This window comes from Lepisma saccharinum, chromosome 2, assembly GCF_977018435.1.
Source record: "Lepisma saccharinum chromosome 2, izLepSacc3.1, whole genome shotgun sequence".
Lineage (NCBI taxonomy): Eukaryota > Metazoa > Arthropoda > Insecta > Zygentoma > Lepismatidae > Lepisma > Lepisma saccharinum.
The window spans coordinates 185,442,247-185,586,425 of NC_139230.1; the positions used below are offsets into that span (position 1 = coordinate 185,442,247).

Here is a 144,179-nt window from a genome sequence, read left to right on the forward strand (position 1 = left end):
CAGAGACAATTTATATAATTTTTGCTGTTGGTTTGTTAAGGGACGGATGAATAGATTACGTAATGTATTTAAATAATATGTTAATACCTAGGTACATATATATACTGTGTGTATATATAATATACACGCGCGCGCGCGAACACACACACACACACACACACACACACACACACACACACACACACACATATATATATATATATATATATATATATATATATATATATATATATATATATATATCACATCAATGCAAGAAACTAAAACAGTGAGATAAAATGAGTTTTTTCTTCCCCGATCTGACATAATTTTCAAGGATTTTGCCCCCCCCCCCTTATCAGAGGGTCTGCGCACGCCTATGATGTTGGTACCTTCTTCTAATAATAAAAACAAATTAAAATAACGGTAATATTAAATTAATAATATTAAAATATTAATTAATATTGTTATCACATATATGGGAAAAGACGGCATAAGAATAAGAACATAACAGCACGTATTCATTATCTAGCTCATGAATAGTTAAGATCGCTTCAATTTGTATAAAAACAACAGCCCTGGCAAGGTGATTGTGAAACAGATAAGGAATTGAATATTTATTGAATAACGAAAAAGGATATTAGATCCATTTGACGAAAAGTAAAGCTCTTAATTTAATATTTAAGCATATTACTTAGGTAGTGGTGTGCATAAATCTTCTTTGATACAGTCATCCAAAGTTGTATGACCCCAATGTAATCCTTCCCTTACAATAAGTTTCACGGAAATACACCTCTCTCGATTATACGACAGATGCTAAACAAAACAAGCATATTTACATTATTTAATTTTAGTACTTCGTAAGTCTCTCGTGGAAGATTCGGACTCCCTGGACCAGGGACGGCGACAGGGGTGGGCACGGGTGGGCAAGCGCCCACCCAAAAATTCCTGTGCCCACCCGATTGCCCACCCAATCAAATTCAATAAGTGCATGTACTTGGAGATAGCTATATGAATGATTCGATAAATAAGTGTGGTCTGGTGTTCATAACATGTATGAAATGTTCATATATTATCATCCCATAAAAGCCAATTTTGTCATTAGAAAGTGAAAGTAATTACTAGAGCTACTGAAATAAAAACTGTGATTAAAAGCAGTTAGTATGCTTAGGAGGCTCAAAATTATGCAGGGTATGATCAAGATTAGATCAGAATTTAGGTTGAACTTGAGGACTGCAGCTCCGGGCCTCCACATACGTATATAAATCCTGGCCTGGGTATGGTTAAAATAATCTTCAAATAAACAAATAAAAACATCATCTTAGCGTTACTTCCTCCGGCAACACAATACATTATTTCGACTTTTTAATTATTATTATTATAATAATTTAATCAAGAAGACTTAGATGGGCAGGCCATGTGACACGAATGGCAGAGGAAAGAATAGTTTACAGGATTCTTGTTGGGAAACCTGATGGTAAGAGACCTGTAGGAAGGCCAAGACGAGAATGGAAGGATATCGTTGAGATGGACCTAAAAGAAATCGGCAAGGATGGGAAAGATTGGATTGATCTTGCCCCGGATAGGGACAGATGGGAGGCTTGTGTTGCTGCAGCCATAAATCTTCGGGTTTAAGTATGCTAGAGAGTATAATATAATTTTAATTAGCTCTGCATTGAAATTCCAGAAGTGTCCCCTTTTTTATTTCATAACAATTTTTATATACCTGTTACCTTGAAATATCAATATGGTATGCGAAATATCAACTTTATATTCATTCTACTAATAAGAAGCAATCACAATAAATCACTACAATACTGAAGTGAATAAATTTTAGTAAACCAGTTATGTATGGAAAAAGCTACAGAATTATACAATTGCTAATAAGTACAGAAGACGATTTTGTTAGTTTGTTATTATGCCCACTTTTATGCTCAAATAGGCTAATCGGGACTAAACCTACAGTTTAACGTGTAGTCCGAACCCGTGTGCATTGTGCTCCCACCAGAGCAGGGGGGAGTAGAACACGGGACCTCTTCATTATAATGCGACAGCGTTATGGCATTGGGGAAAAATATACAGAAAGAACTCGCACCAAACGTGGCATTTTATCACAACAGAAGATGCGTCCATTTTAAGAGGGTGATTGCCTGAGACAAATATTTGAGACTTTTGGAAAACAACGTCATTGTTCACGGAATTAGCTGCCTTGATCCACTAATGAAACTCTGTGCAATTGAAACTACCACCTCAACTTTCTGAGAGGTATGAACTAATGAAACTCCATTTTTGGAAGAGTGAGTTGTGGTTGATTTGTTTTATGTAGTCTTTTCTGTTAATTTTGATAATGACGACGATAAGGTTCGATGGTGATTAGATGAAAATAACGAAGGGGCGAAAACAAACACATGCTGACACTCAAAATACAAACCCTCATAAATTATTACTTTGACAGTGGTTCCAAGCGGCAGGGACTCGTTGCCCTGAATGAATAAAGTTTCCAGGGTATGCTGCACAGGGTAGAGGTTGACATTCTAGTGTGTTCGAAATGGTCACACCATACAACCAAAGTCATCTATGAAACATATATGAATTATTATTGGCACGGTGATCAACTTCGATGAATTCTTTGTGTCCTAAATCATTTTGTTACTTCAAAAAATATGTTCATGTAAGCATACGTGTATTGCTTCTCCCGCATAAGTAACATGACAGTTCCGAAAACAAATAGCAACTTAGCTAATAATCTCTTCAATTCTGAACAGATTTTTCAATCTTACTTGTTTATTACTTATGAGTGATATTTTGTCAATATAGCCTTTCATTAGCCTAGGAATACTTCCATGGACAATGAACAAAGAATTTGTCTTCCGTGTGTGCTTTAAATCATTCCTAATAAGACGATCCAAACATTCAGTGGCGGCGATTAGGAGGAGCGGGAAGTTGGGGATGCAGTTCCCCGCCACATTTTGCCACTTTTTGCCCCCGCACTATGGCCTCTTTATGCTAAGCCTTTTCTACCAAGAAAAAGTATATTGTCCTTGCCCCTCAAATGCTGGCACCCAATCGCCACTACTGCAAACATTCAGATAGATTTGTCAGTTGTACAAACCTTGTAAGCTAAGAAAAGTGACCCCCAAGGAGTAAGAAAACTCTTTCAGTTAAAAACGTATACGATGAAAATGCTTGCTCAGGATCATGCATTTAAATTACGATAAGCTTCACGATTGTCTAGCATCGCACTTTCTATCATTGACGCCGAATACATAAAATCAAGTATGTGCCTTGTATTTGCAACACAAGCTTAAACCTAATTCACATTTATTTCACTCTATTAACATGAAAGAATGTGATTAGAATGTATGGCTGGGATATAGATGCGCATGAAATAATTGTGTCCATCAGAGACAAAGCGAAAGGAAATGGAACAAGATGCGACAATAGATTAGAAAAGATAAAGAGGAAAAAGAGAAATGGAAAGGGAAAAGAAGTAGGAGGAAAATCGGGAGTGTAAGAGAGAGGGGGATACATACGTCTTACATACACATATACACTAGAGCATTCCCTGACATTCGCTACGAGACTAAGCGGCAAGCGGCCCGGCGTCAGCGCTTGACTTTCCCTGTGAACGGGTCTGCGACAGTCGCACGCTACAGTTCTGTTATTTTCGCTCTCCCTGCCATCGCTCTCTTTCCCTTTTTGTTGACGTTGCAGACTGACGCCAGTATAATCCTCCCTCGGAAGTTGTGTTGTGTCGTGTCCGTGTGTTGAAGATTGTGGCTTAATATGGCACCACAAAAGTTTACATTACAACAGAGGATTTATCTTGTCGAGTGTTACTTCGGAAAGAGGAATTGTGGAGAAGTGCGACGACGTTTTGCAACGAAATTTCCTGGTGTTCCCGTTCCACATAGGACCACTATATCAAACCTCGTAAAAAAAGTTTAGAATAACAGGGTCAGTTCTGAATAAAAGTGGAAAGAAAAATGAGGAAATCTAAAAATAAAGTATACAAAGACAATCCGCACACCATCCGAGTTAAAAGAGAGTATTGTACATGAAATCGGGAGAATTACAGTAGACGAACTTTCACGTGTAAATGCCAATTTCCTTCGGAGATGCCAGGAATGTGTTGCAGCAGAGGGACATTATTTTCAACAGCTTCTGTAGTCAAGGTTAGTACACAATATGAAGACTGTAATTTTAATAGACGACTCGAGCGACTGTCGCGGACCCCGTTCACCGGGAAAGACAAACGCTGATGCAGGGCCGCTTGCCGCCGAGTCTCGCAGCGAATGCTCTGTATATATGGTCTTACATTTATATTGCCCACCCTAATTTATCAATAAGGAGTTTCTGCCCACCCGGTCGAAAATTTCTGCCGCCGCCCCTGCCCTGGACACCCCAACCCGCCTCCCCTAAATAGTCCTTGGCTCTATTACATGTAAGTTGTATTGCGATGTTCGTCAATGTGTGTTTTTCTTCTTTCAGACACTCTGAAAAAGTCTTGTCTTGTCACAGAAACCCTCTCGGCGTTATAAACGTGGGGCTGAAAAGAAAGGTATGGTCAGACTCTGACCTGCATGAGTGGGGGGAGAGTAGCGGACAGGGAACCTTGTGGTCTGCTTCTTTCGACAGAGCAACCCTCCCTCCAGAAAAGTCTCAATAGGTCTCCCATGCAATGGATTTGCGTTCGAAGGGGGAAATGGAATCAATATTGGTAAGACTGGGAAGATTAAATGACATCTGTCCGGTGCTTTTTTCGAGTGACGCTGATACGGGGGGGGGGGGGGTGGACACTCATTACGGCGGACCACCCACCCTTTCAGCGCACAGCACACTTCCCTCACAAACAACGGTCCCACCCTATGTGTCATAAAATCACTGTCGTAACTAAAACGTTGAAGACCCAGCCGTTTGTCATGTTTTTGCCCCAGCCCCCAATGTTTGATGTATTTCATTCTTTGCAAAATTCTCAATAACTAAAAAATAAAGCCTTTGTAAGGGGTGCAGGAGAAGAATGATCGCCCCCTGAAGCCTTCAATTCGGCCTTGCAGCAAGCTACTAAGATTGATAGTTGTAGTTCGCCTAATTTTTTTCATCATCGCCCTAGTGGCACTGGGGTACATGTCAGCTGCTCTATTTCGCTGGCTATGGCATTTCCAGAGTGACCGCAATGAAAAAGTGAGTGAGGAAGTAGAGGTGGCGGGAATATTTTCTAACTACTCTGTGAAGGGGCGGTCACCTCACGACTCCTTTGATCTACCCTAGTAATATTATACTAATCCTTCGCCTAAAGTTCATTTCATGCTTATCTCTCGTCACTCCCCTTTATTCATCATTCTTACCTTTGTTCACCCCCTATCTCTCATCGCTTCCTATCTTTCGTCGTCCCCATCCATCCTCATTCTTATCTTTGTTCGCCCCTTATCATTCGTCCTGTTCTTTCTTTCGTCATTCTTAGGGTTACCAGACGTCTGGTTTTTCCCGGACATGTTCTACATTTTAGCCTTATGTCCGGTGTCTGGGAGGAATTTGAAAAACATTATAAATGTCCTACATTTTGAGCATCACATAATATTAATTAGGAAAATACGTAACAGAAAAAATCATGCAAGTTACACGTATATGGACTGTGCTTCCAAACTCAATAGTAAGATTTATTTTGATTCAGTCATTGCACAAAAAGAAAAAGCATTCATCCTGCTATTAAACATACAGGAAAAGGGAAGCAATTAATGAACAAAGTTTTGGGACCACTTTCTGATAACGTCACTGTTCAATGCCTGAGCAGAATTTCTTGCCTTAGGGTTTATACTGATGGAACAAGGTGTTGCCGATTCTTATTCAATATAATTTGATTGTAAAGCAGGGGTATAGAGAACAAAGTTATTCAGGGTGTCTGCCAGTCAAGAAAAAGTAAAGAAATCAACAAGAAGTCAATAAAAAGGCAATAAATTATTCTTGTGGTCAATAATTTTTGCTATCAAAATGACTGATTGGTTGATTTAGTTTATTTTACTTCACTTTTTTCTGTCCCTTTGGCTAACCGTGAAGATGAGGATGAATGGTGGTAAGATAAGATGGATGAAGGGACAGTCACAAACATATAGGGACAACCGACACAAGCCCCACATAAGATTATACTGGCTGCGAGTCCAGACGCCAAAGCCTCGCTTGTCTGCCAAACACAGTTCAGGATGTATTAATACGAGAAAGCAGATCTAATTCTCTTCTTAAATTCAGATTCAGTTTGTATCTTTAATGGCCCTTTGGTAGGGGTTTTCATTAAATAAATATTTATTTTCTTAATTACTAATTTCCAACTTTACCTAAGTAGGGGTCGAATAAATAAAAGTTAAGAAAAACGGAAAAAAGGTTTAGAAAAGTCCAGAATTCTGGATGTGTTATTTTGGTAGACACCCTGTTATTGAACAAAAAACTACCCAAGATGAAACTTCTGGAACCATTTTAAATTACGGTAATTGCTGAATATTTGTTTGCCATTGCAGGTCATAATTCAAATGTTGAGAGAGTAATTTCATTACCATCAGCACAACAGACTCATGAGAGAAATTATTTGATAACCCTAGTCATTCTTATCTTTGTTCGCCCCCACCCATCCTCATTCTTTTTCACCTCCTATCTCTCGTCGCCCCTTCCTTAATCATTCTTATCTTTGTTCGCCCCCCCCCCCGTCTCTCGTCACTCCCATGTTTCATCATTCTTCTTTGTTCACCCCCAGGCGCGTACATTCTAGGCTACCTAGGCTATCGCCGAAGCCCAGATTAAATACAGAAAATAATCGACTATCAAATGTGACTGATGCTTCACTCTCAAACAACGACCGTGGGAAAAAATGATAGTATAAAACCCGCGACTCCTGTGCACCGTACTCCCGCGAGGACAGGAGGGGGAGAGTGGACCATGCTTCCTTACGGCCCGAGCTCAATGGAAGAAAACGCTGCGCGGGAGTTTTTCGTCCAAGATTTGTTTTCCTTGTGCTCGCTCTATACATGGGGATGGACTCCTTTGCTGTAAAACTACCACCAGACTTCAGCGGTTATATTCTTCCCCGAAAAGCGCCTGGGGGTGGTCGGCGACGTATTTGTAGTGGCTTCTTAGACAGGGAACTCTTCGTTTTACAACGGCGGTAAAACCTTACAGCGATGCCAATGTGCTAACCAGCATGGGATTTTCCCAGGTAAGGGAAATTTTGAAACTAAACTACTATTATAGGAACGGGAAAAGAGTGGCTGGCATGTGATAGGGAATTTGTCCTCTAGGCCAAAACAACACTGTCCCATCGAACACATGCAGAACTCACAGGCCGCTGACCTTCACCCAACCACACTTTATGATGTTTTCAACCCCTCTGCTGCTTGGTTTATTACTGGCTGGGGTAGACTGACTGGCCGGAGATGACAAAGGGCATTTTGCGAGTGGAAATCACATTGAAGGAACTTTAAGAAAATTAAGTTTCTTACTGTGTGGATTTTCTTAAGTGTATTGAGTGAGTGAATTACGTATATATGTTTTGAATGATCTGTGCTGCGTCGTGTAGTGAATGAAAATTAATGACATAATTAACGAACTATTGCCGAAACAATTTACTCTGCTTTTGCATGAGGATAAACTTCAAATCGTGAAGATATGCAGGCCTCTGGCATCGCAAAGAAGAGAAGAATGGATTTGATTTGTTATTTTGCGTTGCTATTCTGCCACTTTAGCTAATCACGACGATGAGAATGAGTGACAATACGATGAAATTCATGAAGGGTCATTCACAAAGAATATCCATGTCCATGCCTGGATTGAGGCCGGGACCCCTGGCATCCTAGTGTGCTGTGGTAATAACCATTTTACCACAGAGGTTGCCAAGAGAAGAATGGAGTTCCTGTCCAAATTAAATATTCAAGGTATGAAGTTTATTATACGCGTATATTTTATTCTCGCACGTAGGCCTACATAAATATTTCACAATATGGGCCTCTATATTTTATAAATAACCATGAAATATTTGAAATGTTTTCTTTATTGTTTTTATATTAATGAAACAGTGATATTTTTATAATTATTAGTAAATTGTAATGTATGTATTTTAATCGCAATGTCACATCACCTTAAAATCCAAGAAATTGTATGAAAAAGAGCCTCCCATTTGAACATTATGATAAAAAGAGATAGCCCAGGTTTTAAACCCAGCATACGCCACTGTTCACCCCCCTTCCTTTGTCATTCTTCTCTGATTGGCCCCTTATCATTCATCGCCCCTATCATTTGTTATTCTTATCTTTGTTCACCCCCTTACTATTCATCCCCTCGTATCTTCCATCATTATCTTTGTTCACCCCCTGTCTCTTGTAGCTCCTTATCATTGATGCCTTTCTGTCTTTCTTCATTATAATCTTTGTTCACCCCCTTTTCATTTGTCACGTCCTATCTTTCATCATTCTTATCTTTCTTCGTCCCTTGTCTCTCATTGCCTCCTTATATTCATCGCCCCTATTTTACTCACTCGCTACATTCATCATTAAGCTTCCTGCTCCCCCATATCAGTAGTTCTTCCTAAAATGCCACAATATTTGCTTTATTGCATTGCATTTCAACAATGTATATTATTGAAGAAATGAGGCCCTTGGGGGTCTGATGCCCCTAGGGTAGTGGGGCATCCTCTCCATCCCCCTTTTGTATGTTTCTTAATTGATACTATGTGTGTTATAATTCATTCCAACTATGTAAATTATCAATATATGAAAAAAATAAAATAGGTCCTCGGTGGAAGTTGCCCACAATGCCCCTCGAGGGCCTCAGAGGGGGCGGTTGCCCGCCTTTAATCTGCCCTTGCATTCCGTGGAACCTTGATTTAACATTTTCCTACATTATACATTCACTCTTCGGAACAAAATGTCATACAATTTTCAAAGATTTTTGCATTTACCTGCATTTAAAATTTTTCACCCTGAAAAACATAAAATCGAGGTTCCACAGTGTATCTATACAATACAAACACTTCAATGAAACAACTCAATCAGAATGTACAGTCGGGAGAAAATTTCCATTTTTATGATATGGCAAAATATACATAATAATTCCCTAATAACAGCAATTTACTCCGACTGTACAAGTGTTAATTCACATAAATTAAGCAGGATTTCTACTAATACAACTAAAACTGCAAGTACTCGCTAATTGGATTTATTAATATGGTCCAAATGACACTGCATGTGTGTGTGTATATTGTAATTTTAAAACAAATTTGTACTGTTATATTAGAGGGCGGGTTCACATGCACTGAAAATGGCAAAATATACATGAAAAGAGGCCAAAATATAAACATATAGATACAATCATTTTGTGATTTAAAAAAAAAGTACTATGCATAATAAACAATTAACTCAATCACTGGAACATACTTAACTGGATACAATTGCTATGGATCATGAGACGTAGCCACTGGAAAATGGCAACATTTTATTCAAAAGGTATTCTCAGGTGGCACATAGGGAAATTCTCAATAATAAGTAGGTATATAATGAATAACCTGAAATTTTAACCATGATATGGCATCCAATTTGGCTGTGCAAAAAGAAATTGTAAATTTTTATATTAACACCTTTAAAAATTGAACAGTTCAGAATTTCAGTGGTAATGGGCAGGATGTAGAAGTGCAACGTGAGGCTTTGGAGTTACGACTCTAGCTTAATGAAAAAAATATATATTTATGTATGGTTAACTGTTTAGATATGGAGTTCGAGTAAGTCCACTTTTATGCACAGATAGGCTAATCGGGAATGGATCTACAGTTTAAAGTGGGATCTGAACCACTATGTGCATCCACCAGGTATCGAACCTGGGACCCTTTGATTACAAGGCAACAAAGCTATCACTATTCGATCGGGGAGGCTGTTTGGATATGGACATAAAAAGAAAACAAAACATGTATAAAATACTCAGGAACAACCTGACAACCAAAACACTTTGCATTATGGAGATTCTTTCATGTGGCAAATAATGAGTTGAAATCAGGAAACTCAAAAGTCTACTTGATTTAAATGCTTTTACCAACATATACACATAAAATCACAATATACAAAATATGCAGAAGTCCGCCCTCCAGTTATACATAAGCTTTGTCTTTTTCTTTATTTCATAAAGTGGTCACTGTAAACACAAATGTTCCATCTTCTTTAAACTAAACAGTCATGACTTGTGAGATCTTACAATTTGAATATGCCATGTTATATATCATGTATGTAATATTTATATGCAATTTACATCTACTATATTACATGTAACTACTAGAGTTTACTATAACATGAAAACTGGCAAGAGGAAAACTGACATGGTAACAATGACTTTTGGCAAATCAAATATGGAAGGAACAGGGGCATTCGCTTTTGTAGATTGAGGGCCATCTTTTAACACTGGTGAAGATTTGAACGTTTCCCTTGCCAAGCCTAGGTCTATGGGGTAAGTTTGGTCATGATTATCTTGAGAACCAGCAGACAGAAAATTTCCAAATTTTACCTGAGCACTAAGAAAGGGTGTTTCTAGATATTTTGTTTTACTGCATCAATGTCCTGAAAATTAATTCATTAATTTTACTCTTAAAATATCACATTTGTTTTACTTTTCTTGACTGTGCATCCCTGCAGAGAGTACAGTGAGCCCTCCATGGAACCTCATTCAGGACTAATGAGCCGGGAGTAGAGGGGGAGCACCAGCAGCTCGAAATAAAATTGAGGTGAGGTGGATTTTTGACACCCACTTTCCTCCAATAAAAACATGACTATCTTACATATGTATGGTTTCACTTATGAAAATAATTGCTTTATTTTTTAAATACTTCAAGTGCTACCGTTGTTCCACACCGTAGCCATACGGTGTGCAAGCTCTGGGCCCCAGCTACAGGATGCATGCAGGTTCCAGTCTCCTTGGCGAAGCATAACAACTTCTCCTGAGATTTCGGCCTGTGTATGGGACCAGTGCCCACCCACCTTTGTGAGGAAATTGGGGAACTATGTATGAGTAGCGTGACCCTGTCATAGAAAACCTACAACAACAACAGGGGGGTTTCGTTGTGCTGACCACACGTCACCCAGTCTGGTTGGATGATCTTCCACCTCTGATGGAAGTGAGGCCAGCAGTCAGTACGTATGCACTGGCCTTCACAAGCTATTACACCATGTGTTGTTATTAAGTGTTACCGCTAAAGTAAACATTTATTGGTAATACGTAGGTGCTACATGATTTTGCAATGTACTTATTATGTAACTTCAATTAATTCCTCTACACAAATCCAAGTCTTTTAAAAATAAATAGCCACTAATCAGAAATAAGGTTTAGGCGCTACTCATGGTGGACCCCACTCAAGGGTGGCACCCCAAGGAGATGTGCTTTCAACCTGCATGCAATTGGTTGGGTGTAAGTGGTAGGGGAAAACACTGTGAAGATCGAAATCGGTGTTTTTGCAATTTTAGATGGAAAATTACCAGAGGAAACTTTCCAGCACAATAAACAGAATCATCACACATACATTAGCTTAGTGTGGACTGACATTAATTGACATACTACAATGGCAAAAGTGTGCTGCAAAGCAGTGCAGTGCTCAATGAGGGGTTGAAGGTGGCATTTTCCCTAGAATTTCAGACAGAGATCAATAGCATAACATCAATTTAAAAACAGATTTCAACAATGAACAAGATATTGTTCTGTTCCATGAAGGCAAGACAGTAAAACATCCGAGGCCAGACAGATATTTTTAAATATAATTAGAACATGTATACTTGTAGTACAGATTCTACCTGAAAGTTAAAATGGAGGAAGTTGTTAGCATTAACTTGCTATATTGTTGTACAATTTACGAGTCAAAGAGGTCTAAATGTTTCTCCAAATTAACAAAAAGCACCCACCAAACAGGAAGATTTTGAAAGCTTGTTTAAAAGTACATTTTCTTGCACCAAATACTATCTACAATAATACATATGCATGCAGACACGCACAATAGAAATAAAGAAGAAATATGCAAATATTTGTTTTAATTCTTCATACATACACCCCATAAATATCTATGCACATGTGTGTGTGTGTTGTTGATAGTAGTGTGGAAGGAGTCCCATCAATGATCTAGAAAAGTGTAACATGCATATATGAGATATTGGTGTATTATATAGAGCATGTTCCTTCCCCATAATAATTCAAGGGTAACAATGATTGTGCTACAAATTCTGAGGGGAGCAGAAACTACCTTGCTACTTCTTCCCCACCCATCTGCAAAAGTTTGGCAGAATAGTCCACTTCCTGCTCAGATAGGTTCGGTACTGGTTCTACAGTTTAAAGTGGGATCCAAACAACTGTTCAATGTGTTGAACCAAAAAATCCTTGATTACAAGATGACAACATTAAGGAATTATGGAAGGCCCTTACTTTTGTGGATGAACCTCATCCTCATCTTCAAAATTAGCCAAAATTAACAAAAAACAGAAGTAAAAAATAAACCAACTCGATCAATCAATAAACTGTAGGTCAAATCCATTACACCTTTTGTGTATAAAGGACTTAAGAATATATTTCATCAGTTTCTTTCCAGCATTTCCAGTTCATAATTCCAAAGATACCCAGTTAAAAGTTAAAGAAGCATGCAACTTTCTGTTGATTTTCTAAACTTATTTTATTGTGGACAAGACTACTCACTGTGTTCCAAACTGGGGATGGCCAAACGGATCCGGAAATTGAAGATCCAGATCCGGATCCGATAGTTTCGTATCTCAATCCCATTATAATATTACCACACCTTAAAAGGTATTATGATCTTCGATTACAAATAAATTTTTCATTTGTTAGTCCTACAAGATTCTTTTTCAATTGTTGTTCCTAAAATAATTTGCTATTCATTGGCTAACACACTCGTGCACAAAAATAATCTTACTTGTTTAACATAAAATGTCCGAGGTGATTTTGTAAATTGCATTGAATTCATTCGAATGTATTGGAAATGGAAACACACATAAATGTGAGACATTCCATTCCAGGATGAAATCTTTAACACATTTAACAAGATAGAAATGTTATACAAAAACTATACAATTGTTCTACAGTTACAGTTTTAAAAATTAAAATAAAACATTATAATATATGCAGTGTTATATAATTACAAAGTGTAAGACTAACAAGGGAGGTTATCTAAGTGTCCCCCTTCGATTTCCATGAAACTTGACAGGTCTATAGAGGGGCCCAAAGGAAGAAATATGTGTTTTTTTTTTGTTTCGGCTTAAAACTGTTCTAGGGGGCACCCCCTTCCCTCAAATGTTAAGATGAGGACAAATTGAAGTGGGATCTGACCCCTGTCCCCCCCTCCGATTTCCATTAAACTTGACAGGTGTATAGAGGGGCCTAAAGAAAGAAATACGTGTTTTTTTGTTTCGGCTAAAAAAACTGTTCTAGGGGGGCAACCATCCCCTCAAATGTTAAGATGAGGACAAATTGAAGTGGGGATCTGAGTATATATATATATATATATGTGTGTGTGTGTGTGTGTGTGTGTGTGTGTGTGTGTGTATATATATTAGCAGGTAACAATATGTTATAAACACATTCTTACTTTCTAAAGCAGCGCTCATGTGGGATGGCCAAACGGATCCAGATCCGAAAAATTTTAGGATCCGGATCAGATCCAAAAAAATTTAGGATGATCTGGCCATCCCTATTCCAAACCTCTTTTTACAAGCTCATTAGGTGATCTTGAGCTCTTGCAGTGAGCTTGATGTCGGGCAACATGATTCACAAAAGTGAATATATAAATATATATTTCAAGAGTAAAATTAATGAATACATTTTCAGAACATTGATGCTGTAAATGAAAATATTTAAAGTGGTTCTCTAGACACATCCTTTCTCAGTGCTCAGGTAAAATTTGAAAATTTTCTGCCTGCTGGCTCTTGAGATAATTGTGAACAAAATTACCTCATAAGCTTACACAGGCCTGACAAGAAAAATGCTCAAATCTTCACTGGTGTTGGAGATGGCCTTAAAATATAAAATATTGTCTGCAGTACACCACAATCACCTTATCCATTAAAACTGGAAAATCACCATAAAGTTTTAGGCAATCTCAAGAGAAGGAAATCACAATTTATTTTTCAGGTGCATGCTAAATTTTCAATCTTTTAATCTTTTCCCATATTTGATTTGCTATTTTTGTTAATTTTACAAAAATATTACACAACATATTTTATTTATAAATGCTGTGTGCATATATATACACATAAGGGAATCTGCAACTTTGTAACATGTAAATATTATAGAAGTGGAAATGAGAATGCACAAATCTCTATGTGGCAAGTTGAAATGTGATTGCTACACCTTTGTTGTAGTAACTCTGCAAGTGAGGGAATACAAAATGTGAAATTAAACCTTTAAAACTTCGCTACCAGGTTTCTTGAAGTGTGGGTTCAAATCCCAACCTGGGCATTCTTTGTTAGTGCACCCTTCATTAATTTCATCATATCATCACTCACCCTCATCTTCATGTTAGCCAAAAAGTGGCAGAAAAGCAAAGTAAAATAAAACCCAATCAATAAATCAATTTTCTGAAGTGGATTGAAATTTTGTGGACTATTTTACTTTCACTTCAATAATATTTTCCTGTTGCAAAGGTACAGAACCATTCTGTATGCACACACATATGTGGCAACAAATAAGACTTCTGTATCTGTCATTATAATTGTCTATAATGGACTAAAATCAAAAGCCTATCTACTACTATAAACACGTTATGGAATTCAAACAAGAACATATAACAAATAAAACACAACAGTAGAGAAATTCCATGGAACGAATTTGGACAATAGTCAGTCTTCACGGGAGAAAAATAGGTACAATCTTGCAAAAAAGTTTGAACAAAATTATAAAACAGAAGCAGGAAAGATGTTACAGCATGATAGAATTAATGGATTACCAGAAATGACTTATTTGATATGCTATTCACCCATCATTGACTTTACCAGAGGGTATGTTAGATACATGTGTAAGTTATTGAAATATACAGCAGTTATTTGCAAAATCTGATGATATTGTTAACATGAATTATAACAACAACTACTATTTTAACTATGCATTATGCTACAAATTTCAATCAGCACTGATGACTCTTAAAACTTAAATTTGTATTCAAGCATAGGAACAGCAAGCAAGTTATGTAGCTTACATACTTACATACATAAAGGAATTTTCAACACATGTCATTAGCTAACTATGTTCAATATAAATTTGGTGGCAATATTATTATAACACTAGACTTGGAATGTCTAATTGCACTTTGTTGACATCACATTTTCCTCCCACAATTTGTTTTCCACATTTTTGTATATAAAGTAACCTGAAATTTATCTTCTGCAAAATTATTTCTAAAAGTACTCTTCTGAAATACTCTTTCTAAAATTATTATGCTAACACACATTTTTTTCTTTCAAATAAACTTTAAAAAGAACAAATTATATACATTACTTTTTTCAGAAGAGCAAATGTTTATACAAAAATATGTAACTATTTGTGTAACGCTTTCTGAACAATGAGAACTACCTAAAATTTACTAGCACATGGCAAACAAGTATGCTAAAAATCAACACTTAAAAGTAGGTAGCATTTGTACATATCACTGATAACAACATTATGACATTGCAGAATCACACTCTACAGTGGATTGTGATTCTCCATTATTTTCAGTCGGAGGAGTAGAACATGCCTCTGATCCAGTTACATTGTTTTCTTGAATTGTCAAAGGAGCCACTACGGTCTCAAGCTCACACAAGCTGTCTGGCACTGTATCTTGACTCGACACTGGGCACTCGTCATCACTACTCAGTTCAGTCTGTATATGAGAAAAAAAATTAGTAGCAGCCTTTTTAGCATCACGCAGCTGTTTGTTTTCCTCCTGCAGATGAAGAAGTTGTTCCTGCAATTTGGCAATATATACTTTTGGGTCACGAAGTGAGATCTGTGTTTCTAGTCTATATGCCTTCTTTTCAAGTTTAAGAATTTCTGATATGAGAGTTTCCCTCGACCAACTGAGAAGTTCTTCCTCTTTAGCACTACGATACATTTTTTCAAAGTCTTGCTCTGAGTATTTTGCCCAAGAGGAGTCATCCTCTGCTGATGCTGACAGGCCATCTGTGTCTTCACGAGATACAAAGGAATTAGAATACATACCACTGAGATTTTGGTAATTGTACCCTTGTTCAAAATCGAGAAACAACGATGAGTTCTCGTGATCATCTATTAAAAACTGAGTAGAGTTTTCAGGAGCATTGGGTACTTCAACTGGTCTTAACATAGGTGTGCTGGTACAAAGATTCAATGCATGCACACCAGGAAATGTGGGGCCAATTGACAAAGTACTGGTTTCAGTCTCAGTCTCCTCATATTCATCATCTGTGCCACCATCCAAACTGGTTTTGCTACCGTTGAAATAGGAAGATACCCTACCTTTTCTCTTTTTCCCCCTTCGATGCTTACGCTTCTTCTTTCCAATAGGGCTTATATCAACGCTGCTGGTGTCTTTTGGTGTTACGGTTTCATCTCCCGTATCGTCAAGCATGGTCTTGATCTCTTTAGAGGCTAATCTTCCAATCACCTAAAATAAATAGTACTGTAAAATATATTGCACAGAAAATCATTCTAATTCAACATGTTTCTACTTTTCATAACTATATTTTCCTCAGTTTTTAAAATTATTCTCAACATACATATTTAATTTACATTTATCTTGATTCTTATATATTTGAGTTAGGAAAGTCAAAAGTGGTCAGTATTTTTTTCAATTTTCTTATACTATGTTGCCTCACTGCCTCTTTAGGTTAATTATGGACATGATAAATGTCAGTCAGTCAGTCAATTAACAAACTTTCAATAATTCACTAGCTTTTAAGTTCAATCACCAAATTCCAGTTGTGGTTCTAATGATGCACAAAGGAAAATCTGGGAACAAAAGTTTCTAACATATGAGGTATAGTCGGAAAAAAATTTCCCATGTGCAGTGCTCGAAAAATCTTCTTCAGAGCTAGGCGCCAGCTCTGAAAATCAGGCCCCAGGAAACCACCTACAGTGGAAACTTGATAACTGGAACCTCAACATCTCGAATTCCTTGATAAGTTGAATTTTTTGTAATCCCCTTGAATTGTCCATAACACTCAATATTAATTTTACCTCAACAACTCTAATAAAACCTTGATGAGACAAATTTTTGTACAGTTTATGGGATGCCGTTCGAGCTCAATAACTTGAAGGTAGAGTATGAAAAACCTCTGAGTCTAAGTTAAATTCTAATCACTTCTATAACTCGAAGTTTTAGCTGCACGGACCTTAATAAGTCGAAGTGTAGGGTACGTACGTACAATGTCAGGTGATCAACAATCGTGTCGGGCATACGATATAGGCATACGTAGTGCCAATGTTCAGAAGGGTCAGTAAACTTTAGACCTCTATAACTCGAAGTCGGCGATTTTGGCCCTCAATAACAGGAACCTTGGTAAGTCGAAATCCTTGATACCTCGATTTTTTTCTTTTCCCCCCCTCAAGTATGAGTTATCAAGGTTCCACTGTACTAGCAATTGTGCATACTATAAAAGTTGAGCATCACCATATTCAAAACATCGCTAAATCATGTGAGAAAGCAGAAAATTAGGGGTTTGGGGGACAAAGAGTAAAGTACTGATTCTATGAAATGTTCACAACGTTGAAAGGAAAAACAATTTGCTAACTTATGCTGTACTGCAATTTGAACTTAGAATCTTCAAAATTTCGTACATGCAAACTTAAAACAATGACACTATTACAGCAGAAGATCACAGTCGCCAGGCTGAATCTTTTAGTCGCCATGGCGACTGGGATTTTTCGAGCCCTGCCCATGTGTCTATTTCAAGAAAGCGTGGAGATTTTGGGTTGGTAATATGTTGTGGTTATATGGACACCAACCTTCTTTTGTTGTCAGACGCATGACCTTTTCCTTGCAGAGGGTGCCAGCATACTGCTGTGTACAAGACAGGAAGAGTTGAGAAGTGTGTGCCTGGCCAGCATGGAGAACAGAGGCATGTTGCAATCATGGATAAAGGATGAAGTGCAAGCTGTTGCTTACTATGAATGGGCACATGAGACTCCCAGTATGGAAATTCATAACCTGCTGGTGGAAGTGTATGGACCTCACGTAATGTCAAAGCAAATGGTGCACCACAACAGCAGAAGTGGAAGCTGTCATACACAAATTCATCGTAAACAGGTGACACAATCTTATGAACAGGGTTTCTTCAAACTTGTGAAGCAGTACGACAAGTGCCTGAATGCCACTGGGGACTACGTGGAAGAATAGTGTAATGATGCCTCTTTCTGCTAATGTCATGTTCTTTCTTCAGGATAAAACTCTCTGCAGATGACAGACTAGGGAAACTTTTTTCCGACAATCCCTTGTATGAGGTCTGTTCAAAAAGAAAACAAACTTTTTAAAAATTAAACTGTTCGACATTTTAAGAAAGAGTTAGGATGTTTTCAAATCAATAGGTGTTTCTGGAAGTATTTTGAATGCTGATTACGGAAATAACATCCATTTTTTTCCATCACATCAGAATTTTTCACAATTTCCCAATCAAAATGCTCATATTCGCCATTACATAACATTTAATACATAATGCAACAAAATAAATTTATACAAGGGAAATTTTGGCTGTTTCCAAATCAATAAGGGATTCTGGAAGCATCTTGAATGCTGATCATGCAAATGGTATCCATTTTTCCCCATCACATCAGGATTTTTCACAATTTTACAATCAAAATTCTCAGTCAGCATTCCATTATACCTATTACAGAATGCAACAAAATAAATTTAGGTTTTTCACAAACCAATAGGTGATTCTGGAAGTATTTTGAATGCTGATCATGGATTTTCATTTGATTTAGTTTATTTTACTTTGCGTTTTGTGCCTCTTGGCTAATTTGCAAAGATGGAGATGAGTGATGAAATGATGAAATTGATGAATGGACATTCACAAACAACCAAGCCCGGCCGGGATTCGAACCCGGGACCCTAGGCGTCGCAGCGCGATGTGCTAACCACTCGGCCACAGGGTCGGGCTGCTGATCATGGAAATGACATCAATTTCTTCCCATCACATCAGGATTTCCATGTGATACCCCACGTGGTTCCCTTGCCATTTGAAAAATTTGATCTCAATCCAATATGGCAAAATTCAAGATAGAGGCCATGCAATGGAAGCACCCTCACCCAAGGGCCCCTTACCCCGATGTACCCAGGTGAAGTTGGATCTGCCATTACTGCATCCATTTCAGAGAGAAAAAAAGAGTACCCCGGAACTTTTGAATCACCCTGTATTGCTGTTTTCTGAAAAAAAAAAAAAAAAAAAACACTGGACATGATGGTAAAAATGGATACATTTTTGGAATCAACATGTTAAAATTATTCAGAGACAATAGTAATCTGCAAGACATTGAAACCAATGTCGACCAGTGTTATTGTATCCACTTGTTATACAACTGCAATAATTACCATGGAATTTCTCTACTCTCAACAACATATAAAATATTATCTAACATTCTTTTAGGAAGACTAACCCCATATGCTAATGAAATTATAGATGATTGTGGATTTAAATGTAACAGATCAAATCTTTCACATCAGACAGACCCTTCAGAAAAAGTGGGAATATAATCAAAATGTCCATCAGCTATTCATTGATTTTAAAAAAAGTATATGATTCAGTCAAAAGAGATCAATTATATAATATGTTAGTTGAGTTTGGAATACCTAAGAAGCTTGTTAATATGATAAAAGTATGCACCAGTGAAACAGAAAGTAAAATTCGTATGGATATTAATAAGTCTGACCAATTTACAATTCATGATGGGTTAAAACAAGGAGATGCATTATCTCCATTGCTCTTTAATTTTGCCTTAGAATATGCTGTTAGGAAGGTAAAAGAAACTAACGAAGGACTAAAATTAAACGGTGTGACTCAGCTGTTAGCATATGCAGATGATGTAGACTTACTGGGGGATGATGTAAATACAATTAAGTATAATGCTAAAATATGTTTCAAAGGAGCTAAAGAGATAGGTTTGGAAGTTAGCAAAGAGAAAACTAAATATATGCTTACAGGCTGAAACCAAGTGTTAGGTAATAATCAAAATCTAATTATTGATAACAACTTGTTTGAAACAGTTTTCAAATTCAAGTACTTAGGAGTAATACTAACAAATGAAAATTATATTAAAGAGGAAATAAAAAGCAGGCTTAATCAAGGAAATGCATGTTACTTTTCTTTTCATAAACTTTTGTCTTCTCGTTTAATATCTAAGAAACTAAAAGTTAAAATATACAAAACAGTAATTTTGCCTGTAATATTATATGGATGCGAAACGTGGTCCCTTACATTGAAAGAGGAACATAAATTGAGAGTATTTGAAAATAAGATCCTTAGGAAAATATTTGGGCCTAAAAGGGATGAGGAGACAGGTGAGTGGAGAAGGTTACATAATTTAGAAGTACATAAGTTGTATTCATGTCCAGATACTGTTTGACCAGCGATCCGAGAGCTCCAGTTGGCAAAGTGCCAAGAAAAAGGGGAAGTTGGCGATAGGAAGGCAGGCGCGAGAACGCCGCTCGCGGTTGCACGTTGAACAGTGTTACCAATCTGCGAGGATGCTTATCCACCAGAACATAAGTAACGAAAACCGAGGGACATGCACAACCATTTCTTTTGTCAATTTTAGATTCACTGTTGGTATTGAAGAGTTGAATCTCGATTAGTGTTATTGTGCTGTGCTATTTTGTATATATAATATAAAGACCTTGTGAGTAAAATTGTCGCAGTGAATGAATGGATGTCTAAACACTGCAGGCAAAAGTGACAACATCGCTTTACAGAAAAACAGGTGGTGGCCATGGACGTCCGCAGGATTTTTTCCAGGGAGGGGCAAGGTAGGTTTTTCCAGGGGGGGGGGCAAACAAGGCACATTTTCTCCAAAAATAGTGCTGTTCCCTAAAAACACACTGCTTAAATTTGAATTTATGGTGATCATGCAATAATTAACACATATTATTGTGGTTAAAATGAAATTATACGTGCGAAATACATAATTTTTGGATGACTCATTTTTCAGGGGGGGCGTCCCCCATTGCCCCCCCCCCCCTTCCGGACGTCCATATTGGTGGCTCGAAACCAGTTACGGGTCCAGTCGGCTTCCCCTGGGGTTGGGTCAAAGATGCCGAACTGGCGCTACGTTCAAGACTTCAGCTTTTGCAAAGACGCCTCTCCACGGCCAGAGCACTTCCAATATCTTGTGTCAATATTCTCCGGTTGGCAACATTGCTCTGTTTCCCCACGTGACACTCGCGCTGCTCGCGTTTCAGAGAAGCGGTTCCACAAACTCCCCCAATTTACGACTGGACTCTTCTACTTCGGGCATGCGCAGAAAACTCGAGAGCTCTCGGATCGCTGGTCAAACAGTATTATTAGAATGGTTAAATCAAGACGACTTAGTTGCGCAGGCCATGTGGCACGAATGAGAGAGGAAAGAAGACTTTACAGGATTCTTGTTGGGAAACCTGATGGTAAGAGACAGTAGGAAGACCAAGATGAAGATGGAGGGATAATGTTGAGATGGACATAAAGGAAATTGGTAGGGATGGAAAAGAGTATATAGATCTTGCTCAGGATAGGGACAGATGGAAGGCCTGTGTTGCTGCAGCCATGAACCTTCGGGTTCAAGAAGGCTAGAGAGTTAGTTCAAAATAGTTCCCTTCAGCCATCATACACCAATTCCAGCATTTCTTTCACTGTCGAAATGCATTCTGATACAAGTTTTGTGGGATAGCCTGCAGGTACTGTATTTTCTTTAATCTTTCCTATCATCTGGAAACTCTTTTATTTCAGGATGGGCTCCATCCTCAGAAAGAAAAAGAAGTCTGCAGGCTAAATCAAGAGATTTCTCCCTCCCTCCATCTCTCTCTCTCTCTGGATAGGGAACGGGGGGTACAACAGTTGTGTAATGTTTCCTCATGTCATTGTCATGGTGCAGCTTCTCTAACTCATGTTGGATGGCATCACTAGTTAAGCTGCTTCTAATAGCCCCATCTATAGAGCGTCTCAACCTTAAAAGTCAGTATGGGCTAAATGGAGTGTGGTGCTGCCAGATCAACTAACGAAGGTGCATCGAGTCGCTGTTAACCGCTAATGATTGCAACAAATTTACTTCCTTAATATTGTATAGGAAATCTTCAAAATCTATGTATTTGATGCATTTTGGGAAAAAACGATAATTATCTCAAGATTTGCATGTAAATGTTTATATTTCGAAGTAACTATTTACTATTTTACATTTGCATTATACCATGTGTAATACATGCAACTATTGTTACTTCTTTCATTGAATGTTTTACATAAACAGAATTAAATAAATGCAAAAACAAACATTAAGATAATTTTTTTGCAGAAAATAAAGTACTAACAAAGTGTGCTCACGTACCTTTAAGCGTAATTACTGTTCTTGTCTGGTAATGACGTTACATCCTACAAAAAATCTGTTTCTCTTGATGGACCCGGTTCCACCGTATTTTCTCGTTCTGCCATTATTCTCTTTCCCCATTCTTTTCGACTTTTTCTTTGCCGGTGTTCTGAGAGGACCTTTGGTTTCTTCCTTTCGTATTCTGTATATAAGACATTCAGAACACTCTGTAACATCAGCTGTTGTCTAACCCGCCTTGCTGATATTCATTGACTTTAAAAAGTAATTTAACATGCGCATAACTATTATGCGTTCTTTACCTCAAAGTTTACCAATACTGCATCTTTTTCCAGCTTCTCTATCCATTATTAAATGAAATATGTAAGTTACATGCAATCCACAATTGTCACACTGCACTTCCTACGAACTGGGGCGCCTGCAAATGATTTGTAATGTAACCTCGGTGGCGTGCAGTGAATTTGATACACGAGACAGCCCACGTAAACAAACTACCATTGCCCAATAAATAACGGTGGTGTGGGGTAACAATGCATTCTAAAAATAACTTCAAACAATGGTCAACACTTTTCTAGCTTGGTCTACACATGTATCGTGACAAACCGAAAAATTTCTCGCTAACCAACTTTTTCGTGTTACGGTCTGATGATTTATACAAAATATCCAATGTGTATATATAACTATCCTCGTAAGCAAAATAATTCACTCAGGTGAAGAATATCATATCTACAAACACCCTAGATCCCATAGAAAAAAAAACTGGCAAATTTGTTCACGTGGTTTGATATTTATGGCTTTTGAAGTATTTACTACAAAAAATTAAGCGTTTTGCAAAATTGTATAATTATGGAAATTTCAGATCACATGAATTTATAACAGGTTATATAATGCTGTCAGTAAATAGAGCATAAAAAACTTTAGAGGATAATGATTTCACTTTTTGAAATTTATGACTTTTACAATTTGTAAATTTTGTAACATCTGGCAATGCAGCGGTGGTAGAGAAGGACAGAGCTATTGGCGAAACTCATGTATTAGACAGAGAGGGAAGTACTTGATTTACTTCTATACTGACTTTTAAGGTTGATACGCTCTTTAGTTCCCTGCACTTTTTGACACTAGGTGCAGCGGAGGTGTATCCCAGTGTTAGGATGGTGCAAGGAAATTACGTTCCACCAAGTAGATGATAAGTGGCGTTCAAGTTCAGAAGATTAAACAAATGCCTGTCTGCCACTTTAACATTCATTTGAGTGGTTACCATGCATCATGGGACCATACACCACTCCAGAATGTAGTGCAAATGGTGCAGATGCCAATTACACTACTTGACACAAAAATAAAGGAAGTAGATGAGTCGGTGCTGCACCATGTAACCAACTAGACACGTGAGTGCAGATAGAGTCATAGAGTGCAGCGAAATTGACTGGGCTAGTTTCTTCCTACCTCCTTCAGACAGATAGTTGAAGGTTGGGGAGTTTTTGTGCCTTTACATGCACAACCTTGAACAGGAGAATAGTGTACTACATTGACATGCACCAAGAAATATGACATTTCAAGAAACAACCACGAATGGCCTGATTAACCCCCATGTGCAGAAATTGACAACTCTTGCAATGCAGCAAAAACTGAAGGTGGGTACTGAATTCATCTAAGAGGCGGATGCTGGATTACTCATCGCAGGACTTCAAAAGTGCACAGACCAAAGTTTTATCATTAAAGTTCAGTTTTGCTCAATGAAAGAGAATTTCATGGCAAAGTCCCTTTTAGAATGGTGATTGACTAGTTTTGTGACTTGTTTGGCAAATACTTCAATGGTTTATGTGACAGCTCTATTTTTTTCTGAAACCTAACTTGACAGATTTTCTCTCAGTGATCACCACCAAGAGTGCAAACATAAATGATTTCCTCTTTCCATGCTGAAAAAAGCTATCCTTGACAATCATTGGTAAAATTTAATAGCAAAAATTTCCCTAAAACATATCAAAGTAAATTTTCACCTGATCAGACAAACACCAACTTTGATTGTAAATGTAAAAAATAATTGTGCATAACTGTAATCATTGCATCACATCTACTGTTCAACAAATTAACATTTGTCAATCAAGATAAAATTCCTTCACTTTTCCCCAGTTTTCCAGGTCTGCTGAAGATTATGTAATTTTTAAGTTACATAATCAAGTAGAATATTTGGTAAATGTATGTTGGTAACTGTTTGTACATGTGTCAAAATAATGCTGCAATGGACTTGATCTTTAAAAAGACACTATTAATAGTAACTAACTCCTACATCAAAATATTGTTGGGTAAATACAAGCATTAGCTGAAAGAATACAGAATTGATTGGCATGACCTTATATGAAGATAGAGATTTCTATCCATTTCATTACTAACTTGTGTGGTCGGAGCCAGACTGTATAGGGGTTCTACTCAATTTTGATGTACTTTTTGTGATTCTCTCATTGCTACTGATGCCCGATCATGCTAGTCCAGTAAATTGCTACTTGAAAGACAATTCTGTAGTATGAGGCATCACGGTGATTTCAAAGTGGATATGCTTTCTCATATTGATGAAAAACCTAGGTTTCTGAATATCGCAACATTCTCAGATGGAGTAAAACATTTCACGTATTCGGCAAGTTGACCAACACAGTGTTTGCATATGTGGATCTGAGAATGTCAGAGACAGTCCGAAGCCACAACATTGCGGTACATACTTATGCATAACACAATCGAGGTACATAGTGGTTCGAATCCCACTTTAAACTGTAGGTCCAGTCTCAATTAGCCTATCTGTGCATACAGTGGACTTAAAACACAAACTCACTCAATCAATCAAAACTTATGCATAACATTTTTCTTTAACAAAAATACTGTGTGTTGTAAGTATCTGGATATGCTAGAAAAGTTTGTCTTTCTGCAAATTGAACACTTACAACCCAATATTATGTTCCAAGTAGACAGAGTTCTCCTTCATTGGAGTATTGAGCTTTGTAACATGTTAGATGTAAATTCCCCAGGTAGGTGGATCAGGTGAGGAGGTCCTACTCCCTGGCAATCTCCTCCTATTGATATTAAACCCCTGGATATTTTCTTCTGGGGGCATATCAAGGATGCAGTCTATTACACGAAGACACATATGAATGCCTTGTCTAACATATTTTCATGCTGCCATTGGCACAATTACCAATGAGAAACTGTGGAGTTCCAGCTTAATATCCTAATGGCAATCATGTGGAAGATTACTAATGCTTCGGAAGAAACTTTTTCAGTTATCCAAACACATGCTGGCATGTTCACTTTTGTTTTTTATCATTGTAAAACCTGAAGTTTGTGTGCATCTTTTTGTAATAACTTACTGAAAAAGAGAAGGGAAAACTGGCTCGACAGGGATCAAACTTGGAGTTTTGGAAATACATAATTGAAACTCCATCAATGAAATTAAAAAAAAATGTTGGACTTTTATTTTTCATATAAGTCTTACCATTTGCTTTTTAGAATATCTGAGGCAATGGGGAATATAATGGCCACGGTGGCTCAGTCGGTAACGCATCTGACTACCATGCTAAAGGTCCCGGGTTCGTTCCCCGGCCGGTTCAAATCCGGGAACTTTTCTAACGATGGAAGCGGCCCCGGCGCCCACCCAGTGTTGAATAACATGGGTACCTGGAGGAAACCCTGGGGGGTAAAGGCAGTCAGAGGCGTGATGCTGATCACATCACCCCCACTCACGACCGGATCAAGAAAGTGTGGGGCGTTACCCCGACACCCCCTATACGCCTTCATGGCGTGGTCCTAAGCACAGGGGAGCACTTTACCTTTTTTATGGGGAATACACGATCCTCTTATTTATTAGTTTTTATGAATGTTCAATATTAGTTTATGTTTAATGACAGTAATACTTTCTTAATGTAGTTTCCAAGGTAACATGTTATAGAGCTGGCCTACGTGTCTGTGGAAGGCAGCTAGTTTTAAAATCTTGTCCTTTCAAATCTGTAGAGAGTGGAAAATTTCAGTATACTGGTCTGTTTTTTCGAATCATCTACATAAAAGAACCTGATTGAGGAGAGGGGGTTGGCATTCCTTGTTGTTTTTTGTTTGGCGAGAGGCCTTCAAAGGTTCTCTTAGTGCCAGAGAGACTCTGGCTGTTTCACATACTGTAGTTCAAAAGTTATAGAATCACCACTGTCAAGGTGTATTGTTTTTTCTTCAATCCGGGATTAAAGGGACAGTGGCAGTGGGGAAAGGAAGCAAAGGAGTTTTAAGTAATTTCAAGAATAGTGCATAATTACATAGTTTGTAATATTTCTGGATAAAGTTCAGTATCTTTTTGTGTGACTTTTTTTATAAACAAAAAGAGAGGAAATTAGAGATTTAGTCATGTATTAAAGCTTGTCACTTGCATACATTTTGAACTAGCACTGCTGGTCTAGGCCAGCATATGAACCATTTCCTTGTATATTCCCGATACAGTATTTAATTGATTTAATTAAATAGGATAATGTCAATTTTTATGTTGGGGTTATTTTCTTGTAATTTTTTGTACATAATTAATCAGAATAAAAAGTTTATTTTATATATATTCTTAAACTGAACATCTGGGTTATCATTCTAGAAAGAACTGAGATTTTCCAATATCTATGGTGAAGAGTATATTTTCTGTGTGGTAGTTTTCAATTTCATTTGATTTGATCAAACGGTTTGTCGTTAGTTATTAAAGGGTAATGGAAGCAATTTGCCTCAGGAAGTAGCATAAACACACATCAGGTAGAGTCAAGGCAAGTTACTCCCTTTGGAAGGAAAATAAAACCATTACAATAAGTACAATCATTTTACTATTTTAATGGAATATAAATACTTCGAAGTCAATTCTGTAGGGTGTATTACAAAATAATATTTTCCTTTCAGATATTATGCTATGATCAGATGTGTGGCAGGATTTCATGTGATATGAAAAATGTTAAAAGTTTACAGGCTCGGTATGAATTTTTGGATGATATTGGGCATAACCTACATTACATTTCCTGGTATTTTCTTAATAGTATCCAGTTTAAGAGAACCAACTATAATTTCATTGGGCAGGGTGTATGTGGAGATTGGCCCTTGCCTTATGTGCCAAAACCCTTTGGGACTCACACTTTAAAGCAAAGTTAAAACTATTGTGTTATTTGGGGAGAATAATTCATAATACACCAACCTCATGAACAATACTTGTATTCTTCTTGCTTCACAATTTTTCTGACACTCTTGGGTAATTGCAATTATGAGGACGAGTGATATGATGCATATGTTTTATGAATGATGATGATGGCCATCCATATTGGACAAAAGTTTCACGGATTCTGGAAAGTGAAGATAATTGCAAAACTGGATTGGTCTTCAAGGAATCTTTAAGACAGTGGTTCCCAAAGTGTGAGCTGTGCTGGCTTACAGGAGCACCACAATATTTTCCAATATTTTCACTTAAATGACACTTGTTAATCTACACATGGTTTTAGAATTGGACCATTGCATCAATCTGTTCACTTCACGATTTAAAGGACTCCTAACACACTGTAAAAATCAGTATTTAAAAGTTTTTGAATTCTGGATTCTTCTAATCAAGTCCAGAGGTGTTCATTTTGAATCAACCTCCCCTCACTCTCCGAGATCACAGTTGCCCTCACCCTCCAAGATTGCAGTCAACCTCACCCTTCACTGCCCTCACCCTCCAAGATCGCAGTTGCCCTCACCCTCCAAGATTGCAGTCACCCTCACCCTCCGAGATCACAGTCACCCACACCCTCCACCACCCCCACCCTCCGAGATCGCAGTTGCTCTCACCCTCCACCACCCTCACAAGTCTTCTGGACGGTAAGTTCTGCCCTCACGAGGGTCGCCCTCTGGAGGGTGAACACCTCCACTCCTAAACCACCCAATCTAATATAAGTAATTAATTATAAGGTTATGCTTTCAATCAAATAATCACTAACATTCATGGACATCCGCAGGTTTTTTTTTTTTTGGTGGGGGATTGGGGTGTAAATGAGGCATATTCCCCCATAATTGTGCCGCCCCCTGAAAGAAACACTCAGTCGATATGAAGATATCAGGTCCCTGCGATATGCTTTTAATAATAAACACAAACGCCTGTGAAAAATAAAATTATATATGTGAAATATATATTTTTAGGTTGACCTTCATTTTCCAAGGAAGGGGGCACACCTTCCTCTGCCCCACCTTCTGCACATTATTTGAAATTTTATACTCTAAAAATTTGCTTCAATGATATTTTGAAGATAGATCCTTAGATTTTAAGTTAATTTGAAAAATATAAAATCCAGTAGCCATTTTTTAAAAAGATTCAGAAATAAGTTGTCATATTTTCAGAAGGAATGAAAAAGCCATCAATTTTATTTCTGGGTAAGTTAGATCATAAAAGTTCATTATAATAACACTTGTGTTGGTGTTCCACCTTTCCCTTTCAATGATAATGGAAATTTTAGTAATACAATATTTCAGTAAAAAAATATTAGAAAATACTATTTTATAAATTTATTATTGTACTAAAACATAAGTGTGAAATGTTGAAATATTTATTTCTGGAAACCTTATTGCTTGGTTAGCATTGTTGTGAAGTTTAAAAAAGATTTAAAAATTTATAAGAGGGATAGAATTACTTCTCCAAGACAGTGCAGCTCATACTTGGGCTGAGTTGAGTTGGTGTTTTAAGTATACTTTATGCACAGTAAGGCTAATTGGGACTGAACCTACAGTTTAAAGTGGGATCCGAACCACTGTGGCACGTGCCTCCACTGGGTATCAAACCCCGAACCCCTTGATTACAAGGCAACAATGCTACCACTGCGCCATCAGAGAGGCTCAGCTCATACTTGGAGGCTATGTGAATGGAAGAAAGGATGAATCACTGAAAGTTCGAGGGGCTATAAACATGAAACCAGGCACGTGAAAAAAAGTAGTTTCTCACCATCATGGAAAGATTAAATGTGTCTATTTTCATCAAAATTTGAGATCACAGGTACCATGGTCTGGTTGAATTGACCAATTTACTCAGAAGGGACACAGATTTCTAAGCACTAAAGCACATTTAAAACACTGATTTCAAAATATTAAACAAATTTGAAGAAAAAATAATAAAACGAAGGCATGTGTTTTTTCAACATTTAATAATTTTGTTTCAAAATCATGGCTAGAAGTTAGTTGGTACTTGTGTGTGGTTTTACGTTACATATGGATTCATATATATCTCTGAATATTATTACCCTTTTAAGGTCTTTAAATATATTTGATTGTTCTTTCTGTGTCAAAGTAAAGATCTTCTAGTCCAAGTAAAAATATCTGCTGGAAAATAAGAACCAGCAGTCTTCCACTCTTCCCTTTCCATGCATTCTTCATGGTTCAATAGGCAGGCAGACTGTCTACCAGCAGGGATTCTTGGAACTAGGCTTAAATTCCATTCGATGTCACGTCAAATACAGGGAGGTTATTTCAGTCGTTCACCGCCAGCGTGTCGGCCGTTCGGCGGACTCTTCATGCAACAGGTCCCGGCAAATTGCGTTCAGGAAGTCCGTAACAGAAACCGCTTGTTTTGTAATGTTTCCACTTTTCACAATTACAGTTACAATTACAATTGAAATAAGCACGTACCTTGTCGCAAGGATGCTGTGTGTGTGTGGAAAAGGTGTCCTCCCAAATACAAATATTTCTGGCACCTTATTTCTGACATCTAATCTTAGATTAGTCATCGCTACTTTATCCTCAGTTGTCGCGACAGCGCCGGCAGCTTATCGGGGGTTGGGTGAGTTGTCAGCCGCGAGAGGGCGCTTCATACTGCACGTGTCGGCAGTGATGCCAACATGTCCCTAAGCATAGGGACTTTTCACTAAATTTCGCCCGCGTAGGAACATAGGGACAGATTTTGCCAAATGAGGGAAAACGTAGGTACTTTTTTCAATCTTGGTAAATGACATTTTATGAATTAGTTTATCTGGATACTTTAGCGAAGAGGAGAAAAAAGAACTAACTAACAAATCTCCATCAGAATTTTGGAACATGTTATCGGTTACCAAAAACTTTCAAGGCAAGTTCCTTTTTGAAAACATTTCCACTCTCGCGAAAATAGTGCTAACATTGCCACATTCTAAAGCGGAAACGGAAAGAATATTTTCAATGTTAAGTGATACAAAAACAAAAAAGGGAAATAAAATGGACCAGAATTGTTAAAGACTGCAGGAAATACAGCATCACCAACCTACATCTATCTCTTCACAGCAGCAGCATGTATGACTTCAAATAACATAATCAACAGTAAACGACTCAACGTTATTCATTAGGGGTGTGCGGGATCCTTTACTTTAAAAAGTCGTTAATTCTCGACGTTTTCTGCCTTGTAAGTTTCTGGAACTTATCGAAAATTGTAAGTTTTTATTCTAGAAATGCAAAAACAATCACTTAAAGTGAAAATGACTTGTAAAATTCGAGATTTCCAGTGCTTCAGGAAATTTCGAACATTTCCCGTCCCGAAAATTTTCCGACTTGGTCGGGAAATTGCAAATTTTTCAGTCCCGAATGTCGGGATTTAAAAAAATTACCGTCCCGATCCCGTCCCGACCCAAAAAATTCTGTCCCGCACACCCCTATTATTCATTAAGGCAAGAATTTACAATACCGGACCCTTCTGTAATTTCTATGCTACGTCTTATACTCACGAAATAATTATTCGTGATGATTTATCTCAAGTTAACATGTTGGGGTGAGGGGGAAAAAATGTTAATTAACGTGTAGAAGTTGTAAAATAAGCATTTCAATTCTTGCAATGATTCTCCGTATACAAGTATGGTAGCCATATTTGTTGATATGAACAAATTACAATTAGTTACGCTGTCTACAGCGTTGCCACACTGTTGATTTCATACTTGGAGAGCATGGATTGTGTAAGAATAGCGGAAGAGAACAGTAAAAAAGTTGTTAATGTTATACAGATTGTTAGGTGGAGTGTGCAGGAGGGCTAATTAATAAACTTATTCATTTCAGTATATTGCCCAAAGAACGTGCTTACATGTGACAGCGACAATCACGATGTAGAAGAACTGATTTGATTACAGGTAAATTTGGCAACATTACATCAATCATAAAATTGCAGGATACTAAAATGGCGTCTTCGATGATGTTAAAGTGCTACGAAAAAAATATTTTTTATCGGTTCGTAATCACAATTACCGCAAAACCATTCAGGAATAGCCCCACTGAGCATTCTCGGTAAGGTTAGGTTAAGTTAGGTTAGGCAAGGCAAACATAGTTAAAATTTGGGCTCGAAAAACTGGTAGCCCAACAAACCATTGACTGATAGCCCCACGAACTATTCAGGTACAAAAAAGGTAAAGTGTTCCCCTGTGCATAGCACCACGCCATGAAGGCGTGTAGGGGGTGTGAGGGTAACGCCCCACACTTTCTTGATCCGGTCGTGAGTGGGGGTGATGTGATCAGCATCACGCCCCTGACCGCCTTTACCCCCCAGGGTTTCCCCCAGGTACCCATGTTATTCGACGCTGGGTAGGCGCCGGGGCCGCTTCCAGGTACGGTTAGGTTAAGTTAGGATAGGCAAATGTAAATTCGCTCCTTCATTAATTGTGGAAGCACCGAGCAGAAAGATTTGGTAAGTAAATGTGTATATTTTATCTTCTGTTTTGCATGCTCATGAGGTGATAATTTTTTTAGTCGCTTTACTTGGCGTAGGGACATTTGGTCAGTTGTAGGGACATTTTGACTACGTCTGTAGGGACATTGCCGAAAAATGGTTAGCAACACTGTCGGCTACCAGACGTCAGTGTACATTCATGTTCACTTCTGTTTGCGTTTATCAGTACACGTGTTGCTTATACTGTGTTATTGTAATGTGCTACTCATGGCCAGTGCTTTATTGTGTGTTAATTGTTATTCATTCATTAGTTATGTCGTTAAACAAATATAGTCTTGAACAGAGAGTTTTTATGTACGATAATTACGTGAAAACGAATTCTTGCAGAAAAGTGGTCAGGGAATTACGATAGACAGGATCTCTTGAACCTAAGAAACGTGTTGTATTGCTGTTAAAGGAGGTCATTTTCAACATCTCTTATAACACAGGAGGTTAGTGATCATCATTATTATTACTTTTAAATATCATTTTACGCTTTCGGTTTGCTTTATGCGCCGGGATGCTGTCTTCCCTTTCTGACAACTGACGATAAAGTAACGATGTCTAATCTAAGATTTTCTGTCAGAAATAAGGTGCCAGAAATATTTGTATTTGCGACAAGGTACGTGCTTATTTCAATTGTAATTGTAACTGTAATTGTGAAAAGTGGAAACATTACAAAACAAGCGGTTTCTGTTACGGACTTCCTGAACGCAATTTGCCGGGACCTGTTGCATGAAGAGTCCGCCGAACGGCCGACACGCTGGCGGTGAACGACTGAAATAACCTCCCTGTAGTATGCAATGTAAGCTACAATGGGAACAAAAAAAATATCGAAAAAAAGGGAAATATTATTTTGGGTGAAGGAAATTTATAATAATTACTCATGAAAACAAATATAAATTTAATTTAATCCTATCTCCTCACATTTCAATCAGTCCTGCCATTACCATCACCCTCAATATCCAACATTGAAGTCGCCCTCGCCCTCCGAGATCGCAGTTGCCCTCTACCACCCTAAACCCCCCTGAGATCGCAGTCACCCTCCACTGCCCTCACTCTCTCAGATCGCAATCGCTCTCACCCTGCACCAATCTCACAAGTTTTCTGGAGGGTGAGGTCAGCTCTCACGAGGGTCGCCCTCTGGTCAAGTCACTGCAGTACATAAGTCAGTTCGTTGTTTGTCATGAAAAGGCTAGTTTTTAATTATTTTCTTCAAAATTTGGCCCAAATATCTCTGGTAGGGAACCTTATAAAAAAAACTGATATTTATAGCACAAGAGGTACATACAAACAGGCATTCTATGGATAAAAAAATTTACAGCAGAGGAAATTTTGCAAAACATGCAAATTTATGTTATTAATTACAAATAAATATTTACTTTTAAGGAACTATCATGCAATTAAAATTATTGTATTTATTAATTACATCACATGAATGTCAGGTTTGATCTGGTGTTTTAAGTCCACTTTATGCACAGTAAGGCTAATCGGGACTGGACCTACAGTTTAAAGTGGGATTCGAACCACTATGTGCCTCCACCGGGTATCGAACCCGGGACCCCTTGATTACAAGGCAACGACGCTACCACTGCGCCATCGGGGAGGCCCATGAATGTCAGGGTAAGCTTGTTTGTAGCTATTGTGAATGAAAAGGCATATGTAAGGCAGAGGTTTGTCTGAACAGGTTGACATGCAGGCAGAATATCATTTGCAGTGCTAACCACAGCTGGACACGCATGATGGTGAATACGAAATCAGAGAGTACGGGCACTGGTAATCGTTATCAAATATTATGTCAATACCTAAGCAAGTAAATATCGCTAACAAATGTGTTATTTTCGAGCTGCATTCATACACATTTCAGCACATTCCATACAATTCAGTGAGCATATTGCGTTTGCCTGCTGGTAACGTAACACACCCAGGCCCATAGTCAGGTAGGGGCCAGGTTGGCTCCCCACCCCCCCTGGAACTGCTGTCAGCTCCCTTGGCATTAGGTAAAACTATTTAGTATAATTTGTTTGCAGTGAAGAGTGAAAATGTAGACAGCTCACAACTTGGACAACATGAACAGCAGCTATTACATTCACTCATATTGTTTATGAGATGAAGTCTAAGTAGCTGCAAGTTCGTATTAAAAGATTATCTAGATTTCATGTGGGAGCTTCTTTATCTGTACCTTCACTGCCCCTGTTCCGGCTTCCTTTTATACAGAGATCTGCGACTGTCATCATGCAAATTTCCTTCGCATCTGCATCAAAGATCAAAAGCTCCCAAGTTTTGGGAACGAAGAGGAGTTTTATTGCTTCGGCCGGGGATGGAATGTACTGTAGGCACTATGATTGAATATTGTGCATTTTTTTGTGATATAAATATCTGTATAATCTAAAGCAGTATGGAGTGTGTAAGGGATGATTTCAGTCAGTCAATTAACACTTCAAGAGATATTTTAAAAGATGCGGCAATATGTAATATTTGTGTGATATTTATAAATTTTATGTAACGTAATGACCCCTTCCCCCCACACACATAATTTACCTTCATTTAATACTGGTAAATTTTTTAAAAATGGAATTGGTTTACAAAGCCCCTGGAGATCAATTCTAGCTACGAGCCTGAACACACCACCAACTTATTCTTTTCCATGAAAGTTTCCTCAGTTTTGTTGTAAATTCAACAACTGAGGTTGTGAGATGTGTGTGTCTGCGTATCTCAAATGCAAGTATGTCTTGTTTAAACAAAGTGGTTCTCTTGAAACCAATTTTCTCTCAGTTCTGCAACAGGGTCCAATTTGGATGTAGTAGAACTTATGCAATAGAAATAGATATTAGAAACAGCCTGCTGAAAATGTGGATCCCACTAACAGACACAAGTAGTGGAAAGCTGCAACTGCTCCAGTAGCCCATTGATTGATCTGGATTGTTTCAAATGCATATTTTTGCGGGAATTATAAAAAAATGTCCCGCACAATGGCCATGCAGCCTAAGTCAGCAGGCTATGGGATGCGTGTTGGTTTGAATTTCCTCTGGGAAGTGTTAAAAGTTAAGGTTCTGGGAAAACATAAAGTTGGATATGTGACTTTTCACAAGATAGCTTTCTTACAAACATTTTCATTATCATTTATTCATTCATCATATCAGGCTTACTATGCCATTCATATGATGTAATTAATAAAAAGGACAGTGATTCCAAGTGCATGATAATTCACTAAAAGTAAATCTTTATTTGTAAATAATAATGCAAATTTGCCAGTTTTTGACTAAATTACCCCCATCGTAACTTTGTTATCACTGGAATGTCAATCTCAGAATTTTTATTACAGGTACCTTTCACATTGTATTTTTTATTCTGTAAATATTAAATTTTTAAAGGGTCTCCCACCAGAGATATTGGGGTCCAAATTTTGAAGGAAAAAAAAATTAAAAACAAGTATTCTCAATGAGCTATAACTGAAAGAGGAAACCAGTAAATGGCTAAAATATTTACTGCTGAAACTAGAGATGTATATGTTCCATCTGCAAAAAAAAAAATATGGCTCTGTTATTACATTACTTCCCTGCTAAAAAAATCCAAATTTTTCTTCAAAATCTAACATCAGTTTTGGCCCTTAATTTCAGCCATTTGCATTAAAGATAAGAAAAGATAGAGAACATAAAACGTACCTTGAAATATACTGAAAACAATGCTTTTTACTCCAGCTTTCTATCATTCTTCTTTGCCAAGTTATCATAATTATCACAACCATTAGTTATAAACAAAAAATGCTGGAAGTTATGAAACAAAAATGGCCATCATTTTTAAATGAAGTCAAGTTTTAGAAAAATAATGCCTGTTTTGAACTACACTTGGTGTCACAATAAGAAAACATGATTGTTTAAAAAATGGTCAAGCAACCATTTTGGGGGGGAGGGGTGGGTATTTGGTATGGACTTTCTCAAAATATAGTACATGTGCAGTCGCTGGCATTTAACATGGAACCTCTATATCCTAAAATACAAGCTTCTCTGCATGGCATTGTGTGTGTTGCCTAACTCAGCACAGTGATTGAGCATAACAGGTTTTGTAAAGGTAAAGGTAAAGTGATCCCCTGTGCATAGCACCACGCCATGAAGGCGTATAGGGGGTGTGGGGGTAACGCCCCACACTTTCTTGATCCGGTAGTGAGTGTGGGTGATGTGATCAGCATCACGCCCCTGACCGCCTTTACCCCCCAGGGTTTCCCCCAGGTACCCATGTTATTCGACGCTGGGTGGGCGCCGGGGCCGCTTCCACCGTTAGAAAAGTTCCCGGATTTACAACAGGTTTTGTGCATATGCAAAATAAATATTATTTAAGTATGATACTTTTGTATTTTGACCACTTTTGACATTTTCAAACCTTTGAGTAGACTACAATTTTGAGGTTGGTGTATGAAACCTACAGGAGCATTACGATAATACTTGCACCATAAGTTGATAATAAAAATATGGAAATATATTGTGTGATTTGAAATGGGTTTAGGTTGGGGTGGATGGGCAAAGAGGGACAAGTCATCTACTTAATGACAATGATAACTGCTGTAAATTTAGAATCAGTTACAATGGAACCTCGATTTTATGTTTTTGAGGGGACCAAGCTGATAAAACTTAAAATGGGGGAAAATTTTATAATATTTTGCTGTATTGGGACCATCAAGATTGAATGTATAATGCGGGAAAATGAAAACTCCAGGTTTCACTGTATATAAAATTATTTCTGCAGCTAGGAAACTTGATAAGACTGCAACGGTCATGCATGTGAGTGATATCAGATGAAAAACTGATTTTCCTATTTTGAACGTTCTATAACATGCTGTAAATTTTATTTTCAAAACTGTCTAGAATATATTTTCAGAGTGTAATTAAATAAACTCAGTCATTTTTGACAATTTCATCATCCACAATTTTCAAATAAAACATTTAAAATTATAATTTGTAATTTAGAAGGGAGGTGGTGGCAAAATCAGAAACATTGTAATTATGATAAATTTTTTGTGTTGCAATTTTTGCAGTTGCAAGACAACTGGAGAATTGTTCTTGCATTGCATTTGAAGAAAATCTGTCACCACACTTGAAAATGGTGGATGACAGACTGATTTAACAAGTCTAGCGTGAGCATTGAATTATTCTCATATGTGACTATGCAGCATTTTCGAAGATTAACGAACACAAGTCTTAGGGTCTTACTCGACTTTTAAGTTTTTAGTAAAAACTGTGTAATGTAGTGGATGGTTTAGGAAGACTGGGGGTAAGTCACCAAAGTTGTGACCATGATAACTGCAGCAAATTTGGGAGGTTTTAGGCTGAAAATTATGTAGCAACTACTCACAGCCAGTGAATGATTTGCTTTTGCATCAGAGTGAAATTGCTTAAAGCATTTGAAGATGGTGGATGAAAAATGTATTTTTTATATGCTGAAGTAGCTCCAAATTCTGATGACATTTTCAATCTCTGTCTAAACTACATTGATGGAGATTAAGAAAAGAGACGTAAAAGGTTTAGGGTATCACTGAACCTATATCTTGCCAATAAGAATTTTTGAAATATAATGCATGTTTGGACAGCGTTCGGCGTTCATCAATGTGTTGAACATGGGAACTGTTGTAAAATTAGATCCTTTGACCCGAGATTTTCACAGCAGCCAGATATTTTGCAGGATGGAAATCTGTCAAGACAATTAAATATGGATTGATTGATTTGGTGTTAAGTCAACTTTATGCACAGTAAGGCTAATCGGGACTGGACCTACAGTTTAAAGTGGGATCCGTACCACTATGTGCCTCCACCGGGAACCCTTGTTTACAAGGTGATGACACTACCACTGCGCTATCGGGGAGGCCAAATTAAATATGGAAGACTTATAATTTGGCATGGTTGGTACAGTGACGAAAGTCTTGAAACATCCAGAAAAATGATGGAAAAAAAACATCTGTGATAAACTGCACTAAAGAATATTTAAAAAGTCAGCTATCTTCTGATGAATAGTATTTTTGGATTTCTTAAAGGCCTATGGTAGCTTATAAGGAAAATAAATGAGACAAAAAATGCCTTTGTAGATGTAACATAATTCATTTCAACATAGGCAAACACTGCATACATAAATTAAATTGTTTCGTAAATTTAAATACACATGGGGAAATTAACTAACATTTACTAAAAATGTGCTGCATATTGGAAAGTCATTATACTTTATTTTATCACAAGTATACTTCTAAAAATGGCAGGTTTCCTGCTGAGGTGAAGAGCAAACTGATCACTATAGAAGATGCTCCAATTTGAGTATCGTTGCAGGCAAGGGGGATAACAAACGTGATTGATAAAATCAACAGTCAGCCTGAAAAAGAGAAGTTACATTATAACATATTTTGTGCCATCTCCTGTGGTCTAGTAAGCTCAAAGATCCTAGGTTCAAATACTGGGTAATAGATAGGTGGGCCCAAGTTCAGATTGTTTAATTCCCATTTGATTATGGTACACAGGCACTTCTTATGTGGTTCAATTTATCCTTGTCTGTTACCACATACTTCACAGCCTTAGTGATTACTTACTGCATGTTTTCTGGAGAATGATTTTTCTCTTATCTATCCTCCTGTATGATTCTTTGCAACCAGCCATTCATTTACTGTAATCTTGGGCATTACACTACTAAATGCTTTTGTTGTTAGTTTCAGTGGGTCAGGGTTTAGGACTCTTAGCATTAAGGGAGAGAGGGCCAATTTCCCCTAGGTCCTTCTCTCTGAGGCAGCTGGGAGCACTGTTGCCAAATTCACTCTTTTGGGGCCAGATCTGGCTCTTTCGTGCACTAGCCCCTGCCCAAATAGACCAACTTTTGTCATGAGTATACATTTTGAACGAGGTGTGATATTATATTGGCTGCATTGTCCCATCCCCTCTTACCTCCCCAACTAGGTACTTTTATATAGAGCCTTGACTGGGTGAATATGAGAATATTGTTATCCAGTAATCCCTTATTTTTGATTCATACAACCATCGGTGGATTATTGAGATGGGTGATGTCGTCAGATCTATAGGCTGAAAACTAAGAATAGATTGTCATCACTTTCAAGTTACCAGTAATAGCAATGCCCCCCACTCCCTGACAACTAAAATTACCACGAGAGGCACTTTATCCATCCTTCGTAAATCTAGTTCCTTGAAAGTTAACTTTAGCTCAATTTAAGGTGAAATTTAGCTCTTTTATGCGCATCAGGTTTGGTAACACTGCCAGGATGGCCGTAGGAGGCAAGGAGAAATGCATTACTCTTATGGGAGAATTAGTTTATTTGTCTTCTTGGGGATATCAAACTTCCGATGGCGGAAAAAAAACAACATATCAGGTAGAGGATCTATTGAAGATGATATTTGCACTAGGAAAAGTCGAAACTCCCATTTGTTTAGCAGTAACTTGAATTTGAAGTTGTCTCCATAAAGAATACGTGGGATTTTGTAAATACTTATTCATCATATTTTTCAAACATAGTATCTAGCTTAATAATCAACTTTAAAATCTGCTTCCACTTGCAACATGGGGAGAAATTCATACTCTCAAAGGAGCGATTTTACAATACAGGGAATTTCTCCATTTTGTTTGAAATTCGGCATACTCACTAATTTTGGCCCCCTAATCACGAATCTGCAGTCAAAATTTGGCGCTCACACGTGGAAATAGCAAAATAATCGAAATTAAGTTCTTATTTCCACACCCTCGATTTCCGAATTTCCCGCCGGTTCCGGGCTCCGCCCCTGGGGTAATCGACCTACCGCCCCCAACCGCTATCGCGGCCCCGCCTCCGCTCCGGCTTCCCGCCTATATCTATAGACTCCCTGTTAAGGGCATGTTAGAAAGTGGCCGGATTCACCTGCCCCAAATAAGCGCCAAATTTTTACGTGAGCGCCAAATTTTAAGTGCAGATTCGTGATTAGGAGACCCAAATTAGTAAGTAACCGAAAATTCAAACAAATTGGAGAAATTCCCTGTATTGTTAAATTATACCCAAAATTGTCACACCTCACCTTAATAAAACATCCCTAAATGCTTCCAAGACCTCTAGCACAAAACCTCCTTTGAACCTCGCATAAGCATTGCATGCAGTGGTGTTACACCACCGGACTGTGGGCAACTGCAAATGTGTGGTTTGGAGTGACGAATTGCGGTTTACCAAGTGGCAGTCTGATGGGAGGTTTTGGGTGTGGCGAATGCCAGAAGATCAATACCTGCCGATAAGATTAATGTTGATTAGGTGAAGTACATGATAGGAAACACACACACATACTTACTGGTAAAGGTTCCAATTGTTTAATGATATTTCTAAAGTTTTATAGGAAAATTAAGAAGTGCTTTAGAATACTGGAGATAATAGTGGGAGTAAGTTCGAAGACTAGAAAAACTAATTAGCACAGTTAAAAGCTTCACTAATCATTAATTATTGAATAAATTATGATATGAAATGTAGCTTGCATGAGCAGGCGTTCTTGGTCGATTTGGACACGAGTTTTTGTGGATTTCCTGAAAGGCTCAAAGGAATTTTGTGTTCTAGACCAGATATTACATGATCAGGTTTTTCAAGCACTTAGGGGCATTATTTAATAGTAAGAGCCCTAAACCTGACCCATCTAGCAACAAAATACCCCTTTGCACTCCATGTACAGTCATGGAAAAAAGGTCTTCCCCATTAACCTTAATATCAGTAGTATTATGGGGAAGAAGAATATCAGTAGTATTATGGGGAAGAAGTACTTATTTCCACGACTGTACATGAAGTAGGTGGCAGTAGGAGTCCATATACAAGATGACTGTAAACGAATGGGTGTTTGCAAAAAGAGAAACATATTGGAGAATATGGGGAGGAAAAAATCGTTCTCCATAAAACTTGCATTAAGTAATCACTAAGACTCTGGAGTATTTGTTAATAGGTATAATTGGAAATCGAACCACGCCTGTGCACCATGATCATTCGGAATTTTGCCCTTTATTTTTCTGTTAGGTTAGTTGTGTTGCGTTTAAAACTGTTATTTTTTTATTTATATGTGTGTGTGTGCATAAAACTATATTTCGCTAAAAAGAGCGGTGAAACTGGTATGATACGAGGAACTGGACAAAGGCTGGTCACACTTCAGGGTTCAATGAGGGCCTCCCTGATGGCACAGTGGTAGCATCGTCGCCTTGTAATCAGGGGGTCCTGGGTTCGCTACCTGGTGGAGGCACAAAGTGGTTTGGATCCCACTTTAAACTGTAGGTCCAGTCCCGATAAGCCTTACTGTGCATAAAGTAGACGTAAAATATCAAATCAATAAATCAGGGTTCAATGTTTTGGATCTTTATAGTTTCCGCATCTTTAAATAAATCACATGTCATATAAAAACAATGAATTCTGTCGATGAAATAAAATAAAAAGTCGAAATCTTAGAGGGTGTACGGACGATCATCAGCTCTTATTATTACTATAACGAAAACCAGAGTTGCCAAACTGAAAGGGGGGGGGGATACCTTTACTCATGTAGAACAATCAACTCAAACTTTTACGAAGGCTAAATAATTTTGGAATTTTCATTTATGTGTAGGTACATTAACATGAAAAATTCTGTCGAGTCTCTGAGGTAAACATATTTAAGTTCGTGTTTTATGAAACCGATTTTCACCTGCATTATTTCGTAAACACGAAAGGGATTTCTGATGGGACGCAAGTGGAACACTACATGACAACTTGTGCTATATATCAATATTATTGTTTACGATACATTATGTAATAAAAAAAACAATTCGTAACATCATATGCTTTTCTTGTCACATTAATCGTTCACTCGTTACGACAAAGTATTTAATATGGTATGCCAGTACTTTCAAGCGTCGCCGATCTACCTTTAGTGCATATATTCATCGTTAACTGCTGTAACCTACATTAACATATTTCGTGCGTCGATAGGAATAAACACAGTACAAACAAAAACTACTAATATTAAATGAATCAAATATGGAAACTGTCACTCTTACCTAAAATTACAACATTTCGTTACGACCAATTATTCCTGATTATGCTATGTGTCCACAGAGGATTCTGCTCACAGATTTTGCTCATATCTACCGATGGTGCTGTGATCTAGTTGAATGGCAAAGAAGTCATGCAGGTCATGTGACCAATGGAGGCGACCAAGATGGCTACTGTAAAGGAACCTCGATACAATGGTTCAGTCCCCACACTATCGCTTAATAGTCCAACAAAATCATTCGAAGCTGAAAACACGGATGCATTACATGATGAAGTGAGTGAATTATTCTGTATATCTAATAATTTATGATATATAAATTTATTACAACATCTTACTCGTGTAGATAGATGCATCTGTTTTGGTTTTGCTATTTCAGGTGGTAAACTGTTAATTGCGAGTGTAAGTAGTATATTTTGTATATCATCGTTTTATTGGTACGAACTTCTTTCATATTATGCAATTAGTATCGCTAGAGATTCAACAGAATGTTGTTTACATAGCACAACGTTAGCCAGATGGTACAAAGCGACGACGTCATTTCTCCACCATCAGCTGTTATCCAAGATCCAAAGCAAGTTTCTTATGTATCTGAAGATTCACTTTGATACATATTCGTAAACTCCTATGCAAGACTGCAGGCGATATTCGAAGATCTTTATCTAATAATGTGAACATTTTACATTTTGTCAAGGTACTATAGCATTCATATGAGCACACGAAAATTGTCATAAAACAAAGATCCCCCAATGTTGTTGCAAGACGTCTGTGAAGTCTGCAAGAACATGAGAGTGATACACAAGTCAAAAATCAGGTTGTTGCAAAGTGGACGCATTGTAGTGTTCATGTCGAGTCCATAGACGAGAGAGTGTTGATTATTTCTTATTCATCCAATCTCGCATCTCGATCATTCAGTGGCTGTACACTGATTTACCTGCAAACCATGGAAAGTCTAAAGAAAACTAGAGCAATGAATTTGAGTGCATTGTTTGACGCTACAAAGTGGGTGTGTAATTGAGAGTACATTGTATTATTGTTTCCAATGATAAACTCGTATGCAAGGAAATTTCTTAAAAAAGCAGGAAGATGTTTACTTGATTTCATTTTGTTGCAAAGTTTTTATTGGACTTCGTAAATATATTTACTATGGAAGCAGAAAATAAACGACATCGCAGTATTTGATGTGTATTAATAAATAATATGGGGTGAGATACTGGTTTTGGTTCCAATATCAAGTATAGAGTAAAGTTTGCCAGTACATTTTTCAAAATGTTGTTTATGTTCACCTCGACAAGAACATAGAAGATCCGTCAGTGCGGTGTGAAATGGGTGGATATACTGGGGGTTCATAGGAATAAGCATTTTTTATACAGTTAGATTGCTTGTATGAGGAACAGAGCTGACCAAAGTTACTTTTGTTTTATTGCGATTTCATCATGCTAAGAATGAAATTTTTATATGGTTCGATTTCAATTTACGTCTGTTAACACATACTGCTGAGTTTTAGCGATTACCTAAGATTTTGTTCAGTATATGCTTTCATGGTTAGGTTAGGCAGGTCAGGTTTTGTTGTCTTAGCATTAAATTAAAATCCCTAAATGCATTCTGCTAAGGTTCCGATTTACATCTACATTCATTTCCACGAGTCTACGATACTTACTGTCACTTGTCAATGGAGAATACCTTGTCCATGAGCAGCACGCATGCTTGCGTAAGGTAATTTCAACATATGTAACTTTCTTTTTTAATCCAAACAGTGCTCATTACTTTAAGCAAGGTTCAAATTTTGTGTGAAAATTATTTCCATAATTCGGAACGACTTGAGATGACTGGACCCCTCTCCGATTTTCTTCATATTTGGCATACTCACTAATTGAGGCCTCCTAATCACGAATCTGAAGTTAAAATTTGTCGGGAACGTCTAGAAATTGCAAAATCAGCTAAAATAAGGCATTAGTTTTCGGAATGGAAACAGTCTATTTTCGCGAAATTTTTTGTTTTACAAGCAAATCATATTCCTGATACTACCACGACACCAAAATTTTAACTATGTTTGCCTAACCTAACCACACGCCAATGGTTCGCAGGGCTAGCGTCAATGGTTTGCAATTATTTGCAAATTCTAGATCCTGATACTACCATGACACGAAATTTTGACTATGTTTGCCTAACCTAACCACGCGCCAATGGTTCGTGGGGCTAGCGCCAATTGTTCGTGAGACTAGCGTCAATGGTTCGCAATTTCTAGATGTTTCCGACAAATTTTCACTTCAGATTTGTGATTAGAAGGCCTCAATTAGTGACTATGTCAAATATGAAGAAAATCGGAGAGGGGTCCGGTCATCTCAAGTCATACCCCATAATTCTATGATAATTAGTATTTCTGCTAGGAGAATTTGAAAAAAAAATCATAAAATAATCAGAATTTTTAATGTTGTACTTGAGTTATAGTTTCTTCGGCATGTATACTGGAAATTGGGATTGCCATAATGGCCAGTCACATGTTTTAATGCACTTCTATGGACAATGCCATTCCCAGTGGTTAAATAATTAGAATAGCATACAACAAAGCCAGATTTTGGTGCATAGATACAGAGTATTTTTTTTACTCTACTGAGGTTAAGTAAAAAAATCAATACTACTGAGCATCCATCCTCTTCTCAAACTTGTGAATTATGGGTTATTTCTGTTTTAGTTTTTGTTAAAATTCACTATTTTAGGGAATTTTATCTGTGCCTGTCAATCAATTTTGCAAAATGCATGCATGAAATCTGGACAGTAGTGTTCATTTTTTTGTTAAAAATATTTCGTCATGTTTACGTGATATCAACTACACCTTCCAAAGTTACTTGCATGCATTTATTATAGTTTAGATTTTTGGTAACAGATTCATGGTTTTAATTTGGAGAATCTGTTGCATTGTTTTTTTTTTATTTATTTATTTACTCTTGTATGGTATTGCTGCTCAAGAAATATTTTCATTATTGTACAATATATTTTACACTTATTTTGTTTCTTGATGTTGTCTATTGCTGTACAAGCTTAATGACAATATATTATTATTATTATTATTATTATTACTCAGGGGGAGAGAGACAAATGAACAACATGTAGCAGATGCACTGAAGGTCTATAAAAGTGAAGGCAATAGACACAGATGCATAAGTGTAAATAACATGTGGTATTCATTGCTATATATATATATATAGGTAGTTCTACCTGTATTTAAACATGCACACTTCATAAACACCATAATTTATGATCATGAGCATAAGTTCTAATACTACAAGTACATTTTCAAATGTGGTATCAGGGGCCTCCCCGATGGTGCAGTGGTAGCGTTGTTGCCTTGTAATCAAGGGGTCTCGGGTTCGATACCCGATGGAGACACAAGTGGTTCGGATCCCACTTTAAACTGTAGGTCCAGTCCCGATTAGCCTTACTGTGCATAAAGTGGACTTAAAACCTCAACTTAACTCGAATGTCGTATCAACTATTTTTTACCTGGCAAAGCTACAATAGTACCAGTAATTGATTATAAGTAAGACCCTCCTCTAGATACTCAGTTTTATTAAAACTGCTCCACATCAAATGAATTTTCACATGCAGAAGAGGTATAATAAAAAATGTCTACACCTTTCTTGCAGAATGATTTTATTGTATGATATCAGTCACTTTTTGACTGTTGTCTAGGTAACAGAGGCCAGCATAGTCTGCCTTTTACCTACCCGCTGCCCGCTTGCACGCGAGGACAGGTATACCTGCTCGCCTGCCCACGGCAACGAGTCGACTTGCATCTTTACCCGGGTTCTTGGTCTTCAAGGCACACTGCGCTTACAAGGTAACTGGGCATTCAACAAGACCCAGGCGCCTGCAAAACCTGCTGGAAGGAAACAGCCCTCCGGCAGCGTGTCGCTCCAGGTGTTTCATCACCACGTGGACAGCTGCAGCCAGTGTTGCCTACTTACGTAGCTACCAAATCCTACGAAGTCCTAGGAGGAGCTTCTCCTCCAAGGATAATTTATATACTTAGCGATTTCAGTTCAGCGTAAGCAGTTTTTATCTTATTGCTAGGAAATTCACGCAATATTACAGCTTCATTTATCTAAATGAATGATCGAGCAAACAAAAATCTCCTCACTGAAAACAAATTGTTTTTCATTGCATGGTGCCTTAACCAGGCACGCAGTGGCGCAAACACAGGGGGGCAGGGGGCATTGCTCACAACCTTAGATGGAAATTTAGTCTAGCCGAGGGGCCAGGGTGTGGGTCCAACATTAAAGTACAAGAAAAAAACAGGCTAGCAGAATTTAAGAGTAGCAGGGCTAAAGGGTACTCAAGATGGAATTAATTTTCATATTTTTCTTGCATTTTCCTTCCAGACGGCCAAGCGCACCTGCAGAGGGGGAATGGAGGGGTAATTGCAACCCCTTGATTTCAAATTTTATGAAAGTAGATATATTATAAAATATTATACAGTCTCGTCAAGTTCAATGCCGTAGCAAGGGGGTAGCGGGAGTCGGCCCTGGGTGCCGAACGATCTAAGTGAGAAAAGTTTTGAAACAGAGAATGCCATGGCGGTCCGTGATATTATTTGCTATTAATGTTGGTTTGTTACGAGTTGGATGAATTGATTATGTAATGTATTTATATAATATATATGCTTTAATGAAATTTTGAATATGTACACAATTTAGTGTTAGCATATGTATTTCTTATTTTACGTCGCTCCATGTGAAAAGAAAATATTGTAGATGGAAATTTTACATGTTATATGTATGTACATTTGGAATGCATTTATCATGCACTTTCTTTCTTTCAAAAACAGTTTGTGTGCTTGTTTTCCATTATTAGCTAATGTGAAATTGACATGCTGAAAAAAATATTTCTAATCCTCTGTTTCAACACAAATGCGTGAGAACCGACTTCCACCCCCTTTTTGCATGATTTATGAGGATAATAATGCCTTTCATGCTACTTTTATTACTATTATTGTGATTGTTGTTGTTGGCACGTTTATCCAAGTACTTGCCCTCACCCCAAACGAGGGTAACGGCAATGCCCCTGGCTGGCTACGGCCCTGGTGTTCGCAGTAGAGCAGTGTGTTGTTCGACTCGCGACCTCAACGTCGAACGTGACATGTTTCAGTCCTGCCCTATATCACTATATATCTATACGTATATTGGTTGTTTACGACATGTACTTATGGATCCTGTGCCACGGAAAACCTATTTCAATCTGTGTGTGTAAGGGGGGGGGGGAGTAGCAACATTCGTAAATCTCATTTCATTGGCGATGTGGTTTACGAAGCTTTGAGTTCCCTTTTCTAAGTAGTGAAAATATATTGCAGTTGGCAACACTGCAGACAGGTGTGCGCCCGGTGCAGTTTCTAGTCGAAGCAACTACGTCATGCAGAGGGAGGGGCGTGCAGTTGATTGAATGAACGCACTGAGACCTACTAGGTATCTTACGACTGCGGGTACCCGGCGGGTTTTCAATACCTGCCAAGAACGATCTGGGCAGGTGGTGAGGCAAGGTGCTCAAGCGAGGGTGTTGCGCAGGTTGCATGGCATTTCAGGAGCGATGTCTCGCGAACTGGTCTGCTCCAGGTCTTGTGCAGGCCTCTACTAGGTAACTGGCTAATGCTGCCATTTGCATGGGTATGGTCACTTACATTTTACAGAATAAAATTGTTTTCTTTATGTATTCCATACCGTTGTGTTGTGTAAAACATATCCTTCCCTTATTAAACTCCTTATGTTAGGCAAGTTTATTATGGCTTAGTATTTCCTCACTTTCATCTTCCCCTTTATGTATATACATTCTTCTTCATAAATGCTTACCTCGGTAGGTTAGGCAGGTTAAGTTGCCTCAGTATTTCAACAGTTTTTTACTTTTTTATTATGTGTGTGTAAGGTCCTCCTCCGTAGTCGAGCAGGCTAAGGCGTTCACTCGTCTTGAGATCGTTCGCTGCGGGACGGCGTAGGTTTGAATCCGGCTCTGGTCGGAATTTATTCGGCCTACGTATAGGGCCGGTGGCAACCCACCATCGTGAGGAAATTGGTAAGCTCCGAGTGAGTGAGCGTAACCTGGTCAAGAAGACCTACAACAACGGCTGGGGGTTCGTCGGGCTGATCACCCGTCACCCCAATACTGGTCTGAGATCTCCACGCTATAACAGGTGATGGAGGAACAGTGTGGGAGGGAGACCAGCAGTCGGTAGGTAAGCCAAGGCCCTCCAAGGGCTGTAGCGCTGTGGGTTATTATGTGTGTGTAACATTTTGAAGCCAAAACCACTTTCCAGCATCTAAATGTATGAGAGCAACAAATTCTGCAACCTACTTTAAGTCTTGTGACTTGAAACCAACAAATTCACATTCTACAAACTTGAAACATTACTTCACACTCATGTCCAAACTTTCAAATGTTGATAAGTGACTGAGGTGCCATTAATATGCTGAACACACATCATTTGACTAAAGACTTCTTGGTACAGTCAAGGACACTGCTGGCTTGTAACGATTCCATTGAAAGTCAATGTATTCATTACAAGTCGGCAGTGTCCGTGACTGTACATGGTAATATGTTTTTCCACTTTGCGATACCACTTGTCTGTGTTTGGTATGTACATGGATAAACTGCTTTGAAAAATTATCTAAGATGATGGTAGATAATGAACTTGGATACTATTAGACTGGTAACATAGATCACAATGTAATTTATAAGAATTACATTTGTATGTTTTGAAATTAGAGAAGCACAAACGTTTGTGCAACAGTAATAGTTCAAATTAACTCTGATATCAGTAGTACATCAACTTTTTTGCATAAAATTACACAAGCTGTATGAGATGTTTGGTGTCGTACAAATGTTCCAAAATTTTTATAAGCATGTGATTACCAAGTGTGGAGAGTATTTTGAAAGGTGTTAAATTTTTTATGTTTCATGTGGAGTTTGATTTAAAGACTTGAATAAGTTACCAAAATGATTTCCTGATGTTTAATAAAATTTAGATCTCAGCTTATCTACAATCTTTTTCAAGTGTTATTGCTTCCCACTCTTACAAGACACTCTGTTTATACTGTGGTGCATGCACATTTGAAAAATTGATCTTGCCGTCCTCCGTGATGGAGTGATTAGCACAGTGTGCTACAATGCCAGGGGTCCTGGGTTTGAGTCCCAGCCTGGGCATCTGTGTTTGTGAGTGTCCCTTCATTAATTTCATTGTATAATCACTCATCCTCATCTTTCCGATTAACCAAAAGTGGCAGAAAAGCAAAGTAAAATCAGTTAATTAATTAATCTTTTCCATTCTTGTTTGAGAAGAATTGTTGCTAATGCAGTTATGGTCCTTAAAAGAAAAATTTGCAGTTCACTTGAAGCTTTCTAATGCAGATGCATGGACTCCTTCGTACTTTTGATACCCAGCAGTGGATTTTTTCATTTATTTGGCCAATCAATTTTATACTTTGGTAGCTTAATTGTGGTTATGGTTTTAAACAAATACTTGATGAAAATCAATCGAGAACAACCACAAAGAACACATTATTCTGGATTTGTATCCAAGGGTGCTAGCTGTGCAGCACAAATCAGTTTTTCTTTATATTATGAAACATTGGAATGTGGTATATCAACTTTTTTCAAAGCAGTATACTGACCAAAATATGTCACCTAACCAGAAACATTGCAGTGCAATAATAAAGGAATAATTTAAATTAATGCAGATTTTGTGTTAATTTTATTCCTTATTTTGTTGTCTGAGGCTTTGAAATGAATACGCTAATTTGTACACTTGGCTTTTTGCTGTTGTGAACCTGACAAGATCGGTGCACTATGTTGTGTCAGTACAACACAACAAAATACAACCTTCTACCCTCCAAATAATATGTGAGGACCAGAGATACACAGGTGGAGAGTTGTTATGCATTAATTATTGATTTCATAGGACCATAACTTAAATGGTTGGACAAAAGTATTCTCTACATAATAGATAACAATTGAGAATATATTTATTGAGATAATTTTATTTTCAAGAATCATTGAAATAAGTAGTAAAAAAGTAGGTTGCATACATTTTATAAAGTTTAGCTGCTGGAAATGTTTTGTATCAAACTAAGAAGCAAGATGATATATACAGACAGGCCTTTTGGCTCAAAAAATATTGTTGTGCATGCAAAAGTCAAGGAGAAAGTAGGAGAATTCTAAGGTTACATAACTCAACCTATGTGCAGGTGTTTTAGTAGTAGAATGATATTTTCACACACACAAGAACAAACAAGTATATGGAATATGTTAACATGTTAGCTTTTGCTGATAGTGTAAAAGGGTGTGTTCCCACTGGATGGTATGGAGTTTGGAAGTAATCTTCAGAATTAAATTTTATACTGGTTAATTAAGTAGGTTTCTACCTCTGGAATAGAGCTGCCAAACTTAGTACAAAATTTCAAGTACATATATACTGCATTGATAATTTTTCGTAACATTTCACTGTTTTAAACACATTGTGTGTGTTTTATTATAGCAGTGTCTTGAAATTATTTAGAAACCTTACATAATGACAAATTTACATCTAATATATACCTTTGGCTAAATCATTTTCTTTTGTTTCATCGTTGACTGGTTTCCAACCTTTGCCTGGATCAGGATACAAGTCATTCCATCTTCTATTCTTCCACTTGCATCTAGCCCTTCCTTTCAGCCTTTTTTCACTTCAATTGCAAGAAATCTTTCTGACCTTGTCTTCTTCATATGACCAAACCATCTCAACCATGCCTGATCTATTCTGCCATGCAGATTCACTATCCCCACTCTGCCGATTCTCCTCACTGTTCTAGTCTTCTCAACTATGTTCCTTAAGAATTTTATGTGTACTGCATGTGCCGTACATCCATCTATCTAAACAGAAATAAAAATGGATCTGTTTAAAATATAATTACTACTCAGTTTTGTCAAACATAGTATGCTATGTTTGGCAAAGCTCCGATTGTATAATTCTGATATCATTGTGATACACTTACATTTTCTACGTAAATCAAATTCTATTCATGTCCTTAAGCACACACCCATGTCACTAGATTTGGCAGGCCAGGTTTGGTGCTCTTAGCATTATAATTACTCTCCTACATACTTACGGTGTGATTATTTTCATATTTTTAGGTTTGAAGTAGGTGCAGATCATAGCATTTGACTTCCATCACACTTTCCTTGATCTACAAAGCTTTTATTGTCGGTAACAGTTTCATATATCGGAGACACATTAAAATCGGATATTTTGTGTTTCGCATGGTTCGTACTTACCAATTGTGTATTGTGAAACATAGTTCAAGGTGCCATTATGCTTTTTTACATGAAAACAAACGCAATTTTTCACATTGTGAGTGCTTTTTTTTTTATTCCTTTCTTCGCTTCCGGAACACACAATATGGCGGGCACATCTTGACTCACGTTGTGGGTATGCAGTGTTTCAAAAATACCTACTATCGTGTTTGTCACCGGTGGAAATTATACATTATGCACGGCCACCAATGGATAGCCCCACAAACCGTACACAGATAGCCCCACAAACCATTCACGGATAGCCCCACGAACCATTATGCACAGTAGCTGCCCAATAGCCCCACGAACCATTTCCGATAAGGTTAGGTTTGGTTATGTTAGGCAAGCATAGTGGCTTAAGTCATCAAACGTACGCAGCATCCGGTTGTCGTAAGGCAAGCAAATGAATGCAATGGCAATTTTGTGTCGGTGAGATATTTCTCTTGAAAAATACATCATTTCCCGGTCAAATATATTCCAGGATGAAAGAAAATACCTTGACGAACATTGTAAACCTTGGAGAAACTAATTCTCGTAAATAGTTTTTTGTGTAACATTGAAGAAATGTGTCTCCGATGCATGAAACTGTTACCGCCAATAGAATGGTTTAGGCATATGTGCACCATTGATTGCACAACCTATTTCCTTGACAATACGTCACAAATTTCATTTTGTGAATCTTTAAATCTCACAAATTAGTTTCTCCAAACTTCAAAATAACCTCGACAATCATTTCTGGCATCCTAAATTTATTCATTATCTTCTTGTACAACTTGCAAAATGCATTACACAATTTGAATCGTGACCTTGAATTTTTCATGAAACCAAAACAATGCTTATTGGATGAGGTACACTTAGACATTATTGACCTTTGAATTGCTTGCAATGAGTGCATAGTGTAATATCATACACACATACAGGGTGTCTGGTAGAATTACTACCAATAACAATTCAAAATATGGTAACAGTTCATTATATCAGACACACATTAAAATCGGATATTTTGTGTTTCACAAGGTTCGTACTTACCAATTGTGTATTGCGGAACATAGTTCAAGGTGCCATTATGCTTTTTACATGAAAACAAAGACAATTTTTCACATACAGAGTGATTTTTTTGATTCCTTTCATCGCTTCTGTAACACACAATATGGCGGGAACATTTTGACTCATGTTGTGGTTATGCAATGTTTCCAACCTTCTTCACCGAAAAATACCTACTATCGTGTTTGTCACATGTGAAAATTTTACATTATGCATGGGTAGCTGATGGATAGCCCCACGAACCAATTCACGGAATACCCCACGAACCATTATGCACGGTAAGTGACTGTTAGCCCCACAAACCATTTCCGATAAAGTTAGGTTAGGCAAGAATAGTGAAAAAAAGGGGTTGGAAACACTTGACGGGCTTACATCATCAAACGTACACAGCATGCGGTTCATGTAACGAAAGCAATGGTAATTGTGCGTCAGTGAGATATTTCTCTTGAAAAATACATGATTTCCCGGTCAAAGAAAATACCTCAACGAAAGTTGGAAAGCTTGGAGAAACTCGTTTTCGTAAGTAGTTTCTTCTGTAAAAATGAAGAAATGTGTCTCCGACATAACGAACTGTTACCGAAAATATCTCCTAAACCAATAATGCTAGAATGATGATTGTGTTTCTTTTTGTGACGGAGCTCTCCAAATTTTACCACTACTCATAAAGGAAAATCATTGCAATGTATGGTGAGCATGCAGTGCGTAACAAAAATATGAACTAAAATGGCAGCTTTCACAGTACAACAAAATGTTCAATGATGTTTTTGGTTTCCTGAATTTCAGTCTCCTGTTAGTGTGTGCCTGTCTTTCAAATTTGTAAGAGTATCCAACCTACACCACAAAAAATTCTCGAACACACAAAATGCTAGGTTTATGCTACCTTCAATAGAGAATAATCTATGCCTATTTATCTGTTATGCCACAGATGCTGCAAAATACCAGGCAAGAGACAAAGTACTGCCTTAATATTTGTCAGTCACCAAAGGTGCACATGTGGAGATCTGCTTAAACTTGATGAGTTTCTTTAACAGAAAATCAAAATCCCATTAGTCTACCATTATTAGTTTCAGGTATATATCAATTTTTTATTGGTAGTAATTTTACCGGACACACTGTATAAAAATAAGGGGTAACAGTTTAGTATATCGGAAGCACATTAAAATCGGATATTTTGTGTTTCGCATGATTCATGCTTAGCAATTGTGTATTGCTGAACATAGTTCAAGGTGCCATTATGCAGTTCAAGGTGCCATTATGCTTTTTACATGAAAACAAATACAATTTTTTACATACAGAGTGATTTCTTTGATTCCTTTCCTCACTTCTGTAACACACAATATGATGGCCACATCTTGACTCACGTTGTGGATATGCCGTGTTTCTAACCTTCTTCACCGAAAAATACCTACTATCGTGTTCGTCACCGGTGGAAATTGTACATTATGCACGGGTAGCTGATGGATAGCCCCACAAACCAGTAGGCATGGTAGCTGACTGATAGCCTCACGAACCATTCACAGATAGCCCCACGAACCATTTCCGATAAGGTTAGGTTTGGTTAGGTTAGGCAATCATAGTGAAAAAAAGGGGTTGGAAACACTGACAGGGGTTTATGTCATGGAATGTATGCTGCATCCGGTTTAGGTACGGGAGGCAAATGAAAAGAATGGCAATTGTGCGTCGGTGAGATATTTCTCTTGAAAAATACATGATTTCCCGGTCAAATATATTCTACGATGAAAGAAAATACCTCGACGAACATTGTAAACCTTAGCCAAACTCATTTCCGTAAGTAGTTTCTTCTGTAAAAATGAAGAAATGTGTTTCCAATATACTAAACTGTTACCAAATAAAGTTTTTGACTTTTGAAAGTACATGAATCAACATTTTCTGAACATTTGATTTCCGATTGCAGAATGATATTTAAAATGGTCAAAAGGAGGACAAAGAAATGCTGAAATTGATTGTGATAGTAACTTTGAAGTTTGGAGAAACTAATTTAAATTTTTGAAAAATTACGCTATGAAAAAGTAGGTTGTTCAAGCAACTCTGCTCACAAGTTACCACTGTCTGAGTTAGGCTATTTTATTTTTCATCAGAAAAACATTAGATATCATGCAGGGCAAGATAGTAAGTGTGGAAATATTAGCACAACTAAGATGGATAACCTACTCAAAATGTAAAAATAGTTCCTTAACCCGGGAGAGGTCGCGCGGGTCACCATGGCCCGCACCTAAGTTTTCTTTCTTTGCAATTCCATTAGGGTCCATAATAAGCGATTGGTGCTTGTAGTAGCTTCCTACCTTCTGTTGTCCTTTACCCCCCTGCAGACGATCTTTAGTTTGTGTTCAGGTGTCGGCAGGAAAGGGTGTGTGCGGGTCACAGTGACCCGCAGCGACCGTTAACGTTTGCGCAAATAGTCAATGCTCAGTTTGTTGCAGTAGCATGGCATTGTTGCATCGTGCATTGTTTGAATTTTGGTGTGATGGATCCAAAAGCTATAGATGGAATTCGTCGTATGCTGAATGAAGTGGTGTCAGAAGACGAAGAAGGCCAAGAGTTAGAGTGACGAGAGCGATATTGGAAGTGACGTTGACAGGGAAGAAGAAAACAGAGATAATGTCTTGTCTGGAAATTCCAAATCTCAGCAGAAAACTGAGAACTGACATCCTCGAACTTTTGAAAGACCATGTTCAACCATATCCTAGTGATGACCAGGAACAAGGAACTTCAAGTAAAAGAAAAATATGTGCAAAATGTCCGAGAACTGGCAATAAGACTTCCCAATGCTGCCCGCTTTGTCAACTTCCTATCTGCAGGAAACATGGAAAAATCACCTGTGATAACTGTTTGGAAAGAAACAAAGTATAAGGTGTTTCACATGAAAATGTACTGTACATCTTTACTTATTGTATTACTATTCAAAAAATTGCAATTCCTTGTCTTTTTTCTAAAGCTCTCTAGTGATTACTTGAGACAATCACAGAAATATTGCATTTATTCAATATGTAATTCCAAATAACATTAGAAAAAAAAATCAGGAAACATAAATTTATATATATATATATATATTTATATTTATTAATTTGTCAAATAGGTTAAAAAATAATATCCAAAGAACAAAGCAAAGAAAAATATTTACATGTTAAAAATAGCAAAGTTTATAATTACGGGTCACAGTGACCCACCGCGATTGCATTAAGTTGCGAAATGGGCACGACCTCTCCCGGGTTAAGCATGTAGGAGCATATGTATAATCAAACTTGATCCATGTTACTGCTCATGTAAGCAAAAATTAGTTGAAGTAATTTTTCACATGGAAATATAAATAAGAACGGAACATAGCAAGTTACTCTCTGCATGAAATGTTTCATACATGACAGTAGCTTTCACATTCCAGACAGTTAACAAATGACTGTTCAGCTGGAATCATGTATGGGACAGATCAATCACTCTGCATAGAAGAAGGTACAGTAAGAAATCAGTAGACATCTGAAGTGTGTGCTTGTACACACATGTGGAATTGAGTTCATGTAGAGAATACTTGTATTTAGTGATGATATTGGAAAAACTCAATGACATTTCAGTGACACTTCCAAATGCTTAATGATTTTTCATATATTTTTTTTTCAGGAGTATTAGGAAGTGATTTAGAATACTGGAATATTGTGGGAGTAAGTTCGAAGATTGGAGAAACTAATTAGCACAGTTTAAAATTTTACTAAGTATTATTTACTGGAGAAATTATGATTTGAAATGTAGCTTGCATGAACAGGTGTTCTCGGTTTCCAGTTGACTCGGATATGAATTTTTGCAAATTTTCATGCGAGTTTTGATGCTTGAGACCTGATATTACTTGATCAGCTGTTTAAATCATTTAGAGACATCATTTTAATGTTAAGAGCCCTAAACCTGAGCCACCTAACCTAACAACGAAAGAATTAAGAATATTTTTTTATTGCTAAGAGTCCTAAACCTGACCTGCCTAACCTAACAATGAAAAATTGACCGATGATTTACCTGTTCGCACCCCTCACATGTGAAATAGATTGCAGCAACAGCCTATATCCAAGATGACAGTAAACAAATTACTCTCTCAATGAAGCATATATGAGTATACAGATGAGAAAGTTGTTCTCCAGAAAACCACACAGTCAGTAATCGGTGATGCTAATCACTAATACTCTGAAGTATGTGTTAATAGACGTAATTAGAAATTGAACCATGTAAAAATTGCTGTGTGCCATAATAAATTTGGAATTAAACAATCAGAACTTGGGCCGATATTTCTGATAGCATGACAAGACTTGTACACAAATTCAGTACACTGTTCTTTTCTTTTCTCCTACATTGTGTGTATTGCCAGATGGTGTCTTCTTCTTTTTTGGCAACTGTTTCGCACATTCTGATTAGCAGTCCGAAGTTTCCACAGAAAATGTGAAGCTAATGTGTAACTAATTTATCATGGCAAGTGTACAGTTGTTTGTTGCACATCAATTGTTGCACCTGATCCAGATTTTCTGTTGTCCATTTTTTCACTAAAGTTGTGAAGTTCAGATGCCCCTATCTGCAGGTAACTTGGGAAGGTAGAACAATGTAAACTAACGGTAATGTTGAGTTGTTAAAGCATGATCTGACATACAAATGTTTTGAGTTTGAGTTTATATCCTGGACATGACATGTGTGTTTCATCGTATTTTTCTCTTATCTAATAACCATCCATTGTCATTGGCAAATTTAACCTAAATTGGTAGCAAAGCAACATTAAGTAACCAAAGATAAAACAGAAGTAAACTTCATGGATAAACAGCGCTGTGAGGGCTGTGACCTGCCAAAGAGAGAGAAAAATAATAGGTAAAAAGCAATTTTTAGGAATCTTTCCCTATGAGGTAATGCCTACAATGCACTGCCACGTTATCTCGCTCTATATATAACATAATTCTGCATAGGCCTACATATTTCCATTATTTTGTACATGTGTTACTACATTAACATTTCCTTATTGGTTTCATTCAGAGATGTACTCCAATTTATGCTCAGAGTGTATTTGATACTGCATATACAGCGTAACATGCAATCCAAACTATTACGTGCCCTCCCTGGGAATTGAACCCAGGACTTCTTTATTACAAAGTGAGAGCTTTAGCCACTATGCTATGCTACACAGTGTTCATATTGTATTTTAAGTTATTTTATGTTAATTGTGATGGGGATGAATGGTTATGTTACATGAGAGATCAATGAACTTCCATGCCTAACTCAGAATTTGAACTCCGGGCCTACATCTCCCTGCCAGAAAGGCTGCCACAGTGTTCGTGTAAAGCTAGGTAAGAACTTAAGGAACTTGAATCTGAGGGAAATAACTCTTGAATTACTTTTTTTTCCTGGTCTATCGGTTGACAATGATATTTAAATAACTAGTTTTCACATTCATTTTGCTACTTGAAAGATACATTTTAATTATGCTACACTTCTGATACGTTGACAGATGTTCAAAGCTGCATTCCTAATTTACATGTAATTTATTGCCATTTTGAGTTAATCCAGATGAGGAGAAGGAATGAAGATTAAATTCTGATTTGATTTGTTATTTACGAGGGCAAATCGAAAAGTCTTTGCCCCAATTTTATTTCAGCTGAAATAATAAACATGCAGGGAAATCTACCTTGCACTATTTTTCCACATAGTCACCACAGCGGTTCAGGCATTTGTCCCATCGCACCCCTAGTTTGGAGATGCGGCTGTTGTAAAATGTTTCAGCAAAGCCATTATCAGCTTGCCCTTAGTCAGGTCATCCAAAAGCTTAGTCACCCCGGGGCCTCCCCCATGGCGCAGTGGTAGCGTCATTGCCTTGTAATCAAGGGGTCGCGGGTTTGATACCCGGTCGAGGCACAAGTGGTTCGGATTCCACTTTAAACTGTAGGTCCAGTCCCGATTAGCCTTACTGTGCATAAAGTGGACTTAAAACAGCAACTCAAGCAAGCTTAGTCACCCACCGACATGAAACATTGCGATACCCGAAGGATTGATGAATGATTTCATAAACACTGCAATGAGAAATACCAAGCTCCTTGGAAATGTCCTCCAGATGCACATGCCGTTCCGCTTTCACCATTGCATCCACGTGGGCAATGTTTTCTGTTGTGACCTTGGATGCCCCGACCTCTCATTGTCATGAAGGTCTTCTCGGCCATTTTCGAACTCACAACACCATCACTGCACACTTCTCAAAGCAAGACACTTGTCCCCATACGTCAGCTGCATTTCCCTATGGATCTCGATGGGTGTTCATCCCTTGCTCCATAGAAAACATAACACTTTGCTGCTCATATGACATGGATGTGTTGAGTACTACAGTCATCTTCATAAACTGACAGCAGTGCCATGCCGCAGAGCAGCCAAGAGTTAATGCTGGGCCATTCCAAGAAAAACCTATTCCATTGAATGTATATCTCAGTTTCTCAATCACACAAATATTTCAGCTGGAAAAATAGGAGCAAAGACTTTTCGATTTACCCTCGTATCATTGATTTTATGCCACTTCTGGCTATCACAATGAAGGGGATGAATGATGAAATTGATGAAGGGACACTCACAAAGAACACCCATGCCTAGGTTGGGATTGAAACCCAGGGCCCCTGGCATCTTAATTCACTGTGCTAACAACTCCACCACAGGGGTTGGCGAATCGAGTTTGTGAATTGAAATTGATAAAAGGACACTTATAAAAACACCCATGCCAAGGCAGCCTGGTATTTTGGCAGATAGTCTGAATTTCATTACAAGCTATCTTGAGTTAAAGGTTGAGGAGGTTTTCAGCAAGCCGTATTACCTCAATGTGATGTAGCATTACTATTTCCACATGTAACCTAAGTGACGGGTTCCAATATCTAGAAAAAACTTTTATAGGTTTCTGATTTGTTGAACATCATCTACGTAGGAAACATTACATGAAAATTTAGATTATAATATTTATCAGTACAAACAGCATTTCATTTATAGTGTAGTATTTATTAATATTGCATTGCTATTTGTGGAGTATAATAGAGCAGCTTATAATAAGGCACAAAATTTTCATACGCTAATATCAAAATGATTGCCTCCCTTCAGTTGTATCACTGGTATATCACCGTAAGCTGAATGTGCACCAAGGCACAGTGTTCTATTTTGTTAATAATTTTCTTCACTTCTTCCTGCCTTAGGGTATTTTGAGTGCTGTATCAGTATGAGTGACCTTCATGGACCAGGTTAATTTAATTCAGAGATGGAAGATCAAAGTGATGACAACATTAGGGTACAGGTATATTGTAAACTCTGTTTTGATACTGAGTGTTATAACTGTTTGTGTGTGAATTCATTGTTTGTTGACTGAATTCCTAACAAACAGGGTTGTTGCAGTTGCTGTACCTCAGATATATTAATTAATTAATATTAACACACACACAACCACACAGGAAAACCTGTGCTGAGAAGTTAGGATTTTTAGTGCATTTCGGTCTGGATAAATCCAAATATGGATGATTTTTAATTTGATGTTTTGTGTAAACTTATCTTCTTAATTGAAACCCCTGACTAACCAGGCAGTAAAACCCTTGTCTGCGAGGCCAATGAAAAAATATACATTTACAAAGCACAGGTTCCAGCAACCAGGAAGACCTCTAGAGTGCACAGATAAGTAGAGAGGCATTCTGTGATTCTTAGTTTCCTTTCTCTGCCTCCCTAGGGTGTGTTGAAATGGGACCAGGTGTTTGTTGTGATCCTCCTACTTTCAAGTTAGATAAAAGTTATGTGAATGCTTTTAAATGTAATGTTCCAAGGTATAGAAAATTTGAGTTGTCAGTTATTGCATAACAGTCAGCACCCTTTGCTAAAATAATACAACGAGTATACTCTCACCTATACAAAATTGCACATTCTGTTTTTGCATCTGGAGATATGAGAGAATGTGGTGTGTTTCATTTATGAAGCCACTACCTGCGAGAATTTATGCATTAAATGCAGGCTTCATGGTACCAGTAGCACATTTTTTAATCCTGTTCTCACAGCTCCTGCTTGTCTGCTTGGCATTGCTCATGTTCCGCTGTTCCATTTGATATTTAAATCACTTGGGAAAGTGGTGTTAGGATGCTTGTACACTAATAGTATGGAATGGTGTGAATAATTTATAATGAAGGCTGATACTCAGTGACTGCTAGTCCCCTCACCCTGAAATGCCAGGAGAATCTTACTTCTAACCACAGTCTTGGCTGACAGTGCTATAAATACCGTGATTTTTGCACATGATCAAATTTCAGCAGGCATGTTATGTCGTTTGTATCTTCTGTCAAAGTAATATGTCCATTTCTATTTATAACAGAAAAAGGGAAATGCAATTTTAATGCTTTTTTTTATTGATATCAAAATCCTCTAAATAGCTGTATTCATGACAAGACGTGATGTCCACAGCAAGTGATTACTGTATCTTGACGTTATTTGTGGGGAAATTATCCCAACCCGTGATAATGGAGTGATATGTTGCCTATGGTTTGTTTAAGTCCACTTCATGCTCAGGTAGGCTAATTGGGACAACCTACAGCTCAAAGTGAGATCTAAACCACTGTACAACATGTCCCCATTGAGAGTCAAATCTGAAACCCCTTGATTATGAGACCTCAGTGTTACCACCATTCCATTGGGCAAGCCTGCCTCATAATTACTCGTGGCATTAAGGGTGTCAATAAGTGCAAGTACAATTTGGGAGAAGTGTAAAATGCAATTAAATGAAATGCAAGTTCATTTGAACTTGAAATTTTATGATGTTGAAGTACGTACAAAGTTTATTTCACGAATCCTTGACAGTCGTACATTGCAAAACAGGAGATACATTATTAAGTTTGGAAAATTCCCTTCAACTTTGAATGTACGAGGTTTTCCTGTGTAAACATACACATACATATGTACATACATAGATTGTGCATGTATTTCACAGTAATGCTCAGTAATGCATTTGCAGTCTACAGTACTAGGCATGGGTATTTTAAAAAAAAATTGTGGTGGTTTTGCAATACTGTGCAGTGTTATGAATTTATTTCATCAATTCACTTATCTTCCTCATTGCCCCAAGTAACTCGGATGTTTCAAATGAATATAAATGTAAAATACAATAGATATTTGCATTAGAAACAGTTTTAATTATTATTCCTGTCCTAGCAAAATGAGCTTTTCACCTTTTCACATACAATCTGCGAGGCAGTCAAAAAGTAACCTATATTTTTTATTAACCTAATAGGTGCAAATCGGATTAGAAATGGCTTTATCACTTTTCAGCATAGTGTTCACCATGTTGAGTGCATTTGCTGTTCAGTTCATTATTGTTTTATTGCCATATTAAGGTTATTTTTGATTGCCTTGTTTGTTGCCTTAGAAGTCTTACTACTTTGTAAATATATATGTTTGGGAATTTTAGTTTTCCATTTAAATAATAATAATCCACCAGAAAATTAAACAGTTCTTACATGCCAATTTGACCTCCCCATATTGAAGTGGTAACAACACCACCTTGTAATCAAGGTGCCATGGGTTCAATACCCAGTAGAGGCTCATAGTTGTTCAGATTCTGCGCTAAATTGTAGGTCAAGTTCCAATTAGCCTATCTGTGCATAAAGTGAATTTGAAAGAAACCCTAAAAATAAACTAGTAGCATGACCATTCGAAAATGGCCAACCAGATAAAGAATTTTTTGAAATTATGAACCTTTTCAAATGAGGTTCATCTCAACCACTTTTCCAATCTAATATTTCTAGTGTTCCCCAGACACCCCTTTGGAGGACACGAGTAGAAGTTCAGAATATCAACCTTAGACTCTTTCCATGTGTTTTTATACAATGGTGATAAATTGTCCATTATATTATTAATTTTGAAAGTGTTAGTGTGGCCGCGGTGGCTCAGTCGGTAACGCGTCTGACTACCATGCTCAAGGTCCCGGGTTCGATCCCCGGCCGGTTCAAATCCGGGAACTTTTCTAACGGTGGAAGCGGCCCCGGCGCCTACCCAGCGTCGAATAACATGGGTACCTGGGGGAAACCCTGGGGGGTAAAGGCGGTCAGGGGCGTATTAGTGTTGCAAGATAGAGAGAATTTAGGAACTCTCTTAGAAATGGCACTATTGTGGTTGTTTAGAAAATGTGTACAAATGAGAGATATATCATGTTACATATGAATATCTGGAAAGTAATGTTAAACTATGCTTGCTGATATTAATAACACTGTGATCTGTGTGCTTCCATTCTAATTAAAACATGAGGAAGTTGCTTTATAAGGACAGTAATGCGAACTGGTATTTCCCACATGCTGTCTAGTCTGTGTATAATCTTCAGTGATGCTAATTATTACACGCTAACTATTACACTTTCCCTGTATACTTGTAGATGTTTGCATTATATTTACTGTACTGTTGTCATTCTTATATTGTTCATTCTGATGTATTTTTCTGGTACTACTTTCGTATAAGTGAAACACCTATAAATAATTTATTTTGCACTATTTTACATTGCTTACGTACTATTCTGCATTGCGAAACATTTCTAACAAATGTGTAATTATGAATTTCTAACAAAAATAATGTCTATTTCTTACATTTACGAGTACTTACTGTTATTTGTTATTTCAATTCTGAAACATACATTATGGCGATAGCGTACTGGTTTCAATGCATGTTGTGCGAGTGTTTTGTCGATTTATGTAGTGTTGCAACCTTGTCCACCAAAAAATACCTACTTTCATGCCCAGATTTGAAATTATGCTAATACCTCGCAAACCATTGATGTTAGCCCCACAAACCACTCACGTTAGCCCCACAAACCATTTCCCGTAAGGTTAGGTTAGGCAAGCATAGTTTAAAAAATTTAAAAAGAATTAAAAATACTCGACAAGTCATGTTATAGTGAAAAGACGGCAAGGTTTGAAACACTTACTGGGGCTTACGTCATGTAACACACGTAACATTGTGCTCATGTGCAGAAAGCAAATGGCGGCAGCAGCAATAACGTGTCGGAGAGATATTTTTGCAGATAAACACATGATTTCGCATTAAAATGGATCAAAACTACATTCCCGAACTTCAACAGCGCCAAAGAAAATGATTTGCGTAAGTACTTTCTTATGTAAAAAGTAAGAAATCCGTTTCCGCTATACGAAAGTGTTACCTTTTTTCTTTATTGTGTCTCATTATTGACATTTCTCATTGAGCTGGTGTTTAGTGCACTTCAGGTATGGTTTCTTACAGTTAGAAATCAATAAATTCAATTGTACTTACAGTTTCAGAGCACCAATTCCAAGCTGTTTTGACATTTTGAAACCCCATATTGTCTTACTCAACTCGGTTGGAGGTGATAAAATTCACGTTATGTCAAATCAGTTGGGTGAAAACTTCAAGCGTTGGCAAGTACTTGCATGCACTGAGAACCACATACTAAAACCAAGCTGTGTCGCAGATAAAAATAACCTACCCATACATGACTAATCTTGGCTTCTATGCAAGACTGCCACGTCAATTCCTCATGGCTTTACATCACTGTATTTCATTACTTCCTGCCAGAATGTTTGATGTAAGGCTGCTCACCATTCTTTTTCCTTCTTATTTTCTCTCGTCATGCAATTGAATGTGAAATCAAGCAGTGTACTCATTTCTTAATTTTTAGAGATATGAAACTTTTGGCTATCACTTCACTATTTTTTCCTGTTCTTTTTCATCTTTCTTTAGCAATATGATGTTGTTTCTAGCCTTCATTTCAAAGTGGTTATTGTACTGTGCTAAGAATCCAGAGGTCCTCTGGTCGAATCCTGTATTGTGTGTTGGTAAATTTGTTTCATCTCCATTCATCCGTGTCATTATTAACCTAGAGAGGTAGGAAAGCAATGTAATTACAATATACTTCCTGCATATTAATACATTATTTAGTTTCTTAATATTTCCCTTCTTTGCATAGAGTGGCCACAGGAAATTCCATGCTTGGAAAGGCTGGTCCTTGGGTTTATCTGAATATCTTCATCATGTTTATTGCATCTTGGGTTTTCCTGGTAGCATACTGGTTTTGATATTGACATGTTATCAAGAGGTCCTTCTTTTGATTTTGGTGGAGGTGCAATTAGTTTCCACTCTATTGGTCCACCACCTCAGTGGTCAAAAACCTTGAGTGCTCTAGTCACAATCTCAACAGGTTATAAGAGGTATAAGGGAATTGTGCATACAGTGTGCTACAAAAGGGGTGAAGGAGAAATGTTACGTGTATTATGGAAACTCAAGAGATCTTTATCAAGCTTGAATAAATAAAAGGTGTCAAATTTCCATTCGATTATCCTGTATCTTCATTAATGACATTGAAATTCATAGCTTTCCCCCCTCAATATGACTTCCATGTAGTTTACTCCTAGGTAACAATGAGGAAGCATGAAATCACTTTCCTACTGTGTCATGTTTTTTCCCCATTTACATGTATTCATGTTGAATGTAAATTTCTAATTACATTTGTTTTGCATATTTGTATATTTTATTGTACCTGTAGTTATCATATGCACACTGAGCCCTTGTGCTCCAGTACCTGTCATCTTGCATCAGAATGTGATTTTACAAATTTCTTTCCAGTTGCAGAATATTCGGAGTGTTATTCGCCTAACAAAAGTTAACATAGATGCCCTTAATGCCAAGTTTGCAGGATTTCAACATCCACCAACCATTTACTTGACAGTAAGTTATTTTGCATTAATAATAACATTAAAATACTGTTGTTTCTGAGCAAATTCTAGGGTGTTCGGGGAAAAAGAACTTAAGTCACAAACTGCAATTTTCAGTTGCCTTATGTTGTTGACAGTGATTCACTTAGAATAAATATATATATATATATATTTTTATATTGTGTAAAGATTCTTAACATTGATGGTCCAACATGTATATAATGTCTGTATTGTTTGCTATTATTAGAATAATCATTTAAAAAACGCCTGCTGTAAAATTGCATTTCTTGACTTGTGTTTTTCCTGAACGCCCTAGAATTAATTATTGCTAGGAAATTCTTGCAGGTTTTCCCCACATAAAGATTTATGAGTAAAAATATCAGTGGCGTAGTGTTATTGAATGCTAATATGCCCGGCGTTCCCTTATTCAAATTGGAAGAAAATGTGAATGCTGTAAATAATAATAGAACATTACTAATTATATATGTGTTTGGGCTATATGGCATTATAATAGCTATTTTTCTTGGTATGCTTACAACGCTCCACTAAACAGCTCTCGTTATAGCATTTTTCTAATGCCTTTGCTAGCCTGACACCAGGGAGGTTTGGCATACAAGAATCTGCCTGGTTCGAGGGAAAGCTTGGACATGGAGCATCTGGCTTGGATCTCTACAGTAGGGGCGACATGCTCTCTCGAACGCTGGCATACGAAGCACCTGATTGGTTCTAGGGCTCATGTGACTCTTCCTGCCTTCCGATGCAGACAAGAAACCTATTCGGTTCTTGGCGCTCGTGCTGTGTGATGCTACAATATGCAATGTGACTCTCATAACTTTACCAAACTCGAATGTATAACTTCTGTGTGTGTAATTTATCACACAAACATCAATGTACATTAAAAACTAAGAAAACAACACAGTTTTTGTCAGAGTTTTCAGTTCTCGTGGTATGAAAGGTAGAAACAGAGATGATTTATTCTTGGGCAAAGTTCAGCCTGTGGCTGCTCTACCACTTAACCCACAAAACTAATGTATCATTAAGAAAGTTTATTTGTTCGTTAATATCTAAATCCTTTATATTTTGTCAATGGAAATGTTTGGCATTTGTTACAAGACACTTAAAATCGAATTATCTCTGGACGGAATTATTTTAAAATATTTATCAGGTATTTTATGTCGCAACGTGATGTATATCAGACAGTAGTCTGAGTTACTTATCAGCACTGTTATGACAGCAGAGTGTGGAGGAGTGGTTAGTATAGGTATTCTTTGTGAGTGTTCCTTCAACTTAATCAATATTATCACTTTTCATCACATCATACTAATCTTCGCGATTAGACAAAAGTGGCAGAAAAGCGAAAAGAAAATAAACAAAATCAATCAATAGTTATATCATCCACAATAACAATGCATCTACTATTGTTCTAGAAGTGCTTATGATTATGGTACATTTTTAAATGACTTGCGTCATGCTGAAAGGTTTCCTTGGCTAGCTGGGTGTGCTGAGAGAAACAAAATATGGTTTTGCTACACATGTACCATGTTTTGAGCAAAGACTCCGAATGGCGTAACGTGTTCTCAGCTGAACAACCTAATTAAAAAGAACTGTAAAAAGGTAACAAAACACAATGAAATTGTACTTTCAAATAGACAATCCTTATATTGAATAATCCCATAAGTAAATTATTAGGCAAAAAAGGTTGTAGCCTTCCTCTGGACTTGGCATTCCCACCCGAAATGCTCATGCTTCGCCACTGAAAAATATGTAAATTAAGAGTTAATTTGAATCCTTTTAGTGTAATTAGTCTACGTTCAATGTTTTTATGTGACTAAATATGCTGTAACTTTTCCAAATATGCTGGAGTAAAATGTGTAATTACATAAAAATCCATGCTGTATCTATAATTTTTTTTTTGTTTGTTTGTTTCAGGAATATCAGGAACTTACAAGTAAACTTCATGAATATAAAGCAAAGGAGCAGGAATTAATAGAGCAAATTAGTGGAGGCAGAGAAAGCCCTCAAGATAGTTGCGATGAGGGTCAGACACAATCCTTTGGGCAGAATGATCTGTATTGTAAGTGTGGCTTATGTGATAGATCTTTTTATGATACTTATGCTCTTTGATTGTTGCTGAAACCATTGCCAACATTTTGTTTACCTAACCACAGTATAATTATTTTATGGTACCTAATTGCTACTACAGTGCAAACTTCATTGTAAATTTTGTAGTGCAGAAATGGCTGACAGAGTATGGGTGAAGTATGTCTTGCACTCATGTAATTTGAGAAGAGGTGTAAGACTTTGCAAGCACTCATGTAATTTGAGAAGAGGGGTAAGACTTTGCAAGCATCATCTTAAATATGTGTTGTTGCAAGGGTGAGGAGGCATTTTATGTCAAGAGTTTTACACAGAAATATCACTGCATTGATTTGCTTCATAACAATATTAATGTATTTGTTTCTGCAGAGTATATTTTTGCCATGAAATGAAATTATATTTCAGGATTTTTGCTTCCTCTTAAGATATCCTGTTCCTGGACAGCCCATGAACATAAACTTTGGATAGCATTCTTTTGCATGCCTGAATCAAATAACAATTACCTTACTCTGAAAATATCTGGATATTGAGTACTTAAATATGTTTACAATTTATTTTAAAAATTGATCCATCAAAAAACGTAATTCCAATTAAAATTTTAACAATCAACAAATGAAAGTAATGACATGAGCAAATAAAAGAAAATTAGAACTAGAAATTGGCAATGTGAAGTAACGTAACCTGTGTTAAATGAATTTTAAAAAATAGAACATTCACTTGTAAATTTACAGACACACACATTCATATTCATTTGCCATTGACTTGATAGTATGGAAATGAAGTTCCTTATGGAATTTTAATGAGAGATAGGTTATGTGGGTGGGATGGGGGTGATTACATTTCCTCATTGGTAAACTAAGGCATCTTTCAGACTGAAGAAACGCCGGACGCTGTGGCCGAGTGGTTAGCACATCGCGCTGCGATGCCAAGGGTCTCGGGTTTGAATCCCGCTCGGGCTTGGTTGTTTGTGAATGTCGATTCATCAATTTCATCACTCATTCCCATCTTTGCAAATTAGCCAAGAGGCACAAAACTCGAAGTAAAATAAACAAAACCAATCAATCAGTCTGAAGAAACATGCAGCTTGTCGTGTCACTTTGTTACAAAAGGTTGCATTTATTTCTGAATGTTGGTTTCAAAGTGACATGTGAGTTGTTGCTTTGGTCTAAAACTGACTAAGATACATCACAATGGATAATCACAACAAAGAACATACTCAATTGTGTAGGCACAATTGTACTGGGTGTTTCATAAATACTTGAGGGAGTTACAAGTATTTATTGCAAACTAACTTTAATGAAACCAGTCCAGAACGAACGAGGAACTCAAACAGTTTTTTTTAACACCTAAAAATGTTCAATGTGTGCACCACGAGTGACACGGCACACATCAACATGATAGTCTACTTCTTGCAACATTTGCATCAACATGGGCTTGTTGATAGTGTCTATTGCTGCAATGATATGCTCCCTTAGGGTTGTCTTTGATGAAACCCCACAAAAAGAAGTCACACAGTGTAAGGTTCCATGATCTTGGTCACCAAAACATTGCACAAAGCACTGAGTGGTATGGGTGACTTGAGTGTCACCTAGCAGCAGGGATATGAACTCTCAGCTTAACGAAACATACACGCACAAAATCTTTGTGTTTCTATCATGTTGATGCGTGCTGTGTCACCCATGGTGCATATATGGAACATTTTTAGGAGTTAAAAAACAGGGTTTGAGTTCCTCGTTTGTTCTGGACTGTTTTCATTAACGAGAGTTCAATAGTTTAATTGCAATAAATTTTTGTAACCCCTCAATTATTTATGAAGCACCTGGTATATATTCATTGGTAAATTTCACAAAGTGTAATAGTTTCTACAAGAGTCACTTTAAGAATAATTATCTAGTTGTTTATTTATTTTCAGATGGTGATGATGGTTCACCACGACTAGTTCCTCGGTCTCCATTAAAATCTGTACTAAGGGTTCATCTTCCTAACCAGCAAAGAACATCAGTGCAGGTTCGGCCGGGTATCAGCCTTCTGGATGCACTTGCGAAAGCTTTAAAGCTTCGAAAACTTCTCCCTGAAACATGTATAGTTTGCAAGGGCAATAGTAAGGTAGGTTACCGGAATAATCTGGTTAGATCATTGAATGCTGTTTTTCACCAAAACAATACTTTCATATGTCTCTGTGTAAAAAAAATCAATATTTACCTTTAAATGAACTTCAGCATCATTTTTTCCCTAGAAGATAGGCAACTTATTTTAGAAAATTGTAAAAGATCTTGCCAATGCTTTTCTGTGATAATACTTTTATCCAGATTTTCTTGTTTTTGATGATATTAGCCATTGATTAGTTTGTTACTTTGATTGAATTGAATCTATAACTCTCTCAAGCAGTGTTGCCAGTCAGTTATTGATGCAGTAGCTTTGAAATCAGCACCTGGTGAAAAATAAACCCAGTGTTTACATGTACACTTTCTTTCTTTCAAGGAATCAATACCGTGGGATGCAGATATCGCTACTTTAGAAGGTGAAGAAGAAATCAGAGTAGAAATGTTAGATAAATTTCCAATAACTACAAGTATTTCTCATAATTTTGTAAGTATGCCCTAGAGTTGTTTCTATTCTGCTATTTTTTAAGGGGGGAGGAGGAAATTGACATTGTGAATATTTTCAGTGTAGCTATAATTGGGGGCTTTTCTTATGTTCATATAGCACTTAGACACAAGAGTTGTCTGGAAATCGTGGAAAATTAGAAAAGCCAGGGAAATTATACAAAAATGTAAATGTCAGGGAATTTTGTAAATACGTTTAAGAAATATTTTGTTGTTTTTTCAGTTAGTGTTGATTTCTTTGCCACTTTGGCTCATTGCAATGATGATGAAAGATATGATGAAATTGATGAAGGGAGAACACCCATCCATGCCCAGGCTGGGATTCAAACCTGGAACCCCTGGCATCATAGTGCAAAAGAAGTTACAGATTTAGACAATTACTTTTTGAAAAAGTAGGACAGGGAAAATTATAACAAAATGTCAGAATTTAGCACTAAGTTATAAGATAATTATAGATATATTAGATTGGTAAAATAACCAGTAATGTTATCGATAAACTTCTACACTGATATGCCTATATCGTCCGATACTGATAGAGTACCGATTAATCTGTCCCATCCCTAAAATCTTGTATAACCCATGTTTCAGAGTGCTGGTAGCCTATAGTAGAAAATGAGAACTTCCATTGGCACACATCTAATGCTGGTGTATTTTCTAAGAAATATTGCTAGCCTTGATCCAAAGATTAGTGTAGACAAAATATGTAGTTCAGACAAAACTACGTAGCCTTGTAGTTTTACTTCTACCATGTGACCAATAGGGAAGTAATTTTGAATTGATTTTAGACTACTGTGTAACTTTGGTCAATCCAATTTTGTTTAAAAAATGTTTCACTACAATTTTTCTGAACTATTTTCATTAATTTTTTTGATTAAGGTTATAAAATATGAATAAATGACCAGGGCTGATCAGATACCACTGCTGATAATCTTCATAATTTTCACTAATACTGATAACGTGAAAATTGTAACTATTGAAAGTAGTTGAGAATTTTTTTTTTCCATTGGAACAATATATGCTCCAGTAGCTCAGTCATTAGGGCATCTGACTACTATGTGAAAGTCCCAGGTTTGATTCCCAACCGGGGAGGACCGGGATTTTTTCCAGTTTTTCAAGCAGCTCCGGCACCCACCCAGCATTGTATAAAGTGAGTACCTGGAGGAAACGGGGGTAAAGGTGGCCAGGAGCATGGTGCTGATCACATCACCCTTACCCCTGGCCGTGATCAAGAAAGTGTGGTGCCCTTACTCCACACTCCCTATACGCCTTCATGGTATGGTGCAAAGCACAGGGGAGCACTTTACCGTTTACTTTTTTTCCATTGGAACATTATTGTAGCAGCCTACCCAAGTTTTGCTTAAATATTAATACTCTCACATGATGTAATCATTTAAACACAAAACCCATTTTTCCTGACATTGTAGTTGCAGAAATTATGAAGATTGCAATGCATTCAGACTCTGCAAAAGTGTCTCATGAAATTTTATTAGACACTTTATTAGCCAGTATTGGTGATTAAATTCCAGCCAATACTTTTTCATGTAGATACCAATGGTATTGGTATTGGCTTAAATGACTTTTTCTTCATATGTGATAACCTGTCATGCATTTATAGCATTTTACATATTTATAATATGTATAAGTTATTGTACAGCTGCCCTTAGATCTTGTTACTCATTTATTATGCTTTATGGGTACTAGACCTTTTTGTTGTAAGGGCAGTAATGAGCAGATGAGAGAGCAGTATGAGATTGAATTGCAATTGTACCTATTATTAAATCTGTATATATTTTGTGTGTGTGTGTGTGTGGTTCATGATGCTTCATTTGTGTGCATTTCAGGTTCGCAAAACATTTTTCTCTTTGGCATTCTGTGAATGCTGTAGGCGATTGCTGTTCCAAGGCTTTTGCTGTCGAACATGTGGATATCGTTTCCATCAGCGCTGTGCTGCAGGAGTTCCTACTTTATGTCAGCAAGTCCGAATGCAGAATACATATTATCAAGTGTAAGTTTAATATTAAAGTACTGGTATTGTACCTTTTAATAATAATAATAATAATAATAATAATGGTGGAACAAGTATATTCCAGGTGTATGTAGTAAAAATACATTGGGTTCATTCTCATTTGAGCAATGAACAAATAGCTCCAAAGGCATACGTTTTTAATCTTGTCACCATGAAGCAAACATAATTAATATACACATGCAATGTGACATTTTTACTGGTAACTGATACTGTACGGTCTAATATAAAATGGCAATATTTGTTGGCGTTTGATGAAGTTATTACTAATACTGTGTTATTCAAAAAATAAAATGTTAGTGCATTGAGAAATGGATCCTATTTTTTGTGAGCCTCTTGTTCGTAATGTGTAGTTGTGTGAATACCTGCAAAGAGGCTGTTTTCCCACATGCACAATCTCTGACCATATTATGGAGGTGATGGATCAGCACCATGCTTGGTCCTCTTCATCCCCCCAGATACCTAAAAGCCATTTTATACAGGGATATAGTCAGAAAAATTCTGATCTTACATCACCCACCCACCTGTCTCTCCCACTTGGAAAAATCCATTTGGAAATGAGCCAAACTTGCTTTTGAAGCAGACACTCATTTTCATCTGTGTTCAGCTGTTTGGAGACCCACTTGTGTGTCGGACAGCTTTTTCTTCCCACTTCTCAGGCCTAAGTCTTGAACTGTGTAGTTGTTAATGTATTACGATCTCGTGTTTTTGTGAAGAAAGGCTTGAGTCAGGACTAGAGTTCTCTTGGAGATTATGAACTGGAGCAATATCAAAGTTGCCGTTTCCGTGATACCGTATTGAAAGTTGGGACTAATGTCCATGGTGAACATTATGATAGACACATTTAGCAAGGGTGTGTAAGAGGTCTCCACTATCATCTTGTTAATTTGTTGATCTACCTGCATCTCTATCACAACATCCAGATTCTTGGTGCTTATAGCAGTTGAGTGCCATCCTACATGTGCCTTGTCTTCACTTGATGCTCTGCCTCTCTTATAATCTGCAACACACTCCTTGATAGTGTTGTATGATAGCAATGTTCATACTTTGACCAAATTCATCACAAATTTCCTTTTTGCTGTGATGCTCTTAAAGAAAAGTACTTGATCACTGAATTCCATGTTTCAAGTTCCCATCACTCATTCAAATTGTAATGAGAAGGATGGATGCTCTTTACTTCAGGCTCACTGAGTTTCACAAATATGCATGAAAAGTCACTTTACGATATTTTTTTGCTTTTAAGTATTTATAATATCACATGATGTAATTATTTGATCACAAAATCCAATTGTTCCCACAATATTGTTGCCAAATTAATGAACACTGTATTTTACATAATTTCTAGTATATTTACACTCCATGAAATGTTGCTATGCATTTTTTCAGACTTGCAGCTCAGAAATGTGATGCTCAAATCCCTCTGGTACATAGTGGAATGCTTAAATTATATTCACGGTTGCTCTTTTTCAATTTTTGTTTCAGATTACTTGCACAAAATTCCGATACTGCAGCAGGCATTCTACATACACCGTATGGTATTGGTTCAAGTAGGCCAACATCACCACCTCAAGGGGAAATGTACTCTTCTCCAACGCAGTCATTGCCTCGAAGACATCCTCCACCTCTTGGGCAACGAGAAAGGTCTACATCTGCTCCAAATGTGTGCTGTAACCTAGTCAGTCATGGTAGTGATGTGGCTGCATTAGAAGAATTTGCAAGCCGCATTGCAAGGTCACAAAACCCATCTAGTCCAGGTGAGTATGTCACAAAATAGGAACTGTCAACTGTCATTGTGATTGTTGCCAAGGACTGAATAATTTTTTGCTGTGAATTTTGTAACATTTGCCGTTTAAGGAAGGTTACTATTTTTTTGTGATTTGTATCGGCTTCAAGTGTTGTTTCTCTTTCAGTCCCATCTTAAAAACAAGTCAAGAGTATCTCTAAAATCCTTCATTGCATCAAGAAGTTCTAGGAAAGTTAAATTGACATTATTTTGCCATTAGAGTAATAATTTGTTACATAGAAGAGGTTGATATTGTTCATTAAAGTAGTTGCCATTTTTATGCATCATTCCTCCATTTTCACTGTGTGGCATTTCTTTTTGTGGATAGATATTGCTTTGTTTTTGTTGCTGTGTTATTGTCATATGGGTGGAAATGATAGTGACTGCTCTGTTGTGTTTGGTGCATTTGTTTTCCCGTTTTGCATTCTCTTGCCTTTAGGTGCATTTAAGTGCAGAAATGTTTCCAAAGCATGTTTTCACTTCTCGACAACCTAACTTTACAGAGATGGAGTGACAGCATTGCAAACTTGCATCTTTCATATTTTTTACTCTTCACACCTAGGGGAAAATCAAGAGAAAGAAATTCTTTGCAAATAACAAAATGCATGGGATAAATTCAGAACCTGCTAATTAAGACAGGGTGGAACGAGGAGTATATGTTGGAACCTCTGGAACCTTGATTTTTTTTTCCAGTGGACTGCATCTTATAATGCAGGGAAATATAGAATCTGGGAAATTGTATGAAAGCTACATTTGGACTTAACAGGTGAAATATACAGGGTGTTGCAAAATACCTGTTACAACGCTTGGGAGGTGATTCGACAAGTAAAAACAAGGAAAAAATGCCATGTGAAAAAATGTCGAAATCGGCACCGTTTTCGAGTGACAGGCATGCGAAAATCGCCTCACACCATGTTTATGGCACAATAACTCAAGAAGGAAGAAAGATATCAATGTCGGAATAAAATAATACAAACAAAATCGTACCTGGCGAATACAATGGTGCATCAATTGAGGCCCAGTGTAAATTGCGCAAGGGGACTCTCAAAGAAAGTGGGGAATCCTCTGATGGAAAATACAAGAAATTTACTACTATCTTCTACATAATGTTGAGATCGGAATGTAGCCAGTAAAAAAATTGCGACGTATGTCCACATATCCAACTACTGCTGGGACACCGTCCCACACTCGGGAAATAGGAAAATAACTGCAAATCTCCTGTTGTACACGGTTCACATTGAGGTACGAAGAAGAAAAGAAACCAATTTGTTGCATGTCTCACTACTGCTGGGACACCATCCCAAATGGAAAAAAAATACGGGAAAATCATAAATAAACGTTTTCAATCCCTTAATGTTGACACACTACTTTGCAGTATGAAAAACAAAAGTTAAACAATGGCCACATGTCGTCAGTCTGTACATACTACAAGAGAGCTCCCCAAAGAAAGTGGGTAATCCTCGAAGGATATGAAGACAGAGAATGGCGAGAAAATGCACACAATGGCATGTAACATTTCCAGGCACAGCACATCTGGAAGGGATTCCACTGAGAAGCGCACAACCTCCGCACATGCAGATCGACGGTATGAAGTACAGCAATATCCAGCATCTTCACTCGCACCTTTCACTAAAGGACACTATGCGGTGCTGATAGGGGCTCACAAACACCGGTATACTCAGAGAGGTTGTTGAAAATGTCCGCCATTGACTTCAAGACAAAGATGGCATCGGCGAAGCACTGATTGTCTGGTACGCACTGGACTTGTCTGGCATGTCACCAATTGTCCCAGCAGCGGCACTAACACGAGCAACGAGGTCCTCAGCACTTTCCACATGGGTTTCATACACGAGCCTTTACATTTCTCCCCACACAAAGAAATCCAGTGGTGTGAGATCGGGGGAACGAGGTGGCCACGGTAAAGGTCCATCCCTGCCAAGCCAACGATCGCCGAAAATATCGTTGAGTAAGGCTCTGACTCCCCGGTCGAAATGTGCGGGGGCGCCGTCGTGTTGAAACCAGATACGTTGTCTACCTGCCAGTGGCACGTTTTCCAAAAGTTCAGCTAACACGTCATGTAGAAACACCCGATAATTCCCACCACACAAAGTACCACACAAAAATTTGTATGGGTGCAATCCCTCCTCCTGAAGAACGCGGAATACATTGCTATGGTAATTTTGTTGAGTACGAGCAATGACACGTGTGCTGGTGTCAGGACGGTCTCGTATCGCGTCCAACACGTCCTCTTCAAATTGCACAGTGCGCACAGTGCAGGGTCTTCCACAATCCCACCTACGGGGTAGTAGAGATCCAGTTTCACGCAGTCGAGCATCAAGTCTTTGAAAGAGTGCATGTGCTGGTAACCGCCTATTGGGAAATCGTTCGTGATACGAACGCCGTGCTTCACGGCTGTTTCGGTTTGCCTCTCCATAAACGAGATGCATATCAGCAAGCTCGTGGGTAGAGTACTCCACCATTGTCCTGTTCGAGAACTGCCCAGCAACAGGGGCACTTTCCCTCCGAGTGACGGATCACAACTACGTGATTAGCACCCACGTAATGTCACACAGGTGTCCACGCAGTTGTTGCAAACCGAGAAAGAACACGGGAATACGTACTCTACGTACAATATTCCTTGGCGCAATTCATCCATACACACACGCCAGACTAAACTCCACGCTGCGAGACGCAGAACAAGACAGGAAAAACAACGGCCGACTACACTCTCTACGTAGTATCCACCAACACTAATACGTAACAGGTGACCTACACTCACAGCGCCTCTAGTGGGGCTTTCTGTATCAATTAGCTGAAATCAATCTGAGCGTAATTTGACGGCATAGCGTCATTTTCGAGTGAATTTCCTATTTCCCGAGTGTGGGACGGTGTCCCAGCAGTAGTGGGACATGTGGACATACGTCGTCATTTTTTACTGGCTACATTCCGATCTCAACATAATGTAGAAAATAGTAGTAAATTTCCTATATTTTCCATCAAGGGATTCCCCACTTTCTTTGAGAGTCCCCTTGCGCAATTTACACTGGGCCTCAATTGATGCACCATTGTATTCCTCAGGCACGACTTTCTTTGTATGTTTCTAATCCGACATTGATATCTTTCTTCCTTCTTGAGTTATTGTGCCATAAACATGGTGTGAGGCGATTTTCGCACGCCTATCACTCGAAAACGGTGCCGATTTCGACATTTTTTCACATGGCATTTTTTCCTTGTTTTTACTTGTCGAATCACCTCCCAAGCGTTGTAACAGGTATTTTGCAACACCCTGTATATAGCAGGAAAATATAAAATCTGGGAACTTTAAATCAGGGTTTTTCATGTGTAAAGTAATGCTGAAAAATGGAGGACTTAACACTAACCATACAAGTGAAAGAATATATTTTGGAAGCTGAACAAACTAATGGATGTGTCTGTGAATCCACTCAGTTACATTTGATCTGGCACTGAATCATACAATGTTACTTCGAAAAATGGAGTTCTGAGTGGAGTTAAGGAATTAACAGTGCTTGTAAAGGTAAGAATACTTTTATTATCCAAAAAAGTGTACGTTCTTTGATTGAACATTTCATGCAGATAAATCTTACAATTGTTTTCTGTATCTCAAAACGCTTAGATTTGTAGTTTCTGAGTTCATAAATTTAGTATTTTCAATTAATGTCTTCCTGTTCATGACAGACCATTGATATTCTTCACACAAATCAGCTGTCACAATGTTCCAGTGTGCTTTCTCTATGAACTCGAACAAGTCCCAGGTTGCACATATTGGTTCAGATTCCACTTTAAACCATTAAATCCAGTTCTGATTAGCATATGTGAGCATAAAGACAAATGCGATGAAGTATTTTATTTACTTCATGTGGACTGATATATGAGTTTGATCAAGTTGTAAGATGTCACAGCATATGTCATCACGGCCATGCTATGTTGTCACTGAGAATGATGGAATATTGTTCGGGGAAAATGATTAAAAGGGTTATTTTACTTATAATTTTACAGAGGCAGATCTGTAAAGTATAGCTTTTATGTCTCACCAGTCATGTTTTGCAAAGCTATTTCTGTTGAATATGGCTGCTTAATGGAGAGAGTGGTTGGGATTCTACATAACTTGTTGCACTTTTCGGAGAATAAATCTGAATGCCTTTCAAACTTGAACCCATTTCATAACTGGAAACTAAAATTAGTTGTTTGCATCTATGAAACATTTTATGGTGCATGATATAATCCAATTTTGCATGTATTTCTTTTTTCCACTATTATGATCGAAATTCCTGTCATGGCCCTTTTTTTTATAGCAAGTTAAAAACTTAAAACTAAACCATAATATGCAAAACTATTTACAAAATACAGTGAAGAATTTTGAAGTACTCTGGCTGCATACTTCGTACCATATTTTAAATAGTGAGATGCCATACTGTAAGCATGTAGTGTTGTGCATGTTTGCCTGTTGTAGTTCTAGTTTTGATTTTCTTTGCCAGATAGTACTCTGCATGGTTCCCCTCCGTGGTTGATTGAGAATGGAAAAATGCCCACTGGAAGTGGCTCCATCTTTTATTCTCCTTCTGTACGCCGCCAAGCCTTTCCATATGCCACATTTCATCGAGGTGTGTGGGCCTTCCCTCTAACAAATGTTGCATGCGGAGTAGCATTACCTCAGTGTGGGTACATGGATTGTAATTTTATATATATTGCTTGTATTTCTAAATAAGATTATAAAGTTAAATTTACCTTTACTTCATTAGAAAGAATTATAAAATTAGTAAATTATGAGGGAACATGTAACAATCATTACATTTATAGTTGCAATAAAACAAGTAATCTTTGTAGTATTCCAGATGTTCTCATAATGGTATGTTTATGCATGTGTTGTATCGTCATGGGAAACAGTCATATATGTTTGTGGAAGTTATCTTTTTGGTTTGTTTTTGTCTTTTGGTCTGTTGCATATTCATTGCCTTGCCTTCAGAAGAAACAACATTTTGCAATATCACTGTCCTATTCTCTTTTTATTCTATTACAATAAGATTTTTAATTCAAATTTACATATTTATTTATTCATCAAAGAACACCATGTAAAGCATTGTGATTTAATGTTAATATATTTCATTTTGCACTTATCTGAAGGAGTAGTGTTAGGAGATTCATAAAAGCACACACATATGAAAAAACATAAGAAAGGCACCTCATATATTTTGATGACTTCTCCCCATTATTTTCAAGCAATACTAGTGATATATGATCAAATATATCAGGCTATAATCAAATTTCTGGCTTTCAGTCAAATCAACCTCTACGATTGGTAAGATAAATATTATTTATAGTGCTGAACTGAGTTTTTTAAATAGTTACAACTGTTAGAATATAAGTGTTCCATTGCAAATATATCAGTCTAAAAGAGTTTTGCTTTAAAATACAAATGTATTACAAATGCTCTTATGGGACAGTCGGAAGCAACTGCTAATCAAAACAGTTAATCACGAAATCCACTTTTGTGACACATTTATCATGCAGAGTTCATGAATATGTGAATTTTGATGCTTTCTGCTCCAAACACCACTGATTTCATCCATAACAAATAATAATTATTAATAGTGTCCATATAGTGTATATGACTAAGTAAAATAAAAATTGTGAACCAAACAAACTTGATGGATGTGTAAAGGAACCCTATTCTAAGAAAGAAACATGAAAGCATAAACTATCAGCACCAAAATAATTTCTTGCTACTTGGTGAAATTAACACTAGAACTGCGGGCTTTTTTTATAACTAGAACCGCGACAGTGGTTAAATTGACCGCCATGGAAAAAGTAGGTTATATATATAGTGTTTGTTAATATTTTTTTAATTGTTTCAGTACACATCTTTAACTTCACAGAAATAAATACATGACCCCGTTCTTGTTTTCACAAACATGAATACAAATGAAAATTATTTCATGCAATAACAATAAATTTACTTATTTGGCATCATCTGTAATGCAATTGGTGCAGTATTTTTTAACAATTTTTACACATTTTCCACATACTGCTTTTCCACAATGCTCACATAAGTCTCCTGTCCTGTTTCTGCATTTGGAAGTTTGGCACTGTTGATGCTGTCATTTTCCTGGAGACTCATAGGAGACAATCTGTAGATTCGGCTGTGGGATTCTGTTGCTTCCTTCTCGCAGTTCTTCAGAAAGTTTCATCAGGAACAAGTGATGATCAAAATTTTTGCCAGTTGTACTCTTGTACAAAATATATGCATTGAGAGTGGCTAGGTTCAAAATGTTGTAGAATACGTGAACTGGCCATCTTCGCGATGCTGCTTTTACGGAAAATTTACGAGCCATCTTATCGACTACATCTACACCAAACTTTGTGCTGTTGTAAAAGCTGACAGTTTCAGGGAGTTTCTTCCACCACCACCAATACACATGTTTGAATGCATGGAACTGAGAATTAGAACATTTTTGTTTCTTTTTCCTTGGTACACAGTGAGTGTGCTGTCAGCACTACTCAGAAGAACTGTAGAATAGTGTTCTAGACGAGATGATTTTACCTGCTGAGGCACTTCTTTTCTTGAACATCTATGTCCTGAATTGAGTCTAAATACTTTGATATATCTTCAGCTGATAGTCCACATTCAGCCAATTTTAGAGAACAATAATCACTCACGTGTGCGAGAAACAAATATCAAGAACAGCTGACAAACAAAGACAGTGCTTGCAAAGTTTCGCAACTCCCTATTCAGCTCAAACAGAGAGATTAAACATTCACCTGTAAGCTGCTGCCACCTAGTGATAAATCTAATAAATGACTCACCAGGTGGCAGTAGCTTGAAGGCGAATTTTGTAATACATCTCCCAAAAGGAGGTTTGCATTTTTCTGTTTACCTTTTCATAAAAAATGGAGGGTAATGCACAGCGGTCATTTTGACCACTCTCGCGGTTGGAGGTATTTCAACGAATAACTACATAATAAATTTATTTTTTAAAATCTTTAAATCAAAAATATATTCTAACTGTAAAAAGAACAAAAGTCAAGGAATTCCAGATGATTCGAAGAGATATTAACATCTTAACAGCAATTTGAAATTCAACAGCGGTCAAAAAGACCACTTCCGCGGTTCTAGTGTTAAAACAAAAATAAATGTTACATACAATTCTCTCTCACTTGTGTTGCATACATACTCGATCAAGAATTTGTTAAAAATATATATTTGATTGGAGGCTAGAAATTTATTGTTGTTCCTTCTAAAAGTTTCTTGTGATACTAACACCAAAGATGTATTTGCACTGGAATTTTAAATTTGTTTAACAGTTGTGTGTTTTATGAGAGTTCAAAATGATTATATCAGCATGTGGCATGAGGTACCATATGCATCATGTAATTTGGAAAACTAATGACCCACCAAGTAAGGTATTTTTAGTATTAATTGATGAGAAAATTGTTTGCTTGCACTGTCCATGCATAATTCTGTTTCAGTCCTCCTTTGCATATTCCCACATCCATTGGAGAGCCACTAGGCTACATCCTGTAGATATCCTTATCATGATTTTGAATGACAAAAGTTCTGATTTTACATAAAAACAAAAAAATGAATGGGGAGGTTATATCATCACACATACTCTCTGTAACTTATTGTATTCTTTATGTACATCAACCCCATTGTACTGAGGGAAATTTGAACGAGAGTTGAAATATGAGGCATATTTTGAAAGTAAGTACCGAAAGGGTGTAAGAAATAAAGTAAAATAGTTTGGTACCTTTTTTTATTTGCATTGCATTCTACAGACCTTAAACTACTTTTCTACGTAGTTTCCACCATTTTTCAAGCATTCGTCATAGCGTGCCACTGGTTTTTGTATCCCATCATCATAGAATGTTCCCGCCTGTGATGAAAGCCATCCATGCACTCCTGCTTCGACGTCGTCATCCTCATCGAAACGCTGACCACAATTTTCGATATTCCAAGTGATCTGTCAAAATTTCGTAGAGGACTGTTTTCTTGAAATTTGTGGAAATTCCATGGAAAGCGACGACATTGTGAAGCGTCTGTTTTCACGAATTTCCGCGTCGACCGCACGCACCAAATCATCGGTCACAACAGATGGCCGACCTCTCCTTGGCTCATCGTGAACTGTCTCACAATCTTCTTTAAACATCAAAAATAAAGACCTGTCACAGTTGACTGTGGATGTCTACCGGTTTAACGTTTCAGGCATTGAGAAAACAAATCACAGACCGGACTTCACAGTCAGCGGGCCGATTGATTTTCTTGAACATTTCAAACCTTCATAAACTTACGAAGAAAGAGCATGACCTGCTCTCACGACTGCCTGTGGCTCACTAACGGATGAAGGATGTCAGCAAGAACTCACACGGTCGCGACTGCAGCGCTACAGCGGCAATATTTGCAAACGGTACTTACTGTACGAATACGCCTCGTATCTTATCATACTTATCTTACATACCACTACATACATTCCATCTTCGTTATCCCAACAAAGCAACATGTAACATTTTCCTGGATTTTACATTTTCCCACATTTTAAGTTTCTTCACCTTGGTCCCCTGAAAAACATAAAATCGAGGTTCAACTGTATTTATTTGGAAGTCAAAACTCTTAATTCTATTAGTAAATTCTTTTCAGTACGTTAAATGCACATTAACTTCAGGAAGGAAGTGCAAGAGTGCACTTTGATTATATTGTTATGTACTATGGTAAAATAGAATAAGTACTAGTACTTTCAAGTGGACATTGGGGCAAATTAATATATACTTTTTGTTGTTTGTTCAATCTCAAACAGGCTGTAATGTGGTCATTTTAATACAGGTGTTTCTTCACTCCAATTTATTTTCCCAGCTTGTTGTTTTTCTTTTTAATATTCAGCTTTTTTTCAAACAATGGATCTGAAACATATTTTCCAATAAACCCTACACATAGTTCATGCCACATTATTTTCAACATATTTTTCTTATGTAGAAGGAAACTACTATGCTATGTATTTTTCAAACAATTCCTATGTGCGTGTGGATACATAAGAAAGTAAGTGAAACAAGTTAACTGACTGCCATCCTTATGCTCATATATTCATTGGAAACTACATGCTCATTAGAATGTTAATTAATTTACTTAGTTAATCACAAAAACTCTATATTGAATAGCCTTTTACAGCAGTCGAAGGAATGATTTGTGTCAAATACATGTTGAGTGTTTGGAAAAATTGTGAGAAATGTTCCTAGTGGTGGATGTTGCTGATGTGTACTTGTGTGCACATGCTTTTATGACCTCTCTCATGGCAGTGAACAATGTTGCTATATCTGGGTAATGGAAAAGGCTAAAATTGGAGATAAAATTTACTTCCAGAAATTTAGATTTCTCAAGGTGCATCAACCAGACTCCAGGCATTTGAATTTTGAACACCATGTTCATGTGCATAAGGTGAACAAGCAAGCAACAAAGTTATATTATGTGTAACGATTTCAGTCACATAGTCTCAAAACAGTCATTCAAATTTAACAAAGGCCTAATTTAAGGTTACAATTTGGTACTAAATTAAACTTATGACCCCCTGAAAATGGCACCCCTTTTTACCCGGATTTTACCCTAAACATTTAACCCTTGACACAACTGATGCACAAGAAGATGGACTGGTAAAGATTTGGAGTGATATCATATCTTTGTTAGAATGGGGGAAAAGCTGATACCAAGTGACATCCAAGGTGTGTAATTTGTGTAACAGAGACCAAATTTGGGACATACAATAAGCACAAATTCACATTAGTGAAAGGTGATGACTAACACACCAGATGTATGATAGTGTAGTTCAAGTGCTAGTTTATGAACTGTACTTACTCTACATACAAGTTATCAATATTTGCGTAACATAAAAACCATTTGTTAAAAAATAATCAGTTAAAGATGATCTTAACAAAATCTATATTTTAATGGTAATCACTTTTTTCCATGTTGAAAAATACTGCAAATCCGTACATATGGACACTTCATTTTGACTGTGAATATATGTAAGTATTGTCACCATGATTTTGTAGATTAAGAATGTACATAATTGTGCTGACAAATTTCTGATGTATTAATTTTCTGGTGACGATTAAGTGAGGTAAGCGGCCCCGGCGCCTACCCAGCATCGAATAACATGGGTACCTGGGGGAAACCCTGGGGGGTAAAGGCGGTCAGGGGCGTGATGCTGATCACATCACCCCCACTCACGACCGGATCAAGAAAGTGTGGGGCGTTACCCCCACACCCCCTATACGCCTTCATGGTGTGGTGCTATGCACAGGGGAACACTTTACCTTTTTTTTTTTTACCTTTTTTACAACCCTATCATACAAGGGTGAGTCCAATTACATCTTTAAAAATAACAAAAATTACAGTACAAATTGTATACAGTTTGAATGAGGTGTGGTCTGTTATTTATAAAATGCCATTAATGCTTTAATTGTGCTCACCTGGCATTTTTCAATTTTAAAGATGGTAGCTCCACAAACTCCTTTGGGAACTTAAAACATATTGAATTTTTTCAGGGAATGAATATTCAATATGCTTACCTCCCCAATATGCTTCCACATGGAGGAAAGAATTTGAAAATGTCGTCACTTTGTGGTTTTTGAAGTAAAGGAGATCATACATAAATAACTAAGAACTATTTCCTCGAGTTGTCCAGACAATTAGTGCTGAAAAATATTTGTAAGTCAACAAAAGGTCTATGCTGACTAGTAGCAAACTTATGCATTCTTGCATGCAAAAAATCTGCAAGAAAAATGCAAAGATAAATTAAAGTTTAAATTCGACTCCCTGTTGTATATTATTCACCAATTGAATGAAAACGATTTGCCATACCCAAGAAATTAATCCAGAACCTTCTTCAATATGGAAGTAGTAGTAGCACATTACCTGCAGTGTTAAAAGTTCTGGGTTTATGTCCTAGGTACAGCAGATGCTTTTTCATAGAAAATATATTGCCAATGTGACACATCTGAAGGCAAAACTCTTCCTCCTTCCTTCGAATTATTTTCAGTTAGGTTTAAACTTTTTATTGTTTCCACGTGTGTTTAAATGCATTAAAATTTGAATTCTCTCTAATTCTCATAAAATTATTAGCATTTAACAGTTTACTCGAAGTGAAAGAGATTTCTTCCCCATGCAATTTTTGTGTGTGTTTTTACCATCAATATGACAAAAGTTGTACTTTACTTGTAATTGAAAATCATATTAAATGAAAGTGTATTATTAGCTCCACCAGGTTCGGGGAACAGTGCAGGTGGAGCTGCAAGTAGCCCTGGTAGTAGTCCTACAAAACCGTCCCATAGTCAAAGTGCGCAAGCTTCTCCTACCAATACATTAAGACCCTGGCGTCCAAGGGCAAGAAGTGCAGATGAAAGTAGTAAAAAGGTAAGGATTTTTGGATAATTTGTTTTCATACATTGAACCTTTCCTAGAAGATCTGAAATATATTCTTATTTGAATATTTAGAAATTCCTGACTGGTGCATGTCTTATAATTTTCCATTGTGATTTGTTGAAATCATGTGGTAATTTTATTACAAGAAAGAAGTACAGTCGGCTCTCGATTCTACGACCCTTTTCCCGGGAACCATGAAAAATTTGGAAAAAAGTTGAAAAATTGAAGGAAATCGGCCAAAAAATACGTTTTTTGCACTCATTTTATTCACATACATTCCCTTCACAAGTGCTCTACCGCTCACAAGTGGGTCTGATCAAAGAATAGACACCACACCACGCTTGAGTGATGTCCAAGAGAACTTGACCTCTGCCCTCCCCTCCCCAAGCACACCAATGTTACCCCACAGCTGAGGGCCGCTACTCAACATGCCAGGCTTGTTTTGCCATTGTGATTTTGCTTGCTCTTGATTATGCGAGAAGAGATCGAATGGGCTTGGATGTTATTTTAAATCGACCTTGACTTGCTTCCTTGTCCTAAAAGCCGCTGACAACTCACGAAGGGGGGGGGGGGGGGAGAGAAGCAGCCGAAATGACTGCTGGACTTGGCAATCTTTGTCAATGTGTATGGCAGGTCGAGCTGTTTCATCGATAAATAAACCACCATGAAAAATGACACAAGATCACAGGAATATTTCAAAATACAGATGCGTGGCACTTGGAAGTCTGGCCCATCTGTCCAGCTCTGACCTAGAGTTCAGCAGGTTCCTATGAGTAAGCAACTCGCAACTCTTGGCCTTGTAGCCGACAACTTCCGGTAACAGCTTCCATTCAAAACGTGTTGTTCTTTGTTCCCTGTAACACTTCATAAAAAAGCGAAACTTTGTTCCCTCCACGAAGAGGAGTCGCCGGAGGGTGCGTCGGGGCGTCGCTGCTGCGATGTCGCCGCTGGACGAAGGAGGCGGCCGAGAGAAGAAGAATCCACCCACCCCGACACAGGAAGTACATGAGACGGATGGAACGGCGTTAGGAGGAACAGCAGTGTTAAGTAAATGATCTCAGCTCGATCCCCAGGGAGGACCAAAAAATGCTAAAGAAACAAATTTAAAAAATTAATTTAAAAAAAAAATCCCAAAACAAGAAACTGACATCCCGGGAGCTTCCCTTCTGGAGATTTTTAATTTACTTAAGAAAGCTTATCTGATCAAATTAGATCAAATAAATGAATCACCGCTGGAAGCCAGTGGACTCCCTGGGAGTTGAGCTCGGGACTGAGATTAGAATTACAATTTAAGATTATAATTTAACAACATCTAATATATGTATGTTCATTGCGTTCAATTAACTTACACAAGTTGTACGCTTAGCATGGTTAAACATATTCTATTTTTCTTATGTAATATATTAATGTTTATATTTCTTGTACTTTAAACATATATAATTTTAACAGGTGAAGGTAATAAAGGGATATTTTTAGTTTCATAAACATTAATCACTCCCGTTACATTGATTAAATAATTATATAATAATGTAATAAAACAAAAAGTTATGACCCCTGGTAGTGAGACGGGCGTGATAGGATGCCATTTTATAATGTAGAGAAGCAACGACAATAAAGCATCGTTCTTCACACGGACATTGCTCCTTGTCCGTCGTGATCCCTTGTCCCCTCCCTGGAATGCAGACGCTGCACTCTTGCATGGACGTGTGCCAGATCAGCAGTTGTGCACGCGGCGGTAACGGCCCTAAAGAATTCAAATACAAATACAAATATCACACTCCAAAATTTTAATTTTATCTCTTCTTTCTAATTAATGAATAGCAATCAGTGTGGGCGCAGGATGCGGCCTTTCTTTGGGCTCCCTGCTCTGGTATGCCAGACTGGGGTTCTGGACTTGTGAGTTGGGTTCTGTGGGTTTGATGAGGAAAATAATCTTGTACATCAAACCGCTCTGGAATGCCGGAATGGAATCTTCTGCGACTCCAATATTATGCATGCTTGTCTCACTGCCAGGGAAACGTTATCGAGAATGTTATTGAAGATGTTCTTCATGATGTTGTTAAAATAATATTATTAATATTGTTATGTAATGTAATGTCATGTCATCTGTTCTGGATTCCAGAACAGAAATAATATCACATAAAGTATTGTATACATCAAGTATATCATGTATATATTCCTTGTATAACATTACAATTTATTATTATTATACCTATTTTAAAATGCAAATAGTAATAAATTCGGAGCAACTGACGTCCTGGTATATTTTTAGGAACCAGGACAATAAGACCATACCCTCGAATGTAGGCGGGAGGAGCCGGGCTTACTTCGGGGGTTCCCCCCTTATTACATGTATTGAATAGCTGTATATTTGTGTATGATTGTTGCTTATAGTTGATAATTGTCTAAATTATATGATAATGCAAATTCAGTATGTAATGTAATAATGTAATAAAGGGAATTATATATATATGTTAAGAGATAATCAAAGCCACATAGGCCAACTAATGATCGTCAACTCACTCAATGCATTGCCATCCAGGTTTCCGAAAAAGTTTATTTCGATCTTACGTGCATCATTTACTCCCGTTTCCCACTTCATACGTTTTCATAACTGTGCCGATGTCCTAATATTTGCCAAGAAAGTGTTCCATTGGCTGAGTGACATCTCCCTCTTTTCCTCTCAGCAAACATGTAGGGGGGCAATGCCAATTGTTTTCTTGCTTGTGTGTGCAAACGGGCTGATTACAGGCGAGGGTGGTAGTAGACCCCTCTTACTTTCCTTTCACGTCTAAAATGGGCAACCAGTTCAGGATACATTCTTGAAAACTAACAAAAACCATAGGACAAGTAAAAAAAAAAGGTGCCCCCCCCCTTTTCCCAGCTCGTTCTCCGCCACTGGTGTGCAAGGCAATGTGATAATTGCAGAATTCAGGTCCTGTTTTTTTATTGCTGTTGTCTGCATAGGAAATATTGCATGTATTATTGTCTGTTGCATGGTAAAACGTAAAAGAGGGTAATTTCTCTCTTTATCTCACAGCTGATAAAAGTTCTGTCTTCGACAGTTGCGTTATCTTTGAAATGTGGAGTATTTTCTCTTCAACCACCTGTTGCTCGAACTTCCAGCCGGTCGCTTTGTTTTTATGCTGCAGCTGGCAGTGTTTTGTCTAGCATCTGCAAAGCTGTCCCTTACCGGTAACAGCAATGACTCATGTCAAAAGTCATTGTTTTGAATCTTGCAACGCTGTTTGGATTTGAAGATAACGAAATTCGATATCCAGAAAGAAAAACAAGAGTTAAAACAAACAAAACTGTAAATTTTATTTTGCATCTGACACAAGAATAAACTTCCTGAACACTCAGATCAGTGTTCAAAGGAAATGCACACAATACAATTGCCGCTTTTCTTCAGAACCATCCATCTTGGGGGCGGGGGGGGGGGAGAAAGTGCTCAATGCATAAGCTGAGACCGATTTTTTAAAAAGAGTGCTCAATGTATAAGCTGAGACTGATTAATATATAAACTTTTGGAGGACCGGGTATTTGACATCGAGAATACTACTAAATCCAACATTAAATCGTCTATTAACGTGAGAGTAAATAACAATCTCCCATTTTGATATCTGAAATTGCAGTTTCACAAAGCTTGTTTTTAATTCATTTTATGCTTTTGGGCTAATCGGGACTAAATATACAGTTTCACTTTAGTGAAATCCAATTGCAAACCCAAATGATTTATCGGGTGCGATGATGTTCATTGTGACCTATAATACGTAAAGGGTGCAAACAGATCGCAAGTTGCATATTTCCTTTTTCAGGCTGGATTACAATGCAAGTTGAGGAAGAGTTTGGACTGCTCCCTGGAATGGGGGAGGGGGTGAATTAGAAGTTGGTTGAAGTAAAGAAAACTTTACTTTTTTAAGATGTATTTTACACAGGAAAGGTTGTGTTGTGTCTCCCGAGAGATCTTATCTTACCGGTTAATCTTGTAACAGACAATGCTCTAGTAGTCCCGTATTAAATCCAACATTAATTCTGCCCGATTTTCTCCTGACTTTTGCTGGCGCCAGTGTGACAGGTGTCAAGATTATTCAAGTTTCGCTTGCAATAAGCGAGAGATTGTTTTCCTTTCCGTAGGTTTCAGTTCAAATTCAGTTCCCATGAACTAGAATTGTAAGAATTTCATGGAAGAGCAACGACTGTGCACAATTAAAAGAAGAAAATGTTATTTTAAATAATTTTTTGTGAAAACTTTTTCATGTTCTATTTTACTTCTACAATGCACGGCCTGTGCATAACAGGTTGTATAACTACCAGGATAACTGGTTACAGTCTCCTAGGAATCTTTGTGTCCATTTGAGCTCCGTTTAAGCTGAAAATTGGTGCAAATTCCAATAACGACCCTTTTCCCGGGAACTGTGAATGGTCTTATCGAGAGTTGACTTATGAAAGCTTTTTGGTACATTTTCTTTCTACTTTATTGCCCACAGTCTATTTCTCTTTCTGTAATTTGTTGAAACTGTGTTACTGCCTTGGTTTGGTTCAACTCTGAGGCTGGACAATTTGTTTATTAGCATCCCTTTATCAGTTTCATCTAATTATAATTCATTAATGTCACAAAAAAGTGGGTAACATCTCTCATTTATATTTCCTTTAGGGATGGATTAATATATTTTTCTACTAATACCAATATAAATTATCAGTTAATAAAGAACTTTGAAAATTTTTACTTCCTTATGCATGACACTGATAGTAGTTTTACCCTGAGAAAGAGAAATTGCACATATACATTCATTTTACAAATTTTCTTGCTACATTGATATGCCTATATCACCTGATGCATATATTGTAGTGTATGTGTGTGAATAAAAACCTTGCTTGAATTGGAATCTTTCAAATAAGAATTTTTGCTGTCATATATTTCATATCGTATTCCATGCAGTTATTAAAAAGTGTATTATAGAGTAGAATCTAGTGCTGAAAACTTGTTCATTCTTTCAGGTGAGACCACCTCGTGAATGTATAGAAGATTGGGAAATCCCAGGAGATGAAATTCTTATAGGTCCTCGAATAGGTTCAGGCTCTTTTGGGACAGTGTACAAAGGACACTGGCATGGACCAGTAGCTGTGAAAACACTCAATGTTAAAGATCCCACGCCAGCACAATTGCAGGCATTTAAGAACGAAGTAGCAGTTTTGAGGAAAACAAGGTAGGTATTCGCTGGAACAATTTTTAATGACCTTTGTCTCCCCTTCACCATGGGTCATTGACAAAGATGGGCCAGTTTTCAGTTGCCAAGCCTTGTTTGCTTCACAGAATGAACAGGAGGATGGGGGATTGGGAGGTGGGGGGATGTTCACTAAGGCAGTGAAAAGCAGAGTCAAAATCAAAATGTGATTGTCGACTGCAGTTGGTTTAGGAGAAGGGATGGGGGCAAGGTCATTAAAGAAAGGTGAAGCTTATATTCATGTAGGGAAAATAAAATATGTTTAGACTGTTGTGATATTAGACTATTTCTAAGTTGTTCGGGGAAAAGTACTTAATTCACATACTGTGATTTTCTGTTGCCTTCACTAAAGTCACTATTGACTCAATTAAAGAAAATATTATAAGTATTATTTTTTATTGTGCATGTATAAGGATTCTAAAAAGTGATGATCCAACAAGTATATCATGTCTGTAATGTTTGCTATTGAAAGAATAAGCATAAATTACTGCCTGCTGTAAAATTGCATTTTTGACATGCTTTTTTCCTGAACATCCCAGATTTAATGTCCAGCATTATAATTTTGAAGCTGTATTTTTTTTTTCTGGATGAAGGTTCCAGTACTCTTCATAAGAGTGTTTGCTGTGGTAGTACAAGCAACTAAAAAGTACTGCTGCTTATTCATGTATGGGTGCAAATGTGTATCATACATACAGGGTGGCACACAAAATGTTATTTTGTTGATTACACATTTATTTATCGAAATATTACAAAATTAATGCATAGTTATCAGAGTATGGAAAGTTAGTTTAGTGCAGAATGTGTTCAATGAGTCCACCGTTATGGTTCACGACCTCTTGCAAGCAAACTTTTACATTTGTCACAACCCTCCAGCACAAGTCTTCCGAAATTGCACGGCACTACTGCACGATAAGAGCCTTGAGTTGTGCTACATTTTTAGGCTTCCTTGTGAATACTTTATCTTTCAAGAACCCCCATAAAAAAAAAAAATCACACGGATTAATATCCGGGTTATGTGGGGCCACTGTCTCCCACCTTCGTGACGTTCGGGAAACCGATGTGACATTACATGCACATTAAACATTTCATACAGTAAATCAAGAACAACGTTTGCAGTATATGGGCAGGCTCCATCTTGCAGGAATCACTGAATGTGTAAAGGGAGACCTGTTGCCAATTGCTGACACAATCTGTGAATGGTCTGTTTGCAGGGAGCCCTTCTTGTACCAAAGTGTGCACAAAAAATGGCTTTGTGTCGCCACCAAACTCTTCCATTCTGCAAAGAACATTAAAACTTTCACGTTCTGTTTGACACTCAACCGGCCATTATCTGCCATCTTGCATACTGCTGTTTCGTGGCAAGTTAGTCTGATACTGACTTCTCCTGACATCTACCGGATTTTCCATGAACCAACTCACCTGAATACACGTTTTGAACATTCAATATAAGATATTAAAAATTTTATGGGGTGATTGAATGGTATGACATTTTGTGTGCCACCCTGTATTTATCCTTATGTCTTTAAGGGAGAATTCACACCGAAGAGAGATGCGACATGAGATATGTGTCACTTTGAAGCGAACTCTCAGTAATCAATGCAACCTTTTGATGCCTTACAAATAGATATAGATTATTCCTATACTTGTCCTCTCAAATGTCACTTGTCAGACCTCCCTCCCTGTCAGACATCGATTCAATCACACACCATCGTCCAATAATCGTTCTCCACTTTGCTTCTCTCTTACAATCCACAGACCTTACTCTCTCTCGTATTCTCGCCAACTGATCGCACCTCCTGACAATTCCAACACTCAAAGCCTCCTTGTCTCCCAAGTCAATAACCTCACATTTCCTCATTGCTTATTCTGCATTCCTATCTCTGTTTCCTACTATGCTAAGAATGGCATAAGACTTGTCATTTCTATCCAATACTTTGGATACGATACGCTCCTCTACCCCCTAAAGAAAATATTTTGATTTTCACTTAAATATGAAAGATTTAAAGTTGTATTCCATATCGATCCTTTCTATGGAGATATTTTTCTTATTATAAAATATAGTCCAAAAGTATTGAATTAACATACCATAACCGAAAATATGTAATTTGAGTAATATAGTTCTTGGAAAAGGAATGGAGAAAAAATAAACAAAATAAATAAACAATACTTGTCAGCATATGAAAGGTGAACACTGACATGTGAGTTTGCTATGCTGACTCATGTATGCAATGATTGAGTGTCTTACATCACACACATTGACATTATGATTGTACATGCATAAAATATGTAAACACACACGACGTGACACAATTATAAGGTCATTGTTCCATCAGTATTGACCTAGTTAAAAGGATTATGGCACAGTAACACACTAACGAGGTAGTATGTAATCAATCCTATAAACACTGACGCTGCACAACACTATTAAATATTTTGAAGTTAGTATTTACAAAATCAGCAAAGTTTGTAATACTCATCGGAGTTACACTTCCAAACATATGTCATATTGTCGATGTAAATTTCATCGTCTCTTACTTTAGTGTATCATGGAAATATCGCTGTTGTTTTTATTTATAATATATGTCAATTATCACAGTAAATATTTAATTAGAAAATTTGAATTCATGATGGTTGCGGTAAACGCAGTTTAAAATTACTTACGTGAAATTTAGAAGATTTCACACTTCCGCGTTGCACAATTTAATAGTTCAATCCTATTAATTTCGAAGATCCACTGTCTTCATTCACAAAAGGGTACGGCGTTTGAAGCGGAGATGGTACCGCGTCACTGCATTGTTTGTTCCCGGGCGGCGGTAGTTGCGATTTCTCCCGTTCGGCAGCACTGGCGCGCGCATCTTGGTTTGCGTCGTCTGCTTCCTGTTGTCAGGTGGCGTTGTCAGTTGGGGGTTGGGGGGCTGGGCCGTGCTGCTCGGCAATGTGCCGTTCCTGTTCCCCACGTGGCTGGAGTTGGGTCGAGTATGTGCACTGCATCTTTTCTTTTTCAGGTCGGGGATCTTTCTGAGGACAGGGTGCCAAGTTGGGTGTGCCTGTCCATTGTCCAGGTTCAGTGCTGGTTTCTGCTGGATGATAGCATGGGTTTCTTTGATGGTGTTTTCTATGACAGAGCCAGTTGGGTGAAGTATGGATATGGAGGAGATGGTGTGGTTAGTGGAGTGGAGGTGTTGGGAGAGGCCCGATTTAGGTGTGTCATTTTTGGCATCTTTTACATGTTCGTAATCCGTTCTTGGATGGTGCGGATGGTTCTGCCAATGTAGGTGTTGTGGCATTGGCATGTGGTCTTGTAGACACCGGGGGATGCGAGTTTGGGTAGGTAGTATCTCTTGAAGTTGGGTAGTGCCCTTCCGATTTGGTATATGGGTTTGTGTGCTACTCAGATGTTGAAGGGTTTGAGGGCGTTGGCAAATTTGCCAGATGTGGTGGGGTGGTATGGAAAGGCGATCTATTTGGGTTTAGGATTTTGGGTCAGGTTATCTCTGTTTCTTGGGTGTCTGAGCTGGGCTTCTGTTTTTGCGCACCACATGGATAGTTGGTGCTCGGTGTAACCGTTGTTTAGGCCTATTTCCATTACGCACGCTATTTCATCATGCAGGTCATCTTCTGTGCAGCTGTGTGTGAAGGCTCTTCTGTAAAAGTTCATCCATACTCCAGCTTTCTGTTTTGGTGGGTGGTTGGATTTTGCATGGATGTACTGGGTGATGATGTGATGAACACATCCACATCCGTATACAGGAAACCAGGTTCGGGCACCCAGTACATCCATGCAAAATCCAACCACCCACCAAAACAGAAAGCTGTTGAAAACTATCATAATCCCAATATCTTATTTGAGTTGTGAATTCTCGTTTTTTAAGTCCATTTTATGCACAAATATACTTATCATGACTCGACGTACAGTTTAAAGTGGGACCTGCACCGCAATATACATCCACCGGTTATTGAACCCAGCACCACTTAATTACAAGGAGACTACATTACCACTTTGTCATTCATATTTTTATATGTATAAATATTTAATTTCATAGATACATGTTAATTCATGCATAGAATCTTTAATACTGTAAAGGTATTTATGAGGAAAATTCTTGGGCTAAGGGAATTGACTTAAAAAAAATACCGGAACATGGTTTCACGAAGATTGAGAACCATTTCTCTAGTGTTTAAGTATTTGCTTTATCCAGGCTGGAAAGTGTAGCGTATACAGGTTGATGTCAGTGCATATTATATCTCAGTTTTCTCATTCACAACGTCCCTCTCCCAAGTTTCAATAACTTGCACAAATTTTGCAATGCGATTTAGATGTAACAATGTCTCTTGTTACGTTTTTTTCGGGTGATTAATAATTTGATTAATGCAATTATATCGGCATCATCATGCAAACTGAGCAAAGAAACAAGTGTTGCTTGCTGCACATTTTGCAGTGTGTTAAGTGAGGAACAAAACTGTTTCATTCATATAGTATTCAATTTTTAAAATATTTGAAACACCTGTAAAAAAAAAAACAAAAAAAACAGCCAGGTGTTTTAAACATGACCCACGGGTATTCATCAGAATATGTTTCTGTTAATTCAATATACATTTTCAGCCACTAAACAGATTTCTATACACAATAAACAGAATAACATGCATTGAATGGAAAGCATAGTTATAAAACATTCAAATAAGCACAAACTATCAAAATGTGTTTTAGACAAGTCTGAAAAACACATGTTTAAAACACTTTGTTTTAAACGTTTAAAACAAGTTTTTTTAAAACTTTTGTTTTAAACATGGCAACCCTGCTTTTCGGTCTGAAACTCTCGTGTCTTGTGTCGCATGTCTCTTCGGTGTGAATTCTCCCTAACATATCTTGATTATTAGATTTTATTAGTAGCTGTGAAAAAGTTGCAGGTATTGTGTACTGTTGCATACCACAAGGAAGGAGCACTTATGACTAGTTAGAGTAAAATTTTAAGAATAATAAGAGTGAATGTAGGAACAAGATAACAACAAAGCATCCTGAAATTTATTACAATGATATGTCTTGAATAACTTGACATGCAGCTAGTTTGGTGATAAGAATTCAAGATGTAAATATTTCTATTTAAATCTTTGTCTTTTGTTTGCAGTAATAAACTAACAGATTTCTTCGTTCATTACAGGCATGTGAATATATTATTATTTATGGGATGTTCCAGTAAACCTCAGCTCCAAATTATCACTCAGTGGTGTGAAGGGTCCAGTTTGTATAAACATTTACATGTTGAAGAGACTAAATTCGAGTTGCTAACTGTAATTGAAATTGGAAGGCAGACAGCACAAGGCATGGAGTAAGTATTCTGTGACAACAGTGAAAGAGTTTGTTGTGGTAGGGGAGGGGGACAAGAGCAGTAAGTATTATGTAATTTTAAGGAGATACCAAGAAACATCATATCATTGAAATCTAGATCATGTAGTTGTTCTGTAGTGGACAAAACTGTCTTAACATATTTTTTTTAATAATATTCTAATAGAAATATTTCAACAATTTCTTTTCAATGAAAATAATGCCCTATATTCGGGAAGAAAATAAACTTTAACAAAGAAAAACATCAAATTAACAAGTGTTATAGAATAATATTTATGTATTTATTGTATTTCTTCAGTAGATGATACGTGTTTCTATAATAATAATAATAATAATAAATAATGTATCTTTTGTGTCTTGCAGTTACCTACATGCAAAGAACATCATTCATAGAGATTTAAAAAGCAACAACATATTCCTCCATGATGATCTCACAGTGAAGATAGGTGATTTTGGTCTGGCTACAGTGAAAACGAGGTGGTCAGGTTCGCAACAGTTCCAGCAACCTTCAGGTGAATAATGTTGTGAATTCCGTATGTTTATTAAAATTTCATGTTAATGTGCTGTATTTGCTGGTAGTACACTGGTGTACAAAATTAAGAGAATAAACACATGTTGTCGAATTTCTCCAAAACTAATGGACAGAATATAATGCCTTTGGTGTGGATACATAGTAATAGCCTACAGGAATACACACCATACAACAGTGAACATTCCCACACATGACCGCGAGTAATGCCCATGAGAGCAGGAATGTCCAACCTTGCCATTGCAAGATGGCACCGAAAGTGAGGCTAATGAGGGGTATGGTCCTCGGAGGCGGTTGGCAATATCCCTCCCAAGTGCATCCCAGACATGTTCAATTGGGTTCAGGTCTAGATATCAAGCTGGCCAATACATCCATCGAATATCATCACTTTCCAGAAAATTGTCGACCAGGAGAGCCCTATGTGGACGGGCATTGCCATCCATGAAAATGAACTAAGGGCCAACTGTGCCCCTGAAAAGTCACACATAGGGCTCTAAGATCTCCTCTCGATACCTCTGCGCAGTCAGGATGCCTCTGTCAAACACATGGACTGGTGTGCGGTCATCCAACATTATGCCAGCCCATACCATGACACCTTCACCGCCATAATGATTCCTTTCCCTGATGTTGGTGGCATGGTATCGGGTCCCAAGTTCTCTCCAGATGAAGGTCCGTCGCTAATCAGTTCGAGCCTGAATCACGACTTGTCAGTGAAGAGGATGTGGGTCCACCGATGTTTGGTCCATGACTGATGTTCTGTGCACCATGCCAGACACGCTCTACTGTGGGCAGGGGTGAGCGGATGCAAACAGCAGTTCGTCTGGCATACAGCCCTCACTCATGGAGCCTTCGGGATACAGTAACCATTGAAACGGAGGTCTCAGTTGCAGCACAGAGCTCACGAGCGAGCTGCGTGGCTGATGCCGTCCTCTGGCACCTGGTGGTTAGTGCCAAATACCGATCCTCATTGGCCATTGTGGCTTTTGGATGTCCTTGCCCAGGCTGTTGGGATATGGATCTGGTATCCTGAAACTGATTCCATAAATTGCAGACAACCCTAGGCATTTTATTGAACTCACATGAAACCTGAACTTGAGATTGCCCTGCCTCTAATTGCCCAACAATTCTCCATATCATGCTGTATCATGTACTCATTCTTTTGCATGGCTTCTCCACCAGTACCAAATTTGATGACTACCGCTCTGCTTCATGCCAATGTGTACAAAGTAAGTCCGAACGACGTATGCACGGAACACCACCCGACCGCTTGTTTTCCCTACCGCTGTCACAACACCACCTCCATGTCCACGTACGATGCCATAGTCGACACCAGCGCTGGTGCATGCTTTGGTGACCTCAGATTTTCCAGTTTTGGGAGATATTCGCAAACAGGTGTTTATTCTCATAATTTTGTACACATTTTTGACATTTTTGAGAAAAAGATTTAACACTGAATATTATAATTAATGTACAGTATTTCAAATATAAAGTAATATGTTGGTCTACTTTCAACAAATAAACGTAATCTAAGTAGGGAAGAAAACATTTTAATCATCTTCATCAAATCCCTGAGATTCATATTCAGAGCTAAATAAAGAGTCACTTGAAATCTCTTCCTAATCAGACTCTGAGTCCTCAAACAACAAATTGTCCTCTGTACCATCCTGTGTATTACTAATGCCACACTTCTTAATTCGTTTAACCACTGTCTTAGTTTTCACAGAATCCCATGAGAAAATTTCCAGAAATGAAGGTAATCAAGAATGGAGTATCTGTGTACAAGATACACCCTGTTTTTCAGACCTATTTTTAAAAGGAGAAAATGTATCTTATACACTGTGATTAATAATGTATAAAGAATTCCTTTGAAATAGGGCTGGGGTATTGATGTTAGCAATGTTATAAGAGTACAAGTTCTGTCAGACCAGCTTCAATGTTAGTCTGACATAGTTAAAACTGGCACTTTTCATGGTCCTCATGTCTGCCCTTTTCTTCTGGGACTTTAGTAAGATTAATCACACCACCATCTCCGTGGAATGCATGCTCCATGCTATCTTGTCCCATCCCTCTTGTATTCTAATGCTTCATGAGGGAGAGGTTCTTCTGTCTGAAGACCACTACTTTGGCTGCGTCTAAGATCAGTTGTTTCTTCCTCCTGTTCTACTTCTTTGTGAGATGATAAAGATTTCACTACTTTGGCATTGTAAGAACTAAACAAGATTCTTTCCTACTGTCACTGTATCCAGTGAATGGTAACACCATCAACAGAACTCTTTTTCAGTGTTTGAAAAAATATCAGTATGAATTTTATCACAATTACTGACTGATATCTTTGAAGAGTATGTATATGCTTTGTAGTGTAAAAAATGAAAATGAAAATCTTCACTGTCCCAGAGCCACAAAATTATTATTTTTCACCAGTTTGGCACCATAATAATGTGTAAAATGAGTTCACTTACTAAATATCTATGTTCTTCTTAAAGGTTCACATAACCACTTTTTGTAGATGCAAAATAATCTAACAGTTATTTTTAGTGATGGTTCGTCCTGGTTTCTCAGAACTTTTTCAAGCTACACCAAGATATACATACAACAACACAACCAAAAGTTCTGTGAAACCAGGACAAAATGTCTCAGATAAAATAAAATAAAAACCACTAAAAATAACTGTGTTAGATTATTTTGTATTTACTGAATGACAGGTATTTTAACATTCCAATTATCACATACATGAATCTTGTAATATTTGATGGTGGTATTCTGTTCAAGTTGTTAGAATATGTAAGATTAATGGTATTAGTTTGAATGGGTAATGTCCTTGATTGAAGGATTTTGGATGATTCAACTGGAAAACTTTTTATCAAATTAACAAGTTCTCATACATCTGATAGAAGTAAACTTAAATGAAGAATAATTTGTGAAGTTACCCAGACACTGTGTAGAATTAGTAATACAAATAAAAAATGAAACTGTTTTAAATAATCTATCGTAATAGAGAAGCATGCCAAATTTAACCCCTATAGAATATTTTTGGGCTCTTACAACATTTCTTTTTAGTGTGAAAACAATCTCAAAATGACGTAATTACATAATTTCTGTAAGTAGCATGGTGAATAATATACAGGGTGAGTTGAAAGTTTGGTTTCATAGGAAGTTTTCCTTGTCTTGTTAAGTGTCCATGAATGGTTGAATGTCCAGTTTCATGGTGCATGGATCGGTCGCCGTCGTCCCATTGATTGGCCACCATGGTCTCCAGACCAATGGATTTTGTCCAAATCATTTAAAGGTGCTTGTCTACTCAGTTAAAGATTCTGAACATCCTACATCTGAAGGAATGCATTGTGTAATGTGGAAACATGATTATGCCGGACGTTCTGCAAAAGTTTCTGGAGAACTGGAAATGTTGCATGCACAAATACATTGATGTTCAAGGTGCACACATTGAAGAAATACTATAAATCCCTATGTAACCTGACTTTTGACTCACCCTGTATTCTCATCTGTAATGTAGTAGTATGTTTTCAAATGTTACTATACTATTATGGAATATTCACAGGATCCATTCTGTGGATGGCTCCAGAAGTAATACGAATGCAAGAGGAAAGTCCATACAGTTTCCAGTCGGATGTTTATGCTTTTGGAATTGTACTTTATGAACTTCTAACGGGTCAGCTTCCATACTCAAATATCAACAATAAAGATCAGGTGAGTTTTTGTGATTGACTGATCATTAAAAATTAGGATGGTGCACTGAGGCATCATTCCCACCCCCTGTAATATGGGGACATAAGCTCCATAAGAAAGAACTAATTTAAGTCTGAGAATATAAAACTAGAACATACTATAGAGATGAAATTCTTTAGAACAAATTGAAACACATTAAATAATTAAAGTTCTATTCCATTGGTAAAAACTTGGTCTGGAAAGTGGCAGTAAACACACAGATAGACCAGACACAAGAAGAGATGCAACCCCACAGAGGATTAGTATATTGACTGTGGGTCCAGGCATCATATCCTCAGTCTTCTGCAAGATGTACTTTCCAGACTATACCTCCTGTAAGAGAGGTTCATATTTGAGTGCCTTTTTTGCACCCTGAGTTATTGTTTGCCATTTGTGCACTGAATATAAACAGGTTAATTTACAGAGTAACTGAGGATCATCTTTCATAGTTTTTTTATGGCATTATGCTCAAAATGTTTACACATATTGTAATGTTGCAATAGATTTCTGTCCTTTGTACAGGATTATGTACTTGGCTAATAAATCAAATTTTCAAGACTTTTTCAGAATATTTTAGTGCAAAATTATGATAAACTGACAGTTCTATGTCTGTATTGAAATATTTATAACTGTTTGTAAAATGTTTATTATTTTATTGATGTGTTTTCAATTCTCATAATGGAACTATGTATATGATCAAGAATGAGTTTTGCTGACTTTAAAAAGTCATGAATTGAATTTTTATTACAGCTATTTGTTGTTACCAAGGCTATGGTGGAAATTGTTGAAAACCATAGAGTTATCTTGTTATGTGTAGAGGACCTATTTAATTTGGACACACCCAGTCACTTTTCTGAAGATTCCTTCTCAAAAGTTTCGTTTCTTTAGCTATAACTACTGCCGTTACAATTAGAATGTACTCATTTGTTAGGGCTACCAGATGTCATCTTTTTTCTGGACTTCTCCTGCACATTTTATGTCCAACACCCAGGAGGAATTTGAAAAAGTTTTAAATGTCCTACATTCTCAGCATTACATAATTTCCATTAAGAAAATATATCTTTATGTTTTAAGAACAGGAATTTACAGAGAAAATATAGAAAAATTGGCTCTCTGGAAAATAATACTTGAAAACTCATGTAGATGTCATTGATTATGAGTTTTGAAATTTTTCATTGTAAAAAATGCATTATGTGAAGTGAAAATGCTTCAATGTCACATTATTTGCTAACGTTTTGTAGTAATATGCAGTGGAACTGTGCTTTTACATTTTCCCACATCATACATTCATTTGTCATGGTTCTAATAGAGCAAAAATTCCTAGATTTTCATTTTCTTGCATTATAAGTTTTTTCACCTTGGTTCCCTGAAAAATGTAAAATTGAGGTTTCACTGTTACTGCAATTCCTACATTTTACTTATAGTGATCTGGTAACTCTATCCTTTATGGGATATATGTATATTAATATGTAACTATTTCTGTATTGTTAAGTAATCATTAAGAAACTGGTAGCATTATTTTTGTTGTCTTTCAAATGTAGCTTATTGTACTAGGTAAGCAACAAAAGTATGTTGCATTGTAAATAGTAGGGATGGGCGGATATGAAATTTTCGTCGATACCGATAAAGTACCGATATAAAATTTACCAATACCGATATTCTACCAATCCGATATAAAATTAGAAATGGTCCTTGAAGAACCTGAAAGATTCATTGGCCTCCTTAATATATGTGTGCTTCAAGGTGACTGCAGTGCAAAAGGAATTGCATATTTAGACATTTACTTTTTTAGAAAGTTGGGCACGGATATTATCCATAAAAATTACAACAAATTGGCAAAATTTTGCACTAAATTATCATATATTTATCGATATATCGGATCGGTAAAATAATCGGTAATTTTACCAATAAACCGATACACTGATATGTCTATATCGGCCGATACCGATAGAGTACCGATTCATCGGTCCCATCCCTAGTAAATAGTAACAACATTGAGCTGTGCTATACATTAGTATATTGAGTGCTCATGCAATTGTTTTTCTCCCTTGCAGATCTTGTTCATGGTAGGTCGAGGACAGCTGAGGCCTGCTTTGAATAAATTAAGATCTGATACTCCAAAAGCTTTGAGAAGACTGTCTGAAGATTGTATAAAATTGAATCGAGAAGAAAGGCCTTTATTTAGACAGGTAGATATTAATGAATTTTGTGACATTAAAAATTAGTTTTATGCTGTTGATATATTATTTGCATCTCTTGCATCATAGCCAGAAATTTCAGTACCTTTTGTTTTATAACCTGCTGCCACCCAAACAAATTGCAAATTGCAGAAATAGATATGTATTTTGTCTCATGGAATAGATGGAAAGTGACATGCCAAAGCTTGCATTTTTTTAATTTATGTGGAAATTGTTTGAATTTAGTAAGATTGGAACAATATGAAATTTTTGCAGGTAACAGTAAAACAGTAATGTATTTTCCCATGTTATCTGGTTTATCACTGGTAAACCAACTTTTGTCATATTTATAAAAATTGCCTCAAAATTTGAAGTTGTCGAACTTCTGTTTTTGTTTTACTTGCATGCATGCATTGGTGTTTTACTTCTATTCTATCTAATTAATATATTATAAATATATGCAATAAATAAGAATTGTTGTGGTAAACCAGGCAAAATTTTCAGAATACTCTACTGCAGTAAAGTACCGATATCAAATTTACCAATACAAATAACTGATATTCTGCTGATATTCAGGGGCCCGTAAATAAAAAACGTAAAATGTGTGAAACGTAAAAAGCAGGAAAACTTGAGAGGGGTGAAACTCAAGTGTCAGTAAGAAATGACTACACAATCGACTTTTTAGGGGGTATATTGTATCAAAAATTATTTAACAACAGGAAAGAAGTATGATAATGAATTTCTAAGGACAAAAGCAAGACGTGCTGTAAAAGTCAATGACGGATTAACAGAACCCACTTTCGAGGGTAGGGACTGTGGATGACTGCTTCTAACTGCCGCCTATTAGTTCAGTTTATGCATGTGATCATGTGAGATCTCAGTTTACTCTGTAAACTGGTAAATATTTACTATTTTTAGCAGTCTCGGGTAATTGGAGGGATGGGGTGATCATTTATAGCTGGATGCCAAGCATCTTTATATACTGCAATCAAAGTGTCCTGAAGACATGCAGAATGGTTCAGATTCCACTTTGAGCTGCATATGTATCCAGTCCCAATCAGTCCAACAGCATGAAGTGAACAAAACAAGCTATGTCAAACTTACTCATTTTTAGATGTCGCAATACATTATCAGTGACGCACACAGGATTTTTGAAAGGGGGAATGGGGTTACGTATATTTTTTATAGTGGTCAGCCCTCACTTTGCCATTTTTTTCTGCCTTTGACTTCCTTTTTCTTTTTTTTAGAAATATTGGCCAGAGGGAGGGGCCATAAACCCCCTTCACCCCCCTTTGGACACACCACTCATTGTTATTTCATCCATGTTAATTGACGATTTATTATTGGATTTAGAAGTTTTGCAGAGGCAAATATCGTTCCCACCAATAGTTTCCCTGTAAATAACGTGTTTCCTTTTTTTTTTTCCTTCTTTTTTTTGTCTTCCCGTCAACGTTGATTTATTTTCAACACGTGAATGGTGTGAAGGTTGCCGAAGAAAAGCGGCTATTATATTATTCTTAGCATCATGTGCATTTCCTTCCTGCACTGCTCTGTTTGTTCAAGGTGTTTATCAGATGGAAGAACAAGAAGGGAAAAAAAATAGGTTGTCTTTTTTTTTTAAAACTCCTCCCTTTGTATCTGGTGTTTCCTATGGTCAAATCAAAACAACCTTCCCAGGCAAGATTCAAAACAATGCCAAGTGAATGAGTCATAGCTAGAGGCACATATTTTTGGTAAATAAAAAAGCAAAATTTCGGTACAAAAACGGAGTCAATTTCGGGTTCAAAAGCGGTAAATAAAATGAAATATCGGTGTTATAGCGGTGAAAAATTGGATGAAAAGTGGTATATAAAAAGACATTTTGGTTTTAAAATTGTGAATATAATCCTAAATTTGATTTAAAAACTACACTTATTCCACAGAATTAACATTTCACTTCTAATAGCACATTTATGTAGTTATAAGAGTATTAAGTTTATTTCTGTGTAAAGGAGACCATTTTTGCTTCTCCAATATTAACAGCAGAATTAATCAATTTTCCGGGAATTGCATAACTCACAGGATACTTCAGACTTCAGAAAGTGTCGCGTCGGTATATAAATGGTAAATTTCGTGTTTAAGAGTTAATTTCGCTTTTTGCAGCTCATTTCGCATTATTTCGTGACAAAACATGGTCACAAAATGCATCTCACACCTTTCAAAAACATGAAAAATTAACACTAACATGTGTTTTTTCAAATTTCGTTTTTTCGTCAAAAACGAAATATGCATGCCCCTAGTCATAGCTCTGGACCCTCGAGACAAAACATTGGCGCCTGTTGCCAGCTGCCTGATGCTCGCATACATCCCTCCGACCAGTTTGTAAGGGGAGGAAGGAGAAGGGGGACAAAAACAGATGGTGGAGTGGCGCTGAACAAGTCTTATCAGAAGTGTGCTTATTCCCGGCCGGCCAAGTTGCAGAAAGAAAGAAAGAAGGAAGGAGAAGAATCACTGCTTGAAGTTCTCCCATGTTGTCATGTGCATCTTTTTTCCACTTGCAGTATGCTATGTTTGTTTAATGTGCATATTCAGATTGAAGAGCATCTGCGTAATTTTAGATGCCAGATGAAAGTCTTTTTGCCTTTATGTTAATCGGTTAAGATGTCTCGTGTAAGGGTGCTCACTTCCACGCGAGCAAGAAAATCAGGGCAGAAATACTTGGCACTTTTCAGTAATTACAAGACTAGTGATTGGGGATGGATGATATCGAAAATTTGATATTGCGATATATCATCACAGATAATACGATACTATATTTTTCCGTATCGTGATATCAGTGATATATTGTCTCCACAATATATATATATTGCCAAATATCGTGATGTGATGATATATCGCTGACATATATATACAGGGTGTTGCAAAATACCTGTTACAACGCTTGGGAGGTGATTCGACAAGTAAAAACAAGGAAAAAATGCCATGTGAAAAAATGTCGAAATCGGCACCGTTTGCGAGTGACAGGCGTGCGAAAATCGCCTCACACCATGTGTAAAGCACAATAACTCAAGAAGGAAGAAAGATATCAATGTCGGATTAAAAGAATACAAAGAAAGTCGTGCCTGACGAATACAATGGTGCAGCAATTGAGGCCCAGTGTAAATTGCGCAAGGGGACTCTCAAAGACAGTGGGGAATCCCCTGATGGAAAATACAAGAAATTTACTACTATTTTCTACATAATGTTGAGATCGGAATGTAGGCAGTAAAAAATGACGACGTATGTCCACATGTCCCACTACTGCTGGGACACCGTCCCACACTCGGGAAATAGGAAATTCACTCGAAAATGACGCTATGCCGTCAAATTACGCTCAGATTGATTTCAGCTAATTGATACAGAAAGCCCCACTAGAGGCGCTGTGAGCGTAGGTCACCTGTTACGTATTAGTGTTGGTGGATACTACGTAGAGAGTGTAGTCGACCGTTGTTTTTCCTGTCTTGTTCTGCGTCTCGCAGCGTAGAGTTTAGTCTGGCGTGTGTGTGTGGTTGAATTGCGCCAAGGAATATTGTACGTAGATTACGTATTCCCGTGTTCTTTCTCGGTTTGCAACAACTGCGTGGACACCTGTGTGACATTACGTGGGTGCTAATCACGGTAGTTCTGATCCGTCACTCGGAGGGAAAGTGCCCCTGTTGCTGGGCAGTTCTCGAACAGGACAATGGTGGAGTACTCTACCCACGAGCTTGCTGATATGCATCTCGTTTATGGAGAGGCAAACCGAAACAGCCGTGAAGCACGGCGTTCGTATCACGAACGTTTTCCCAATAGGCGGTTACCAACACATGCACTCTTTCAAAGACTTGATGCTCGACTGCGTGAAACTGGATCTCTACTACCCCGTTGGTGTGATTGTGGAAGACCCCGCACTGTGCGGACTGCAATTTGCAGACGAGTTGTTGGACGCGATACGAGACCGTCCTGACACCAGCACACGTGTCATTGCTCGTACTCAACAAACCCACCATAGCAATGTGTTCCGCGTTCTTCAGGAGGAGGGATTGCACCCATACAAATTGCATAAGGTGCACCACATACTGCCCACGGACTTTCCCCTACGCATGGATTTCTGCCAATGGTACGTGCAACAAACTCTTGCCATTCCAGATTTCCCAACAAGAGTTTTGTGGACCGATGAGGCAATATTCACCAGGGACGGCATGTTCAATAGCCACAACAGCCACGTCTGGGATATGGACAATCCGCATGCAATCATTGTGCGCCATCATCAACATAGGTTCGCAGTGAATGTGTGGTGTGGCGTAGTAGGTGACCACTTGATAGGCCCGTACATTTTGCCCTCTACTTTGTGTGGTGGAAATTATCGGGTGTTTCTACATGACGTATTACCTGAACTTTTGGAAAACGTGCCACTGGCAGGTAGACAACGTATTAGGTTTCAACACGACGGCGCCCCCGCACATTTCGACCGGGGAGCCAGAGTCTTACTCAACGATATTTTCGGCGATCGTTGGATTGGCAGGGGTGGACCTTTACCGTGTCCACCTCGTTCCCCCGACCTCACACCACTGGATTTCTTTGTGTGGGAACAAATGAAAAGGCTCGTGTATGAAACTCCTGTGGAAAGTGCTGAGGATCTCGTTGCTCGTGTTAGTGCCGCTGCTGGTACAATTGTTGACATGCCAGAGGTATTTGCGCGTACCAGACAATCAGTGCTTCGCCGATGCCATCTTTGTCTTGAAGTCAATGGCGGACATTTTTAACAACGTCTCTGAGTATACCGGTGTTTGTGATCCCCTATCAGCACCGCATAGTGTCCTTTAGTGAAAGGTGCGAGTGAAGATGCTGGATATCGCTGTACTTCATACCGTTGATCTGCATGTGCGGAGGTTGTGCGCTTCTCAGTGGAATCCCTTCCAGATGTGCTGTGCCTGGAAATGTTACATGCCTTCGAGGATTACCCACTTTCTTTGGGGAGCTCTCTTGTAGTATATGTATATGTACAGCCTGACGACATTGTTTAACTTTTGTTTCTCGTACTGCAAAGTAGTGTGTCAACATTAAGGGATTGAAAACGTTTTTTTATGATTTTCCCGTATTTTTTTCCATTTGGGATGGTGTCCCAGCAGTAGTGAGACATGCGACAAATTGTTTCTTTTTAATCTTCGTACCGCAATGTGAACCGTGTACAACAGGAGATTTGCAGTTATTTTCCTATTTCCCGGGTGTGGGACGGTGTCCCAGCAGTAGTGGGACATGTGGACATACGTCGTCATTTTTTACTGACTACATTCCGATCTCAACATTATGTAGAAGATAGTAGTAAATTTCTTGTATTTTCCATCAGGGGATTCCCCACTGTCTTTGAGAGTCCCCTTGCGCAATTTACACTGGGCCTCAATTGATGCACCATTGTATTCGCCAGGTACGATTTTGTTTGTATTATTTTATTCCGACATTGATATCTTTCTTCCTTCTTTAGTTATTGTGTTTTAAACATGGTGTGAGGCGATTTTCGCACGCCTGTCACTCGAAAACGGTGCCGATTTCGACATTTTTTCACATGGCATTTTTTCCTTGTTTTTACTTGTCGAATCACCTCCCAAGCGTTGTAACAGGTATTTTGCAACACCCTGTATATATATATATATATATATATATATATATATGTATATATATATATATATATATATATATATATATATATATATATATATATATATATATATATATATATATATATATATATATATATATATATATATATACATATATATCGCTAAAATATCGTGACGATATATCACCAACACGATATATACAAATATGACTACATACAGGGCAAGTCAAAATGATGGGCCCGATTACAGAAATTTATTCTGTGAAATCTAATAAACATATGTTATTGTGAGACATGCGTTTCGAAAGGTTAACTTTCAAAGTTTAGTTTCCATGAAGTGTTTCCACTTTCTACCGCTAGGAGTCAGCAGCGAGCAGGAAAATGGCATTGACTGGAGAACAGAGATCTTCCTGTGTGCTTGATTATCATTTGAACAAGTCTGTGATTAGTGTGCAACGACATTTCCATACCAAATATTGGAGAGAACAACCTACGGGGAAGGCCATTCGTAAGTGGTATGAACATTTCAGATATTCTGGCTGCATCTGTAAACGAAAATTGACTGGCCGTCTGTCGAGTGGGGAAGAGACAGTGGAACGAGTGCACACATGTTTCGTGCAGAGTCCACAGAAGTCCACCTACCTGACAGCGAGAGAACTTCAACTTCCACAGAAAACTGTCTGGCGGGTTCTGCGGAAACATTTACAAATGAAACCCTACCGCTAGCAACTAGTTCAAGCCTTAAAAGACACTGATTATGCTTTGCGCATGTCCTTTTGTGCTGATTTCCTCACATTAATGGAAACAGATGGGTTCTGTGAGAGGTTAATTTACAGTGATGAAGCAACTTTTCTTCTTTCAGGGAAAGTGAATAGACACAACGTAAGGATTTGGGGAACTGCTAACCCCCATGAATTTGTGGAACACGAATGCAATTCTCCCAAATTGAATGCCTTTTTTGCCATTTCCCATGAAAAGATTTATGGGCCCTTTTTCTCCATGAACGTACTGTGACAGGACTTGTTTTCCTTGATATGCTCCAACTATGGCTCCTTCCACAGCTTGCAGAGGATAGCACAGATTTCATTCTCCAATTTGATGGTCCCCCTGCGCATTACCATGGCAGCAATCTGGACGATCTCAATAGGATATTGGAACAATGTTGGATAAGCCGTTCATCTCCGGAGGATCGACCTCTCCTTCATTGGCCACCTTGTTCCCCCGACTTGACCCATGTGATTTCTTCATGTGGGGTTTTGTCAAGGATCATGTTTACGTACCACCACTTCCAACAACATTGGATGACCTGCATGCCCGCATCACAGCAGCCATTGCTGATATTGACCGCAACATGCTACACAAGGTTTGGCAGGAGATAGACTATCGGCTTGATGTGTGCCATGTTACGCGAGGTGCTCACATAGAACACTTGTAATTTGTTTGAAAAAAACTTTGACAGTTTACCTTTTTTAGCACATGTCTCACAATAACATTTGTTTATTATATTTCACAGAATAAATGTCTGAAATCGGGTCCATCATTTTGACTTACCCTGTATTGCCGACATGGTATATATAGCCAAATATCATGATGATATATCGCAGACACGATATATATAGCTAAAATATCGTGATGATATATTGCCAACATGATATATATTGCTGAGATATCACCAAAATATCGTGACGATATATCGTCTATTAGTTGATATCGCCTGGATGATATTTTTTCAATATCGCGATATATCGTCTGGATGATATATCGCCCAACACTACTAGTGATGATACCATAGGGAGCATGAGAAAGCAACCCCCCCCCCCCCCCCCGTGTAAATGAGATAAAGGTGATGGTAAAGTTTCCCATGCACTTTGCACCATGCTGTGACGCATATATAGGTAGGGGGATGTGGAAGATGGTGTGATCAGCACCATGCTCTGGCTGCCTTTACCCCACATATTCATTTTTTTTTTGGCCAATTTGAAGGTGATGTGATCAGCACCATGCTTGGGCAGCCCCCTTGTTCTTTTGGCCGAAATACGCATTTTAATGACATTTAGATATGCACTAAATTTGGCTGCTCTCAGAAAATATTGCCGCACCCCTTGTTTATTCACTCATTTTTCCTGGCCCCATCACTTTACAACATACGAGTCATGCAATATGCATAGAGAAAACATTATCTGCCTCATGTAGAAGAATCATTTATCCCAACTTCACCCTCCCCCCACACAATTGATTTGACACAAATATTTTTCCATCAGTCAGTAAAATATCGCCCTAACTGCCCATAGAAAAAAAATGATCACTTTAGCTTGTGGGTTTTCACCTTCATTCTTATTGATAACCAAATGATATTGCGTTTGTGAAAAAAACTTCAGATTAAAAATAATTGAACTCTCATACATCCAATCATATTTCCTTAGGAATCGAAATGAATTTCCATTGATGAAAAAGTGCAGTTGTCATCAGGTATGGCAAATCCTTAATTTTTTCCATTTTCAACGTTACAAACAAGAAGAAAGGAAAAGGTTTTACAAACAAGTCCCCCCTCTTTTTTTCGTTCCCGTCAACTAGGAAGGATTCAGTAAATGTGAGGAAAGAAGCGAATGGTGATCGAGTCTTGTTGTCAATTTTCCACTTCCGTTTCTGTGGAGGGGAAGGGCGATCAAAAACACCTGTCACACGTATTGTGTCCAAACTCTAGGGACGGCAGCATTTAGAGAGAATCGGTTTGGCAACAGTGCACTTGTTGTCTGAACCTGCGGCAGAAGGATCACATTTCATCTTCATGGGGAATGCAAGAAGTGCTGTTTTCCCTTCCTGTCCCTCAAGGGAGGTATGCCAAATGCAAGTTGTACCCTGCCCCCCCCCCCAACCTTTCACTGAACATGCCTCTTCGATCCCTCCTCTCACAGGAAAGCCTAACATCTGGTAGTTCAAGGTCACGTGGTGAATGTAACAGCTGCAAAAGCAAGAGAAGGGAGGGAGGAGTCGCGTAGTCAACATAACAGGTTTCTGCCAAATTTTAAGACATCGTCACGGCTCGGAAAACATAAAGCTGGAAACAGGAGTTAGAGTGAACATAAATTTGAGGTGAACGTCCTATTATTTAACATTGCCTTTTGCCAGGGCCGGACTGGATGAACGTATTAAGCGGGAAAACGTAAAATGTGGGAACGTAATATCGGGGTTTCACTGTAGCTGAAAATGTTCCCAGAAGAACCGTAATGATTTCATTCATTTCCTTAATTGAGGTATGCTACATGACAACAATTGATTTTTTTAAGTATGTTTTGAAACACATGAATTGTGGCTTTCTTCTCTTAATATAACAAAATTGTCAAATCTTGCACTGGATTAAAGGTTATTTATAGAAATATTGGATCTTTAAAATTATTCGTAATTTTAGCAATTGAACTAAGTTAGTGATTTGGTTAGTTTTAAAAATATGCAACCATGAGTAATGACATAGCATTCATGTAGATGTGAAATTACACGATTTTTGTTGTATATGTGTTTTTTTTTCTTTTATCAGATTCTTGTTTCACTGGAAAGTCTTCTGCGGTCTTTACCGAAAATCCATCGCTCAGCTTCAGAACCAACTCTCAACCGAACACAACTGCAATCAGATGACTTTTTATATATGTGTGCTTCACCAAAGACACCAATAAATTCCCAATTTGGAGTGTTTCCATTTTACTCTATTGGAGGAAACATTTAAGTTGTTGCCATAAAACAAACTGTTACCCCAAGGTGGTAGAGGGAGTGGCGTGTACAGTTCAAGACAGGTGCCAAAGAGAGCCAAGCAGATGCACGGTGGTGCACCTGCATGCATCCCCTCTCAAGAGACCAGCTTCCTGACTCCCGTATTTATTTGGCCATCAAGAGACCTAGTGCTCTAGAAAGAACTACATATGTAATAATCCTGCATCATTGTGCTTCATCTATTCTACTTTGATCTGTACTGAGGTGGAAAATAATTGCTGGACTTAGCAGCAGAGTAGATGGAGAGTGAAGTTCATTAAGGAATTCTAAAGCAAGGCTTGTGATATTAAAAATTTCAGACTAAAAGTAATAGATCTATTGAGTCGATGTCTTCTTACTAGAAGATTACCTCGATAGTGTTTATATACTCAGTGCTGACTTTCAGTAATCGTTTAGAAAGTCCAGTACTTTTGTGCATGACACGTGCATGAGCAAAGACTGAGTAATAATGTAACTTCTGTTATAAGATGTGAAGAAAAAGTGGTGCGAACATGACATACAAGAATATCAAATATTTTTGTTTCATTTTATGCTCAGTGAACTGTTTTGTTTGGCATATTGAAAAAGTTTCTCATATTCTAAAACAAAGAGATCAAAAAGTTTTTATTATGTTACCAACTTCTATATGTTGTAAAGCCAAAGTAATGAATTTAAATAGAAGCCTAATTTTACTTTTAAAAAAAGAAAGATGATGACCTGCTGTTGTCAAAATTAAATGTCAGCAGAATAATTTCTTTGTTTTTATGTTGCAGTTAGTACCTCTTCACATTTTTTTTTATTTACATGTTTAAGAAGAGATAACATGTTTTCTTTTAGCATTTATATAATCACACACCTGTGTTTACTTTTCTCTGTGATATTATAATACAGTAATTATATTAAATATATTCCCTCTCCAGTACAAAAATGGTATTAGGTGATGTAGGGGAGAAGTGCAACTTCTTTGTGAACTTTTTTGTGATAACTGGCTTTATTTACAATAAGTGCTACTAAGACACTTACCTTTACAGTAGCTTTAGACCCTGAAAATATACTTATAAAATATTTACACAAGATAGTTGAGCAACTTTGAAATTTGAAACTTCAATCCTAACATACATACACAGTGCAATTATATGATATTTATTTGAAGTTGTCCTTTGTCTTTATCCACAAATCTCTTTTGTTACATTTTAAAATAACACATTATTTTTCTAATGCTCAATTTACATTCTTGTTTTGGAAAATGAAAAACATAGTGATTGTTATGCATATGCTCAAGCAAAGTACTTACAGTTGCCTGCAAAACTGGTTTCAATTTTTTTTATTACTTTTGATAGCTATTGCCACTGTATTTACCAGAATGACTAGAAATCATTTTCACAAAAAAGTAAGTCCTTTGTTTGATTATACAGGGTGTCCATAAAGTCTCACCCCACCCTGGGTATTGTGAGAACGGCTGTAAATAGGAAGAAATGGCAAAACACCTATTCCATGATGTTCAGGGGGGAAAACGTTTTGAGGCCAACCAACAAGGGGTTGGTTTGCTGGGGTCGACTCAATTTTTTCAAATAGCAAGGGGGGTCGAAGAATATGTCATTTGAAAGTTCTTATCATAACAACAACAATACAGCAAATCTGGGGTCTCAACGTAGCTCCAATTGACAATGGCGTGAAATCAAATGTGGAACATAACCAGCATTGGACAGGACTCCAACTCCTACAGTAGTAATCCTAGACAACATTGGGAGCTGGAAAAATGTTCCTACACTGTAGCATGATTCGGAGATATCCTTGCAGTGTCTACAAATACGTAGCAATCCTGTTGCACATAATTTCGCAAAACTCAATTTGTCTATCAAAATCATCATCTCCTAGTTCTTGCTTTATCTGCATTTTGTAAGGATGAAATTTGTGTAATTTTAACACCTTACTGATAGAACTCCGTGGAATGTTACTTGCTTCTTCTGTTTGTCTGAGAGATGTTTCAGGGTTTACAGTGACGCATCCTATAACTTCCAACACTGTTGCCTCATCGATGTGAGGTCGTCCTGGACGTCATCTGTCATTGACGCTTTGCATTTCACGGAATTTTTTCACAAGGTCTGAAACATACTTATGGTCAATACTAGGGCATTGGAGATACAATTCGTTAAATCGTCTAGCAGTGGCACAGTACTTTCTGCCACATTCACCGAAAAGAAAGATAATTTCTACTTTGTCTGCACCAGAACGTGCCCTTCTGGCACCATTCATTTTTCTCATCGTTGCAAACACTTTAACCACCAATACACACACACAAACAGAACCACGGTAACTGAAGATACAGGAAACACATTAGTAGAACACAGTGTGTATGACACTACAACTCTTCTACGTCCATTATTTCAAAGTCACTTCGAACTTTTGCGGTCCGATCTGTTTGCTTACAAGAACACAAGCAGAATGGTCCTGTTGAATCTTCATCGCGGTAGTAACACTGATTACTTGGTCTGGTTCGATACTCTGTCTGCATTCTCCTTCAAACAGGTGATTGGAGCTCATTTCGAACATCTTCTGTAAATAGTACGTAAGCTCAATTTGACTTTTAGTGGTGTACGTGTTGTAACATCTTGTAACCCCCCACCCCCATTTGCCTTCAGATGGCATTGTACATGTAACTAACTACGTGCCTCCTTCACCATTTGCCTTGAGTTGCGATTGTGCATGTTGTTCCGTGTCCTCCTGGTAGCAATCTCAGCGGGCGAGATGATATGCGATTTTGTGTACGGACGCTTGCCATCTCTTGGGGGGGCGGGGGAGAGTGTACGTATTTGTAGACACTGCTACGATATCTCCGAATCATGCTATAGCGTAGAAACATTTTTCCAGCTCCCACTGTTGTCTACGATTACTACTGTAAGAGTTGGAGTCTTATCCAATGCTGGTCATGTTTCACATTTGATTTCACGCCATTGTCAATTGGAGCTACGTAGAGACCCCGGATCTGCTGAATTATTGTTGTTATGATAAGACCTTTCAAACGACATATTCTTCGACCCCCTTGCTATTTGAAAAAATTGAGTCGAACCCAGCCTACCACCTTGTGGGGGGCCCGGGTAGGGAATGGTTGGCCTCGAAACGTTTCCCCCTGAACATCATGGAATACGGGAATACGTGTTTCACCATTTCTTCCTATTTACAGCCGTTCTCACAATACCCAGGTTGGGGTGAGACTTTATATGAATTCAGTTTACGTGTTAGTACTAAAATTTTTTTAATTCTGGTGCGGGAATTTGCGACTAGAGTCTAAAGATTGTACCATATGTTCGAAAAGTTCTGCAGTGTGTTGAAGAAAATATCGCATATATTCTCTGGCAATGTCATTGTCTTATGTGGTGCACATGTCAACCTTCTCCACTGTTCCACAGTCTTGCATAGGCAATGTTAATACATTGCCCATGTGTGCAATGAGTCTTGTGGATCCATGTTTGCTACATGTACAGGTGCTAGCCATTGAACATCATGTTTGACATGGTAAATGTGGTTTTAGAATTGAATAGGTTAGGTTTTGTATGTCCATGTTGCATTTTTATTAGGGCTGAGCTGATACCACTTTAAGAATCAATACCAATACTCTCACTGATACCCACCGATACAGATACCTGTACATTTCCAACTTAAAATAACAAAGGCTAGTTATTACTAATTTTATATATGTAAATATACATACATACATATACCTACATACATACGTGTGTGTTTAGTATTATTACATTTTATGATTGCATTTTTGACAAGGGGCGATGAATAAACAAACCCACCAAAGGATGCTCTCTTGCAACGATGCATCCCAACTTTACAGAGTTTTTATAGATCAATGAAAATCGATCAGGTGTTTCAAATATGAGAGAAATATTGTGAAGCTAAGAGCAAGGCGATAGTGCCCCCCCCCCCCCCTCCTCCAATGTTGAAAAATAAGATAAGGCCTCTAAAACTAAGGGATCACTCTTCCCAAACTAATATTAAAACATCCATGAACATAAGAAATAATTGGCCATTTACCAGCCCCAGACGCACATCTACAGGGTGACAAGAAATAACCCGTACTAATGTTTGTGATCATAAATTAATTAAACCGAAACAATTGAGTAAAACAACACTGAAGAACAATAACATGGGACCTTAGGAACAAGATGTTCAGCCGGTTTCGAAGTGGCCTCCCTGGGCGGCGATACAGAGGTCCAAACGGGCTTTGAAATTTTGGGCGATGGGCCGCAGGTCTTCGGGCGACAATCGGTTCCACTCATGATGCAGCGATTGCTTCAGCGACTCCAAACTGTGGTGGAGTTTAGCACATACCCTGGCCTCCAAAATCGACCAGACACTGTAGTCCATTGGGTTGAGATCCGGCGAGTAGGGCGGCCGTTCCGTCGATGCGATGAAGTCTGGAAAATGGGTTCTGCACCTCGCTTACGTCATTTTTGCCCTGTGGGCCGGAGCGGAGTCTTGCTGGAATGTCCATTGCGTATCGCCGAAGTGCTGCTGGGCCCACGGAAGGACGACATTCTCGAGAATGTCACTGCGGTACACTTCTTGGTTGATTTTGACCCCTTGATCCACCAAAACCAGGGGCGTCTTGCCGCTTGGTCAAATTCCGCCCCACACCATGACCGACTTCGGATTTTGGTGGTGTTTGACGATGGCTGAGGTACCGGGAGCATCTGCAGACCAGGTCCTGTCATTTTGGTGGCTGTGCGCCTGCTCCACGGTGAACAGCTTCTCGTCTGTGAAGAGAATGTGCTCCCATCGCTGACCTGCGGCCCGGCACTTCAGAGGGCGGCATCTTTTGAGTCTCAGGCACTTGTTTTCGTCCGTGAAAAGCTGAACTTTTTGGAGCTTGTACGCCTTGAGGTTGAGGTTCTTTTTCGCCATTTGCTGCACCGATTCGCGGTTGATCCCGAACTCACAGGCGACTTTTCTCATGGATACCCTCGGATTTCGCTGAACTCGCTTGTTGATGATCTTGCGGTTCTGGGACGTGTTGACGGTAGGTTTTCTTCCTCTTCCGGGACGGTCGCCTTCATGGCCGAGCTCCTTGAATCGCCGAACTGCATCTGAGACTATCATTTTTGGAACACCCAGCAAACGAACAATTTCACATTGATTCTTTCCTTGATGCCACTTTTCCAAAATTGCACTGCGTTTGGTTGACATTGTGAAACACAAAGAAAGTAATCGTTATGAAGCCGAAACAACAGGTACAGTTACAAAAGACTATAGAGAATCCAATAACACATCAATTATTTGGCTCCGGTATACTACATTCTTGGCAGGATACGCCAAACTTTGTACGGGTTATTTCTTGTCACCCTGTAAAACGAAAAGTAAAACTGTAATGTAAAACCTACCTCGTCTCGTTTTTGTCCTTTAACAAAGAGAATAAATATTAGTAAACGAAATGTAAGGAGAGAATGAAAACGTACCAGTCTATTGATTCTATATTAGGTGATTGATGTTCCGAAGTTACTTTGCTTTTGACAAATTATTTCTAAAAAAAATAAATGTCTAGGTGTGGAAGGAAATCCAAACCCATCACTACACTTTTGAGGAAGTTAGTGCGATCAACTGTCGCTCAAAGAAAATTATTCCCTTGCCGTATACTGAAACATACCTGTTGAAACCCAGTTATCCAGGTCTGGACAAATAAAAGTATAGAGTTATAAATGTAAAGGGGGGATTAGCTCAGGTATTTGAATTTCCAGGAATATGCTATGCACTATGTCTGAGACATATCCACCAGTCACATGGGCGATGACTGTTTTGACTTTGGGAGGTCTCTAAAGAGAGAGATGTCCACAATACACCAGGTGCCTGCCTCATTGTGATTATTTTTACACGAGATCACATCTGTAGGAACAAAGCCTGGTAGACTTTGAGGGAACTCGTATGGGGATAATTTCACGTTACCCTTGATTTGCAAGATACTTGACTGCGAGCCTTATCTACATATGGATTCTTTGTAACATACTTGCTGTTCACGGAACTTGAGTCCACGTTCAACTAACAAATGCAGAAATACATATTTTTCATATTTCTTCAAAGCCAAAGGTAAGGTTGAAAAGGTGAATGAACCTTTGAACCTTTTGGCTGCCCTTCTAGTGACTCAAAAACAATGCTATCGGTGGAAAAATTTCAAGACTCGCACAGATACCGATACATCGGTATTGACTCAGCCCTAGTTTTTTTTATTGGTTTTCTGATGAGTTTTGAAGGACCATTACTTTTATTTTTCATTGCGGTGTCTAGGATGGAGAAAGTAGCATGGGTCTCACTTATCGCACACTTCTCCATCACCTTTATGGTCAAGCCCTGCGCTTCAACTTGTCATGTGACAAACAGTGCAGAGCCCTAAATGTAACATGTCTAACCTAACAATCAAAGCAGAACCACCAAAGTAGTGATATGCTACCTTACCCATCCTAGTTTCCCAAACCTTTGTTAATGAAGGCAGTGAAAAGGTAAGGTAAAGTTCCCCGTGCACTTTACACCATGCCATAAGTAAGAGGCACATATTTTTGGTAAATAAAAAAGCAAAATTTCGGTACAGTCAATTTCAGGTTCAAAGCAGTAAATAAAGTAAAATTTCTGTGTTATAGTGGTGAAAAATCAGACCAAAAGTGGTATATAAAATGACATTTTGGTTTTAAAATTGTGAATATAATCCTAAATTATAATTGTAATGTAATTACCAGAGTATTAAGTTTATTCCCGTATAAAGGAGTCCATTTTTGCTTCTCAAATATTTACAGCAGAATTAATCAATTTTCCGTGAATAGCATAACTCTCAGGATAATTCACACTTCAGAAAGTGTTGCATCTGTAAGTAAAGTCTAAATTTCATGTTTAAGGAGATTATTTCAGTATCGCCAGAATGGGCACTGTTATTAAAGAAACCTTGTATCCAAGACTATGAATTTCTCTCCATATTGCAAGTGGAAGCATATTTTTATGTTGATTATTAAGCTGGACATGATGTTTGAAAAATATGATAAGCATTTTCTGATTCCCATGTATGGGGAATCAAGTTACGGCTAATCGAATGGAAGTTTCGACTTTTCCGCTGGTGAAATGCATCTTCAAACTGCCCTCTTCCCGTTGACATCTTTTTCTATTCCATCGGAAGTTTTATATTCCCAAGAGAAAAAATCAAATCATACTGCCATATGATCTGCTTTTTCCTTGCCTCCTGGCAGTGTTGCCAAACCTGATGCTCATAAAGGAACTAAATTTCACCTTAAATGGAGTTAAAACTGACTTTCAAGGAGCTAGATTCACGAAGGCTGGATAAAGTGCCTCCTAGGGTAATGTTAGTTGTCAAAATTGTGGGGACACTGCTATTATCGTTAACTCTAAATTGATGACAATTTATTCTTAGTTTTCAACGTCTGGATCCGGTGGCATCGGCCATCTCAATAATCCACCAATGGTCGTATCAAATCGAAAATAAAGAATTCCCTGATAACAATATTATGTCAATTTCACGTCAAACACAGCACTATAAAGAAGTAGCTGGGGAGATAAGAGGAAGTGGGACGACGCAGCCAATATAACAATATCACGCCACGTGCAAAATGTATAATTATGACAAAAGTTGGTCTATGTGAGGTGGAACCAGTGATTGCATCATAGTGGGTCATGGGGGTGGGCATCCCAGTTCACAGTCGAATGAATGCACCAGAGAGCCAGATCTGGCTCCAAGAGAGCTAAGTTGGCACACTGCCAAGGATGGAAGAGCTTGGGAAGATTCCGGTGGAGACTATTGCATGCCCTTAAGAGCCTATTTCGCATTTTGCAGTTCATTTCACATCACTTCATGACAAATCAGTGTATAAAAATGCATCTCTCACCTTTCAGAAACATGAAAAATTTTCATTACAATCTGTTATTTTACATTTTCACCAGAAACAAAATATGCATGCCTCTAGTCATAAGGCATGGGGATGGGAGGTAGGACCCCACACATTCTTCAATCTTGGCAATTTTGGAGATTATGTGATCAGCACCATGCTCCAGCTGCCTCCCCCCCCAGATTGCCACCAGGTACCCATTTAATGCAGGCAGTGGTCTTTCAAAATGAATCGGAAAATCAATAGAAACTGCAACATGAAAATACGAAACTTGACCTATGCAATAGATTGAATGTATGTTTTTGGTACAACATGCATTTTGAACTGGTCAAATACACAGCTTTTGAATCAGAATACTGGTTAAGTGGCCGAGGCATCAAGTAGTAATCGGCCAAATGTTCCGACACAAACATAAGAGACAGTTGTAAGAAAGGAAAAAATGTTGCTAATCCCATCAAAGCTGTTTGAAAATTGGCACAGAATATAAATCAGTGTAGGAAGCAATACCAAAGCAGTAAGAATAAAAATTAGGACACTGGTTACAAAGATCACATTTGACATCACAAATTTATCAGTCTATACTGAATTTTGCTAGCTATAAGTGTATTGTATCTTGGGGACTTATGGTTGGTGAAAGCAGAAACACTTTCTCCTTAAATGGAACTTACTTTTCAACTTTAGTACATGTGACCATACAGTGCAAACTCTATTTTACATTTTCCCACATTCTACCTTCAATCTTGATGGTCCCCACATAACAAAATGTTCTAAGAATTTTCTTGATTTTACATTTTCCACTTCTAAAGTTTTTACTGCTTGGTGCCCTGAAAAATGTAAAATCAAGGTTTCGACTTGATTCATGAATGGAGAAAGTTTCTCTCATCAAATATCCCTCTGGAAAACATCATTACTCCTGAAAAGAAAACAGGAGGCTTCCTGGGAATACTGGGGACCATATTCAGTTTGTTGGTATAAGTTTTAATGTCTGGGATGTAAGGAGTGAACTTCTGGTAAGGCACTCAATATCTCTGTTTCATGTAGTACAACTGATCCTTCCCTTCCAATCCAGCTGCTTTCCTCTGCAAGTTCTTCTGCACCTTCTGGACACTACTCCTTGGATGTTATCTGGCAGTCAACTGAAGCTCTGAACCTTGGCATTAGCATTAAGTGCATGACCATTGGAACTAGCCGAATTCCAGTGCCAGGTTGATATCTAGTAGATTCAGAGCAAACTGTATTGAGCACGAACCTCGACCATCACTGATGAGTTTTTCATGCTTGTTTTAAACACATATAAGCAGCCCTAACATTAAATATACTCTAACAAGGGAGGTTATGTAAGTGTCCCCCTCCGATTTCCATGAAACTTGGCAGGTGTATAGAGGGGCCCAAAGGAAGAAATATGTTTGTTTTTTTGTTTTGGCTCAAAAAAAAAAATTTAGGGGGCAAAAAAAACCCCTCAAATGTCAGATGAGGAGAAATTGAAGTGGGGATCTGACCCCAAAACCACTTCATTATATGGCAGAGGAAGAACACGCACATATAATTGGAACACACACAGCAAGGTAGTCAGTCCCCTTGGGATTTCACACGCTTAGCCCAATGAACCTGCCGTTGCTGGAAGAACTCTTGAAATGCCTCTTTTTGAATATCTCCCAACTCCGCCATTGAGTTGCACATAATATCCTCTTGTTTGTCAAAATGGGAGCTTTTCAGTGGAGATTTTAGCTTTGGCAACAACCAAATTATCACCACCTCCTATTATCATGTTGTTCAGAAACTCTGCATGCCTGATGACAGTCTCCATCATGTCTTATGTGACATCACGTTGAAGTTCTCACTGTTCCTGTAAAATTGAATGCACAGAATCTTTGCTGATACCAATGTCTTCAGCAATTACCCTGTCTGTCAAACGATGATCTTCCATAATGAAGGACCTCACTTTCTCAACCTTTTCTGTATTCCGGCTTGTTGATGGCCTCCCCGAACACACTGCTGATGTGTGGACATTTTTCAAGTGGTTGGACATTTTTCAAGTGGTTGTACCAGTCCTTTATTTGGGAATCTCCCATGACATCATTGGCAAACGCCTATTGAATCTTGCGATTTGTTTCCATTTTCGTCTTGCAAAGCCTCTGTCAAAACTTGATGCAGTATCTCTGCTCCACACATTCCATCATCCAAGCGAACAAGGAAATGTGACATTACACAAAAAAACTATCACATTCGCCAGCTGCCTCTCATCGATTGACGGGTCCAACATGCCCAGCAACATGCGTACATGTGCGTGAAGATTCTTTTTACCTCTGTGCAGAGTGTAGCCAACCTACCATAGATATTTGATGTGGGAAAGGAAAAGGTCGGATACTTTTAGACAGGCCACTTATATCCAGGAGACATAGGTGCACCTGAGGAGAGGGGCTGTATGGGGGTCAGAACCTCCCTCACTTTGAACTTAATTTTATTGAAGAAAATACTGTAGGTCACTATAATTATTTTGAAGGTGTAAGGGGACCTCAAAAGGCACTCAGTTATCAAACTCTTCATGTAATACACGTTGATGTCTACAGTGTTTCAAAGGCAACAGATCCCATTGTGGTAGCATTGACAGAGACTATTCTATGCAGGTAAAACAGCAACAGCATGGTATGCCAGAGACCCAGGTTTGAGACTACATTTTTCGCTGAAAATTCTACATAGTACATCTGTGTGTGCCAAATCTTCATGTAACATCAAGCCAGTATTACATTATTTCCTGAGGCAACTAACTTTAAGGGAGTTAAATCAAGTTGAAGTGACAAGTGACATGCAACAAACTTGGCAAAGAACACAAGTAAATGCATTCTTACCTGAGTGACACAGTGAGCTTCATGCCACTCGGGCTGGGCTGTTTTCTCAATAGTGTGCATCATGTCACCTGTCTGTTGGTCCTGTATGTGCAGTGAATGCTTTTCTACAGACTAGGTGAAAGTGTACCTCTGTATGCAGTTTGTGGCTGTGTCCGTTCTCACTTCAGTCTGAAAACTCCTTTAGAAGAAAAAAAATGCATGCAAAAGTTATTTCATGTAACCAGTTGGGGGATTCCCCCTCTCTGCTTGATAAATTTTATCCCTAGAGAGAATGGCAACTTAGTTACTTTTCCCACTTTGCCAACCAATTGCAACACTTTTCTATCAGACAACTGCAGGGGCGGTGCCAGAATTTTTTGACCGGGTGGGCAGAAGCTCTATATTGATAAATTAGGGTGGGCAGTACAAACGTAAGACAGGTGAGTTTGACTAACATGTATCTCCCCCCACCCCCCTTTCCCTCTTACCTTGTGTAGAAAGCGATTTGGACATAAGGAATTCATCAAACCTAATCATCGTATCCAGTAATTCATATCTTTTTTACAGATCATCTGGGCTGTAGTTGTGAGCTTTTCGAACACACTCAAATGTCAACCTCCCTCCTGAATGGTACACCCTGGAAACTGTATTCTTGTAGGCAAATCAGTCTCTGGCACCTGTAACAGCAGTCAAGATAATCCTATTGGTGTTTTGTGTCTCCTTGCATGTTTGTGTTCGTTCTTTCATGACGTCCATCTAATTACCATTCAACCTCACCGTCACCGTTGGTCAAAACTAGCAGAAAATCGACTTGAAATATAACAATGAGTCAAATCAGTCTTGATTACTTTCCACAAATAGAGTATCAATAGTTCATAGCACTTCGAAAGTTGAGGTAGTAATTTCCTTTTTTTATCAAAACAGATAACTCCACGAACAACGATTTGGTTTTATCTAAATCTCAAATATATTTGTCCGTACATGAAAGTAGTAGTTTAAATCTCAGGCCAATCCATGTATGTCTGGAAGGAGGTGGTGCATGCCCCCTGGAAAATGACTCTTACCACAAACTTATACATTGCACACATATATTTAATTTAATTCACAGTATTTATGTTGCCGGCCCCTGTGGCTGACTGGTTAGCACATCGCGCTGTGATGCCAAGGGTCTTGGGTTCGAATATCGCTCGGGCTTGGTTGTTTGTGAATGTCCGTTCATCAATTTCATCACTCATCCACATCTTCGCAAATTAGCCAAGAGGCACAAAACGCAAAGTAAAATAACTAAATCAATAAATATAAATAATTAATAAGTAATTTATGTTAATTATTGGAAGAGTGCTACAGGAACATGATAGCTTCAATTTTAATAAGTGTCTTTTTTTTTTGTTTAGGGGGCAGCACTATTATCGAGGGGAATATGTCTCGTTTGCCTCCCCTTGAACAAATTACCATGCTTGCTCTTCCCTGGAAAAAATGCTGCAGACGTCCATGGGCCAATCATAATAATAGTGTAATCCACCTCTTAATGGACGCATCTTATGTTATGATAAAATGATACAGTTGACAGAGTTATTTCTGTATATTATCTCTCCGATCGCATAACATCCTCATCTCATAATTAAGGGGTCCTGAGTTCAATCTCCAGTGTAAACCCAATGCACACTAGTAAGGACTACAGCTTAAAATGAAGATCCAGTGACAATTAACCTATTTGAGCATTTGGATCTTTAACATTCTGAGCATGGGTGTTTTTGTGAGTGTCCCTTCATCGCTTTCATCATCATCATTCATAATTGCGATTAAGGCAAAGAGGATGTTTTTATTTGTTTATATTTTGATCATACCCAGGCCAAGATTTATGTGGAGGTCCGGTGCTGACAACATCAAGAACTCACTCCCATCTATGCACAGTTTCAGTTAGTCTATAACCTTTAGCCCAAGTCATGCCAGATGGTTAGTTATACTTTTTATACTTCCACATTCCTAATATCTTTCTTTCTTCAATATATGGCTGATTTCAAAGCAATTTTTCCCCATTGAAGGCTGGGAGCTGCAACCCTCCAAATCCTTCTAATTCCTGATTAACTCTTGATCATATAGCATACATCATAATTGTGAATATCCAATAAAACTTACTAAGTCTGTCGATTGCTTCTAATCATAGCAGTGTTCATTAGATTACATTTTAAAAAAGAGTTCTGATAGTGCCTTTAGCTTTGCAATGACAAGGAAGTACAAAGAAAAGCTTAAATTAATTTCATTCAACAAGATATTTGCTCTTACTTATTAGACAATTCGCCAAATGACAGCAAAGCTCGTTATGGGATGAAACTTGTGAACTTTCTAGTATCTACAATATTCACAAGTAAAATATACATTGTGTGAGGACCAGCCTATACTTACAGAACCGTTTACATTTCCCTAATTGTATATATTTATTTAATTTGATTGGGTGGGCACAGGAATTTTTGCATGAGCACTTGCTCACCATGCTCACCCCTGTCGCCGTCCCTGGACAACTGGAAGCTCCATTTGGCAAACACAAATGTGGCCTCAAGCGCTGCTCTATTCCTGGAACTGTCAAACAAGTGACCAGGGTTGAAGACCACCTCCCCTCTTCCCTTTTCTTTGTCCACATAATTTAGCAGGAAATGCCACCCCAATGAATGTGAAAGTTACAAATGAGTTTTCAACTTGTCACTACAGAACATCTGTATATGTATGAGTGGAACAATAGTGCACAAAGATACTCTACATGGAATTTTTGACGCACGTGCAATAGCCCTTTACAAAGTATTTTTTTATAGAACAAGTGTGCTCTTTTTTAGAATAATGAACTAGATTTCTTTGTGAAGCTAGAATGTTAGTGAAAAAGTGAACATTACGAGTTCCAGACTGCAATATCAGGAATCTGCCTTCAAAATGAACAAAATCTTATAAACCTGGTGGGCAGTGAAGGCTGTGTTGATCAAAGGATGGGTTCTGAAAATTTGCAAGTTCATCTACACAAGAAGGTAGGAGTATTAAAGCGATGAGTTCCTTTAGATTGTTGGTTGCCTTTGAAAAATTTAACAAGTGGAAAATTACACGGCCCTGGCTTGATGTATCTAGTGATGTTACACATACGTTATCTTTCAACATCACTGACTTAAAACACATGGCCCGGCCCCCATGGCTGAGTGGTTAGCACATCACGCTATGATGCCAGGGGTCCTAGGTTTGAATCCCGGCCTGGGCATGGTTGTTTGTGATTGTCCATTCATCAATTTCATCATATCATCACTCATCTCCATCTTCGCAATTTGCCAAAAGTGGCAGAAAAGCGAAGTAAAATAAAATAAATCAATCAAACTAAAACATATTGGCGAGTTGGAATGTGGTATCCTTTGTTGGAAATATTTTTCAGTTTCAGCATGCATTGTCAAGTTGGTAGTTTTGTAATTTTGCAGCAAGCAAAACACATTTATAAAATATCATGAGTAGAAGTACAGAAGAATCAATATTGAATTCATTCTCTTGATCAGTTCCATAACAATTGATTATGAAATTACGTACACAATGATGGGCGTTAGATATATAGTAGTGGTAATTACTATTGTTTTGTATTCAAGGAGTCCCAGACTAATTAACTTGCCCACCTAACAAATTTTCAGAATTAACAATCTAACGAAACTTGTGTTAAGCTCCTGGGACCTGAGAAGCAAGTTAACCCTTCAAGCCGGGAGTTAAATACCCATCAGTCGCTGCGAGAGGCGGTAATTTTAAATCACCAAAACAGCAATTTTCGCATAATGTCACAAAATTGAACATATCTTAAAAACCATTTGCTCAATTACAATGAAATTTTCAGGACTTGTAAACGAAACTTCACACTACACAAAAATGTATAAATAATGACATTTATATTATAATAACAAAAATAATAATAAAAATTAAAACTTACATGTTGCCCTTCCAAAGTACTCCTTCTGTCTTCAAATTTACACAGGAGTTCAAACTTGTCCCTTGACATCGTTTTAGGAAATATTGGGGTCTCAACAGATGCATCTTTACTAAAATAACTCTTTATAGTTTGTTTTTGAACTATACCCATAAGCATAATATTCCCAGAACAAGATATATTTCTTCCACGGTAACTGGCTGCCATTTGCGCATTTGTGAACGTGGTTTCAATGTGCATTGTTCAATATAAGTGTTGGCATATAAGTTAGTTTCTCTGACAATGAGTTCTGCAACTTCTTTGTCAAAAAACAACAAAAAGGCATCAAGAACATTATTGGCTGCTTTTCGGGGACCGCACAATCCACAAAATGCAAGTTTATTTGCTTTGAAAGTCATCAACTTCTCTCCAGTTCCAGGTTACATTCGATGCCGCAACAGGTGAGGATGTAATGCCATCTAATTCACTTTCACTATCACTGACACTATCTACTTCCTGTTCTGCATAGTTTACTTCACTTTCACTTGTAGATAGAAATGAATAAATTGAACCTTCACTGTCACTTTCCTCTAAAAATGCACAAATTTCGTCCGCTGCTGCGACACCATTTCTCTGCTGGTTTTTTTTGCATAATAAAGTGATGCAATCACACATAATTTCATCAGTGGCGTCACGTGCGGTTCACATACGGGTGTTCACAATACTTTTTTTATACTGAATGGAGATTTACTCCTCTCCCTTGTAACTTCATATTCAATTGAAAAAGTGAGAATAACAGTTCAACTTATTTTCAACTATTTCCCACAAAAATCACGTTATATTTGAAGTAATACATTTTTTTTATTCAATTAACACCCTTTTAATTACTAAATTTACAATTAGTAATGGTTAGTGCAAACTAATTAGTATAACATGCAATCTCAGGTATGTACAATGCAAGACTACCATACTTCGAAATCTACTTTCTATTACACCGACCATATGTTAACCAACCACATTCATTCAGCATTGAAAGCACGTGCATCGTTAGCGGGACAGAGGGTAGGACGCGTCCAGTCCAGAAAAAAAATATTTTGTATGTAAGATATTTGGCAATTATACAGAATGACCTCGCCCCGCCCACAATAACTCGGTTGGGATGCTTATGATCAATGTGACATTCCATATGTTCCTTCTTCCCTCGTGTTTCGTATTTTCCCTCCTAGCATCATTTTGCCATGGTTCAGAGAGATTGATTTTCGATGTACATTAAAAAAATACTTAATTTCAAATGAGAATTTTATGCATATTTCATTTCTTTCTAACTTCAAAAAAGAAAATATTATGTGTAGCAAAAATGCATCTCTAGTATTCTGAAAGTTATATTTTGTTCTTCACAATAAGCATATTCCAATAACGTAGAGAATAGTAAAATAATTTACTAACATCAATTAATTTTTTTTACGGTAACAGCTATTTAGGCCTAGGACTCCATACTATTCTGAGTATAGTTACCAGAAAAATGTGCGTTCAATTGATGTAAATGTAGTTGGCACTTTCCTTTGCAATTTAATTTGGTGCGAGTTTTTTTTTTTTTTGCATTAAAAACGTCGATTACTAAAAAAAAGTTGCACAGTCTGAATGGCACTTAGCCGCACATGCGCAAATCATATAAACCTTGAAAGATATGAAACTCCTGCAGACTAGTTTCTAAAGAAAAGTCGCTCGTCACTATTGCGTGAACTTTAGCGCCCAATGGAATTTAAAATCCGCCAGGTTTAGCAACTTCTCACTAAAGTTTGCAACTATGTAGTGCAGACCGTCTCGAGTCCCCCTAGGCATGCCTTGTATATGCTGCACTCTGGTGCTGAATGCAAGAAGTATTGCCGCTTGAATCAGGGCTCCCAGCACCATATGTTCGCAGAGCCCAGTGAACATTTTCGCGGTATAGTGGCCAACAGCCCGTTAGCTGCCAGTTCACAACACACAACACAGCAATTGTGTTCATCACAACCGTGCAACACAGGAGTCAGTGTTACCAACTATCTAAAAAAGTTATCAGACGTGAAAGACATCAACTCCGAGTAAATTGTGTGTATATATTCGAACATCGAAAAAGTATTTTTTTCAATTAAACATATGTGTGTGTGTGTGTGCATTTAATATGTACATAATTTAAAACATATACATGAGTGTTCACGTGCTCATGCGAACATTATCACGCTACGTGCCTGAATTTCATGTAATTGGAAGGAAAACCAACAGATGGCAGCACATTGCAGTCTACTCTTGAGTTACATGCGTTTTCGTTCATGTGGGAAAACAAAAGATGGCAGAATATGCATAATTTCATCACTACTACATGGGACGTATACGTGTACGTCGAATCGCCTCTAGAAGCACTATGAGGGTCCATACATGTGTACGTCGAACCGGCTTGAAGAGTTAATGAGTAATTTTTATGATTTCGCAAATGTAACTGTAACTTAGAAAAGTAGTCTTGGGTGCTATTTTTATGGGGTACAAAAATGTTTTATTCTGCCCTCCCCCCTGCCCAAATTTGATTCAGATCCCCAAAACTTAGGTCCCAGACTAGATTTCTTGGGGTGGATGTTAAAATATCTCTTTAAAAATTGTAGGCCCAGTACCGATTAGCTGTTCTGATCGTAAAGTGGACTTGGCCTTTTCTTTCTGTCAAGATACAAATTTAAATTGGCAATTATTAAAAGTATGTTTTGTTCAAAGATTTTTCTTAAAAGTTGTGGCATAAAACGAAGTGTGAAGTGATTGAGTTGGTGTTTTAAGTCCACATTATGCACAGAAAGGCTAATTGGGACTGGACCTACAGTTTAAAGTGGGATCCGAACCACTATGTGCCTCCACCAGGTATTGAACCTGGGACCCCTTTATTACAAGGCAACAACACTATGACTGCGCCATCAGGGAGGGCCTGGAGTGACTCCATTTACAATTTAAAATTGTCGAGATACTCCCCCCAACCCTTCTCCTCTAGGCCCCAGAAATATACACCCTCCCCCCCACACACATACATACATATATAAAATGCTGTCTCTAGACAGTCAGTAGAATTTCCCCCCCACCTTCATATTTTATTTGATTTAAGTGATTGAATGAATGATTTTCAGTAAAAATGAAGTCATAATATGTGCTTGTTCAAGTTGTTGAAGTTCAGGTAAGGTGGTTGATAAGACTTATGGTTTTTCAACACAAATCTTTTAATTAATTGATTGGCATATGGTATCCGAAGGGACAATGATTTTTTTTGGTGGTATTTTTGGCTAATTTTAATAGCAAGACTCATACGTTTGTCTTACACCTTGTAAACAGGGAAAAAGAACCACTAACTCGCCATGAGGTGGTGATATATGTACTGCTGTACTAAGGCTCGTCAGCTGTTTTTTCAGCAGGATAATATCAGTATAAATAAATAAATAATATATTCAGCCAGGCCCAAGTCACCATATTTAACTTTAAGCTTTTTTTTTTGTTGGTATGGGAACACTAATAAAAAATCAACAAGAATGGAATGTACTTGTTCTATGAAAATCATGCAAGGGTAATAATATAATACCCTAAAATATCTTGGGTGTGTACATATGTGCATTTTTTAAGTTTTATTCTGGGCTAGGAACAGAAAACTTGACAGTATGGTGTACCATTGCATACTGCCAGAAAAAATAAACACTTAATGATACAAGCAAGTTTCCAATCCGATATGCTGACAATTCTCAACTTTTTATTACTAACAAACTCTGCAATTGCAGTATTTGCATATAAGAATTTTCAGATCACTGCAATGAAGTCCATGTTTCTCAAACTCAATTTTGTCATGTGCTGTAACTGCAAGTTTAAACATCTTGCTGGAGCACCACACTGATGTAAAATCCAGAAGGAAATTAGGTTGATGCTAAACAAAGCATCTTTTATCTTTGTCCTTGAAAACTTGCCTGAGGGATTGCACATCACCAGAGCAACCCTTGTTAAAATTTTCACTTCATTCTTGCCAGGATGTAAGCAAAGAATGAATTGAAGGGCTCGGATGTAAAACATGGTAAGTTTGTTCATTTCCGAGTTCATTACGAAAAAAGGTGATTAGAAGCTATACTGTAGTTAAATTGTTTTTGTGTTGTTTAGAAGGCTTCACCGAGTCCATGCAAATTGTATGACATTGCAATTTCATTCGAAAATTGAAGAATGGCACATTTTACTTTGTAACTGAAAAATGGCCAAAGTGTCACTTACATGTTATACACCCGAGCCCTTCAATTCAGACTCTTGAAAATGTGAATGTTTGATTTTCGCTGCATTTTTTCATTGCTTAAGGACAAAATGTGTTGAAAATTGTGATAAAGGCCACAATTCACAATTCGTGTCATTTCATGATTTCGATTCATGATGAACGTGTTTAGAACATGCCACTGCACATACATAAACACAATTTTACAATTAGCATTTTTTGATGAGGTCCCTATGTATCAGTTATGGATTTTATGTTCCTTGAACAAATAGGCATAATTAGCAGGAGGAATGGGATTACGTAAGAATTTATGAGCTTGGATGCCCCCCCCCCCTCCTCCCATACTGAAGTACAGTGCTGGAAATTGGATGTGCTCAACACAAGTGCATAGATTTATTTTTAATTAAAATATTCCACAATTAAAAATAATCATGTACTTTTGTCACAGAAAATGTTGGAGTATCTTTTGTTGGCTTGCCATGTTTGGAAAGGTATCTGTAAGATCGTCCAAAACTGCAGATGCTCCTCATAGATTCTACTCTGGTCAATAAACTAGGGCAACTGCAACAGTTTTGTTTTAGAAAACTATGCTGTGTTTGAGATATTTACTTTACAAACTAAGGTCATTTGAATTATATGTACATTTTTAATCATAAAAATAATAGAAAGTGATTAAGGTTTGTACTAAATTACAGGTTGTTAAAATTAATAGATCAGTAAAATTATTGGCAATTTTATCAATACAATGTACGTGCCAATCTTTATGTACTCACTAGAGGCCCAAAACCATTGCCTATAAAAAATTATGTTATTGAGATAATGCCTTGAAAATGTATGTATGTACTTACCTTCAATGATGCAAAAAAAAGACCTGCTCATAATTGATGCTGAAAATGATTTCCATTCACATGAATGCATTTCTCTCAATTCTGGAATACTTTTCTCAAAGTGTCGACGTAAACGGCTTGAATCTCTTTGAGTTGTTCGATTGTGCGGGGTTTATTTTTGTACACTTTGCCCTTCAATAGGCTCCAAACAATGAACATGCTTCATCTGTAAACCAAGTGATGTCTAAAATTGCAGGATTCTGCAAAAGAAAATCTTTCAACCATAAGCAAAACTCAACACCTTTTTTGTGGTCTGTCAGAAGCAATTCTTGAACACATGACAAATGGTAAGTGCATATAGTTTTGCTTTCTTTGCAGCTCTTGCGACACATGGAATATGGGAGATTAGTCTCTTGTGAAAGTTTTCGTAGTGATTTGGATGGTGATGTTAGTAATCACTCCTTTATTTTGTGTATTGTTTTTTTCAGACATTCTTCGGGCCTTCTGCACGTTGTGTGGCTTCCAGTTGTCTCCAACTTCTTAAACAATTTCTGGATGCAACACTTTGATAGTGTACATCTTTTACCAAATTTATTTCGAAATGCCTTCTGGCATGCTTTAAAGAACCTGTTTGCCAGTATTTATGAACTACGAACATGCGCTGTGCGACTGTGTACATTGTCACTTATGCAACATTCAACTCAGAACTGCCGAATGCAGGGATGTGGAACAAAGTCACTGGACGAATGCATTATATTGAGAGGACACATGCTATTTTGCAGCATTGCCAGTATGTGTGTATAAATTTTCATGCCATTACCTCAATAACAAATTTTTATAGGCAATAGTTTGGGACCTCTAGTGAGAGAATCACCCTGTATCTCTAACATATATGATTTTCAGATACAAAAGATCAAGTAAGATACCACACCATGTTTATTTACAGAATACCGATTACTAATTGAAGGGCTCAGGTGTAAAACATGGTAACTGACATTTTGGTCATTTTTGAGTTACAAAGTAAAATGTGCCATCCTTCAATTTTCGAGTGAAATTGCCATGTCATAATTGGACTCAGTGAAGCCTTCTGAAATTGGTAACACAACACGAAAACAATTTATCTACAGTATAGCTTCTAATAACCTTTTTTAATGAACTTAGAAATGACCAAAATGTCACTTATCATGTTTACACCCGAGCCCTTCAATTGTGAAATGAAGATTGGAAGATGTGGTAAGTGTTAGATACTGTAGTACGGATATGTCCACTTATGCATGTTTTGTTTAGTTATGTGCAATGTGAAGAATGTTAGCAGCAATGCACAACATAAAATCACAACACTTTCTTTCATGCTTAATGGAATCATTCAAATGTATATTTCACTAAAACAATAACATTAGTTGTTGGTTATTTGACTTTACTTGCATTATAAGATCCACACATTTGAGGTGATTCTTACCCATAATATACCCCGCAGTTGTGATGATTACAGAAAGGACCTGAATACATAGAATATATGTATATAATGAGTATTATTTTCAATGAAGTGGCAAGTGTTGAAAAAAAAACAGATAAATATGTATATTTTGACCTATACTTTATCGTGGCCACACATTCCATGTATTTTGCTGACCAAGTCAAGGCTGTCAGGCCATAAACTGGTTAATATATTGGCACACAAATGGCAAATTGGCCCATGAACTGTGGTCTCCCTCCCCTTTTCTTCTCCCCAGCAATAAACAGGGGGGAACTGGCAACAGGGCCTCCACAGCTATTCAATCGATTTTAATGTGCTTGAAGTCAACCTTCTACTTGTTGGTGTTCCCTCTAGCTACATCAAAAATGAAATAAACACATTTTTCAAGTGTTTTTTGCATATCTTGAAACTGTACTGAATTAACTAAGGTAATTTCTGCAATCATCAATGCATTAATTATATTGCTGGAAACACGAAAGGATCTGGGGCACACAGTGAGAGTTATCTCAAAGTTTTATATAACACATGAAAAGCATAACTATTCTGTGTGACAAATTTTCTGATGCCAACTACTAACATTTCTCTTTTGATAAGAAGTAACACTGGAATTACACTAAAATGAAAGCGAAAAACATTGAACTTCCTTTTATTACAACTTTTAAGTTTATAACGTGATGTTGATAAACAGCATGCTGACTCATCTCTTGCATGTGATATCAATCAGTTAAAAACATCAGTCTTATATTCATATAACTATGAAATGAGTATTTTACAAACAAGACTAGATCACAGTTTGCTCCCTTAATATAGTTAACAAACGTTTCACTTTTAAACAATTTCTAACCACTATTTAATAATTTGTTAACATAATTGTAATAAGTGAGAAACTTCCTTGGATACCCACACAAAACATTTGCTAGAACTACCAGGAGCATACGAGAACAGATAAAATGATGTACACAAGCACTTAGAAAACATGCAAGAACAATCGGAACAAAAATACCAACAACCAAATTACTTTCAGCACTGCCAGGTGCCTTCATCAGAGAAATGAAGAAAAAGTAGCAACATGAATTTGTATACCAACAGTAGCTGATACCATACCAAAGTCTGGGTATCTTTCTAAGGCACATTCATATGATTAAATCTTTACACTTGATATACAGAAATGTGTATATTTGCAAGTGTTTAGGATTTAAGGTAATATAAGTATTCTGTTACATTGAACAGTAAACTAGTTTGTGATAATGTGAAAACCTGTTGAATGCTTACCAGTAATTCACACACTGGCCCATCATACTGTAATATATAATAATGGCAAGTCTTCCCCATGTCTCCTTATCTTTAATAGAGTCTTGCAAACTTCCTTTTAAATAAAGAACTGTCTTAAGATGCCCTCAAGTATACTTAAAAATATTCATGTATAAGATATAACTTTATCTAACATATTTTCTGTTACATGCATTTGCACTACATAATTTATCAACAATCACAGAGAATGGTAAAGCTACCTGGTTTTATACACACACACATAAAATTTGAAAATACAAACGATCACAGGGAATGATTAAGTTTCACAAAAACACACACGTAAAATTCTTGCACAAATAAAACACTTGCTCATGTGAAATTAGGTGAAGTGCAATTACAATAACAATCAGAAGTACACACTAAAATATTGTTACAAATTGAGATTTAAAAAGTTAAATTTAATGTTTTATTTTTTGTATTTTTTTAAGAATCTTGTGATCACTGTTGAATAGTATTCATGGATCCCTGCACAGGAAATGTAGGAGGTAACTTGATCAAAGTTAGTACATATGCTTAAACTGTATTATCAAAAGGCAGTGACAACATGAATCTATACAACAAAAGTTTCCATATGCTGAAAAAAATGCATTCTAAGCAGGGGTACTGTAATTTCAATCACATCTTTGTTTTTTTTAAAATATTGTGTGCTAGTATGAAAGTAGAATTTTATGTATCAATAACAGTTTGCTATTGATACTTGTCATTTGAGTAATATTCAATCGAAGGGCAGCATAAAAGAGCATTTGTAATGGAGGATGCAGAAAATCCTTAGACAAAGAGAAAAATGCCCAAGGTGTTACACATATGAGTGAAAATGTCTTTAGATGTAATGTTGAAGTTGGGGGGGGGGGGATTCATAAGCTCACAGTATGGTATAATGTAACCAGGAATGACAAGGAATATGAAAAGTACAAAGAAAACTCATGATAGTCAAATTGAACAATGGAGAGATGATTCCTGTACTAAACCAGTTTACTGATGTAACAGGCAAAGCATCTCTCAGTACAACAATTATATGAATGGAACTGTACTGGCATACTGGAGGTTCATTTCTCAAGAGAATTATCCTTATGAGCATGTTGTTATGCATCTTATGAAAATATTCACTCAATTGGAACGTGAAATAAAACAGCTCGAAGAGTTGCTGCCTAGTTCCATAGAATAAAAATATTTGAATTACAGTAACTTTCTTAAAACAACACCAGACCCGAATTTCACAAAAGCATAATGCAAACAAGAAAAGTACTCTTATTTTAAATGTTTGTAAACAAACATGGCTACAAATTTTCTAATAGAAATGTACTCTGAACATAAAAAATGCTGAACCAATGATTATTTTTACAGCAACCGACAAAATGCAGAAGCCTATATCAATAGCAAATGTTAATGGTGTAATTAAAGCTTTAACAACACAACCAATATGTCTCACAATAGAGAACATAATGTCTGCCCATGGCACTGTCAAATATATACAAAGAGAAATACATAATGAACTCAATTGCCAGGTGTGACTGGTGACTGCGTAGCACTTCTTAAGAAGTATACTGGTGACTTAGGAGTCTGAAATAAAAGAAACCATATATATATATATATTTTTTTTTGCAGCTGCAAGCTGCATCGTCAGGTGTAAAAACAATGCAACAAAAAAAAAGAAATAGTGTGACCTGCAGGGTTGCAGGGTCCAGAAACGAAGTTGCAGGTGGTACCAAAAAAATGTGATTCTTCTGCCAGGCTTGTTGAAAACTGTGAAGGAGGGGTTGAAATGTGGGGGGAGGCAAAGGGTGGTGATGGTGGGGGAAATTACTGGGTGGCCCTGTTCAGGCCAGGGGTGTGGTTGCACTCATGGCTGATATGTAGACCTTCTCCCATCTTTACGTACTGAGGTGATGGTGGATGATCACTACCCAGAGGCAGCCATTGAAGGGAATATTATAGTAGTTGGTATGTGCGGCAATAGTGAATTCCAGGTTTTGGGTGGAGGAGTGATGGTTGTTTATTCGGAGGTTGAGGGTGGTGGATGTTTTTCCCAGGTACAAGCCACCACAGATGTTGCAGGTGAAAATATAAATGAGATTAGAGGTGTAGCAGGTTCCTTTGGGGTAGAGGGTGAATTTGCCAGTGGCAGTGTGGATCTGGAGGGTGCAGGAAATGACAAAAAAATGGAGCAGGTGCATTTGTGAGGTGAGGTGGGGTATGGTGGTCCAGGATGTTTTCGAGGTTGGGGGAGCAGTTGAAAACAATTCTGAGCTTGTAAAGGAAGATGTTTCTGGTGTCGGGATCACTGTGGAGGATGGGAAGGAGGGCATGCAGAGTATGTCTGATTTTGTTGAGGTGGGGGTGATATTGGGTGACAAGTACAGGGGGGTTGGAAGCAGGTGTTTTGGTGAAGGTGTATTTATTTGGTGACCAAGGTGGAAGGATATCCATGGCTGACCAAGACTTGGGTGTCGGTGGAAGTTGTAGTTCTGCCTCTGTGAATACGAAGAACATGTGACCTGTCAGTTCCTTATAGAATGTGAAAATTGCCTGGCATAGAAAAAACATTTAAGACCACTGATCTAACATTACACAAGAATAGTACCCAAGGAAGAAGGAAAATATATTTTACATTTCAAGATGTTAAAAAAAAGACACAAAGGAAATGATTTAACAGACTTATCTAAATGGTTCTTTTCCTCCCTTCACTATCAATCACCCTCCTTTGTCCATCCACCTTGACCAACAGCAGATTTCCCTCCCTCTCCCTGCCTTCCCACCTTCCTTTCATTAGACTGTAGAAATGTTTATTGTTTTGCTGGTGTCATATTTTGAAGGGAACTTTCCGAGATTGCCATGATCTTACAGGGACACAAGGAACATAAGGTCTAGCCCAACAGTCGCAAAATCCCTGGGAGTGAGGGACTATTGACGGCAAGGCTAAATCATTTCTGAAACAATATCTGAGAAACACTGCTTCTCTCATCACTAAAAGCAAGCTTATACACTTAACACATGGAGAGAAGTTAAGTATCATTTAGACATTCTCTGTACAACAAATAACACACATGTTGAAGTTTAAAAAACAACAAACTTGTGATTTTGAAGTACATTTTGAAGACAAAACACATCTGTGCCTAACACAACAACGATTTATGAGTTTTGGTGCCATTTCGAAAAAAAAAAAAAAATGTCACCTAGCCTACTTTTTGTGTAATAAATGTTTGAAATTAGGGATCGATATTACGCTCACCCTATAGTTGGTCTGAGATTGCAGCTACATAAACTAGCTCTTGATTTTGGAGGGTTTCTGACTTACCAACAGACCCCAACCCCCCAGATCCATTTTCAGTTTATAAGGTTCTGGAATTTCTCAACTGTTGCATATAACGTATTATGTATGATTTGTAAGTAGAAATCAGTCAACTTTGATGCCTCGCTGGCATAACACAATCAATAAAATCCTTCTTGTGCTACGGACAAAATACAGTGGAACCTTGATTCAAAATTTTTCAGAGAACCAAGACAAAAAATAGGAAATATGTAGGAAAATATAAAAATCCAGGAATGTAAATAGGGGTCTGTAGCAGAATTAAAGTTAAATAACTACCAAATTCAAGATATTAACAAAAATAAAGTAACTATTGAAAAAGTAGTGGAAACAAACACATCTAAGTGAGTCTATTAAACCTTTTAGCATTTTTTCAATTAATGAAAAATTCAAACAAATGATGTATAAGGTTTATTAAGTAAGAAATGAAATCTTTTATCTCACTAAAAGGAGAGTTTATTTTACGTTACTTTGAGGCTTTTCAAATTAAATCATAAAATCTCTTAATAACCAAGAAACTGACCCAAGTTTCTCAAATACAAAATAATCAAACATTTAAACTACAAAAAAAGGCACCATTATACTTTTATTTGTCTCGTCTAAGAGATCTAATAAACAAAAGAAGATAAATTATGGATTCAGTAATGCAGGTGCGATCGATGAAGTAATTTATGCTCGCATAAAGAAAGGGGAAAAGAAAGAAACTAGAAAACTCCAAACTAATTATAATGAATGGAAAGGAAGGTAGTGCCATGCACATACGACAATTCACCTCAATATACTTTACCAAATCCTTGTTAACCTAAGTGAAACAAAAGTGAAGAAGTGGCCTAGGGTCTGCATCAGATGAGAGTGAGGCATGGAATAGCTAGGTATTTCCATACCTGCAAGTACCATGATGCCACTCCCATTGTAGACTACTACGATGCCCTCTCTCTGCACTCCTGGCAACAAAAGATTTTGTTTTGTTTCTCAAGGAATCAAGTTACAAAGCACAAGCGGCTACAGGTTCCAGTGAACATACTCTGGATCATACACATTTCTTAGCAGAAAATAATGATATTATTACCTCAAAAACCCTCTTCTTCCTCTGCTGTCGTTTTCTGGACCCTGATGCACTCTGTGTTGGGTTTTCATCTTCTGCTTCTTCAATCATTTGCATCATAGATGTGTTCCTTGCCGAAATCATACTTTCCAACTGATTAATTATTGAGCTTGGCGTTTCTGGTGGAGTTGCAAAGAAAGCATCACCAGATGTATTTGTATGAGATCCAGGCGAAACCAAGTCCTTGCTCATTTGGACTACTGCACTGCTGGTGCCTGTAAACAGTGAAACATGGTATTACTTCTACAATACATGGTATTACTTCTACAATAATTTACATTGCTTTTCTGCCACATTTGGCTAATCGTGACAATGGGGATGAATAGTGATATGATCAGATGGATAGTCACAAACACACATGAACAATAGAATACAATTCCTGCAGAGGATTATACTGGCACAAGTCCACGTGTCAGAGATTTAATAGTCTGCAAAATGAAGTCCAGGGTGTACTATGTGGAGGAGAGGTTGACATTTGGATGTCTTTAGAAAGAGTCATCCTTTACATCTCTTCTACAACATGGGAAGATCACTTTTACATAGAGATGAGAAAATGCCTATTAACAGTATTGATCAATTGTTGGTGATGCCAATATAAAAAATGTCATTTTCAACATACTGTTCCATATTCTGTGATGCAAAATCAAGAACGCTGATTATTTGAAAGCAAAATCATGGTGAAGAATGGACTTCTTTAATAACATTTATTAAGATTGCTACAATCACATAAATGATACTAAGATTATTTTAAAGTAGCACTATAGTAAAATTAACACACAGCAATATATTCAAGTTAAAATATTTAAACTTAAAAGCAGCAGGACAAGTGGTAATGATGCAATGTAGGACTGATTCAGCTAGCTCTGCACTTAAATACAGTTTTGCAGAGAACTTTGCACTCCAAGATAGGATGTTTTTTAACCTATCAATATCATGGGCTTCCGCAATGTTTTCTTGCAGTTTTTCTCCATTTAGCACTTATGAATTTCAAAATTAACTTTGCCGAGACATTTTTATCTTCTCTCCAAACAACAACATATTTACGCTCAAGCCAACAGCAAAACAGATTTAAGGCTACCCTTCTCACAATCCAGTCCACACTGTGGCTGTGCAGTCTAAGGCACAAGCTTTGGGCTCTGACTACAGGATGTGCACAGGTTCGAGTCTCCTGGGGTGAAGCGTAACAACTTTTCTCCTGAGATTTCTGCCTGTGTATGTGACTGGTGGCCACCCACCATTGTGAGAAAGTTGGGAGAGTACAAATGAGTAGCACAACCTGGTTATGGAAACCTACAACAATGACTGGGGGTACATCATGCTGACCACATGTCACCCCGTAACCGGTTGAATAATCTCCCATCTCTGGTGGGAGTGAGACAGGCAGATGGTAAGTAGGCCCTGGCCCTCATGGGCTGTTGCACCACGGGCTTTTATCAATTATCCTTACAATCCAAAACTTCAACTATTTGTACTCACTCTCCCACATAAAACATATTCCTTATACTTACTAGGCTAACTTAAGCAAATTCAAAACATTAGTGACAAAATAAAATCTTCAAGGATACATCATGTTCATACACATTCTTTCTACTGACAGAGTATCCGCATCACAAGAGATTAAGTAACTCTGCCAAGCTGACCAACCTGCAGCTTATTCTTCTTGTAGAAACTGCATGCTTTGTAACAAATAAACAGCTGCAGGTAAAAATTGGTTATCGATGCAATTCTTACGCACAAAGATAACATAAATAAACAGTACCATAAACCTACAATGTTGAAAATAATATATGTAGAAAGCATTTCAATGTATTGTTATGTTGGCCAGGACATGCTGTGGATTTATGTGCAAAAAAACTAATATTAGAGTGCAATTGTAGCTTACTTCACTTGATGAACTGAGCGTAGCTGAATGTAAAATTACTCCCAGACAATATTTGGATGCCGTAATTGTTTAGATGATCTGGGAAATGCTCATGCTTTCATAAGGCTTATGTTGATTGCATAACTTTATTACAATTAACGCAGCCGGTTTGAATTTTGTAAACAGGTGTTCTCTTCCACCTGTTAGCCTCTTAAAGGTGCACTTTTCAAACTTGGGGAATGACAGTACTCTCAGTGGAGGCAGAATTTATACATTTACCACCAAATAATGAAAGTTGAAAAAAGGAAGAAAATCAAAATTTTACACAACGAAGCTAGTGCAACATTAAAAAAAAAATATTTTCAAAATGCATTTGTTAAAATAGTAAAAATAAATATATTATTTTGTTTTTCTGGTATGTCATATCTTCATGCATAAAATGAACAAAAGAGCCAACTCAAATATCATCTACAGTTTTCAAGAAATGACCTGTTAATTGTTGATATGTGGTTCATTTGAAACCAGTCACCCTGTAGAGATTAAATTACCATAAAACGAAGTACTTACTTGGATAGCTTGAACTTGGACTGTCTATTGCATCCTTTTTGGCTGCCGCAATATTTGTACTGCCTGAAAAACAGGAAACTTAAGTACATACATCATAACAACAACATTTTAGTTTCCCAGTTTATATTTCCTGCATTGTCCTGCATCAAGGTTCCACTGTCTATTAAATAAAAAATTAACAGAAAATAATTCTACAAGCTTTCCTGGTGGTGAATGATAAAAGAGGTTATCTTTGGAAGCCAGCCAGGTGATTTCCCAATCGGTTTCTGAGCTTTCGAGAGCTAATGTCACTCATCTTCAGAGATTGAAGTGAAGAGATGTGTCGGAGGTAAGTTTTATGTCAGAGTAAGAGGTATGTATGGGACACAGGGCTTGAACTGGACCCACCCTGGTTAGCGATATTCAACTGGGAGTGCGGACACAGGAGAGACATCTGATTGGCCCATCACCTAAACCGGATTCACCCCAGACAAGCACACAAAACTTACCTCTGACACACCTCTGCATTTCAATCCCTGAATATTAGTGCGTTGTTAGCTCTGGAAAGCTCGGAAATCTATCCAGAAATCACCTGGCTGATATCCCGAGAAAACCTCTTTATATTAACAGAAAATTTAAGGACAGGAATAATTTATACATTTTTAAATAATGCCAGTTCATTCAATGAACAGCTTTTACCTACAATAAGAATCTAAGAATCATGCATTAACCTAGAAGATGAAGCCTTGTGCATGTGTCTAGCCTTTCCAGACTGGAACTTTTCAGGCATGTGTTTCTCAAACTTGCTATGATATGAAAAAAAAAAGCTCGAGAACTAATTGTCATAAATATATATTTTTTTACTACAGAGCTTTAGTGAAGGTGAAAGTTACACATTGTGCCTCCCAATAACGAAAGTTCAAGGAGGAAGAAAATCGAAATTTCTGACACAAAAAAAAGGTATTTGGCATGCCCATGTGGTCACCACAATGCAAAAATGTATTATGCACAGTGGCACATTCTTACCACCATGCAAAATTACGCTGAAAATAGCCTGATACTTAATGAAAAATAATGCACAAGAGTAGCAGTGTTGCCAGCTTATGGAAAAAATCCATAATTTCACTATGGATGCTGGTTGGACCAAATTTGCAGGAATGCACAACAAAAGACCACTCTTTGAGGACATATTATGCAACATTTTTGAAAGTTGTAATTTTCGGGCATTTCCTACTGCATCTATAGTTGTACGTTGTGAACATGTCCTTTTGTTCTGAATTATTACATGTAAAATGTGTCAGCAAAAAGTGGTGGTTGAAGTGTTTTGGTTTGATTTACTGTAGTTTATTTTACTTCGTGTTTTGTGTTTCTTGGCTAATTTGCGAAGATGGGGATGAGTGATGAAATTCATGAATGGACATTCACAAACAACCAAGCCTGAGCGGGATTCGAACCTGGGACCCATGGCGTCGCAGCACGATGTGCTAACCACTCGGCCACAGGGTCCGGCGGTGGTTGAAGTGTTTCATAAGATCTGTCACATAATACTGTGAGGGAAAATAAAGACATTTTCAAACTCTGTTTATTAACGATATTGACTGATTGATTTGCTTCATTTTACTTTGCTTTTTGTACCACTTTTGGCTAATTTGTGAAGATGAGGATGAGTGATGATGTGATGAATGGACACTCACAAATATACATGCCCAGGCCAGGATTCGAACCCGGGACCCCTGGTGTCATAGCGCAATGTGCTAACCATTCTGCCATGGGGACCGGCGTTTATTAATGATAGTAACAATTGATATATTATTTTGTGATTCAAGTATGTCATACCTTCATGTGTATACAAATGAACAAAAAGAACAGAACTGAAATATTGTGTGTAGTTTTCAAGAAATGGCACGTTAATTGCTGCTACGTGGTGGGAAGACATGTAAGCAAGCTGCCACCTAAAGGCCAAGTACAGGGTGTGAGCACCTTTTATCTGTTTCATCGCATCTGTGCAATTAAGCTGCAAAGGTAGAAATGAATAATAAAAAATTCAATAAACTTCAGACTCCTAAAAAACTTTTAGTCACTTCAGTTGTGCATGTCATATAGGGAACATTGAGTGCAATCGAAATAAATGTTGTGCAGTCTGGAAAGAGCATCATAGTATTAGGTACGTGCAAAAGTTCTACCCATTTTTGGTGTACAGATAGAAGTGTGAACAACACAAACTGTAACGCACCTAGGACTGTGCATAATTGTCATTGCAATCGATAACCTCTTGCCATCTTTCTGGTAGGAGATGAATCCCACACTGATAGAAGTCCTGAGGTTCGAAGTCAAAGAACTGTTGTAAGGCAGTTCTCACAGCCTCTACATCATCCAAGATTTTCCGAGCGAAGGATTTCTGCAACGTGCGAAACAGGTGGTAGTCTGTAGGGGCCAATTCAGGAGAATAGGAAGGGTGGTGTAAAACCTCCAACCCAAAGTCCATTAATCTTTGACCTGTGATGACAGCAGCATGTGGCCTGGTGTTATCAAGGTGGATGATCACTCCTTGGTGATTGATGAGGCCTTGCTACTTCAATCGCAATTCTGCTCGCAGTCTGCCCAGCTGTTCACAGTAGAAGGTGGCATTAATGGTTTGATTAAGTTGCCGAACCTCCCAGTGAATTACTTCTTTGACATCCACTGCACACTCAACAACACCTTCTTGGGATGAAGTTCTGGTTTGGACAGTGGTTCAGAAACGTGGCACATGGTCCTGCGTTGCTTTACATTCCAGTACAATATCCACTTTTCATCGCCTGTGGCAATGCTTGGCATGAAATGGTCATTCTTGTACTGCAAAAGCAAGGAAACACAGGTTGAGACTCTCCCCTCTCGTTGATTTGCACACAGCTGATGTGGAACCCAACAATCAAACTTTGTGGTGAAACCCAGTGCTTTCAGCCATATTTAGACTGTTCTCCTGTGAATCTGGAAGGTGTCTGCTAATTCCGCTATGGAATTGGTTGTTTCTTATGGCTTGGTCAAGATCCTCTTCGGAAAACACTGCTGGATCTCCAGGCCTTGGTTGATCTTCACAGCTTCTGTAGCCTTCCCTGAAATTTTGAAACCAGCGATGACATGTGATATCATCAACTGCATCTGGCCCATATACTTGCCGAATCCTTCGGCAGTCTGCGGCTGCAGTACTACCCTAATCAAACTCAAAAAATAAACAATGTCCGATGTGCTCCTTATTGGTCTCCATTTCACCCACATGCTACTCTGTCCACTAAGAGCTCCTCGGTCATGCTG

General features: G+C 37.7%; 4 protein-coding genes across 10 annotated transcripts in view; 1 reads left to right on the top strand and 3 right to left on the bottom strand.

Moving 5' to 3' along the window:
- Positions 1–9,072: 9,072 nt before the first annotated feature.
- On the bottom strand, positions 9,073–42,373 carry LOC145984227 (uncharacterized). 4 transcript variants are annotated; one of them, XM_083117796.1, is made up of 3 exons: positions 42,194–42,365; positions 40,216–40,416; positions 9,073–16,612 (listed from the first exon to the last, which is right to left on the bottom strand). In XM_083117796.1, the coding sequence occupies exon 3, from the start codon at positions 16,574–16,576 to the stop codon at positions 15,650–15,652; it is 927 nt and encodes a 308-aa protein (XP_082973922.1). In that variant the 5' UTR covers positions 16,577–16,612; positions 40,216–40,416; positions 42,194–42,365; the 3' UTR covers positions 9,073–15,649. The 4 variants fall into 4 exon arrangements, 2 of the variants coding, with proteins under 2 accessions (XP_082973922.1, XP_082973923.1); XR_014441289.1 differs by lacking the exon at positions 9,073–16,612 and adding an exon at positions 38,264–38,536 and having other exon boundaries at positions 42,194–42,345; XM_083117797.1 differs by lacking the exon at positions 40,216–40,416 and having other exon boundaries at positions 42,194–42,368.
- Positions 42,305–112,636, top strand: Raf (serine/threonine kinase raf oncogene). 4 transcript variants are annotated; one of them, XM_083117794.1, is made up of 16 exons: positions 42,342–42,462; positions 59,748–59,845; positions 65,167–65,268; positions 67,185–67,329; positions 69,265–69,458; positions 69,834–69,941; positions 71,800–71,963; positions 73,464–73,735; positions 78,261–78,440; positions 85,026–85,183; positions 90,194–90,402; positions 95,580–95,747; positions 96,128–96,276; positions 99,850–99,998; positions 102,071–102,205; positions 111,346–112,636. In XM_083117794.1, exons 2-16 carry the CDS (start codon positions 59,810–59,812, stop codon positions 111,529–111,531), a joined length of 2,355 nt encoding a protein of 784 aa, XP_082973920.1. In that variant the 5' UTR covers positions 42,342–42,462; positions 59,748–59,809; the 3' UTR covers positions 111,532–112,636. The 4 variants fall into 4 exon arrangements, with proteins under 4 accessions (XP_082973918.1, XP_082973919.1, XP_082973921.1 ...); XM_083117792.1 differs by lacking the exon at positions 59,748–59,845 and having other exon boundaries at positions 42,305–42,462; XM_083117793.1 differs by lacking the exon at positions 59,748–59,845 and having other exon boundaries at positions 42,305–42,462; positions 78,261–78,386.
- A 3,547-nt stretch (positions 112,637–116,183) lies between these two features.
- LOC145983787 (uncharacterized) lies at positions 116,184–116,750 on the bottom strand. The gene has a single exon (XM_083116835.1). It carries the CDS (start codon positions 116,748–116,750, stop codon positions 116,184–116,186), a length of 567 nt encoding a protein of 188 aa, XP_082972961.1.
- Positions 116,751–133,400: 16,650 nt separating this feature from the next.
- Positions 133,401–144,179, bottom strand: part of LOC145980867 (uncharacterized) — a 23,027-nt gene continuing 12,248 nt past the window's right edge. The window contains exons 5-7 of the mRNA XM_083113952.1: positions 140,907–140,969; positions 138,443–138,693; positions 133,401–135,626 (exon numbers count right to left, since the gene is read on the bottom strand). Of these exons, the coding sequence (XP_082970078.1) occupies positions 135,561–135,626; positions 138,443–138,693; positions 140,907–140,969 (380 nt within the window). The 3' untranslated portion in view covers positions 133,401–135,560. The remainder of the gene's footprint in view (positions 135,627–138,442; positions 138,694–140,906; positions 140,970–144,179) is intronic.

Excerpts from the sequence above, each read along its gene's own strand:
- LOC145984227 (XM_083117797.1), bottom strand. The coding sequence starts at position 16,576 with ATGCTTGACGATACGGGAGATGAAACCGTAACACCAAAAGACACCAGC.
- Raf (XM_083117792.1), top strand. The coding sequence starts at position 42,340 with ATGGAGGCGACCAAGATGGCTACTGTAAAGGAACCTCGATACAATGGT. Across the intron at positions 95,748-96,127 it reads CAGACAGCACAAGGCATGGA|TTACCTACATGCAAAGAACA; the intron begins GTAAGTATTCTG and ends TGTGTCTTGCAG. Across the intron at positions 99,999-102,070 it reads ATATCAACAATAAAGATCAG|ATCTTGTTCATGGTAGGTCG; the intron begins GTGAGTTTTTGT and ends TCTCCCTTGCAG.
- LOC145983787 (XM_083116835.1), bottom strand. The coding sequence starts at position 116,750 with ATGTCAACCAAACGCAGTGCAATTTTGGAAAAGTGGCATCAAGGAAAG.